Below are 144,179 nucleotides of genomic sequence, written 5' to 3'. Positions count from 1 at the left end.
GACTCATCAGTCTGGTTTCAAGATTAATCATGTTGCATAGTTACTGCCATTTATGTCCTCATTATGACTGTGTCGTCTGTGACTCTCTCATATAACTCACAGCCTTTTTTTTCTAACTGTGGATTAGACACTGCCTCATATATGAAAGTAAAAATGGGTCATGTTCTCCCCACCATGGCAAAGGGTGTTATCAAGAGCCTCGAGGAAACTGACTGATTTATGTACATGATGTAATCAAAATTCCTGTGTTTGTCCTTCAAGTCATCCTCTTTTTCTGAAGCCTGTTTATGTATATGGCACTTTGTGAATGAATACTTCCAACATCAACTTCAAAGGCTAGATGTGAGTTTTGCAGAGTTGTATGGATTGCATTACATTGCATTTGCACCTAATACACTGGAAACTGTGTTAATAACACAAATGTGTTTTCTTTGTCCAACAACTGATATTTTGGATTTCCTAGAGGAGTGCTCTTGGCTTGCCAAAGCACAAATCTAAAGACATTTTCAAAACCGGTCAAACCATTTGGCTGTAAAGTGAGTTTTTCTTATCTATATTTAGTTCTTGGCACATGGGATTTGGCATTTTTTCTGTATATTTCATTACATTTTAGGGAACAGTAGTTTAATATGCCAAAGCCTAAAAATAGTATGAAAGGACAATGGCTGTATCTTAACGACAGGGAGCGTAATCAAGTATTTGGTATGACTGAACTCATATCAAGTTGAATATGAAAGATGTTCACACATACGCAGTATCCCATTTTTTGCTCTTGCTTTGCTTGTCAAAGCACTTTTTAAACTATGTTTCTAGAGGTGCTATTTAAATAAAGTTATTATTTATTTATTTTTACAGAGACTTGACAGAAAATGTAAGCAGAAACTTTAGAGTTTAAGAGGTCAAATATGTCTGTAATTTTTACTAATTCAAACATTTTTTAAGTACCACCATGCATCACTTTAACTCAGCATGTCCATCATTTAGTTTTGAGAACATTTTAATAATAATATTGAATGGGCCGAGCATTACACATCCAGTTTCCTAATGGGATTTTCCCATATCGAATCCAATGTCCTGTCAATTGTCCCCTCATACTTTGAGGTACATGGGGAACCTTGATATAGGGGGGACACATGTATACAGCTGGAAAAAAAAGAAAATGAATAAATATGAAAATAAACAAATAATTAAATGAGAAAATAAGCTAAAGAAAAACAACTCAAACAGATGTACTGTCCTGTGGAAGTGCTTTTCCATAATCTCTACAGTAGATGGCGCTGGAGTCCAGCTTTTCTGCTGCCATTGCTGCTGTCCAAGGGCAAGAAGATGAGTCACTCCACAGTTGGAGACCTTCTGGTGACATAAAAACGTGATTATGTAACAATCATAGAGACTGGCATAAACAGTAATACACACTTATGCTGAAGCCTACACTAACAAATGAAATAAAAGACACACGTGTTGGCTCACATGGAAGACCGCAAACTAAAACACATGCAGCCTCTTACACGCACTTGCACTGTGATACTGTCCTTCACACAAAGAGGATATAATGCACCTCAGAGACTGAAGTGGCTCAGATGGACCAGACTAGACCATGATACTGTGGCCTTCATAAGTAAACAGTAATTATGGGAGGTGCTGCAAGTGCCGGGAAAAAAGATGCAGTTGAAGTAAGCAGTGCACAGAGAGAGAGGAAGGCAGAAGAGGTGAGGTACAAGAGGAGAAAAAGAGGATGTGAATATCGTTGCATGGGAAATCGTTTGAATTAGACATAGTCAAAGTTCAGTTGCGATGAGGTTTCACTTGTGTCAAGAGTTTTGTCAGTAATAAGAATCAGTTCCTTTAATCAATGCAGAGTAGTCAAGAGACAACAAGAGAAATCAAGACATTTCTTCAAACAAGTTGATTTACATCAAACATCTCACAGTAGGACAGTCAGAGGTACAAATAATAAAATAAATGATGGCTGAGTTCCATTTAGCTGCTTCAGTTTCAGGTTCTCAGTATTGTATGCGCTCGCTGTACAGGGAAAATTGACCGCAACAGCGCCATCAGTTCAGCATCATACCTCATCTCTTTGCTTGCCAAGGACTGCAGTGGTGGAAAGCCACATTCTTGTTTTGATTTTGTTTACATCACATATTTTATTAGACAGCAAGCATGGTTTCTTATTAGCAGCAGATGGTTGGGACGGTAATAATGGTCACAATGAAGTTATGAATCACAATGAAGTCCCTGCTCGTTCTTTTTAAAGTTGCTTAACGGCACATGAAGCCAAAAAAGCTTGACTTCCATGTATAAAATTACTCAGATCTTCCGCTCTGCTTCTGCATCTTTGAGCGCACAGAGCAGGCGCAATAGAGACTCTCTCCAGCCAAGCTGATAATCTAAACTTTAGTCCTCTGCTAACTTGAATTTGAATATAATGACTGAATTATGCAGGTCTTTGAGACTTTCAAAAGGTTAATGGGCCAAATGGATTAGACCCTGATAGTGAAAAGAAACATTTTGAAGAGGATGTTGCACTCAAAAAATGTATCCACTGATTTTCAAGTGTCCATTTTCACAATGTCAGTTTACTGGAACATGTCTTTTTTAAGGAAGTTGTAGTCCAGACAGCAAGCATTAGCTGACATTACATCAAATTGGCTTTAAAGCTTGGTGTTGTTCATGGGGGCTTGCACCAATTAGAGGTTGTACTCTTGTCCTCTGATGCTGGAGACCAGACTGGAGGCTACAGGTGACTCACTTTCATCTCTTGAGGTATAAGTCTTATTATAAAATATGATGGGCTTGAGTTTCCTGGTTAACGTGCTCATGTCAGTACATATCGCTGTAACAAAGTACATAGCCGTCCGACAGTATCTCCTTCACTTTTTGTTGATAATATTACTTCATTATTTGAATGTTTGAAACTAAAATTCTGGCCACAATGCACATTTAAATGGTTTTGAAATGAGACATTGACCACTTCCTTGAAGCAAAAAGGCCTACTCATACAAAAGAATTGCTCATATCCTGAGAATATGAGTCATTGTAACACTGCTGCTTACCGTTCAATTTCCAAATAAGAAACATGGATTCAGTTAGGGTCACATTCCTATATAAGATGAGTTAATTTGACTTTACCTTTGAACACAACACGTGAGAATATGAAAGCAAAATTATTTCTTTTGCTCTAGACGCACAATACATTGAATTTCATCTACATCTATTTTTAGGATAAACCAGCTACGTGATGTGGATGCACAAGGATGAATGATCCCTCCAGGTTTTCTGACTAAATGATGATGGAATACTGTAGTCGATTTTCCCATTCCCCCAGCCAAAAGCACCACATAACAGATTTATTTCTATCCCCAACTCATTAGACCAGAAAATCAGCAAACCAGCTTACTCTGAGTCCAAACACGTGCGCTTCTGTACGTTCATGTGTACATCTGCAAAGCTCATTCGTGTGCCACTTTAGATTGATGATTTCCTAATAGTATGTATTTATTCTTCCTTCTATTTCAGGAAAAGTATATTTCATGACAGACTCATGTCCTAGATACTCGTGGAAATTTGTTTTTTAATGATTTCTTATCAAATGCTTGTGAAATTAATTGATGGTCTACATTTTTAATTATCTTTTTGTGTCTTTTCCTTGTTTTATTTGATTTTTTTGCCCATTCTAAATGTTTTAATTGTGTTTAAGATGTTTCAATACAAGTACTTCTTATAATAATAACAGCAATAGTAATATTAAATGCTGTTTTTCATCTCCTGGGGTCTTCCTTTCACTTGCTTTTGAGGAAATTAAAATTTGCATCTAAATATTTAACCAGAAAGTGGTGAAGCTGTATTTTTTTTTGGGTCAAAAGATGGAGCAGAATTGCCATGCAGCGGTGTTCATCAATTCTGATCCCCTTCCTCCTACTGATTTCCCTGCCTCCTCCCTCCTTCCCCTCCTCTCTCACGTGGATGCGGCGAGAGCAGCATGAGGGGAAACGAAAAAGAAGCTCATGTGTTCCTTACTGGGGCAGCTGTGCTTCTCTGCTCTCCCCTCATTCTTTCCTCCCTCCTCACCTGTTCTATACACATCCGCTCTTTCCTCTCCTTATTTTGTCGCACTTTTCTCCTTTGTTGTGACCTTATTTGTTTTAAATATCTTTCTTTGCTGTGTCTCTTTCTCATTGTCTTTTTCTCTGCTGTTCTTGATCAATTTCTCCTTCGTTTATCTTATTTTCATCTTCCTGCTTTTCTTGAGTTGCTTTTTGTCAGGCAGCTCACCTTTGGCGATGTGCTTGCATCTGAATACCGTTGCAGTGCTCTCATTGCCAGAGCATTCTTTCATCTCTGAGATAAATGGTTTCTCCTCTTATCCACAGTCCAATAATAGATCCAGCTGCGCAGAGTGCCGCTGGACCAAATTAAAGCATTAACATTGCAGGGGCTGCTGAAACATATTATTATGAAAAAGCACAGGCTACAATAAAACTGAATCGTGCGGTTCTGACAGTTGGACACTGCTTCCCACAGAGGACATCTTAAGCCAACTGGGAGCGAGAAAGAAGACTTTGAACTATTCAGTTTAATGTTCATGAGCACAGAATTGTAATTTGTGGTATAATTTCATCCAACTTTGACCCTGTGAAATTACCCAAAGATTTGTAACAAATTAGTAAAAAAAAAAAAAAACAGGAAAATAACCTTAAAATTAGCAACAAAAAAAGGAAAGGAAAGGGGGAAACCAATACACACAAGGACGTGACCTGAATAAAAGTGCTTTTTAAAAAAAAATCAAATGTACTCTGTAACTTATTTGGAATAGATCATTCTAATGATCCCTTTTTTGATAATTCTCTCACACACACACACAGACACACACATACACACACATACCATTATTTTGCTATTTACTCATTACCTTTTCCCATGTTTTGGAGATAATTAAACCTTTTTTCTCAGGTTTCAAAGGTTTAAATCCTTGTGAAAGGTGTTTAAATGCAGCACAAGAAAAAAAACTGATATCCATCCAGGTTTCAAAGGGTTAAAGGAATAGTTCGACATTTTGGGATAGTCATTTGCTTTATCTGTGGAAGTTGAGTGAGCAGATCGATACCACTTTTGCTACTCTATGTTATATCTTGTTTGTTCTCACACTTTTGTACAGATTAAACAAACAAGATATAAGAGAGAAGTGCTAGTCGAAGGGTTTTATTTACCTTCAGACAGAGCTGAGCCAGCCATTTTCCTGCACTGCAAATCTTTAAGCCTATCAGCTGCCGGCTATAGCTGCAAATGTGTACACATACATGAGAGTGGCATTGATTTTGCCACCAAACTCTTTGCCAAAAAAAAAGTAAATGTGTATTCCAAATTCTCAAACTGTTGCTTTAAATTTCTGATTTGTTTTGCCATGTCATCATGCCAATGAGCATACCAGCCATAATCCCGGCTCTCCTTCAGTCTACAGCGGATCACCTATGTTATTCAATCCCCTCTATAAACTCTCTCTCTCTCTCTCTCACTGAGTATTAAGTCCTCCACACTGCCGAAAATAGCCATGGGTTCTCCTTTGGGAACTACAGCAGAGCTCTGCGGTAATCATCTGCGTGTGTGTGTCCGTGCGTGCGTGTGTGTGTGTGTGTGTGTGTGTGTGTGTGTGTGTGTGTGTGTGTGTGTGTGTGTGTGTGTGTGTGAAAGTACAACAATTCATGAGGGGAAAAAAATGCCTGCATTATCATGTATATATACACATTATTTTTCCCTCTTCTGTTAAGAGCCCAATGCTCCAGTTTCAACATTCATTGACACTTTCACACATTTGGTGGAACAATCCTTTAAGGTTGAGAGACAAACAACTGTCAACAGACTTTCACAAACTACAGAATGTGTTTCATATTTCCATCTATAATATAACCTGTTAGCAAAGGATTCATTTCAGCACATTTAGATTTCCTAAATGCTTGCAGAAGTCTGTGAGCAACATCTGACCTCTTGTGTGCGTATGTGTGTGTGTGTGTGTCTGTGTGTGTGTGTGTGTGTGTGTGTGTGTGTGTGTGTGTGTGTGTGTGTACATGAATAACTTGCATGGGACATAAAATGTCGCTTAATCAGCAGAGTCAGACAAAGGCCCTGACAGGAGAAAACAACCACGGCAGCAGAAAGAGAGAAAGAAAAATATGGGACAACTATTCCATATGGTGGGGCAAGAGAGGCAGAGAGAGAGTGGACAAACACACAAACACAGCCACCGTTACCTCTCTCCAAACACAGACAAGAATGTCCAAAAATAACAGGCAGATTACAGATTCGTTATGGAATTGGCAGATGTGTAGCCATAAGCAGAAAAAAAAAATACAGGAACAAAAAAAAAAACAGTAGAGTGGAGTAAGAAGAGATAAATGACCTAAAGACTTATATTTGAATTTCTAAAACTTTTTGTTAAACATCATTTGCATGCAAATTTACTGTAGAGATGACCAACTTAATGCTCTAAAAGTCTGCACAAAGATACTGTTTAAAACAACCTTTAAAGGAGTACTTCACCCACAAAATGGCCGTTCATATATGAATCAGTCATATCATGTTACTTTAAATTTGAATTATCTAGTGCCTTCACAGAACAAGGCTTATTGATTTATCAGTTGAAAGGCTTGGGACCACAATAGGACTTCTATATCAAATCATCCATTTTAAAACTCTCACACAACTCAGCACTATAATCCCAGTCTTATTTATTTAACTGTATGCTCCTTACTTCCCAAAGGTGCATTTTCTTGTTAACATTGTGATTTGCATTCCTGATGATTACAACATTCCTATGTCTAAAACTGGAACTGATTAATGCTGTCTTTAAAGCTAGATTCCAATACAAAGGTATTTTAGCAAAGATGCATGTGTTTTGGTAGTACTGTGCATACCACAGAATAAAAGAGACTTGGATTATACTGCACGAGTTGTATGAGAGTTTGTAAACTTGTTTTGCTGGTGAATGTGGACCGCACTCAATCAAAAAATCAATGTGTTCCATTTTCCATGGAGGCATGCGAGAAAAACGTTTTCTTCATGAATTCAATGTAACATGGCATTACTAATTGATTTTCAAATGGTTATTTTGTGGGTCATGTATTCCTTTAAGGCTTTGTGCACTAGAGCGTCATTATGAAAACAGTACAAAATCTAGGAGACAGGGTTGCATGCACACACACAATGTGATAATGTAATGACCCCTCTATCCACAGTCTCCCACCCTCCTCAGTCTCTTCCTGCAGAGCTGGTGCCAGTCAGCAAACTGGAGCAGTTTCTTTCCAAAACATGGGAAAAGTGAATGAGCAACTAGGTAAGAAATGTTCAACAAACTAAAACAAAACAAATGTTAGATGTTGTTGTTGTTTTGTTGGTGTTGGTGGTGGCACACAAACATGCACATATAGAAAATAGCAACAAATCTGAATCTCTACCATGAAACTGAAAAACATGAGTTATAAATACTCAGTTACCTGATGTTCTATATTAGCTTCACCAGAAACTACATGTGAATCTTCTGGTCATCTCATGGATTAGTTGTGACATGAATGTGTGAACTTATTTTTAAACAAAGTGATTATTGCATTACACTACACATGTGAGAAATACAGAACACAAACTTTGAGTTCCTGACATAAAAGGCCACAAGTGCCCTGCGAACGTAATGAATGGAAGTGGTTCACCAACACATTCGAAGGCTGATGTTTTCTCAATTCTTTTTTTTCACACATGATGGACAGAAAACGATGATATCTGTCATATTATCTGAAATTCCTAACATTCAGATTCTGGGAAACCTCGTAATATTGCAGGGATTGCACATGCAGTGAGAGACCTGAATAATCAGACTGAGAGAGGGACAGCAGACAGACAGACAGACAAAGTGACAGAGAATAGACAGGGGTCAGTGTGGCCGCCAGCTGTTAGGGATGAATAGACCATTATATAGAACAGAGGGCGGCAGATGGTTAGTCAGCACACTGATACACTCACACACACACACACAGAGTCAATTTTAGAGAGGCTAACGAAAACACTCAGATGACCAGAAACCTCAAAACCAAACTGTAGTTGATGTGCAATCATCAGTACTTTTTTACATCTGTTTAGCAGAGAATCTTGGTGTAGTTGTTATCTGGAGATGGGGTACAGTCCACATGGCAACCTCTGCAGCTTAAAAATGAAGCCAACATGAAGTGCTGCCATGTCTGCTCAGGTAACCCTACCCAGTTTATGTTTTTTCATAGTTTTCATTATTTAGTTTCATTTCCTGTTTTATTTTGTTACTCATCTCTCCTCTCATTTCAGATCCCCACTTCCTACCCTCATATGTTTCCGGCTTCTGTGATCATCTGCCCCGCCCTAATGTGTGTCACCTGTGCCTAATAATTGTAGCATTCCAGCATACTTCTTGTGTAATTGTCCCTGCTCATGTCTTTTGGCCTCACCTTTTGCCTAGCCTTTTTTTGGATTGTTTGCCTGCCTGTGCACTGAACTATTTTTGAAAGGAAATACTTTTGATTTTTGTGCTGAACCTGTCTTCAAAGTCATGGTCTTGAGTCCTCATCTCCGTTGAGTGCCAAAAACTGCAGTTTCTCAAATGGCCACTTGAGGCTGGCTCCAAGAGCGAGTCAGCCTCCATAGACATCCATGTGAAACTGCTCAACTTTACAGGAGAAATAAACATGTTTACAGCCGGGTACAAAAAATGGTTTGGGCCTCTATAGCTATTTTCAACATTCAGGACAAGTGTGCAGGGAGTGGATTTTTACATGAGTCACTCGTCCAAGATGGTGAACGCCAAACTCAAGGCTTCAGAACAGGAGTCTACATACCAATGGGTGATGGCTCGGTAGCTACATCCATTATTTTGTTAAGAATAAATAAAAGATCAAATCATCTAATGCTCAGCAAGTAATGCACTTTTTCTTCATTACTGATGTGTTTGGAATCAATAGAAAAAGAATTGGGTAATTAGTATGACTGGGAAAATGTCATCACAGTGAATTCATCAATAGGAAATCTACGCACACAACATTTGATGCTGAACATGTCTGAAAAAAAGCCCTCTTTAACCAAGACAGACTTGATGGAGATAAAACAAAAACAGAGCATGCAAAGTGATTTCCTGTGTATCTAAACTGATAAATGAGATTAATAACCTTTTGTAACCCTGAAGAACTTTTTTTTTAAGCATGTTTACTCAATAACCTTTTAACATGTACTTGATTAAATCACACTCAAGGCACTCTGAAACTCCAGCTCATGTACATACACATAAAGATGTGAGTTGATGCAAAGTAACTAAACATTGAATCCTCTCATATACAAACACTGACAGGTGATACACACACACACACACACACACACACACACACACACAGTGCTGGAGTCAGTTAAGTGTGAAGTTCACCATGGTCGCCCACTGACGGCACAGTCTGAACGCATTATGCAACATGCTGCATTTAACAAATACCTTTCACCTACACTAAACCCTGCAGTGCCTGTTGCACTTGGCCACTTCCCTTGAGTCTTTATATATATGTTTATTAGTTTATCTTTATAGATAAACAGGGTATAAAAGGTCATGCTGTCATTAATATGATATAAAATAATATTTGTTGTGAATTAAACCATGTAATATGTTGAAATCTTTATAAATCCAGGCAAGGGTTTGCTGAGCATTTTAAAATGTGATGTCCTGTTTGTACCAGCAGGCTTCTCATTCAACTGCCAGTGTAAACACAGTCCTGTTCTGCTGGTCACTGAGGTGCTGTGGGCTAGCAATTTTAACATGACATTACCCATATTCCATCCATCCATCCATCCATCCATCCATCCATCCATCCATCATTAACATTCAGACTTTGTTCCATGCTCATCTGGAAATCTGAAGGATCTGTTCCTATCGGACAAAAGGAAATACTATCAACCGATCGGTCAAGATTACATTAACGTCATTAAAAATTCAGCAACACTGACTCCTCAGCACACTGAGGTCAGCCTCTCTCTCAAAATACTTTTTAAATTCAAAACGCATGGCATGTGAGAGATGAGATCACCCAAAGAATATAAATAATGCTATAAAACATTTCAACTGTATAAATGATTTAAGAGAATTTTAAATCAGTGGAAACTGTAGTGATTCATTCAACACACCTTTTACATAGCTTTTTGTATTTTCACTGATATTTTCACACTTCTTATTGTTAGCCAAGTGCCATCTAGTCTAGTCTTCAAAAAAAGGCTGTGTAAAATCCAATTTTCTATTGAGATCCAAATTTCTTTGCTTTGTCATGTAGTGATCCAGTAATCCCAGTGTGGATTAACAAGAATTTACACAACAGATTATCTTGGCATGTCAAAGCAGGAAAAGCGCAGGTAATTAATAACATTTAGAAGGACTGCATTCAATTTAGTACTGCAGTTTAGGGATCTGCTAATGTGCGTGATGCCTCACTGATGGGGCTTAATAAGGGTGCAAATGGAATGGAGCTGTCGTTAATTACGTTAGTTCCACCTGGGCTTTTCCTGACAAGTCAAAATGTCTGCAGTTAAAATGGTCTATTAATGTTTCTACTAATCCAGAATCATTATACATTTGTAATATTTATACCTTGAAGATTTTTTTTAAGAAAATCTATAAGTGCACAAGATGTAGATTGTTAACTTAAAAGGTCTTTTCTTGTAAGAAAACAGTTAATATGTCCCTAGCTGCTCTGTGTTCAGTCACTGGGGTAATTTAGCATTAACCCACTCCACATGACTGTCTTGGAGAATTTGCACTTGACACATATTGCTTAAGAGGATGTTTGCTGATGTCAACATGGCCTGCGGTAACACCTTGGAGACTCTCTAAACCAGCACGATATGCACACACACACACACACACGCACTCATGAGTCATACCTACAGTCAGATGCAAAAGCGGGCATCATGTGAGTATGTGTTTGAGGAAAAGAAAATTAATATACACTGTGTGTGCCCAAACAAATCTGAAACAAACTGCTGGCCACGACAGAGCAGTTATATCTTTGAAGGGTTTTTACGGGTCAGACTAAATTACTGCTCGGTGTCATCTGTGAAAATAAAGTGCTTGGGGCGCCGGTGGGTCACAAAGAAACAGCACATAAGAGTATTCACAACTTCAACTATGGTCCTCTGTGTCCTCACTGTTTTAATAAGGACAGAACTAAATGTGCCCACGAAATGTTCAGAGCAATGTGTCACATCAAAATGGTGTCAGGAACAGAACTGATGCATTTATTTTATTCATTTAAATTGTACATCAGCGTGCCCGTGAATAATTGTAGCCATATCCCCTGAAGAAGAGCAGCCTGGACAATGTGATCTGCTGTGGGTGTTATCTTGTCATCCATGGAATGAAAAATGCATTAAAGAGCAAAAGTCCTGGACAACCAAAGGTCAGCAATTAGACTCAGCCAAGGGACAGTGTTTTTAAGTATTGTTTATGAGAGGGCACCAAGATTTGCCCTCGCGCTGGAGACATGCAGCTCAGACCTTCAATTTAGCCCAAAAGGAAGATGCTGAGAGATCAGAATTTTATTATGTCCGCCCTTAAAAGGTTTCTCCTGCAAGCCAGTTACCAGACGAAAATGTTGGCATCGTACATTTCTGCAAACCCCGTACACATTAAATTTGTACATTTCATTCATGTCATATCAACATTTCTAAAGTGACACAGTTCCAATAACATGTATAGAGGCGATGGTGGATAGTAAGACACCTCGGCGAGATGCCTGCCAAGCTGAACACCACAATTTGAGAACAACAAATCTGGATGTTTTTAAGCAAGTCACTGCTGTGTTTCCAGAAACTTTTTTGCAACCAAATGTTGGTATTTTTAGGGACTCATCATCAGGGCCGTGTCTAGGGAGTGGTCTGGGTGGGCGCAGAAGACCCCTGAAATCTGATGGGCTACCCCAGGTGCCACCCCATTCTGACTGGCTATCTGCTTAGTCAGTTTGAACCATAGATTGTATATAAAGATGGACGTTGCGTCCCCACTTACCCCATCTATGCTTAAGTGAAGCCAAAGTATTGGGGATACGACTGCTGCTATCTTTTATCCTGTATGCCGTCTGTGTTGTCTGACAACTGTGTTGAATGGATGCCTTGCACTTTATACTGCAAACCAAATCTACCCACAGGTACACTGGTGACCCTAACCTTTTGTCTCCAGCAGAGATAGTGTCACAAAAGAAAGGTATTTTAAGCCAAAACCTGATCTTTTCCAAACCATAACCAAGTTTTTGTTCTGCCTAAACCTAACCACATGTTGAACAAAGCACAGTTGAAGTTTCAACATATCTGCGACATCATTACTTACAAGTGTAATGTATCCCTGGCTTGCAACATGCAATGCCAAGACTTTTTCCAAAATGGTTCATATTATTTTGCATTGTACTTCTGCAACAACATCAGAATCATGACAGAAAGTCTGAAAAACAACCAGCTGATGACATCATTGACATAATTTGAGGCAATGTTTCGGATTCTGTGTGCCTCTCCAGTTGCCACCTTCCCTCCTCCTCACCTCACAGAGAGTGATTGAACACACCTGTGCTTTATCTGCTCATCAGGAGCATGGAGCATATATATGGACTGAAGAAGCCAAATGTTGGTGTTTGTGGGACAGTATGGTAGCATGGGTGCTGTGTGTTTGACTGAAGACTTAAGCAACTAGTTGTAGTGCACTGGACTCTGTGATCTTTACTTGCTTTTTGAGGGAGGATATTTAACTTTTGGTTGAATTGTTTATTGTTGTTAAATTTAGTGTTGCTTTCTTTCAAAGGAAGTCATTTTATGTTATGTTTTTGAAAACTTTTTTTGTCTATGTCCTTAGCCTTTTTTGTACATAAATCACAGCTTTTGTTTATGCACTTACTCCACTTGTCATTTTCATGTCTCCCTGTTTATCTATTCATTGTTACTCCCCTCATCCCCTGAGCCTAACCAGGGAATGTAACATCTGTATATTTTAAGTTGCAGGCTATCTACATGACAACACAGCATCAAAAGGCAGGGATGACCGTGAGATGCAGTTAAGATTTTTTTTATTGTCAAATCTCTCTTTCTGAGGTCAAAAAATAAATAACTTCTTACTCAACACCACCAATAAATTTGGCCTCTAACAACTTGTAAACAAAGAGTGGATATTAATAACCACATAAACAACAAAGGCCATTTGTTTCAAAGCTATTATGTGAGCCGAACTTGTAATGCAGTGTGTGTGAACTCTGGAACTGTATAGGGGCTTGTTTGTGTTGCCTCACACAAACACTGAAGCATTTAATCTACAATAGTCCCATTTAGAAGAGAAAAATGAAATGGTACACAGTGCTCACATAACATTTCAGAAATTGGTCGGGGTTATGAATCCCAAGAATTAAATCTTTTCAGACAGGACATAGACAGATATGTCCGAAACACAGCACTGCAACAATGGCCTCATTCAACAACTGTGTGTAAGTAGGACACTTTCTAAGGGAGCTTATGAGCGCCATTACAGCTGCATGGATAATCATTATTAAAAATGAGCTACAAACACAGTATACAGGGCGACATGGGCAGTTTGTTTACATTATGTATATAGGACAAACATCAGAACATTTATATTAATTGTTTAACAAATTATGGGGCTAGGGGATTCCTGTAAATTCATAGATTGTTGATAATATCCACTTTGAGGTCACTTACGTTCTTATCTTAATTATTTCCTTGATGATAAAAAAAAAAGGAACCCATATTGCAAAGAGGCCGTATATCTCTTGAACTGCACTTTGTAATGGGGTCATGCATGCAATGATCCTTTGTTGAGATAGAAATGCCACAAACCTCTGAGAATTACTTGCCATGTCAAAGCAAAGAGAAGCTGATTTATTTCTTATGAAGCATTCAGTTCTGAAGAGACTAATCCTCCAAGCCTCCTACGAGGTATAACATATAATCCATCTTTGACATAAATTCAGCACTGTATCTTATTGGAATTCTTTCGGGTCATCTTTCAGACAGATTTCTCTGTGTTCCTTGGATAACTCTTTCACTTGCTGCCCTGATCCATAGTCTGTAAAAGCTTGAAAATGGAGCTGCAGGAACTCTTTCTTTTTACTCTAGAATTATCAAGAAATGCATAAAAAATCCGCTTGTGTTTTTAATTTGCAATAGATTACTAAAGACACAGCAAACGTCTAGTTGTTTTATGATATGACAAAAAAATATTCTGATATAATGCAGCATTGAAAATCCATAGACATACTACTGACAGATATAAAACATTCCCAAGATAATAAACCCACATTAATCAGCTGCTTTGCTGCTCTATTTCTGCCCAGTAACCATTTCCAGTAGCCCCATAGCCTTTATTGTTCTCCTCAGCCGTCCTCAGTCAGGCAGTGACATCATTCCCCTTTCACCCAGTTCTCTGATGGCTGCAGTACGAGGTAACCAGCGGTCAAACCACGATACGTTCACTGACTTTTCTAGAGCTCGTAAATCCAAAACCTCAGGGTAAAATGTTTAAAAGAATTGGATTTCTCGTAGCCAAAATCACTAATAAGAATAGCAGAGACATAGTAAGACTATTTTTTAATGGATATCACACAAAAAGTAGCAGGGAGGGCGGTCTGAAGTGAGTTGGATTGTGATGTATTGGGGAATGCATTGACTTTTTTGTGCAACCAAAAAATCTGTGAACAACAATAGCTTGAGAAAGCCAGTAATTATCTTTGATTTGTCCATGTGAATTAACAGAATTTATCAGTTCACAATTATTCTAATGAAATTTTGTTGTGTGCTTTTGCCCTTCCACTGCATAAAGATGGAGATGCATCAGGCAAGTCATTCAAATTTTAATGTACTATATTTTTCAAAAACAAATTGATACAGATTAGACAATATTAGAATCCTCCTTGTTTCTATTTATGAGGATATTATGTTGTACATTGTCGAATAATGCAGATATTTTTATTTTTCTAAAACTTTAGAAACTGACTTTATACATTGTAGTGTAGCATATGGCACATATTTTATATTTTATATTTTGATACAATATTTGCATACTCAACATATACTTTTTTATATTTTAAAATATTTTCTCGACTAGTGTGAAAATTGAAGCACAATGCACTTTTTGTTGTTTTACTTGCTTCTTACTATAATACCTATTATTTCTACTTTCTACAAATATCTATGCTTTACTTGAAAGTGATTGTAACATATTAGGTTTCGCTGTAACATAATACCATGACGATTTCTTAATAAAATAATATATGAATACACTTCAAAAACTGCCTCACGACTAAAAGTCAGAAAGTCGCCATCAATGATCAACATGAAATGCCACACAAACAGTCTACCATACAAACCCAGCCTACGGGTCATTGAGTTCAACTAAAGCATAGCATGATGCTACAGAAATCAATACATGGCTGATTAATTACTGTTGTCTTGATCTATGGTCGTTCTTTGGCATTTCCGATATTTCCGACCGCACCTGAAGGCCACATGAGTGCCAACGTTGCGCGCAGGAGGAGAAACCCAAAACAATATTTATCTAACACAGAATTCCTGCTGCCGAGGTGGATTTTGTGTGTATAACGTATCACCATCATTTTCGAGATTTTTCTCTCATCATTTATTCAGTTCATTTAATGTTTTTTGCTGCAACGTCACGTGTTGAAAAATAAAATTAAAATATATTCATGTGTCTCGCGGTTCTTTCCGCACGCGGCTTCGCCTGAAAAACTGGCGTTGTGTAAATGTCAAAAACATGCACTTTAAAGACAAGCATTCATTTTTCAGTCTATCATGCAGATGTGACACATTGCTCCAGTACAGAGATAAATATAGTCAGTCCGTGCACCACCCCCCCTCCTATCCTGCTTCCCTTCATCAAAGTCTGTGCTGGGGTTACTATCGGACAAACCTCCTCTGTTCCTTCATTCTCTGTGCTGGGGTTACTATCGGACAAACCTGCCATCCTCCTCCTCCTCTTCGTCATCTCATCCTGCTTGTCTGCACCCGCATCATACAGACATGCCTTTATTTTGTCTGTGTTTTAAAACCAGAACTAGGTTGATATGTTTGCACACCGTTTAATAAGCGCGACAGGAAATCACAAGGTGGAAACTGAGACATGCTGCAGTTTAATTTATTCCCACAATGAACACCGGTAGAACAGCCTCAGCTCTATCTCGGGTTACTATCGGTCAAAGAGAAAATGAGGAAGCTGATGCGCTTTTCTGTGTTTCCTTTATTAAATGAAATGAGAAATATTTCAGTCATTCGGAACAAGTATCCCCCCCACCAAAAAAAGGATGGAGCAATCATTAACTGAATAAGACAAGTGAATCAACAGGGTGTTTCATTTCAGTGCAAAACAGGCGTTTTTATGTTGAGCCTAAATTCCAAAACCTCAAAATACAAACTGTCAGTCGAAGTTTTTGTAATTCTCAGATGCATAGAAACTTTGTTTGTGAGAAAGAGATCACAGCTTCTTTGCCTTATTCTCTCTGCTTAAATCTTGATATGAAAATACCACTGTGTGCCCTTTCCTAATTTCCTGTGGTTATAAGTCTCTTATCTAACAACATTATATATATTATATATCATATGTTTACATGTCACCCTGGAGGTGTTAAAAAGTCATGATATGTGATTATGTTCAAAACAAGAATTTGTCTGGTATTAAAAGCAAAGCAGCTCTTTTGTTTCATGTCTACACTGTAAAATTTGACAAGTTGTTTTTTTTATTTTTTAAAAAAATCTAGAAAAACCAATTGCCTTGAAAAGTATAACAAATGTAATCATTAGTCTTATTTTATGTTTACCTTATATCTATTTGTTAGATTTACTAAAATTTAGTGATATTTACTTGATTTTGTGAAGTTGTTCCATCTTAAAAATGACACGTTCAGTTAAATCAGTCTCAGTTAAAGTGCTAGCAACTTCAGTAAACCAAATTTACTTTGCTATATCTGTATTCAGCTGGTTGCAAATTAGTTTATCAAATTTGTACTTTCCTAAACAAAACAGAATTTGCAGAGCCCTTAACCTCATCACTGGCAAAGTTATCTTCGTCTTGATCAAGTTAAGTCAGACTTACTCGATGTACTCAAGTTGCTAACACTTATTAAGAACAAGGTCAATTCACCTGTCACTTTTAAGTTGCAACCACTTCGCAAAATTAAGTAAACACAGGTCAATTTTGAATAAACTCTACCATAAGATATAAAGTAGACATAAAGTGGGAAAATAGAATATTTACTTTCCCTTTTCAAGGCAATTAGTTTCCAAGATTTTTTTAGGAGGATGAACTTGTCGGGTTTTACAGTGTACCAGTACTTTTGTAATTCCTACCAGCTCTGCACTGTAGAGACTTTTTGTAAGTATACAGCCTTGTTTAAATGTTAAGTAATAGTTTTGTTGGCTCAGTCAACTGAAGGTAGCAGACTCAAACACTGGAATCCATCTTTCGCTCTCAGATATAAGAAGCCTGGTTTGTAGGCCTTGACCAAGCGTGGTTTTCTGCAGAAACTGTGAGCAACCATGATCACTCATGAATGGTCGAATGGTCTATCTTGTGATAAAGTAAATAGGCCTATATGTAAAGGTTGTAAGGTTGTGAAGCGGTTACATGGTTGATGATGTCTTGATGTCAATACTGGACCATCCCCATTTTTTAAAATAAGAGTTATAGGGATCCTTCTATATGAACGTACATGAATTTATTCTTACACTTGGACATAAACCTGAATGTACAACAGATTTATTGGTGAAAGACAATAATGGCTCATACTGTTACACAATGTTCTGAACAAATCCTCCCTTTGGCTTTCGCTGCCGTAGTTTTCTGCATTTTTCTCCATAGTTTTGTCATGTGTACAAAAGCAGTTTTGTCTCCCTAATACACCTGCAGCCCAAATGGTTGAGTATTGCATAACTTTGTGTGCTGATACACATCGATACAATTTTTTCTTGATTCTCATCCTACCAACATATTTAACATAGAGCAACTACTGACTGGGATCCGTGGGGACCCCAGTAAGAAACAACCATTATGACAAAATGGAAATTTCATTCCTCTTAAACTTTATTATGTAACTGATTTCATCTTACAAAAAGGAAAGTAACAGTTAACTTTGCATAATGGGAAAATGAAAACAGAACAATCCATCTTGTGTTTAAAAGATAATTTGCCATCCTTTGATTCTGGTATCCTTTTGTTTGTAGTCATTTTTTAGAAAACACTTTGTGTTTTATTTATATATTTAAACCAACCACAGTCATTTTGATCAAATGACTGAAACAAGCCCAAAGTCATTCAAAGTTTAACACTTTTTCATTTTATTAGTCTTTCGATACAAAAGTAGAATAAGATTTTCTTCTTTGTTCTCAAAATAAAGTAAATGTTATTTAAATTTAGATTTTTCCAATTACATAATGTAAAATAAATGTTTATATAGAACTATGAACACCACACACTCCAGGCAGTTATAGCACACGTTTAATGCTGTGCTCGGGGCATACCCGCATGTGACAAGATGAGCAAACATTTCCTGTCCTGTTGTCTGTGTTTCAGAAGACACCTTTTTTGTGTCAAGAACTGGTGGCTTTTGACTGGGGTCACCCAGGCACCTAGTACATTGGTACTTGTAAAAAGCAAGTATTAAAACAGATGCAGAACACGATGACACAAATTTATAGGACCAATGATTATGATTAAGTCCTGAAAATAAAGTAACTAAGAGAGATGACAAACAGTATAACTCTGGGCTATGCAGGTACCCCAGTTGGTAGGATTGTCATACACTTTTGCAGCCACAACTTAAAGACATCCCAGAAGCATTTTAACATCCTAAGTGGGTTATAGTCCGGTGATCCCATCAGTCCTGACTGAGTGTAGAAGCTACCCCATGCTGTGACAGCCACAACAAACCATTGTTCTTGGGCTAGTGGGAATAACTGCGCGTGACAGCTTACTACATAATCACAATGAATGAGATGTGAACTGCTGAACTCCTAATAAAACGGAGAGAGAATTTTCTCCATTTCAACACAACTGACTTTATAGCCACACATTTTTCTCTTTCCCTCAAGTATAATCTTATAAAAATGGGCTATTGCTGCCTTTGTTCTCCATTTCTGACTTTTGTACTGGACTGAAGAGGAAAGTTTTGTGCTTGTGCATATTTGAAGTTTATCACGATTTTCGGTAAATTTCATTTTTGTAGTTTAATGTCCTCAGAAATCCTGGAACAGGACAATGATTGCTTGTTAGCAACATCTAACACTTCTGAAAGAGGTGTTTATATTAAAAAGCTGTTTTCTCTCTAGAAATCGATGTATTATTTTACTCTTAATTTTTTGTTATCATTTGAAATAATCCATACATTTATCAAATACAAAAAAAAAATACAAAAATACAAAATGATGAAACATAAATACTGAATGGCATGTTTAATGGTAACTTCATCGGTTTTTACACTCTTTTGAATTGTATATAAGAGAAAATTCAATCAGTCTCTTGATAAAGACTTATGTAAATAACCCACTTAACTAGCTGATTAGATTTAACCACCTAGGAGGTCTGTAATTATTCTGGAATATAAAAAATATTTATTTAGAGTCAACAAAAGGTAAAACCTCTCAGAAAAGAACATAAACTCATAACATGTAACTGGTAATCTTTCCAAAGTCAGTGTGTCATGAGTGCAGCTCAACACTTAAAAATGGCAACAGCTTCAGTTTCCCTCAGTTACCCTGACTTCCTCTGATTGATATGAGCTATTGTATGACTCAGTCATCTTGAATGATTATCATCCATCTTCATCCGTGCTGACTCTTCTGGAGCTTCTTTGATGGATTAAATGACTAATCATTCTGATTGAGGATCCTGTTTTAATGAGACCTCATACTGGGAGAGCTCACTGTACCCCTCATCCACAAGTGAAGGAGGAAACGTTTCTAAATGACCCACATTTGCCTTTTATTACACTCTGTTTCAGCTTTCAGCTTTCAGCTGCCAGAGCTACGTCGGACTGACTGAACCAAACATAGTGAGAGAGACAGTAAGAGTGAAGGTTTTCTGTCAATATTATGGGGGACACACATATGGAAATGGGTGTTTCGAGAGTCCTACGCAAGATCATTTCTAATTTAACTTTGAAGCCATCAAACACTTAATTTCCTGCATTCTGGTGAATTTTTGTGCACTGATTTGTGCATCAATTTATGGTTTAAATGCTTTTAATTTTGTCAAAATGAAATTACTTTAATAGGTTTTTTTCGGGGGGGGGGCAGATATTAGAACAGAGTAGACTAAAACAGGAACAGGTGGGATGTTTTTTGTTTTGTATTGAATTTAGGCACCTTGCTTTTTTATACACCATATCCTCACTTGGTAACTACAGATTTTTGGGGAAAAGAAAGAAGAAGGATTTAACTGTCCACCATTGCCTGTGTTATATTTAAACTAATTGCACGCTTAAGCAACGAGAGCAGACTAAAAGACAGAGGAGGCACACAAGGCCAGATAATCACTGCCAGATGGCTGCTGTGCTCTTTGTACATTACTTAGCTTGGACTGTACATCTGGCTCCTGCAGCTTCTCTCAAACATCAACATAAACTCTCCAGCAAACAAACAGGATTAGTGTTAAAGGGAAATGCTACTTTATTCTGCGGATTTGTCAACAGGGCAATCAAAACGTCTCTTAAGGTGGTTATGGGTGGATTATAAGACGGTGGGCCCCTGGGTTCAGACACTTAGAGGGCTCTACCACCTTTCCTACGTAGGAGGAAGACATCAGATTTTATGGTTGTTTAGTCTGTTTTTGTTGTTCTTTTGTGTCTCGTAGTCATTTTGTGTCTCCTCGTGATTGTTTTGCCCCTTTCCACAGTTGTTGTAAGTCTCCTGGCAGCTGTTTTGTATCTTTGCTTTGTGTCTGAGGTCTTTTTGAGTGTCGTTGTCGTCATATAAGACAAAGATTGCGCTACAAGGCGGCTACTAAATTCCGCCTTTATGCCACCCGATGGTGGTAGTGTGGGAGTCGGCTGGAGTTGATTCATTTTTTCTCCCTAAAATACGCAGTGGAGGCACACAATGTGCCGCATGTAACACGGTGGAGAGCACTATGACATGTTCCAGTTAATGCACCACTGAGTTGTTTGGACTTAAAGCATGCATGACAATCAGCAGGTGCTGTTAAAGTGTAACACATTGGATGCTATTTGTGGAGTTTGTCGCTCTTGACCCCCACTTTATCATTATGCCTATTACAGTTCTTGGAACTTCCTTAGACCACCTTTTAGTTGTGTTTAATCTAATGTGGGTGGCAGGCAGCCATGCAGTCAGACAAACATAAACCAGCCAGACATTGGTGTCTGATGACATGTGAAGTGTTCACAGTTGCTCCTGAAGAAAACGCTGCTGGGTAGAGCGCTCCAGTTACCCAGCGGCCAGTGGTCATTGTTTAGCCATGCTCAGTGAGATGGAAATGTTTTTGGGACACACTCAAGCAAGCAACAAGACAGATAAGAACAGAGTATATTTGACTTCAGGAGAATGTGTTGCAGTGCTGGTTATATGAATTCCTCTTAATTCATGGAAAATTGTTGTGAATATTCATGTTTCAGACAGAGCCTAATCTTAAAGGGGCATTCATTTTTGTAATCTATTAAGACCTTTACAAATAGAAAACTATAAGAGGCTACATTTAGTTAACCAAAGTCTTTACGTTTATGCAGCATATAAGTTCTGTGCCTGCATGAGAGGAAATAACTCTTAATATTAGTAGGTGGTGGTAGTATGTACTTGGTTTTCAAAAAGGGAAACCAGAAGACCGGCAGGACAGATTCAAGATGTGATATAGCCAGTTAGCCCATTAACAGCACATCCCAATGTTAAAAGAGCAAAGCATATTTACTGTTCACTAGTGAAGAATAACACAAATAATTATGGATAATTTATGCTAAAGAGCTCAATGGCTAAAAACAGAATCAGAATTAGAAATACTTTATTGTTTCCAAGGGGAAATTGTGGAGTTGTCTTATCTAATATAACAAGATTGTTTTGATCTCACACCGCCTTGACTTTAGCCCTTTGTTTACTTTCCTCACTTCCTTTTCTTTTGTCATGCACCAAGCTGAATTTCAATCACAGTGACTTCATTCACCTACAGGCTCCACTATGTCCCACAGATTCAATATACTGAATCGACGAAAAATAGCCAACAAGGGTTAACTAGGGTCAACTGGTGCCAATGGTGGGGGACACACTGCCAAAACTGGGCAACAGACAATTACTGACAACCTGACCAGTGCCCAGCCTTCAGCTTGGTATGTCAATGCCCGTATGGATTCCTGGGAGAAAGTTTTTTTTTTTTTTTTTTTGGGAAAACTCAAATCAAACATCCTAGCTTTATAAAAATCATTTCAGAAATGATGGAAACAGATGCAGATTTTCAGCTTGATTGTAAACTTACATAGATGTGAGGAGGAAAGTTTTATCTCTGGGTGCACACAGCAGAAACAGCGACTTAAAGCCGAGTTATATTTCGAAAGGAAATGATACAGAACTGCAGGTTCAACTATACTGTGCTTTGCTTCAAGCATCACTGCAAGTGGCCTGCTGTCCTTGCTCTGCTGTGATCTGAGTCCAGGTTTGATGGATGAAAGCAGCAAGTGCAAATGAAGGATTGGCAAGTTAACATTCATCCCTCCATTTTCAAAGCTGCTTATCCTGCTCAGGGTCATGGAGGTCTGGAGCATATCCCAGCAGACATTAGGCAAGAGGCAGAGTACAACAGGGTTGCCAGTCTGTCACGAGACCAACACGCACATACAAACAGACAACCACTTTCACACTTACCCAGGGGAGTGCTTTTTAGGAAGAAGAAAGAGGAGAAGGATGTCAGCGGATGACATTTGATTCCAGACTGAAAGCCCAGATGTTTTTCTGCAGGTTACCCCAGAGATTCACAGAAACTATGTTCTATGGCTCATGTATGGTCGATATTACATTGTGCTCTTTGACATAAATTTAACCGGCAAATAATTTGAAGCTCTTCATATAAACCACAAATGCCTGAACAAAAATCTCAGCATACTGTATCTAAGTATTTTTATTGAACCTTATTGTAAAATGCTGTCTTGCATACACTTCAAAAATTTACAGACCCACATTACAAAAAATGTCATACTTTCCTTTGTATTATTTTATGTTTGAAAATGTCCACAATTAGTGTTGGGATTGTTACTTTTGAAATGTCAAAGGTTACAAATTACTGGTTACGCTGTTAAAATACAATAGTATTGTACCTATTTTTATCATTTCATCAAAGTAATATAACATATTACTTTTCGATTACTCAAATGTTTACACTGGGCAATAAAGTTAAATAGTCCTTAAACTATAAGTGTTGGCCTTAAATTTTTCCCATTGGCTTTGCTGACAAGTGCTGCCTGGAAATATGCCAAAAGAAGGCATTCCTGCATGACGAAAAGATGCAAGCAACAGAATTAATCATACTCTATATATACATTTTTTTTTTACCAAAAACAATATATATTCTGATGTAAACCTTTTGTGACCACCAATGTCTCAGTGACTTACTTTAATTAAATTACATATTTTTCCCCAGTTATTTTGTAATTTAATTCCATGTAATTAAATGCATTTACTCCCAATGTTTTATATGAGGAATGCATCCCTTGTGCTCTTTTTCAATACTTCGTCATTTATACTTGATAATATATTTTTTAACCATTTGTTCTCATAAACCAATGAAACTGTAACTATATTAGATCTGAAGATTATGGTCAGTTCATTTTTTATCTAATGTGATTTGGCTTTTCATTGTATTTTTTCATACCTTTCTCTTTATCATTATGTTTTATTTGATACGATTACTATAATACTGCAATTTCCTTAAATTAATAAAGGATTGATAAAGTACTCTATCCACCAATCAATGTTTATACATTGAATGATGTATAATGTATGTATTTTTTATCCTGAAATCCTGTATAATTAGCCTATACTCTGCTGTCTTGGTTTTGTGAGTATTTCGGTTTTTTATAGATTTATAATGATAATCATGAATAATGTTTGTTAAATAGTGGTAGTTCTACTCTAGCCTATGGGTAGTATTAGTAGTAATTTCATGTTTTCCTGCAACCTTCTTGAGCTTTAACCCTAATTTAAAAAAGCGCCACAGTGCATTAATGAGGTGTTGAGGTGCTGCTGGCCCTTTAAGAGATGTTTTGACTCCGCACGTGCTTGCCTTATATGGGAGCAGCATCAACAATGACCGTTAGTTACCTCTGCTGCCGCGCTCATCTGCTCCGCTCCGCATCGAGCAGCGCTATAAAACCCTGCCGGAGGAGAAAAAAACAGTTTTGTCAGACACTGAGACACACAGCGGCGGAGTAACAGTGGAGGAGTACACTTTATTAATCTTTTATAAGTTGTTCTGGACGAAGGTTCTTAATATATGAGAAGAGAAAGAGTGGGAATTAACACCGTTCAGGACCAAGGTTGGTGAGTTTTGAGGTTTTTTTTTGGGGGGGATGGGAGTTTTGGGGGGGTATGAGTTTCTTTGTTGGGTCAACAAAGAGATGTATGCTACCTTGTTGTCGTTAAAACTGATTTTCATATCATTGTTTCTTCATACACTGTCAGTTCGGTGTCCTCTATTGCTTTGAGTAATTAAACGTTGAGAAGAAAAAAAAATAATTTGGCGTTGAATGCTACCTAATTGCAGGTCGGTGTTTTTCCCCATTTTAACTTTGCAAAACGATACAGGAATGATTAGAATAATGTGTTGAATGGAAGTTTATTGTGTGAGTCAATACTGTTGTTTTGGTGAAATGACAAGTATTGTCATTGCTGTTTTTTTGCACTTTTGTCATCTAGTTAAGTATCATCTTCAACCGTGAGCGAGGACCAGTGTCAAATTAGCTATAGTCAAACACAGAGCTTCCGTTTAGGTATTAAAAAATAAAAGCCTCGGCGTGTTGACCGCTTTATGTGATATAATTTATGACGATTACAGTTGAAAATGATAAGTGGAAAGTTAATGTTTACATTCTATTTTACACTTCTTTAATTTAAATTCATGGTAAAACTATTTTTAAAGTTACAGGCGAGCAATTAGCAGTTCTTAAAAGCAAGTATTTTCAAGTAACATTTGTTGCACCTTAATGCTGAAAGCACATCCACCTCCATTGTAGTCCCATTTTGGCTGACTTGACGCTGCTTTGGATCAGCATCGCGAAGCTGAATGACCGACAGTAACCTCATTTCATTAGAACAATGAAACACAAGTAACATAAGTATAAAAGCCAGTCAGACATGTGATGAATTTTGACATCCTATAATAGTGTTGACATTGCATCGCTTTGGGGGAAAATGCCTGTCAATGGCAATTAACAGTAACCTGTTTTTTCATTTCTTACATGTGTCAATGCTGATTCTTACAATAAATGCGGGTTCAGTAATTTTAAGTGTTTTTATGAATGTGCATGCATGCAGTGATGGTGCAGCGTCGACGACATGCGTTTGTTTTTGTTTTCAGTCCTTGTTTGAAGAAGCTGCTTTTTTTCCTTTCATGTAAAGAATGGACGGTCTTCGTCGTCTTTTTTGTCACTTGAAAAACGCACACTGTTATTCTTTTGATAGGTTTTGCATTTTAAATTATTTTTCAAGTATGTTCGTAGTATATTGAAGACAATGGAGTTGAGACAAAAATCCTGTATGAATGCGATATGACACGTGAGCGCGGATTAATGGTAAACAAGTATAAAAATGAATATTTCTGTGGGTGCCACTAGAGGCGCCCTGGCTCTGCACCATTTGGGCTGCTCAACAGTCAGCGGAGTCCCTCTTATTCTGCATAGTACGACGTGTTTTCACCACAGTATTTTATCGAAATCAGACGATACATGGAGGGTGAACTCGTCAAAGAAACGTCTTAAGCTTCTCAGATTGAATGATTGCGGAAAACATCTGCAGGATCGAGCTGATACAAGTTAGATGAAAATCGGGTCTTTTCATTGGTAATAAACATGTAAACATGGTGTCGTGTTAAGATACCAATCCACAAAGGAAGGTGGATTGGTATATATAACGTACATGGATTGCCAAACATTGTGGTATAAGTAAGATGAAAGAAGACAAAAATATATAAATTGTGTTTTAAATGTGTATGTTGTTGTCAACCACGTGTACAGTAACATTACAGACCACATTAAGACAATGTAGGTGGTGTTTTTTTTGTTTGTTTCCATAATCGTTCAAGAGGGACATACTGTATGCTTGTTACATCACCTGATCTGTTTTAATAATTTATTTTATCAAATGGATAGGTGATTATTTAGTAAATATCTGTTTGTTTAAATTGTGTGATTTAGTAAGTCCACAGCAGGTATTTTACATTCTTTGTCAATGAAACTGTGGAAGGTATGCTGTGACTGCTGCTATTTAATCAAGCGACTCATGGAGAAAACAGATGCACTAGTACAGCAGATTTTGTACACGGATCACTGTGTTGTTTGTTCATCCCAAAGGTCCTGTTGGTTTTTATTGCAACATGACATACATTCCATTGGGTCTTGTTTTGATAATCACCCTGTTGTCTTTTTGGCAGTCCCCATTGGCAGTTATTCAGTGTTTGTAAAGCATATATTCTGACGTGATGTTATAGATTAGTTTCACCCTGCCAGTAAGTGAAGACTCCTGGGGAAGTGGTTAGATTTCACTATGGTGTCAGTATGATTGCATTAGAGATGGTGTAAAACCAAAGATAACTTGCTAAATGATTCGATTTGATCAGGGCTGGGCTTTTTTTTTAAATCCATAAGCAAATGATCAGTAGAGAGCATCATGTCTGAACATCACCAGATCCTTGACATTGTTGTGCTGATGGCATCCAATCAGCTTCAATGTATAGAGGGCATTCAGTATATTAAACAAGAAGGCCTTGTCCCTTTGTTTGAAGATTACTTAACCACCAAACTCAAGGCAACAGCATTAAAAATAGTAACTCTTGTTGTAAAATACTGTATGGACTTTACACAGGGATGTAAGCAAAATTTTCCTCATGTGCTATAAAGCATGACGACCTTAATAAAGGAGTGAAGGGTCTCAGTCTTGAGTGGCTGACCTGATTTTAGCTCTTGATGGCCAGGTGTCCTTTCTCAGAAAACAGGATTAAAAAAATTAGCTTGAAAACTCACAATTTCCGATTTGTGGGTTTTATTTAGCATCCAGATAACAAAGTAATTCTTGTTTGGGAAAAAGACATACAAAATTGCAGAAAACGTTGTGTGTGTTTAGGCCTTCATTCTGGAGTCTAAAAAAGCCTGAGCACAAATCCAAGGACTTATGTATCCAGACATCGACAGAATAAACAAATGAAAAAGTGTGCGCCCTTAAACATTATCATACAAGATGAATCATGTACCATTTTGTAAAAGAAAACAACAAAGCCCTGTGTCTAGCAAATCACTGTAAAGGTATATCTGCTTATTAGATTACTTAAAGTAAGCCCACTAATGCTGTTTAATCAGGGGGTCGTTTTGTTTAGATCTAACAATGGGGGGTAGGGATTTTTTTGGTAAAATAGACATCAAATGTACTACTGCATGTGAAACTGAGGCGCTAACATGGTGAAAATTGCTTGTGAAGAAAGGATTAGCACAACTTTGACCCCGAATCTGCCCACCACCCACTCGTCCTCCCAGTTAGTTTATCTTGACCTTTGGACAGATGAGTGTGCATCAAGTGGACCTGAGGCTGCAGTATTTTCCTCAGTCATCAGGCGACTTCATTTGCTGAGTGTTGCTGTACTTTTATCTGTGTTTCAGAACAGTTTTGTTCAACAGGTAAATCCTTTGTTGTCACTTTTTTCTGCTAGTCATGATTCTTTGTTTTTAATGGCACTTTTCTGTATTTTAATTTTTAACAGTTTTTCACGCCTTATTGTGGCACAATCAGCTGGAGGTTACAGCCACATTTGGTACAGTTGCACACATTTGGCTATAGTTTGTTGATGTAACGATTTTCGGTTCTGTTTTTACGTCAGTTTTGTGTGTCAGTGTTTGTGGGATTTTATTTACTTATTTGTTTATTTATTTTTGGAAGCCATGTCTTTTTCCACAGTAACAAAGCTGCAGTTTGTTGACAATGTTTAATCTGTTTTTACACTGCGGAAAGTGTCTGCTGACTTTGTGTACTAGTAATGCCTGTTGTTCATGTACAAGTTTGCAGAGGCTGACCTATTATTGTGTCTTTTGGGGTCCACAGTGAGGAGCTGGAGCGGGCTCAGTGAGGTTGGGAAGACGTCAACATGTCCGTCTCCACTCAACTGGGTTTACTGCTTTGGAAGAATTTCACCTACCGACGGAGACAGACTGTAAGTAGGAGTGCCTGAAATTACCGACTCATAAGAACAACAGACTAGATGAAACAGTCAAATATTTATTTTGTTATTAGTTTTATCTGTTGTTGTTTTTTAATTCATTTAAAAAATATATATTCCAATACTAATGATTATTTCCCAGAACAGCTGTATTATTTTCGTTTATTTGATATTTTTTAATAATCAATAAAAATATAAATCTTTATTGTATGTTTACTCTCTTACAAGTCTCAGTATCCCATACTCATGTATGCTGCCAGGAAGACTTATTAGCTTACGTTTGGATTGTCCTCACGTTAGAAGTTTGTTGTGCTAATATTGCAATCAAGCACATTTTTGATGAGTTCACAAAATAAGACTTAGAAAGTAAAACAGAGGGGTTCTTGTTCATTTGTATAATTTTTCACAACATTTTCTTAAAATCAGATTTTTGTTTCCAGTACCACATGACTGGTGATAAGGGCATTACAAAGACTTATGTCTTCTCTCCTAAATATGCATTTTCTAATGCGTATGCAGCCTACAAATGATGAAAATGATGTAATTCTCCTGTGAGCCACTTGCACTGAAAAGCCTTTCAGTTAACAGATCAGTGAGTAGTCAAAGATGTGATGATGACACATGTACATGTCAGGCCCATGATTGTCCAGTTACCGTCTTGTGCTGGTTGATGCCCACACACTCCAAGTTATGTAAATTAAATTCATTTCCGAGTTGTAGCATAAGGGCTCTTTATAAGGTAGGAGGCTCATTTGCATTCAATTATGCCATTTGCCCATCCAGCAGAAACCCTTCCTTAAAGTGACCGCTGTGGCTGCTTGACTTTAAGTCCAATTACTTCCAACAAAAGAATACAGTGGGTTTTCTAAGACAGTGTCTTTATTCTTTATCCCTCTGCTGAATGTCTGCCATGTGGGGTAAGGCTAAGACACAGGCAGCTGAAATAGAGGGACCATATGGAACAGATGGACATAGTCCTCTAAACCCTGCAGACCTCTCCCTCTGTCTCGCTCTGTCTCCCCCTATTAACCCATATACTTTACCCAGACTCATTGTGGGATTAATGTTTATAAAGGACGGCAGCTGACAGACCCCTCCTCAGACACACACACACACATACACAAACACAAACAAGCAGAACTCATTTTACGTGTATTTTTGGGTTTTTTTTGTCCATACCAGTGTAGATGACCTCAGTTGAACTGAAAATATACCCAAAAAACTGCAAAGCACAAAGGAAAACTGATTTTGTAACTCATGTCTTTCACCAGTTTTTGTTTCCCAAGAGTGTAAAGCCTTGTTTAATTTGCATGATTAACTTCTGTCATCATGTTTGTCTTCCTTTCTTAGATCCAGCTGCTGATTGAGATCATCTGGCCCCTATTCATCTTCTTCATCCTGATCTCAGTCCGAATACATTATCCACCCTACGAGCAACATGAATGTAAGCAGACAGGGAGATAGTGAGGGAGGGTGGGACTTGACAGATTTTTTTTTTCACTTCATTCACTTCTAATTCAAGAATTCAGTTTCAGTGATGGCTTTCTGACTTCAACCAATTGTCGTTTAAAAAAAATGTGTAAATGTAATATCAAAAGTTGACAGCTGAGTTCTTCAAAACAGCAACATCATACACCAGAAAATTTGTGATTTTTCTTGCAAATTTATAGCCATTTCATATTTACCTCAAACACAATGGATAATGTTTGTAAATGCTTCATATAAGTCTGTTTTTCAACTTTTCTAAGAAATAGTCTATTTTTAGCCATTATTTTTTTGCCTTTTGGATCAATCAACATGTTTGTCATCCAAGGTTCATTGCCATGATAGGATCAGCAAGATTTGTCAACTTTTGTTTGCACTGTGTGAACATGCCACAGGACCTTTTACTCCTGAAAAAAGTTGGTGTCGCAATTTTGACAAAGTTTCAGCTCATTAACATTATCACAGCTCAAAAGCATGTAAAATGTCATGTGTATTTCATATTTGTTTTTTTTTTTGTTGTTGTTTTTGTTTTTTGTTTTTTTACATTTGGGAAGAAAAACAGTTACTTTAGTTCCCCAAGATATATTTTTGAAGAATTTTTTGAAATCCTACTGGTATTGTGATGTGTAGTTGATTATCCAGATGGATTTAATGCCTTCATTCTGTGATTTTAGAAAGGTTGGTGCAGATTCGTGTTTGTACACAAATATAGACTTACATGCACCTGCTTTTGAATAAATCAAATTTAGTTATGTAATCATTGCAAGTTTGCATGTCACCGTTTTGTTGTCAGCCAAACCAGTTCCCTATTTGGAACAAAATCATTGATATCAAATGTCACGTCACATGTAAGTCACAACCCAGTTAACCCAGTAAACTCCAAAGAAGTGGGTCAGCCTCCTGACCCCCTTCTCTCCTTTTACACTTATCTTTTCAGTATTATAGCCAGTTAAGCTCAGAGGATTGCAGCAGTAGTCGTTAAGTTAGCAGATAAGAGTGTATACACTTGTAAAGATAATGTCAATGCTTGAGACAGCTGGGTAATTATTTACACACAGTGGGATTCTTTTTAGGAGTTAAGGTTTGTTTGCTGGAGAGTAAATCGGAAAAGCTAGTGGTTAAAGTGGAAAAAGAGAATCTAGTGTTTCCAAGTGGTATTACTGTTAGCGCCGCCGTTGCAAACACAACCGGATCAGTTTTCGTTTTCCTCAGAGGCTATATTCATGCTAATTTCTGGGTTTCAATTGTATATACCAACCCGCATTTGCGCAGAGCAAAAACAAAAGCAGTATATGTGAACAACGAAAAAACTGGACATGAAAAACATTTTTTATTTAGTATCAATTACAACAAATGACATTGAAACTAAACCTCACACTTGTTAAAGCAGCAATGACAAATATCCTTCCGGTTACCAGTTTACTCCAATGTGGCCTAATTATGTCTGTAAATTTAGAAGAAAATTTTCCTTTTTACTGATATTTAAGTCCAAATTTAAAGCTTTTTATAAAAACAGTATGCCCTTCCTTTCCTTTCCAGGCCATTTCCCTAACAAGGCTATGCCCTCAGCGGGTACCCTGCCCTGGGTACAAGGCATCATCTGTAACGCCAACAACCCCTGCTTCCGTAATCCTACGCCTGGTGAGAGTCCTGCGGTCGTTGGAAACTTCAACGATTCTATGTGAGTAACATGAGCCTCTTGCTGATTCATAGTTGATGATTCAAGGTAGTCACATTGAGATTTGTGGATTTGAATTAATATTACTCAATCTTTTCAGCAACAAAACAGTTCAGTAGCAACATTAATTCTCTAAAAATTGAGAAAAGATCCTCTCATGATTTCAGTTTTTAAGAGTGTGTCTGATTTTGTCTCTCTGCGAACATCACCAGAATCTCTCGTCTGTTCATCGATGCCAAGAAGATCCTGCTCTACTCTCAGAATGATAAAAGCTACGAGGGCTACAGGGGACTGTTGAGAGCCCTCAAGCAGATGCAGAAGAACACTGCTCGTAAGGACTTACCTTTGATTTTTTTGTGTTTTTTTTTTTCTTGTGAAGTGTTTGGATGACCAACTGATCGATCACTTCAGTCACTTGCCCATTCACATCAATCAGCCATTCATCCATTTTTCTTGCCTGTATGCACATTTAAATAGAAAAGAACACTCCTACACAACTGCACATGCAGATATGATTTAACCGTGTCAGTGACTCACACCTACAGTTTATTAACACACTGCTGTTGATGCTTCTGAGATTCAGCTCAGGGAAAATTTCATGAAAACATATTGCTTTCCAAAAAAGTAAAAGTAATTTTTGTCAAGATATTTCATCTTGATCTCGTAATCATTTTATTGAAAACAAAGACTGTTAGTTGAGCCCACTGATCATTCAGTTATGTGGTGTTCTCAAAATGAGGGCCCTATCACCACTCTACACTAGTCTTATTTGCTGAATTATTCCAAGACATTATTTTTGCAACAATGCCAATGTTAATTTGTTAAGTGACAGATACTTGTTTCCAGTGTTATTTCAGTCATTAGGATTTACATTACAAATGATAGTAATGCATGTCACTCAATTAGTACAAAGTACATGAAGCTTGAATCCTTGTAGGTCAATTAATCAACATAAAACTAATAAGCAACATGCTAAAACTAATAAGCAACATGCTAAAACTAGATAAAGTGACTGCTCACGGCTTTGCAGTATAGCTGCTTTCAGAGCTGATGTTAGCCAGATCACTTCAGAGCACTTTTCAGAGTACAGTGTGTCCTGTCCTTATCGCTGCCTGCCAGCCGTAGTTGGCCCCCTCTCCCAGAAGCCAGTGGGTGTTGCACTTTTCTGTCATGACATGCAAGCAGAGGTTGTAAAAAAAATTCTGCACCACCCTGACAATCATTTTACAATCACTGCAAGGATCTGGTAGAAAATACCAAGTTGTACCAACTGAAATGTTGTTGCTTCCTGTCTACGAGGAGTGTCTGTCACAGTCGTGCTCCTACAGTCTCTGTTGCCAGTTTTACCCAGACAAACATAATCTTAAATATTGTTGCTAAGGTTTGACAAAAAACATTTTGAAAAATAAATAGGGAGAGATATTCATACCCTGACCTTGGCTGTTTCTGAGCAGAGAAAGGTCATCCTTCTAAAATAACATCTTGTTGATGACTCCGCTGCGCTGACTCGGTCAAAGCAACCTGAAAATAGGAAAGAAGGTCGTGTTGATCTCTGCACTTGCTTTACTTTGCTTAAATAGAAGTCACACAAACGGTGACTTTGCGCAGTGAAAAAAAGATTTTTCATTTCGACTCAGTACCCCATGCTGGGAACAGTTTTTCCATGTGTACAACAACAACCAGGGCAAAAACAAAATGGAGAACATGTAGCGACATTCTGAAAAAAAGAACATTAACACTGTTTGAAGTGGAGGATAAAAAAAAACAAAGGACACCACATGACCAAGTGTAAGAACAGTAAACAGCAGTGATGTAACTCCTGGCCTCAGTTAATTGCTTTGGTTAAATGAGGGTTTCTAATTAGACTGGGTGTCCATTAGTGTTTCTTTGCTACAGCAATATGTCTCTGATAGTTTCTATAAATAAAGCTGTATAAGCTTGGTTTCACATCGGACCTTAATGTTAGGCTGAATTGAGCAGCATGTTCCATCAGAAATTGTGCAGCAAAGCAGAACAATCAAGGTTCTTGTTGTTTTGGCTACAGTCTGGTTTGCTAGCCCAGAGGTAAACTATGTTATGCAACAGCCTTACAAAGCATAGCATGGCCTGGAAAAGGAGAGACTGTACATCAGAGCAAATGAGAAAAAAATAAGGTCTGTTCATTTTAATTGTAAAAGTCTCTCAGTTTATGTGGTCTGGGTTGTCCTCCTCCCTATTTGTGTCTCTCCTGTTCATCTTGTTAGCAGCATACATCAGAGCCCAGCAATACAAAAAGTACACCACATCTGAGCACAATTGATTTCTAAATGCACAGCTCAATCCCATATTCCACTCTGTGTCTATAATCCACGTGAGGGAATGCACTGATGTAGTGAGGGGACAGTCATGTATGATGCAGGAGAAGGTAAACAGCGCTGCAGCTGCAGAGAGACACTTTAGGAATAACAGGATGGATCAAAGACTTGAGAGTGGAGACCCTCACGTGTCTGTTAATAATTCAGCAAAGCAAAGGGGGTCAGCGAGTGAGATTTACACTGACAGGAAAGAGGCACAGGGAAGGGTCAGGGAGAGGGATAAGCTTTTTTCCCCATAGGATAACAAAATAAATCACACAGCACTTGCTTATTTAGATGATGTCTAATACATCCCTGCTTCATGAGATGGGAAACATGCAACATTTTTTAGATGAGAACGTTGTTTTTAATGGCACATAGATAAATGACTGAGAGGTTAGTATGGTCTGATTGTCAGTGTTGAGCTTTTTCATATGCCACAGCATTTTTTTTTTCTTATCTTCCCACCTGTCTTCACAAAAGTGACGGTGAAACTGGATTTGCATAATAGAAGAGAACATCCTACCATTTAGGTATTTATCTGGCTGGCTGCTTTACAAAGCTCCGTTTGATTCAAAGGCTCCATGTGTCTGAGTCTGATCTTATAAAATGGAGGCTGTGCCACCTTTTTTCTTTGTATTACTTGAGCTTGCAAACAGAAGAAATTAATGCAATACACATATGCATTGCATTAACTTCTTAGCGTCTTAACTGTAAACATCAGCTCGACATCGAGAAGCTCAACCCCACCTTTAACCTTTAACCTAATTTCTATATCCTGAGTGGTAAAACCATGTCCTGCACTTAAAATAGCTCATAGAGAAAGTGAGAAACAAAATCACCTTACAGAAATATCCTGATTTTGGACAGCTCACACAGACTTGCTCAGATACAGTCCAAGAGTTAGCGCTTCTCCAGCTGTCTACATGAAAACAGAACTTGACACTGCTATTTGTGGTTTGATTTTACTGCAATCAGAGTTCAATCCTTCCATTTTTTCTTGATCAGAGGTCACTTGGCATTCAGAAAGGTTACCTTGGTAGATTTAGGAATAACAGCATGCCTGAAGACCAGTTTGACCAGCAAAGCCACTGGTTACTCAGTGTGTCATGTGAGTTTTGTCAAAAATAAAACAAAGTAGGCACTGCCAGGAGCAAGCACAGACATGTATTAGTGTTGATGTAGGGCTCGCCCTTGGTTCCAATGTAGGAAAAACAAACACAAACAATGATTGTTACTCCTTTTGTTGTCTTACTCCAGTAACCCTTTCTACTCCTGATAACTCAGGAGATTAAAACCACATAGGCACTACAAACAGAGACACACTGATAAGATAAAACAAGGAAATTTAATACAAACACGCAAGCACCTTTGCTGACTGCACAGCATTCTGCTAGACTTTCCATCAGGTCTGGTCTATGCTCAAGGGCCTGTGGATGCAATGCACCATGGGAGCTATGATTTCCTACTGGGACACTGATTAAACCTTATTAGCACTCCCTGGTTGTTCACCCCCGAGAACTGAGGTCACACACTTGCATGTGCGGGCACAGGTGCATAATTACACACACACATGCACAGAGGCCCATGGCGAGCAGGGGTGGGAAGGATTGAACACACACACACTCACACCTCAAAACTCAAATAACACACACTTTGGTGCACAGCCACGGAGGCAGTAAGGGAGAGCGACAGCACACATATGCCCCCTGAACACACAGAAACACACTGTTCTCTTTCACTTCCTCTCAGGGGAAGTTCAGTCCAGTTCAGTAGAGGCAAAGTGTTTCCTGTTTGTGTGTGTGTGTGTGTAGATGTGTGCGTGTGTTTGTGTGTGTGTAGAATAAGATTTGCTGAAGATGAAGGTATGGGAAGAGAAGTGGGAGAGGAAGGGAGATACTTTTAAGATAAGCAATAAAAATTAAACTTAGCATTATTATGTTGTAAACAGAATTGAAGACAGCAGGGCTGTAATCATTCATTCTTTGTTATTTTTTTTATCCTGATAACCCAGGGTAGTAAAAAATGTGTAAACGTGATAAATAATCATTCATGTTTATGCTAACATAAAAGTGAACAGTTACACAACAGACAGAAGCAGCGCCGTTAATAACCTAAACAATAACCTGCGGGCTGCAGCAGCTATTCCTGTTGATTTATCTTAGTGTCACCCAAAGTTTAGGACAAGTTCAGGTACAACTTCTGAGAAGCTGGAGAGAAAATGGGTAAGAAGTGGCTCAGAGTACAGAAATGTAGGTGAAAGGTAGAGGGAGAAATTTAGAAAGTGAGAGACGGGAAGACTGCAGGCAGGATCTGGACCAAAGTGGAATGCCCTGTAGTAACCCTGGTGTACAAAACTCAGAGCTGTCAAGAAAAGAGCAGTGTGTGTGTGTGTGTGTGTGTGTGTGTGTGTGTGTGCGCGCATAAAACCGCATAGCTGACTCAGGCCAGTTTCAGAAATGGTTTGACTTCTTTGGAATGCAGTAAAAGTACAAAACGCTCTCAGTGTGAATCAACTGTCTCAAATTTTATGTATTTTCTGGATAACTCAGAATATTGAGGAATTTTATAAACAGTCACTGTACAAGTATACACAAGGATGCATTTTATAACTTGTTTCACATAATCATTGCATGAGAAAGTTGTCTGCCAGATGTTGTATTTTATTTCGTGATCACTGCTGCGTGTTGGTATTATCAACCACTGAAGAAAGATGTCTAATGTTTTTATTGAAAGAGGGTTTTGTTTTACACAGTTTGTTCACTCACTGCTTCTGTTTTCTAGGGTTCAAGCTGAAGGACTTTTTGCGAGACAATGAGACTCTTTCCCACTTCCTGCACCACAACGCCTCGCTTCCTCGTCACGCGCTGAAGCAGATAGTGGAGGCTGACGTCAATCTGGAGAAGGTAGAATATCACAGATTTATTTATTCTTATTAAACCCTTTCCAGTATCATCAAGGTTTTTTCGTTACTGAGATGCCATTTTTAAATCCACATGTTCTAAAATTTATCTCCTATCATTCAACATTTCCCCACCAGAAAATGACAATAATTCACTTATTGGTGTGAGATTTTCTAATGCAGTAAATAGTTCTAAATTAAATTATTGGATCACATGGGAGAGTTTTGATTGCCACAGGCTTCCACCATTATCAGCTGCCTGTATTGCCAATAGCAGACAACAGTAGAGTAATATTTTGTGAGCAGCCTTTTTGTTCTGCCCTTTTTACATGAGATAATCATGCTCCCCTGGTCACAGCGCGTGTGCATAAGTACAATGACCTTGTCTCGACAGCATCTGGTGGGCCACAGGATTCTGCTGTGGCACAGCTAAGCCCTTAATACCCAGCAGAAAAATCACCGTGGGTGAGGGGGTTAGTCGGGTGAAGAGACTGTTGGGCACCAGAAGCCCCCCTCCTGTCTATCTCTTCCTTATATTGTTTCCCCATAAAAAGAAAATGTAATTCTCTTTAGGATATGACTCTGTAAGTTGATTAATTTTCCTGGTGTCTTTCCAGTTGAATTTTTCTGGTTTCCATATTTCTCCCTCAAGTCTCCTCTTTCTGAGTTATTGCTCACTCCGTCATTCAGTTTCATTACTCTCTTCATGTGCATCATTTTTTTTCTAGCTGATGTGATGATCTATTTCACAGCAGCCACACACACCTCTCCCATTCAATAGAAGTGTGTTTGTATAACTCAACATCACGCACAGACGTCGACAAATTCCGCTACTTGTGTCCATCTCAACAACAGCCCCCAACCCCGCCCACCACATCATCCCCGCTTTGCAATAGGAGGACTGGCGACACATGACTGCCCCTCTCTCCTCTCCCCTTCCCCCGCATTTCTCCTCACGTGCAGAGACAGAGGCTCAAAGACAAACTCACGTTACACCATCTCATTCCCTTTCGAGCCATCCCTTTTTCCCAGACATCTATCGATCAGAGAAGATGACCATCCATTAGTCTGTGAAGGTCATTCAGATCATTACTTAAAGAGAGGGGGGACAATTAGGGGAACGTGTTACTGCTGTGTACCTAATGAGTCATTTTTTCAGTTGTTGGAGCTACAATGAGATGCACAAGAGCATGAAAGGATGATCATAAAAATCTCTGAAAGGAAATGTATGTTTTGAGTTCTCCATCAATTAATGTGATTCCCACTCCACCAAACTTACTGCTGTAAGCCCTGATGTTTTTCTAGTGAAAAGATTACCAGCTGTGACTGTGTGTGTGTGTGTGTGTGTGTGTGTGCGTGTGTGTGTGTGGTTTGTAGTCTGATAGACATGAAGGCATAACACAGACTGGTCAAGGACATTCAGATGATAAGTCAGTGTGCTCTCCTCTCACTCTGTCTCTCACACTCACACAGAGACATACACTCGTATACAAACATCTTGACTCTGAGAGAGAAAACAGATCCTCTGTTCAGCCCTTGGATGCTCTGATGTCCCAGAAAGAGGATGTTCTGTTACTCCACCTGCACGGGTGCAGCTGTGCCTCCTCTTCCAAATAATGTGGGAAATCATTTTGGAGGGGGGTGAAAGGCATTTTTAAAATGACAAAGATGGTTTGATCTAAAACAAATATGTGTCAATTATTTATCACCAGATGAGTCTTTTGAAGTAAAGTTTTATTTGGATGGCGTTTCTTGTCAAAAAGTCCTTGGCAAACCCAACCATTGACATTCATAACATTTTGAGCCTCACAGTTGCTCAGCAACGTCTTTCAGTGAGCATCATTGTTTTGTTCTCATACAAAGCCTACATAACGATCTGTAAAATGTCAAAACAAACCACCAAGGACACTGTTTGAACATAAACAGCCGCACTCATCACATATTAATGCAACATTACTTGTGAATGAAAAGTGTCCCAAGCATGATGTAAAAATACTTCTTTATATCTTTGATTTGCTTTTTTTTTTCTTTAGAGTTTTTTATGTATCTGGAAATTAATTTTGAAAATAATTTTGTGGATCATCTCTAAACTCTTTATTGTCCGGACGCTCAGCTCTTTTGTTTAAAGTTTCCAAGTAAAACAATTATTGTGTAGTACTTGTTAAAACTAAATCCAACTTGAGCAAGATTAGTCCCTTGTGCCTTCATGTCCACACATTAACATTTGTCCCAAAATAAATCAGACTGTATAGATATTTATTTTTTGGATATATTTACCTCCACCTCTGTCCTCTCTTAGTATCTAGCCCTCGTGATTTCATAATTCTCAACTTTTTTTGAACCTCTGTCTTTTTTTCTCTGTCTAGGTGCTGACGAAAGGTTTCGGCTTCCATCTCAGAGACCTCTGTAACACCACGCCCCTGGAGGAGTTTGTCCACATTGCTGACCATAATGTTTCCCGTATGACCCAAGAAATTATCTGCATGTCCTCCAGTGACTGGCTGAACAAGGCTCAGAGCCACTTCTTGTCCAACTTGGACTTCTTCAAACCCATTCGGGTGAGTTTAGCCATTGAGAAAATACATCGACCAGTTGTAGCTTTGCAGTGGATTTTCATTTTAACATAACATTGAAAACCAAAAAACAAAATGAAAAGATAATGAACAATTCTGAACAACATCATATTTTGTTATTAGAATGTTTTGCAGCTTCATAACAGAGAGACGAGCATTAAGACAAGACAGTAAAATGCTCTCAGTTGTGCACATCATTAATGACCAAAACAGCAAAATAATACCCTACCACTATCTGGTAGGCTGTCAGTAATGTTGACATATTTCACTAAGTCATGGCATTTCCCCCACTGTTGACCAAGAAGACATTCCCTTTCCACTTTAACTGGAAAATACATAATGTCATCACTGACCTGTGGTGTTACACCACTCAATAGTTGAGTGTCCTCCAACATAAGCAAGATTAGGGTGAATTAGTATCGATATTCTCGGAAAATGTGATATTCTTCAGTCAGCTGTGAGTCATAAATTGTTTGGGAACAACAGATTGTCTCCCCTGTTTTACAAGCAGAAATATTTTGTTTTTCCATTCAACAACTTGGGTGTTTACTCAATATGAACTGGGACATCATGAACAAGAACACACACAGATTCAAACACACCCCTCAGAGACTGATTGTAATTGCTTTTTGAGGTCGTTTTACTGTCACTTCTAAATAGGGGCCATTGATTGTGACACTAATATGATGTGACAGCTGAAATCACTGTTTGTATAGGTCTGGCGTGGAATCAGCCAGACCCCCTTAATCACCCATCCGTGTTCCCCTCATCTTTTTGCTTACGAAGAAACTTTGGGCTTTTTGCTTATTTTTCTTTACTCATTTTCTCGTCAGCCTCTTACCCTCCCTCTTGGAGTGGCTTGCCCCCTTCCCATAAAACCCGTGACCCAAATGTGACTCATGATGGTGAAGAAAACGTTGTGTTCTGTAGTTGCTGATCTTTACAGGGAGAAGCAGACAAAGGAAAAGATCATTATTGAGTCAGCAGTTCTCATTAGCTGAGACCTTTGCTGTGTTTGCCATGCTGTTGAACAGATTACAGAAGTTGATCTCTTGTCCCTTGATACAAGAGTGAAATCATTTCCTGGCTCAGTGCGGACCTGTTTCAACCAAAAAACACATTTTTTTGGTCTTCTGTCCAAAATTCTGATGTAAGAATGTAAATTCCTTTTCAAAAGGAACAAAATTGTGCAAAAGTGAGTAAGGACTCCCATTAGTTGCTCAGTATGTGGGTGTATGTGTGTGTTTAAGAGAGACAGAGGGATAGAAATCGATAGGTAAAGAGAAAACATGAAAGAAGATTAAGTGAATAAGAGAGAACATACTAGAAAGCTACAGTAACTTTCTCTTCCTAGATGGCTAGAACCTTGTGCTCTATCGAGTGTCAGGCGCTCCGGCAGCTGACAGTTTAGTGTGATAGATGAGAACACACACTCAGACACACTCACACACACACACACAGGGTTTGATGGACGGGAACATACGAGGTCAGAGTCAAGCTGACCTGTTGTTTTTTCTTGGCTCCCCTCTCCCTTAACCTTTGACCCCTCTCCCTACTCTTGTTTACTAAAGCTTTTTTTTCCCTCTCACCTTCATATTTAATACTAAAGTGGATAAGTGAATAAAATATGGAAGGTAATATAGATGTCAATAAAGTCATTCAAGATAAATAACACATACTACATAGTAAAGACAATAAAGACAATAGGTGCTTGAATTATATGTAAAACACACAAATTTTAGCATAAATGACATTTGTATGTTTATAAAATTGCAGGTTATTATTACATTTCATTGTTAGTGTTTTTTCAGGATGTAATGATTGTGCACAGAAAACAAAATACAATATAAAAGTTTTGCCACATAGTAAATGTGTTCTTTCTCTCCAACAGAGGGATGTGAGGTCGGACCCCAAAGTTGTTCAGGAAGTGTCTGCTGCAACCGACAACCTTCTAGAGAGCCTGGGAGCACTGGCCGTGGAGGTAGATACATCGCTCTCACACGCACAGAGAACACAACCCACGCATGTTACAACATGCAGAAACTGAAATATTTACTTCCAAAGTTCATTTTTCAGTAGGTAATGTTTAAAATCAATTCTTTCCGAGAATCAGCGCAAGGTCAAGTTATTTAATTACACACAGAGAGAGAGAGAGAGAGAGAGAGAGTCACATCTGGTAGTAGTGGTAGTAATAGTACAAGTTTGGGCAGTTGGTCAGGGCCATATTGTCAGTATTATCACATATATGCCTACACACAGTGATTCATGGAGTTTCATCGAGTCATACAAAGGGGGAAAAGGGTTAGGAGAGGGTTAGCAGGTGCAAAGAGCAAAGCAGAGAAAAACTGATTCTTAGAGAACTTGCCAATGTGGTTGCATGATTAAAAACAATACTGGTGCATATAAACTGTACTCCGCTACTCCTCAAGGTCAGCCAGTCATTGTGTGTCGATTATGGGTCTTGAGTTGCAACTTTCAGCCATGTTAATAGAGGCTTTGTGCTAGCACAGTGGGCTTTGACTTTCTGTGGATCCCATTTGCTCTTTTTTTGACGCTACAGTGGATTCCACCTCAGATGATTTTTTTGCATAACGATGACTTATTACAGCAGATTGTAAAAGTTCTGCAAAAAAGTGTTTCTCAAGCTTAAATAAGAACAAGCAGTGTGAAATGTGTGTGAAAAGTGCCTTACCCGGCCAATATGCAGGTGCACTGTCTTCATATTCTTGCATACACACACAGTAGGATCACGTGCAAGCACACACACTCTCACGCTATAGACCTGAGCTTATGTAACCAAGTCGGAGCTGCAGTCGATGGTGCAAAGACGTGCACAAAACAAAACCCTTTCTCTCAGGATACGTCTCTGCTGAGTTGACAAAACTTTAAGACCCAGCTGGTAGTGCACAATCTTGCATGCACACTTTTGCGGGTGTGATAGCACCTCCTGTCTAAGCAGCTGTAAGAACATCACTAAGCTTTTATTTGCACAAATCCCTTTTATCCGCTTTCTACCATATCAAGTTATTTTTTTGCATGGCACTGTGTGAGAGGGAAATGATTAACATACACGAACTCATGAAGAATGTTTACCAAAATCATTCTTGCAAAACTTCCTCCTGGGTTAGCTGTTGGAACTAGGTCTTGTTGATCTTTTGTACCCCTATGGAAACCTTGTGCTTATTTTATGCAGCTGTTACTTGAAGTATGGCATGTTAACACACAGTGGCTTACTCACTGAAAGAGCATCTATTAAATCACTCATTATATCAATGCTAACACAAACCATTCCTCTTCAGAATGTATTATTTAGTTTTAGGCAGATTATATGAGGTAAGAAGGCTGGCAGAATGGAGACATGCACTCATGTAACCTCTACTTCCTAACCAGTAATCATCTGCAGCCTGTGTTTCAATCCGGGGGCTTATCACTGTTGGAAGGCAAAAAGAACCACAGTGATAATGTATTTTCAAAATGTCTTTTCAGTGGGCAAGAAAAAACCCATTTTCACATTTTCAGCCATGTGACAGGCCACATGAAAATTCTGCCAGCGGAGCAAATATGTAAAAATACAATTTTGCATGCCCTTTGACAGGCCGTTTTTTTTTTTTTTTCAGAACTAGTGTCAAGGAAATGTTGGTCTAAGAAAGTCTGAAACAAATTCAATCACATTTGAAAAAGGGACAGATTATCCTTCTTTTCTGTTGTTAAATATTGATTAAATTAGATGTTCATCTCAACGTTTTTCTCTGTTTGTAAGTAGCTTATTTTGTGTTGCTCAGAAGACTGGCACTGCCGAGATTTGAACTCCCAATAATCTGGACTCCTACTTATTCTCAGATTATGACAAGAATTTATACAAAGCATTTCATTATGAAAGTGGGCAGTTAAAGAAAAAGGGTAATTAAAACCCCCCATGACAAGCGTAACAAATGCATACTCTTTCGAATAATTTATTCAAAACATCAACATGCTTCATGGAAACATTTGTGACATTTATCTTCTTTGTATTGTTTACCCTGAGTAGTTCAAGCAGTTTCTTAGCAAAGTGGTCGAGAGTTTGTAAATAAACTCCAGTAACCTTTCCTTTCTAAAACCTGATCACTGTCACCATGGAGATCTGATATCTGATCGATCAGAGTCTCTAAGCTCAACTGAACCTCTTAGAGAGTTGATCGTTGATTTGGTCGGATTGCACAGGTGTGTTATTTTACCGAAGTCATCACACAGATGATCATCAATATTTTTTCATCCATTTGCTTTTTGTTGCTTTACATGGAGCAGCGTAATGGTACTTTTAATTTTTAATTTGTGATATAAATCATTGGTGGACTTAGCTCTAAAATCTGTAATTTTCAGGTCACAACCTTGATTTAGATGTACAGTATTTAAAATGTATCATTTCATGTTAAAAATTAAGTTATGCTTGTCCCCCGTGCTGCTTTAGCTGTGTGCTGGAGTGGAAATTTGAACTTTAGTAACCTCACACATACTCGGCTACGAGGTTACTCCGGGACGATCCTCCTCTGCTGCCTGCCCATCTGTGTGTGTGTGTGTGTTTCTCACCTAGTCACCCAAGTTAACATGGACATCATCCCTCTAGGGAAATGGCACACATACTTAGTCACACAAAAGCGTGTTCAGCCCAGGCAAATGAGTACTCTCTCGCCCAGACTGACACAAACTTTTGGCAGGCACAGTCGCACATACACACAAACACACACAGTAGTAACACAAAAACTTACTTTAGATAGTGGTCTATGTGTGTGCATGTGTGAGCAGTTGACACCAGAAAAGGAGGAACAAAAATGAAGGCTGAGGTTTTTGACAGTCATTGCACCATTTTTGCTTCTCCTGTAGCCTCTGGCAACCGAGAGACAGACTCATATTTTAGTGTACATGTGCAACACACACGCCGAGACCTTTTTAATGTATAAACACACACAGACAGCCACACAAGAAAACCGCTGAAGACCCAGAAATGCAATAACAACACAAAGCGCTCTTTGCGCGTTAAAGAGCAGGAAGGAGATGGTTTGATGTGGCTGCAGGCTCAGCTGCAGAGCAACCGCATACAGAACGTTCTCAGGGAGGGCTTGTATGTCTGTGTGTGTGTGTGTGTGTGTGCGCGCGCACATCGGTGATCCGAGACCCAACAGTTCTCTCAGTCTCACTTTCGCTTTGTTGGAAAGCAGTGTTGAATATCTTGTTGACGGGCAGAATACAAATTACATGCTGTAGATTGGACAACAGTCGAAACACAGTTGACACAGAAAACAGCATTATTTGTTCTGAAACAGCCATGCATGGCTGCCTGTTAATGTGTTTGTGCGTGTCTGCGTGTGTTTTTATGTCAGTGAGTGTGTACTCAGTGACAATTGTCAGTGTAATAACTTGTGGAGCCTGCTGAGGTTTGCCTATTAGGAGAACGACCGATAGTAACCTCTCTTTGTTCTTAACCATCCTGGATTCTGTGCCCACTTCTACATCCTGCTCTGCTGCTACCTCATATTATTCGTTTCTTTCTGTCTTTCTGTCTTTTTTTCTTTCTTTCTTTGTCTCTCTCTTTTTTATATTTCTGAACTCTTTTCATTTTCATCTCAGGAAAATGTGTTATGTCCTCAGTTTCCACCCCTCGCACAGGGAGTTTGAGCTTATCATAAGCCTGAGTAACCTCCTGCGGTTCACGCTTAGGAAACAAAAGATCCCCTCTTCTTTCGCCCATTCTTTGTTTTACTTGCACGAAATACACACAACCCCTCCGTTCATTCCTTTCCCATCACGAGTTGGTGACATAATTGCATGTGCAGTTGACCAGTTTGGAGGGGAACTTGTGGCGACTTGTCTTTTGACCTTTAATAACCCCAGTATGAACCAAAATGAACTCCTTGCTCCCAAGTCTTGCGTAACACGGACTTTATTGCTGATGTTGACAGAATATTAAGCGTAGTTTCTCTGTAGACTAGAGAAATAAGTTTTGTAGTCATGATGAATATGGCCTCAGAATCTTGTGTCTAAGTTTGTGCCATTGTCTAGCAGGAAAATGAAACAGATATTAGGTCTGTTTATACTTAGCTTTGTAGACATCAATAAGGCCTGAACAGCAGAAAAAAGGAGAAAAATGCCTGTCTTGTTCTTTTAACTGACAAAATTGAACTCCCCTTATGTAAGCATACTTTTTGCAATAACACTGTCAAATTTCTAATTACCATATTTATGAACACATTTTTAAGTGGATTCCTCATAAAAAATAAAGTTTTTCATTTTATTTAAAAGGATGTTTTTAAGGGTTATGTACTGTTACCATAATTATGAACATACATTTTTAAGTTGATTACTAATAGAATTGAAATTAATTAAAAATTAAATTGCTGCAACAACCTTTTCGACATTATTTAAAAGGAAATTTAAAGTGTTAAGAAAGACTATAATTGAAACTTAAGTAGTCAAGCTCACCTTATTTTACCTAAAATACCTAACTTATGCTGGTGGCTGAGGACTAGCAGTACTGCACTGCCCCAAAGCCTTCTGCATTCAGAGTTTTTTGATCGAGAAGCAGCTGCACAGTGGAGATGAAAACCTAATAACATCTGTGAATGCAGGAAAATACATGCATACAATCAGAAACTCCATGAACATACACCAAAGTAGCTTTTATGTGAGAAACAGCTTGATAACATCTAAGTTACACTCCATATGACGTGATTATGCTATCAGACCAGACAGAAACGCACACGCACACACACACGCACACACACACACACACACACACACAGGGAGAAAGATATGACTTCGAACAGCAGTTAAATTTATCTCAGTCCAGCAGACAGCTAAGTGCTAAGTGTCTCCACCCCGCAGTGCAGCACTTGACTCCCATGTCTAGAATACCACTCATAGTGCAGATGATAACCTTCAATAACAGTGTCACGCACACACACACATACACAGGGAGGGTTCATATAAGCTGCCTCTGTTGTGACAGGTGATAGCCTTTCAAAGGTAAATGTAAGCATATTCATTTCACTTCTCGCACTGTGAGTTACAGTATGTGTGACATGTGGTATTCCCTGAAGGCAGAAGCATGTACACAACAAGGTTGGACGCAGCTGTGGTGACATATGGAGCAAATATGACGTGTAATGAATTTTGCGAAGTCATGAACAGCACAGAGACCTTGTTCTATTGCTGGAGGCTGATTTCACAGACATGGATCAATAATATTCCTAAAATAAAATCATTTTCAAGAGTTCTACTTGGTTAAAAAGCGCATTTTTTTGTAATCCACGTGGTTTAAATTACCAGCCAAGTGTGACTGTAATAGAAACCCCCAGCCACATATCCCAGAATATTTGTCAATATTTGTCATCTGAAATGGGCTCTATGGGTCTGGGAGGTGTGTCTGGATGTATTTGTGTACCTTTTGACTGATATATTCTATATATACTATGTATTTACATTGCACACTTTTGACTGGCCATCATCACGTTAATGTTTCTGTGTTGGTCTCTCCCTCCAGCTTGCCGGTATGAAAAGTTGGAAGGACATGCGTAAGGAGATCCTGTATCTAACTGCCAATGCCACAGGCTCTCCAAACCAGATGTACCAGGCTGTGTCACGTATCGTCTGCGGACATCCGGAGGGAGGCGGTCTCAAAATCAAATCTCTCAATTGGTATGAAGACAACAACTACAAGGCACTGTTTGGAAACCATGGCAACGACAGTGACAGTGAACCTCTCTCTGCCTATGACAACTCTTCCAGTAAGTGTCCAAACTACCTAAAACATCCTTTTATTAAGTCCAGAGTTGTTTTTTCCTTGGTCGATCATCATCATCAAGGACACAGACTCAGTTCAAGACTCAAAATGTATCTGCGTTTATTTTCCAGCTCCCTACTGTAACAATATGATGCGGAGCCTGGAGTCCAGTCCCATTTCCAGGATGATCTGGAGAGCTCTGAAGCCTCTGCTCATGGGGAAGATCCTCTACACCCCAGATACTCCGGCCACACAGAGAATCATCCACGAGGTACAAAAGGCCCCTCTCATCTTTTCTAATCCCCATCTGAATCATGAATGAAGCCCCATTGAGTGTGTTTGTGTGTGTTGCAGGTTAACAAGACCTTCCAGGAGCTTGGCGTTTTGAGGGACCTCGGAGGGATGTGGGAGGAGATGAGGCCCAAAATTTGGAACTTTATGGAGAACGGCGAGGAGATGGACATGGTCAGGGTGAGTGGGATGCACTGCCAACACACACGTACACGCACATAAGAGCAGTCTTCTTCCTGTTTACATGAGGACTTTAAAGATTGTAATCTGGCATCTCTGTGCCAAACATAATTATGTGGCATACAAGGGAAAGACTATACAACTTCTGAAGCTCCTGTACAGGTCACCACCCAGACTGCTGCAGTATGGGTCCAGTATCTGTCACAAAATGTGTTAATTCTCTCCTGGGTTCTTCGTAAGGGTTCTGTGAAGAAAGAGGACAGAGGCTACAACATGTACATTTTTTTCAAACTCGCGGGTGTCTTTTGAAATGCAAGTGTGAGAAAAACAAATATACAGACAGAAAATTTACCCGAAAGGGCCAAAGAGTTAAGGTCAACCATGAAACTAAGCAAATCTAATCTAAACAAAGCATGGAGGAATATTCAGCATGGTAACAGAATGTGGGCCTGGCCACAGTCTGAAACCATAAACTTGGTCTCATTTAAACCATTTGTTATCTGCTCACATCAAACAGGGACTCTGAATGTTTCCTGTCTACATGATCTGTTTAGATAAATGGATATGAAATTACAGTCACTCCACCAGAATGAGTCATTCACTGTCATGTTCTGAAGGAAAATCTCTGTATCAGATGACATACAGTTCTAGCATCTGCTGGCTGGAAATGTGCTTGTTTTTTCCATTGCAAGTACTGCATAAGCACCACTTCCACCTAGTGGCAAAAGATAATACTGTAGAATCACATCACGTTGAAGATATTCACCAAGATCATTAATTGTATATTAAGAATCCCGGACATCTAAATAACAATTAAATTAATTATAAAACATGAATTTAGAACATTTGAAATCACCTGTTTCTGTCAGATTATCCAGAGTTTTTATGTATGAATATTTAAAATCCCATTTGTGTAGTATTTGACAGATGATTGTCTCTGCTATTTTAGACTATGGAAACAGGAAAATGGCTGTCGTTATAAAGATGATTAATTGGAGTAAATCCTGGAACAGGGCTCACAAAAAAAAAATCCAGTCAGAGCAAAATAGGTCATAAGCCACAACGAGATGCACAAACACACAGTAGTAGTAGTAAAGGTCTCAAAACCAAACAACCTAAAGGCATACAGTGATTATTCACTCTTTATTCTTTCTCTTTTGTTTGGCCTTTGTTTTTTAGCTTAAGAAGAAGTAGGTTAATGAGCAAAGTCCTGTGACAGGAAGACCTGTAGATGTGTAACTGCATCCTCTTTCTTGTTTTAGGTTCTCCTTATTGTAAAAGGTTTTTGGACATTAGCTCTCTATAATTAACAGTATAAATGTTTTTACAGACCCTGCTCCAGAATAACGCCAGTGCCGCGTTCCTTAACGCCCAGCTCAGTGGGACTGAGTGGCGAGTGTCAGACGTGTCGGCCTTCCTGTCTAAAGTCTCAGAAGACCAAAGACCCGCAGGATCTGCTTATACGTGGAGAGAAGTCTTTAACGAAACTGACCAGGCCATACAGACCATCTCACGCTTTATGGAGGTTAGTGTCTCAGAGAAGGGTGCATCACACCAAAACACATAACATGAAAAAAAAAAAAAAAAAGAGTGTGTACTGACACTGTTTGTCTGTTTTTTTTCCAGGAAACTTATTCAGTGCATAAAAAATTATTTTGATTTCAAAGAAAAAGAAATTAGAGCGTGCTATGATCTTTTCACATGGGTGGTTCAGTCTGCATCAACAGTCATGTGACATATCATTGTGTAACCATTCTTGTTTACAGGTACAGTGACAATAAATCCACATTTTTGTGGGTCTTAAATTGTGTGTGTAAAAAGCTGTTATCCAATATCTTGTATTTTAGGTCAAGATAAAAAGAAGTGGGGAAATAGGTTAAATAACAATCGCCCAAATAGGTTATTGCATTACCATATCTGAATAGTTTTTTAAAGCACTTTGAACCGCATCTAGTTCCCGACAGGACTATTAAAAGCCTGAAATCAAATGTTCTTTTTCCTTTCTTCCTTCACTAAATCGAATTATTGCCCTGTTGTGTGTGTCACTGCCCGCTTCTCTGCGTTATGGGTCTGTATGACGAACAAAGCCTTAGCGATAAACAACCTCTGGCCAAATGTTAATCGATGTTTGTGCCCCAGTGAATTGTTGTCTTACTTATTTGTGTCAGGGACATTTTTCATTGAGACGCCTATAAAATAAACATTGAGGTTTAGTGGCAAATGTAATCTGATAGCCCTCTGATGGACCTCAGATATATAATGATGTGATCTATAATGATCAGATTCCCCAGATAAGTAATGATGTTTTGCATTCCATAGAGTGACGATGTGGATAACCGATAAACTGATTTTCCAACTCTTTGAGACTCCCCTCAGTCTCCTCTTACTAATGTGGATAATTCAATGAAAGGCACACAGTTCTAATCATTCAAAAGAAGGCATTTTGAACCAAAATGAAACACCATGACATTTCTTAGACCACGTAGCAATGCTGTAAACAACCTAGTGCCCTACTGACTGTGTCTCACCCTTTAAGGAGATCATATAATGTCTGTAAACTGACATACCTTAATTTAAAAACTATGTCAAGGCCTCACAACACCATGAAGGTCTGTCATGCCTGCAGCATTAGGAATGCTGCTACTGTGTTTTCATTGTACTTCCTGAACTCACTGGCTTCTCACATAGTGTGAGACAAGGAGTTATATTAAGTCAGCTTATGTCAACTATGTAAGAGGCTAATCTGTTGGAGGTCTCAACAAATCAGCTAAACAACTCTATCGTGGTTACTCGGTGTTCACACAAGGCACATGAGTCTGTGTAATGGGGATATAGAGTTCATTGTTATTATCAGCTTCTGAACAATTTCTGAGGAACACGTGTGATTGGAATTTTTATGATGAATTTTTATGATTTAAAGTTTGTTTGGAGCAAATAAAGTCTCAATTATAAAGAGAAGATTGTCATTAAAACCATTTATATATACATTTTAAGTAGTTAAAAGATGGATGTTGGTTATTCAGCTGTTGTGGAGAAAAAGCTTGAGACTGTGTCTTTCTACAGACAGATGTTAATACACATCTTGTTTTCTTTTTCCATCCTTCCCTAACTGGTTAACACAGACCTTCATGCACCGTTTAGACCACTCAACACACGTGCAAACGCAATTTCAATGAGGTAAAATGTCTTCTCTCTTTTTCTTTCAGTGTGTGAACCTAGACAAGCTGGAGCCAGTAGCTAATGAGGAGAGACTGGTGAACAAGTCCATGGGTCTTCTCAACAACCAGAAGTTCTGGGCTGGAATCGTTTTTCCTGACATCACACATAGCAACAGCACTGACTTGCCTCCCAACGTCAATTATAAGATCCGCATGGACATTGATAATGTGGAGAGGACAAACAAGATTAAAGATGGGTAAGGAGCTTCGCCCAATTATCATTTAATTGCAGCTTTTTTATGTTTTTATGTGCATACTGATTTTCATCTTTCTTTGCAGCTATTGGGACCCCGGTCCCAGGGCAGACCCCTTTGAGGACCTTCGGTACGTCTGGGGTGGTTTTTCTTATCTGCAGGACGTCATTGAGCAGGGAATCATTAGAGCTGTCACAGGCAGCAAGGAGAAGACAGGCATCTACATTCAGCAGATGCCCTACCCTTGCTATGTTGATGACATGTAAGTGACCGCTGTGCAAAATCTGAGACTAATTGCACCTCTCTCCATCCAATTAGTTAAAAACGTGTTAAAACGGTTTTTCTTTGTTTTGTTTATTTCCAGTTTCCTGCGGGTGATGAGTCGGTCCATGCCTCTCTTCATGACCTTGGCGTGGATGTACTCAGTAGCCATCATCATCAAGGGTGTGGTATACGAGAAGGAGGCCCGACTGAAAGAGACCATGAGGATCATGGGACTGAACAACGGCATCTTGTGGCTCAGCTGGTTCATCAGTAGTTTAATCCCCCTCCTGATCAGCGCTGGCTTGTTAGTGTTGTTACTGAAGGTATGTGCACACACACATACATGTGAATACACTTTGTCATCATGCAGGAATGTCAGCAAATGAAAGAAAACAAGAGATAATACTCAACATTTAACTCAATAGTCACTGTTTTTCCATGATCACAACACTTCATTGTCCAGTAATGTCATCATATTGTGGAAAACAAGTGAGATCATTCCGCGGTAACCTGGAAACTATTTAATTTTTGTTCTTTTTTTCCCCCTTGTCACCCTTTTCAGATGGGAAACCTGCTGCCTTACAGTGACCCAGGCGTGGTATTTCTTTTCTTGGGATCCTTCGGCGTTGTGACAATCATGCAGTGTTTCCTCATCAGCACCCTGTTTTCTCGTGCCAACTTGGCAGCTGCCTGCGGTGGCATCATATACTTCACGCTCTACCTGCCTTATGTGTTGTGTGTTGCCTGGCAAGACTACGTGGGTTTTGGAGCAAAAATTGTAGTGGTGTGTACAAGAAATTTAATATAGACAGTATTTTGTGTTGAGTGCTGAATCCAGAGTTGCTTTTGTTTCTTTCTCCTAAACTCTGTCTTCTCTGTTTTTCTCACAGAGTCTGCTGTCTCCCGTGGCTTTTGGTTTTGGCTGCGAGTACTTTGCTCTTTTTGAGGAGCAAGGTGTGGGCATCCAGTGGTCAAACCTGCTGGCCAGCCCTCTGGAGGAAGACAGCTACAACCTGACCACATCCATCTGCCTCATGCTGTTTGATGCCGTACTCTATGGAATAATGACCTGGTACATTGAAGCTGTGTTCCCTGGTGAGTCGTGAATATGGTTTACAACTTTTTTTCTGCTAAATTAGTGATGTACAGCTAAATAATTAGTGTTTTTTAATGGGTATTATTGTTAACAAAACATTTCACTCTATTCCAGGTCAGTATGGGATCCCCAGGCCTTGGTATTTCCCTTTTACTCGGACGTACTGGTGTGGAGAGAAAGAAAACACCAACATCTCCACCCCTCTGTCAAAGAAGGGCAACGCTGATGGTAAAAGTCATAAGCATCCTTATTACTATATTTCTGTGTAAAGAGGAATTTTCAGATATAAAACCATTCGGGAAAATGATTTTTAAACATCAGCAAAAATGTTTATTTATGGTTTTTCTTTTCTTAATTTTATCCACAGCTGTGTGTATTGAGGAGGAGCCGAGCCACATCGAGCCAGGTGTTTACATTGAAAATCTGGTGAAGGTCTACAGCCATGGAAACAAGCTGGCCGTAGACGGACTTTCCCTGAGGTTCTATAAGGGACAGATAACCTCCTTCCTCGGCCACAATGGAGCCGGCAAGACCACAACTATGTAAGACAATACACGCATTATCTCAATGACATCTGAACGCATCTGAAACTAGTTGAAAGATTTTTTAAATCTGGCAATTAAATGGTGACTCCTGTGTTCCTGCCTGCTTCCTGATAGGTCGATCCTGACGGGGCTGTTTCCACCCACATCCGGCACAGCCTACATCCACGGCAAGGACATCCGCAGTGAACTCAGCACCATCCGACAGAATCTGGGCGTCTGTCCTCAGCACAACGTACTCTTCAGCATGTACGTATAAAGCATCGAGAATGGATTTTTTTTTTTTGCTCACTTGTGGCCTCTTGTGTTTTCGATTGATGCATGACCTGTGTGTTTTCTGTAATCCAGGCTGACAGTGGAGGAGCACATCTGGTTCTACGCACGTCTGAAGGGTCTACCAGAGGAGAAGGTGAAGTCCGAGATGGAGCAAATTGTGAACGATGTCGGGTTGCCACACAAACGGCGTTCCCGCACCAGCACACTATCCGGTCAGTTTGATTATTTTAAATTTCTTTACCTTTTTCACAAGTAGTGTTTTAAAGAGGGATTTCTATATGGATAGTAGTTTTTAAAACGGTCTTGTCTTCCTGTTGTCTTTGTAGGAGGGATGCAGAGGAAGCTGTCAGTGGCTCTGGCTTTTGTTGGGGGCTCAAAGGTTGTCATCCTGGATGAACCCACTGCTGGGGTCGATCCCTACGCACGCAGGGGCATCTGGGACCTGCTGCTTAAATACAGACAAGGTAATTACAACTGATAGCCAGTTAGTAACAGTACTTATTCATTATTTTCAATATTTGATATATTTAAATCTGTTTTGTTTGTAACCTATATGTGTTTGTCCCTTTGTTTCTCTGTCAGGCCGCACCATCATCCTGTCCACTCATCACATGGATGAGGCTGACATCTTGGGTGACCGCATCGCCATAATCTCCCACGGCAAGCTGTGCTGCGTAGGCTCCTCGCTCTTTTTGAAGACCCACCTGGGCACAGGCTACTACCTGACCCTGGTCAAGAGAGACTATGACTTGACACTTCAGTCCTGCAGGAATTCAGCCAGCACCGTCTCCTACAGCAAGAAGACAGAGAAGGTAAGAGAGGTGTCACAGAGTACAAGTTGTGTTACTGCCAGTGTTGTTAAAGAGATAAATATATATGTATATAGATATGTTTACCATCTTTGTCTTTGGTTCAGGAGGACAGTGTATCGGAGAGCAGTTCAGATGCTGGTCTTGGTAGTGAACCAGAGAGTGAAACCACCACTATTGGTAAGAACTGAAACGCAGTTGGCAACTTTAAAGGTGGACATGTTTATTGCTTTAAAAAGTCACAGAAGACATTTTATTATTCCTGCTCAACTTCTGCTGATTTCTTCCCCACAGATGTGTCCCTCATCTCCAATGTGATATTCAAGCATGTCCCCGAGGCTCGTCTGGTTGAGGACCTTGGCCACGAAATCACCTACGTTTTGCCCTACCAGTCGGCTAAAGACGGAGCCTTTGTGGAGCTCTTCCACGAGCTGGATGACCGACTCACCGACCTGGGAATATCCAGTTACGGAATATCTGATACCAGCCTGGAGGAGGTAAGGAGCAGGGAAAGCTCACCTCTTTGTCTGGTCTAACATAGTAAAATGATCAAAAGTAGGATGAAACTGATGTAAAATATACTTCATGTGGACTGACTTTGCTTCTGCCAATGTTTAATCCAATGTCTTCTAACCCGGCAGATTTTCTTGAAAGTGGCTGAGGACAGTGGAGTGGACTCTGTTGAGCTCTCAGGTGAGATTTTTGTTGCAATTTCAATATGCACAACATTCAAAAATCATTGCTACACCCCTGTTTTGGACATTAGTTGAAACATTTCTTGTAGGTTACTGGATTATTGCAGTTATCTTTTAACAAAACAGAAGACTTGAACCTCAAATAGCTTAAATTTACATGTCTATTCTCGTGTTGCTACAGATGGAGTCGTGCCAACCAGGACTCGTCGTCATCATGCATTTGGAGACCACCAGAGCTGCCTGAAGCCCTTCACTGAGGACGACTTTGATTTCAACGACTCTGAAGGTGACCCAGGTAGAACTGCACTACCCAGCATGCAGTGCAGTGATAGCAACAGTCTTATTGCTATCATTGCTTTCACTCTTTGTTTGTACCCAAAGCTGTATTTCACCAAAGTATAGAAATCAGTTGTTTTGTGCCAAATTGCAGCTGTAAGCTTTTAGTTTAAACTTAGCAGCAATATTACAAAATTCACTCATCTGTCGTGTCGCCTGTTTCCAGAATCCCGTGAGACCGACTGGCTCAGTGGAACAGATGGCAAAGGCTCATACCAGGTCAAAGGCTGGAGTCTGAAGAGACAGCAGTTTGTTGCACTTCTCTGGAAACGATTCCTCTACGCCCGGCGCTCCAGGAAAGGCTTCTTTGCTCAGGTATATTGCTGCTATTTTCATAAACATGTACGGTAAATACATATGTAGTAAATCAAGGTTGTTCTGCCTTGCATCAACCATGCAGGACTTTCATAACAATGTCATGCCTCTTTTTAGATTGTCCTTCCGGCTGTGTTTGTGTGTATTGCCCTGGTGTTCAGTCTGATCGTCCCTCCATTTGGAAAGTACCCCAGTCTGGCTCTGGATCCCGGCATGTATGGAGAACAGTTTACGTTCATCAGGTAAGATATCATTCTTTCTGTCTTAAAAAAACGTGTGTTTTCAATCATTTGAATCTAATTCTTGTACAAAAAAAGATATTTCTTGACAATTTCTTGACATTTATCCACCCAAACACTTTTTCAGCTCAATTAAATTGTTCTCTTTTTCAGTCCCAAAATTAAAAAGGAAATAAAAAAAAGTAAATCCTCCTTTAAAAAAAAAGTGTTATTCCCATCCACAAAGTGCATAACTCATTAAATATGTAAAAGATTACCTAACTGCACTAAGGTTTGCATGTTACCTAAGGGATGTATTTTAAGCTCTCTGGCTTAGCAAAGTACCAGTGCTGACATCTGCACTGAACACAGATGTTAAACTTTTGTGAATTACCAAACTCAAAATCCATGTTTCAAAGAATTTTGTTGCCAGAAAATAATGACAAAGCCATTTTAAATGTCCGTCTGTTTTAAGTAGACATATCCAGATTATGCACCTGTCTTCATTCTTAATACAATGATAGCAGTTGAACATGTTACATAATCATGTTTATGATTTGTGTATTTCAACTTAAAGGCAGTTATTAAATGTTATGTGATATTAATGGAGAATGGTTTTATGTGTCTTTTTAGTAATGATATGCCCGAGGACTCTCACACCAACAAACTCCTGGGAGCTCTGACAGATAACCCAGGGTTTGGAACTCGCTGCATGGAAGGAAAACCCATACCGTGAGTTTTGAAGATAAAAGTTAACATATATTTTGGATAATTAAAAAAAAAAAAATCTATATATATATGCAGTTTAAGTTAAAACACAATAAAGTCATCTACACATAAATAAACTTGTCTTTCTCTGTGCTCTCTGCAGGGACGCTCCTTGCACAGCAGTTAAGGATGAGTGGTTGATCCCGAAAGTCTCTCAGAGTGTGAAGGACATGTTCGATAAAGGCAACTGGTCCATGGAGAATCCCTCTCCCCTGTGTGAGTGCAGCTGCGAAGGACGCAAGAGGATGCTTCCAGAGTGTCCCGCTGGTGCTGGAGGACTCCCACCACCGCAGGTCGGTGACACCAAATAATAAGAAAATCAAATGTTCACCAATCCAAAATAACAAAGATAAAACACAAAAACACATACCAAAAAATAGAACTAAATGTTAATGATCTGTTTTGTCTGTTTGTCTATCCAGATGAAAATCAGTGACAAGGACACTCTTCAGAATTTGACCAGCAGAAACATCTCAGATTATCTGGTTAAAACCTATGCTCAGATCATTGGAAAGAGGTAACACTCGTCTTGCATACGTGTAACACACTTAGATCATAATCTTGTTTCATTGTATTATGTTTTATTCAAGGATGCATTCAGCATTGAATCATTTTTTCTTCTTTTCTTTTAGCCTGAAGAACAAGATTTGGGTCAATGAGTTCAGGTACATCTTCAGACATGATCCATCTTGATCTTATTTGTCCATAATAATGTCCATAATTCTCTCTGCCATGTCCTCCACCGGTATTAAAATGCCTGTACTCTTCACAGATACGGTGGATTCTCGCTAGGCGCCAGGAGTTCTCAGCTTGTGTCCCAGGCAGATGAAGTTGATGATGCGATTGCTCAACTGAAGAGACGTTTCCATCTGGAGAGAGTAAGAGACTACATTAAATTATTATTTTACAAACCGCACAAGAAAGCTTCCTAATGTGGTCAGTTTAACAACTGTTGTTTCAGTCAGTCAGGGTAAAACAGTAACTGCAGCATTTTATATTGTTATAATTTCAGCGGTAGTGGAAGTGGACAGAATAGACTTATATCACTGCTGGTTTGAAAGTGTCAGTTTATCCGTGTGCTGAAGCCCACTTTCTCTCTGCCTCTCTCTGCCTCTCCCACCCTCCAGGGTACTGCAGCAGATCGTTTCTTTCACAGTCTCTCCAGTTTTATCCAAGGATTGGACACCAAGAATAACGTCAAGGTTAGCGCACACACACACACACACACACACACACACACACACACACACGTGCGCACGCACACCCACACACATACTGGTTATACAACAGCACGTGGCTCAGTAGGTTACCTTCAAGCTTTCCTCACCAAATTCTTCAACAATGCTGCTGAGTAGTCACAATATGCTTCACACACTCTATTCAAAGTGTGTGTTTGATTGCATAAGGATTGATTTCTGCAGTGTGGCAGATTAAACAATGCAAAGCTTCAACTCAACACTGCTGGTGCATTTTTTTGCTCTTTGGATTTTTTTCCGTCATTCATCAACTACCAGTGTGGTGTTTCTCTTCATTTGTATCAAATCGTATATGCTGAGGAGAATGTTAGTCATAAACTTTAAATTTGCACAACTTTTTCACATTTTAGGCATATAGGCAATGATTTTATGAAGAAACTAAAGAGGCTTTAATTTCATTACAAAGATAATTCGCAATGAAAAGAGATAATAGCCTGATTACTTTTGAAATAGTCTTGTTAATTCCGAAATTAAGGTAACAAGTAGAGGGAATTTAGCAAAAAGTTGTCTTAGACACTTAGCAACAACACGCTGTAATTTTTACTCTCATGCAGACATATTGCGCTTAGTTGATAACCAAGCTGCTAATGTACTTCCAGGCTGCTTTGTATTTCCTTCGGGGTTACAGAAACTAAAATGTCTCTCTATCTCCAGATCTGGTTCAACAACAAGGGCTGGCACAGCATCGGTTCTTTCCTCAATGTCATGAACAACGGCATCCTGCGGGCGAGTCTGAAAGCCGACCAAGACCCCACCAAGTTTGGCATCACAGCCTATAATCACCCGCTCAACCTCACCAAGGAGCAGCTGTCACAGGTCGCACTGTGAGTATTACTGTTGACACAGTGGTAAACTTTAAAATGATAACATCTCTTTGACCTTTAAGGGACATCACTTGTCATTCTCACTTCTTTCTTTACTGTGTTCTCCCCTCTCTCAGGATGACGACATCAGTAGATGTGCTGGTTTCCATCTGCGTGATCTTCGCCATGTCCTTCGTCCCTGCCAGTTTTGTGGTCTTCCTCATCCAGGAGAGAGTGAACAAGGCCAAACACATGCAGTTCATCAGTGGAGTGCAGCCTTTCCTCTATTGGCTGGCCAACTTTGTCTGGGATATGGTGAGTTTTTTCAGTCACGCTCAACCTTTGGCCTCACTGGCTCCCCAAACTGTATTAAATATTATGAATACAATTCCAAATATATATCTGGACATAACGCAGTGTTTGCCTCTGTGAAACCTTCATAGAAATGTAGTGAAATGAAACTCTTGTTTTCTCCCTCTCTTGCAGTGTAACTATATCGTTCCAGCCACTCTGGTCATCATCATCTTTGTGTGTTTCCAACAAGACGCCTATGTCTCTTCCACCAATCTGCCGGTCCTGGCGCTGCTGCTGCTGCTCTACGGGTAATTTTGACACACACAGTCAATTCTTTTTGGCTCTTCTTTCATTATTTTCTCCATCTCTCTAACCTCATCTCATCCAAAATGATCTTTGCGTCTCCTCTCCAGATGGTCGATCACCCCTCTGATGTACCCAGCTTCCTTCTTCTTTAAGATCCCCAGCACGGCCTATGTGGTTCTAACCAGCGTGAACATACTGATAGGAATCAACGGCAGTGTCTCCACATTCGTGCTGGAGCTGTTTGGAAGCAATGTAAATATTTTCTTCCAGTCATTTTGATTGATATAGCAGTAGATTGATTGATGTTGATTGAAAAATGTGTAAAAAGGCTTACAAATGATTGAGATTTAGTCCTCATGATTGAATACTAACTGTCACTTTATTCTTCTTTAAGGAAATCGGTGGCATCAACGACATCCTGAAGAACGTGTTCCTCATCTTCCCTCACTTCTGTCTGGGCAGAGGACTGATTGACATGGTGAAGAATCAGGCAATGGCCGACGCTTTGGAGAGATTCGGTAATTACAGCAGACCTCTTTTATCAACTGCTGCAAGTGTTGCCTCATTTGTTTTGATAAGAGAAGTGAATATACATTTTATCAACATTTCAAATGTTCCCTTGTTTGTTTTGTTTTTAGGTGAAAACCGGTTCCGCTCCCCTCTGGCCTGGGACATGGTGGGAAAGAACCTGTTTGCAATGGCCATAGAGGGCGTGATCTTCTTCTTCATCACAGTCCTCATTCAGTACCACTTCTGTTTCAAGGCCAGGTGAGTGAAACTTTTAACACACGTGTTATCTGTCACATGACTCACTGACAGCAACTTAAATTAGATAAAAAAAATACTTTGTGACTCAAAACAATTGGGGGATTTGGATTTGGAGTCCCTCTGGGTGAAGGATTCAAGTAAGCCTGTCCTGATTGTGACCTCTTTTTTCTCTGTTGCCCTGTAACATTTCAGGTCATCCACCAGTCATCTGAAGCCCATTGGTGAGGAAGATGAGGATGTGGCCAGAGAGCGACAGAGGATCCTGAGCGGAGGAGGACAGTCTGACATCCTGGAACTTCGACAGCTCACCAAGATTTACAAGAGGAAACAGAAGCCGGCAGTAGACCGGCTGTGTGTTGGCATCCCCCCTGGAGAGGTACGACACTAACAACATTCACCTGTTACACATGTGATTCTGGATCAGACCAGGAAAAGAGTTTATGAATTGTTACAATCATTTTTGTAAGAGGACTATACACCACCACCAGCTGTGCAAGATATAGTCAACAATCCCTGTATTGCTTTAAAAAGTTAATGTACGTTGTTCCTCTTTGCCTGCAGTGCTTTGGTTTGCTGGGGGTTAATGGAGCAGGCAAAACCAGCACCTTTAAAATGCTGACAGGAGACTCTATGGTCACCAGTGGAGAGGCCTACCTAGCTGGCAAGAGGTAAGATAAATTATACCTCAAAATATACACTATATCCAATGATTTATGTTAGAATTAATATATTATTATTAATATATTCTTAGCATCAGTTATGCGCGTAGAGGTACTTGAAATAAATACTGAATCAACACAGAATAATGCAAGTCTGTCCCACCCCTGTTGAGATAATGACTTGAAGCAAATCCTTCAAAGAATATAAACGGCACTGTAAATGAAATTAGTTTTCATTCATTCGAAAGAAAACGTGGCTAAATTTTGTTTAAAATATGTATTTTTTGCTTTCTGTAGAAAGTAATTCAACCATTCTTTATGTGTTTTTTCTTATTCCAGTGTAACTACAGAGATAGATGAGGTGCATCAGAACATGGGCTACTGTCCTCAGTTTGACGCCATCAATGACTTGCTGACCGGCAGAGAGCACCTCGAGTTTTACGCCATCCTGAGAGGAGTGCCTGAGAAGGAAGTCTGTGAGGTCAGCAACAAACAAAATACATACATTTATTACACTGTATTGCACTTATTTTATTGTTTTATGTATGTAAATTTGTCTTATAATTCAATTTCTTTTAGTCTTGATTTTCTAATTTTTGTTGTCCACTCAGGCATTATGTGGGATATTGGTTGATATAAATGTACCAACAGACTCCATCATTCATCAGTCATTATTTAGGAACCTAAGAAAAAGAAGATGGTTGACACTCATGAAAACGTTTATTTTGTCCACTAGGTGGCAGAGTGGGGCATCCGAAAGCTGGGCTTAGTCAAATATGTGGACAAGGCAGCAGGCAGCTACAGTGGAGGAAACATGAGGAAGCTGTCTACTGCCATCGCTCTCATCGGAGGACCGCCTGTAGTGTTTCTGGTAAGCGGAACATCATCAAACATACGCAAAATATTTTTGAAATGGTGACCTAAAAATTAATAAAAAAGACCGTAGATCTGTCTGTTCATTGGTACATTGTAGCAGCAGCTGAGAATCTGTTGTTTCCTGTTTACAGGATGAACCAACAACAGGCATGGATCCTAAGGCACGTCGTGCTCTGTGGAACGCCATCCTCAGTATCATCAAGGAGGGACGATCTGTAGTCCTGACCTCACACAGGTTAGACTTGACATCTGAATTACACTTATTCAGTTAACTGAGCTATGTATTTTTAATGTTATATTTGCATATTTTTGTCAACATGACTAACCTCATCCTGGTGTGTTCCTGTGTGTTTGGCAGCATGGAGGAGTGTGAAGCACTTTGCACCAGAATGGCCATCATGGTCAACGGCAGGTTCCGCTGTCTGGGCAGCGTGCAGCATTTAAAAAACAGGTAGGAATAAAATGCAAAATAGTGTTTCACAAAAGCTGACACACAAGAGATGAAAGAATGAGTTTTCCAGATTATCGCTTTAACAGTTCACCTGGATTGAATTGAATTGAATTGAATTGAATTGAATTGAATTGAATTGAATTGAATTGAATTGAACATTATATAAACATTATATATAAACTTCAACTATACAGACCATATAGAAATATATGTAAACATATCCACATTTTTTTTACAGAGAGGAAAGATAGAAAAAGGAAGAAGGAAATAATACAAAACAGTACAAAATAAACCATTACACAGTAATACCTGTTAACACCTGGTGACTGTCAAACTTCTTTGCCCATGTACCTCATAAAAATCCTGTCCTTGTACATCTTAAATCTGAATTACTGAATTAAACGTGCTTTGTCGTGTTCTCTCAGGTTTGGTGATGGCTACACCATCATCCTGCGTGTGGCGGGCCCAGACCCAGACCTTCGGCAAGTGATGGAGTTCATCGAGCGGGAGTTGCCTGGCAGCACGCTGAAAGAGAAACACCGCAACATGCTGCAGTACCAGCTGCCCACCTCCCTCACATCCCTCGCCCGCATCTTCTCACTGCTCTCTAAGAACAAGGACACCCTCAGCATAGAGGACTATTCCGTCTCACAGACAACTTTAGACCAAGTAAGCACCCAAAGGCTCTAACTGCAAATGGATCATGACTTTACTGTCGGCTGAGTCTAATTTCTCCTTCCTCTTCTTCTCCCTCCTGCAGGTGTTTGTAAATTTTGCCAAGGACCAAAGTGACGAGGACCATTTGAAAGACGTCCATCTAAACAAACGGGACGCTGTGGTCGTGGACATTTCCCAGCTAAACTCTTTCCTCACAGACAGCAAGACCAGGGAGAGCTGTGTCTGATTCCACAACATACCATCAGAGGGGGTAGCTAAGCTTCACCCCAACCCTGAAACCATGGACCACTAACCTGCACGGGTGGGGAGACGAACTATGTGCATTTTTTTTTTTCTATTTTTTAGTCTTTTTTAATTGTTATCATTTCTCAGTGGACCTGCACTTCAGCGCACAGCCTCTTGAAAAAGGCAAAGACTGCAGGTATTGTGACAGACACTGAAACAATGAAAACTCAATGCAAATCAATGCAAAAATTATATATATAAAGATATTTAAGATGAGAAGATATTCCTGTGAGGGCTGGAGACCGGTGCTTCTCCTTCACGAGACGGACGGAAAGAGAGAAAAGACTTAAAACACTTGAAGTGACAGCAGAATTATAATGCTGCGCTAGTCTGGAAAGCTTGTAGCCCTGCTACTCACCCAATGGACACAGCATCGGGGACAACGGAAGGAAATATATCTAGTTTTTAATCCCTGTTCCTAAAAGTAGTTAGCAGTAGTCAGTGGGACTTTATATGTGCTGCTCTGTATCGTGAAATCACGACAATGTCAAAAAAAAAAAAAATCAGATCATTCACTGCCAACTGCTGAAAGACGGTCTGACTATTTTTTTATTCAGGGTCTCTCGGTCTCTCTTCATTACCAAGCGCAGTTGTTTTATCATGAAAACGATGGTAAAACGGCATTTACAATCCAGTTGATTTCAGTCGCTATAATGCAACATGTTTATTTTTACTAATTTGGTTTTTATTTAAAGATAATTTCATTCTAATAGACTTTTTCCTTTCTTTGAATGATAATTAAGATTGATAACCAAGTTGTCTTTTTTTTTTGTTGTTCTTCTGTGTCCTTGACATTGTCCAGCACAGTGCCTATACTGTATCATGGTGGAGAGAGAGAAATCTGAGCACTCCATTAAAAACAACAACAACAATGTATGTAGGCTGCCCAGGAATGTATATGACAGACACCAACAGGAATCAAAGCACAACAAAAGCGGCTTTTTTGTGAAGATAATGAATGAAACTTGAGTGTTTTTCTAAAAAAAAAAAAAAAAAAAAAAAAAAAAAAAGACAATGTGTCCTTCATTGTCAAAAACATCGAAGAAAATCTTGTGGTTGCTTGATGTCTGTACAAAAGGCGCAGTCTGCTACACTGGCTTGTTTTTACTCGGCCAGCTGCTCTCTTTAATTGAACTGAAGGCGAAATGAGGCAAGGTGACCATCGCAGGCTTGTGACTTCAAGAGAAAGATCGTTGAAGAATTTGGACTGTTTTTTTTTTTCTTGGAAGTGCATTGGAAATATATACTGCATGCTTTCCACTGGGCCACACACCTGGACTATCAGCACTTCTGTGTGTGTGCCGAAGCATGCCGACAGCTTGTTAAAGGACTGGAAGTGACGGCATTGTGCTTCATTGATGTGAGATTATTGGCACATACAGTATGTATATGTGGAATCCAAAGTTCTGTTGTGAGAAAAAAAAGAGGAAAATCTGTATCTATCTGTGATTTTTGGCAATGAGACGAATGAGAAATGTTACTGCAGGTAAAATTCTAGCTTTCGTACCAGGCGATGTAAAGATGCTGGCTTTTCCAGTTTCTTTTCTACGTGCCTGTGTGAGGGCTGGATGGGAGCGTTTAAGACCTGAGCAGGCATCGATGTGGATATTATGTACAGTTGCAACTTTGTGATGTCAAAAAAAAAAAAAAACAGTGGAGTGAACAAACAGTATCTGTGCCAAATGGAGCTGAATATATATCTTTGATCCACCAGCATAACATAGAGGAGGCAACTGTTTTTGTAAAGCTTTGAGTTTTAGTTCTCAATCCATCGTATAAGCAGCTGGACACAAAAAGCTCACACTATGTAAAATGTGCGCTCCCTCATTCAGTCTCCATCAGACTGCCAGTTTTTTCTTCTTCTAGTCATGTTGCCAAATTCTGATCTCTCTGTTTGTTATCAAGCTGCCACACTGAAGTTAACTGTACTGTTACTAACTCAAATCTTTAGACGTGAGGTTGAGATGCTTCACTCAGAATTTTTCCAGAGCTAGTCGACAGGCCAGATTACGCATAAACACGGGACCACGGCAATTAGAGTTGTGCTTGTAATGCTTTATAGTCCAAATAAAACCTTGTATCCAGGGTTTAAATTAATGACAGATTGTCATTACGGGTGTCATATCAAATCTTGGAAACCCTTCAGCTAAATGTGAGCACTTTATAGACTTCATAGCCTGTTGTCTCAAAGATGTATGTGTAGGGATTTGGGTAAATTAGACAATTTAAAAAACAAATCTCTGCACTGGAAAACAGGTGTATTTCAGACAAAATGAAGCTGCATCATTGCATTGCATCTAACTTGAAATCGAAGGCGAAGGCTTCCAATGCAATGAGAGAAATGAGTCAAATAATGAAAAGCAGAAACCGATAAAGAGAGACTTGCAGGACAGAACTACGGTGTGTGATTTTTCTCTTCTCGTGCTCAATATTATTATTTGTTTACATTTTTAAGTATTAAACAGCTGTTTGAGTCTGTTACGCATTGTGTATAGTTACTCTTTACATTATTAATAAATAAAAAATTCATACATTTTGAAAAAAAACTTGATTATTTTGCATTTTGTTTGTCTAGTTGTGACGTAGAAAGCTTGTTGTCAGATGGAAGTTTGTAGCCAATGATTGAACAAAAGATATGTTTACTGTATGTTTGGGTGGGTGTGAGTTAATGTGTGCTGATGACTTTCTAGAGTTTGCATGTGTTTGTGTGTCCAGTTTCACCTGCTGTGTTCCCACACACACACACTCCCACACACTCACACAATCACATTGCCAGAGGTTTCTGTCACTTTTAGTTATTCATTCACCGACATCATGATCGGAAGAGCTGTTTTTCTGGGACTCCTGCTCATCTGTGTGGCTGCAGGTAACAAAGAAAAACACTTTATTAAAGAGCTCTAATAGATTTGTGTTCAAGGATTCATTTTTAAAGAGAGAGAGATTTTTTGTTTAGATGCCATAGAATTAAACATGCAGTGCCTGTTAAAAGTTTTCACAGCTATTGGAAGCTTTCATTTTTCAAATCTAACAAAATTCTGTCAAAGGGGGTTTGATGTGGATTGATGTTGAATTTAAGTGGAATTGGGAGAAATCTGCAAATGTAAAATATAGAATATAAAATAGGCGTTTGGATGCTTTTTTATATTATTTTTACTATATTGTTTTTTATATTATATATAGGGACAATACATTTTGTAAAATTATATGTATAACAGTGCCACATAGCAATATACTCTACCTTATAGTGTAATAACACTAAGAGAAGAGAGAAAATAGGAGGAATTTATGGTGCATGGAGTCAATTATTTATACATTTATGGGTTCAAAAGTCGTCTGATTTCTTTACAGAAGCCACGGAGAACTCTGGACTCCTGAGAAAGGTGTGTTGTGTGCATGTCGGGGGGTGTTTTGTGTGGACTGTGTATAAGAGAAAGAAAAGTAAAACAAGTGTGTGTTATGTGTTATTGTATGAAATTTATTTGTGAATCATGATGATTGAGCCAAGGGCGTAAGTATGTTTCAACATTGGGGGGGGGGGGGGGGGCACCTAAATTCCTGCATTCTGGTAAATATCTATGCAACAATTTTTGCCTTTTTCTGCATCAAATTATTTTTCTAAATTCGCTTAATTTTGTCAAAAAGTCCCCTGCTATTTTCAGGTTTTTATTGGGTCATGTTCTTATTGGGGAGGATAAATGTGAATGTTCAAAATATTGATAATGAAGTGACAACTCCTCCCTAAAAGTCTTTCTCATGAGGTAAGGCAAGAAGGGAGTGACAGCTGCTCCTGTGTGTCTCTCCGGCAGCCCTCCTGCCCTGATGTGGAGGAGATAATGGCGTGCCCTCTGAACCTCGCCCCTGTGTGTGGCAGCGATGGAAACACCTATGCCAACGAGTGTACCCTGTGTGTGGAGAGACAGTGAGTACACACAGCTGCTCCCCTCTCAGGACATTCAAATGTTAGCTCATCATCACCCATGTTGACTGTATGGAGGAGTAAGTGTTGAAGTCGCCCTCTCGTGGTGGATGAATTTAAAGTCAACAGTCACAATGCTAAACCCTGCAGACAGCTGACTGAAATGACTGGAAGCTTATTCAGTCTCTTATTCATCTCTTTGTTTTTAAAGTAAATGAGGTGGTGATCATAAGTCATGACTTTGTCATTTAGATGACCAAATCTTGAAAAAGTATAACAGATATGTAAACAGATAAGTTTACACTGCTGCTTTGATACGTCAGTGACAAAAATACTGGCAAAATATATTTGCAGATTTTTTGCAGATTTTCACCAGATTTACATAGATGGTTTGAAAAGAGCAACTGAACAACAGGAAAATTGTGATCTCTTTTGGGGGGGGGGGGGGGGGCCCCTTTTAGCAGTGTAACACACAAAATTGCTGCAATAAAACCCCTCATCAATAGCTTTTACAGTTTATCTCTGCTGTTGCTTGACTTCACTCCCACAGTCAGAGACAAAAAGGTGAAATATCCCAGAAAAAAATCTTTCAATTGGAATCATTTTCATCCCAAGTACAAACATTGAGATAAAGTTGAACTAAACTCAGCTAAACAGAATGAATCGCAGTCTTGTCATGTTGTGATCCTCTCTGCAGAACAACCAAGATGGACATTTTGATTGCCAAAGAGGAGAGCTGCTGAGCTGCACAGAGGATGAAGTCACCGCTAAGGATCAGGATCTGATTCTGACCCGATCCGATCTGATTCCGATCTGACTCATCATGGATCGGTAGAATGACATGTCCTGAATGTTTGTGTCATCGCAATGAGTAATAAACGCCTATCAGCACTAAAAAAAACTGTCTGATATTCTCTTTCACGTCTTTAATCAATAATGTATAAATACAATAACAGGCATAATATAAGTCTGGATCGTGTTTATGCTGTGGAGATGAAACAGTAAACGGGAACACAAGAAAGGAAATTGATTTAGGAAAGATAATCTTATAAGCACTCCTTTGTAAAGTAAAGGCAGGAGGTGAATGATCGGTTGGTTATCTCGGTTGGAGAGACAAATGTTTACACTGTCTACTGAGTAACACAGTGGTCAATAATGTTCAAGTTTGTGTTTGTGTGTGTGCGATTAAGACAAATAGAGAGAGTATGAGCAAATGCAGAAGCACAGAGAAACACACCGGGAGCGAGGACTTAAAAAAAAGAGAGAGAGAGAAATAAAGTGTTGAATCTGGAGGTCAAAGGTCAATGTGTGAGTCACATGATTGAAACCAGGAAATGGAGAAGTGGTCATAATCCAGTCACTTCCTTTAGGTTGACAGCAGAGCAGGAACACAACTTTTCAGACTTCGGTACATGGATTTATCAATGATGATAAGAACCCAAGAGGAATATGGGTAAGTACAGACTGCAGATACTGCTGCTAATTTGACAATACACCGCTCTTTACTCTGTGACTATCAGTTGTTCGTCATCATGGTGTTATGCTTAGTTTAAGATTAACAGCCTGTTTCTTGCTTAATTGAATCAAAATAGTACAACAGAAAACCTGAACCTCGGCTTATTTATGCTGTGTGAATTCATATTATGAACTATTAACAATTTTTTCTGACCTTGTTTATCTGTTTAGTTTCACGTTGTTTTCCCTAAAGTTAAGATCTGTTTTTCCAGAGTCTTTAAAATTGAAGACTGTAAAAGTGGAATCTCTATGGACCTCTTCCTGCACCTTTCACTCATACCTGCAGTAAGTTTACCATCAGAGGCGAATTCCAATCCCACGTTTTCTCTAAAGCCTCAGATCTTTCAGATTTCAAAATACCTTCAAAATACCCTGGAGTAAATGTTCCTTTGATTGAGTAGTATTCAATTCAAAATATTGAAGACCACATTCATTTGGCATTGAGGGGAATCCTTGCAATTCGAGCAGCCCAAACCACTACAGCATGGATTTAAACATAGAAGATTGTGAATGTGACTCCAGCATAATGTAATAAAATAGTTACAAGATTAGTGATGCTGTTTATGCCAAATTCCTACCTTACTTATGTCATGGAATTTGAAAACAATTTGATACAAAATAGGATGTAGGCTCTTTGATGTTCTATTATGATGATAATGATTTTTTTTTCTCTCGGCTACTATCATGTTTTTTCCAAAATGATGCACTGACTTTTAAGCTGTTATCTATTATAATAGCTATTTTCTTTTATCTAAAATGGCTTTAAAAATAGTCCATATAGCTGCTGTAAATAGAAAGAAAAAATCTCCCAAATGTCTTGTAAAAAGCATATATCTGTATTACAGAAACTTGCTCTGATATATATGACATTACAAATCTCAAATTAAAAAAATTCATTTTTTAAAAATTTACAACTCTATGCAACCCTGACGCAAATAGAGCATTTCTTCTGTAAGTCGTGTTTCTTTGTGAATAATTTACTGATTATTTGTCCTGCAGGTGTTGATCTCAGTGGTGCTCTCATTCCTCCAGAGGAGAGTCAAGAGATTGGCCATCGACCACAGACTGCCCTTCCTTGGGGGACGTTTTGCAATTGTGGTGTAAGTCAACATAATAATAACTATGAATGTCAAAATTAAAAGCAACACCAGTATCTATCTGTTTTAATATCACAAGTAAAGGCTCCTTAAATATCTAAAATTCAGAGGTTGTCAACAGTTTTAATTATGGGACATCTGCGTATACTCTTTTGATCAGGCGACTGAAAACAGCTGCATCAGCAGCATGTCTTCTCTGTCTCAATGATTTTACTGTGTCCCAGGCCTTTGGACACCATAGGCAGCCTCAGTAACCGTTGGTCCTATGGGTTTGCGTTTGGTGCCGTCTCCTCCAGCGTCCTGCTGCTTTTCTCTGAACGTTACATCCCCTTCACTGTCCCATCCTGGGCCAGAGGTACTGCCACTGTGTGTTACTGTTACCCAAGCTCTAAATTCAGACCTGTTTCCACTGCAGATCTAAGATATAAACACAATGTTTGCTGATTGTTCTCCGCAGCTATAGTGTATCTGGTTGGAGCATTAGAGGTGGGCCTGGTCTATTTCCCGTTCTTTGCCTGTCTGTCCACACCTTTCAGAGCGGCTGGGGCACTGCTGGGAATATTCTACTCTCTGGCCTGGTAAACAATCATTAAATGATCAGACACACTATGTCTAAAAATGCAGGTCACTACAGCAACATTTTTCTGTGTGTCTTTTTAAAAACACATTTTAAACACTTAATCACATTTTCATAGCCTTAGAATACAGATGTCTCCATGCTTGTCTTTTAGGATCATCGTTACAGTCTGGGATACATTCACATGTCCCAATGGTAAGGTAGGTGAGTACTAAACCCATCATGAATCTAAATGTGTCTTCAACCGTGGAAACAGCCTATTCCCAAACCTAAAAAATTACAATTATTTAATTGTAACAATTAATTACTTATTTAACAAGAGTTGCCTTTTGGGAGTCGCGCCATAATATCACTATAACGATTCCTATAATAATAATAATAATAATGCTTGTTTGGTTTTAAAGATTCTGGGTAAATACCAGAAGGTGATTGTCCAGTGGCCCTGCATCCTCTCCCTCATCTTCCTCTTGGGACGATTCATCTACATCCTGGTTAAAGCTATCCGAATACATCTGCAGTTGGAACAGGAGGTCAGCATGCCCAATGCATAACATTCTTGCTGTGTATTTACTCAATTCGTAAAACCAAATTATTTACAAGATTTGATGTCACATTTTTTTGAGACATGTATAGAAAACATTGTACTCTGTTGCTTTTTTAAATTTTCCCTCTCAGAAGGGTCTGTAGTAACTACATATTAGGTTTTTCAGCGGGGGGTTCTGAATAATCTAAACTCTGTAAGACTATTAACATGCTGAATCTGTTGCCAGGACCCTGAGGAGCTGATCGAGCTACACCAGGTGCAGCATGTCAAGAGACTGCTGAGGAAAACACCTGCACACAGGTAGAATGCACACACCTGCACTAATGCTGCTTTCAAGTGTTTCTATTGCTTGTTGAGGGATCCACTATTTCTGCATGGTTTTGCCAGTTAACCAAAAAAAGTTAGCACACTTTGATGTCAACAGTTTCCAAAAACACAACCTACAGTAGATCTATTGATCTTTTTGACAAGGTTTCTGGTTTATTTCACTAAAATAGGCCTATAAGAATCAACCTGCAGAGCTGAACATTGAGATTTTCTCAGTGAGATGAGTATTTGCAGAAACTGGGTTGGAAATGGATCCGTCGGAGTGAAAATTACATTTGTTACATCATATCTATTTGTTGTCTAAGTTATGTTATTGTTAATGCATTACAGAGTTTACTGACATCAAATCCAGTGGTGTGTTCAGGTGCTGCTGTTAGGGTCCAACATCCAAGATTTTGGAGTCAGCTCCACAACTGTATTATTATCATGAGTGTCAGAATTTGAAATTTGTAATGTCAAGATTCAGAACCCAGGGCCCGCAAAAGTGGTTAGAGTATCATAATACAGATAGTATTTGTTGGCAGCAACACACAGTCATAGAAACACTCGCACTTACATTCTGTATACACACACACAGGTTATGACCCTCCTTTCTCTGTTACAGTAAGCCCCTCAGCTGGTTTCAGAGAAAAGTGTATGAGTGGGACCCCCACTTCAAGTTCCCCAACAGGATCATCGGCACAGTCATTATATCCCTTATAGGCCTTTATACGGTACAACGAGACATCTCTTATTTTTTATCATGTCTCAGTACACCTCATTTTGAAAACGTGTTGCACAGAACACTTTGTCTGTGCATCTTAATTTGTATTTTTTTTTATTTCTGTAGATGACCCTGGCAGACTACAGTCTCAGTAATGTGACTTTTGACAAAGTGGACAGATGGAAGAATACACTCAAACATCTGGTTACCTCTTGTAACCAGACTGAGGCTCTGGGAGTCATGATACCACAACTGGAAGAATTTATCCACGTGGCTAGGAGTGAGTGGGTCTGCTGCCCCCTAATAGTCCTGATTTGTGTGATTAGTGCTCATATGTATGGTGGACATCAGACAAGTTTTAGGAACCTTCAAACCACACTTGCACAGCTTCCTTGATTATGAACAGTTCCTTTAGGTTAAAGCTAAAAAAAAAAAAATTCAACAGTCTGAGGCCTGATAAATCAAACTAAGTAAAGTTGTTGTTCTTTTTTTTTCTCCCAGAGTCTTGGCTAGCAACCACAATCTTTGCTAGTCTCAACTCTGTAGCCTACTGCTTCCATGTCTTAGCATGTTACAGGTAAGAAACCCCAAATAATTTGATCTATACAAAATGCATTGAAAATGTGTGAAAATTGTCCAAAAAGAAGTATATGAACTGATTTATTTAATGAAAAGTTAGATTAAATTATTTCACAGCCTGTTATCACAAAGAGCCCAAAGCTGAGTGACATTGTGTACTGTCGCCATAGAAAACACTTGAAGAGGCTGTGGAGGGGCCAGAAGGGTTTTCTTCCTGAGAAGTTTCACAACCCTAACTCTGCTGTTAGCGTAGTAAGTAACACACACACACACACACACACACACACACACTTAAAACACCTGGCTCAGGACACCACCACCTCTTGTAATTCCTGTGTTTAGGAAGTGCATCTGTGCAGGATGACCTCCATCCCTGTAATTAACTTGCTTTAATAACATTATTTTAGTTTGGTTGCGTGTGCACAGACACACTGAGAGACACAGAGACAAGGACACAGTCTCTGTATAGTCCCTCAGCAGGCCCCAGGAGGCCTATAGTTTTAGTGTTTTAAAAAAACACAGCAGGCGTTAGACAACTCTAGGGCGAATCAGATTTCAGCTTAAAGACCAAAATCAGCATTCATGTGTGACACAGTGTATATCATCTCCATATTTTTTCTTAAATGTGCTCCTTTGAGTGTTTCAGATATGCAGAGCATGCGGGTACTCTGCATGTGCAAATGTTTGTATCTCATTTTGGCCTCTTTTGCATTTGAAACAAGTTTTCTCTTTTGGTTTTCACAGGCTTCCATTGCAAGATACTCAGGTTGGCAAATCGCATTTACACTGTGGGGTAAGCTTTTTATCTCCTGAAATACACAAAGATCTTACATGTAGTAAACAGCAGCTGAGCAGCAGTGGTATAGGCATAGGCACATCCTATGTTATGAGACTGAACGCATAATTTGTTGCTCTGCTGTTTCTCAAAAGCAAGACTTTTTTTAAGAGTCTGGAGGAGATGAGGGAGGGAAATATCAGCTAGGTCAGATAGGGAGCTCTAAGCAACAACTCGTTTTTCAGTGATCAAGTCCATATAATGGATGCAATTAAGTAAGTTACCCTGATTTTAGGGGTATTGGTCAGTAAAACTTGTGGTAAAACCAGCCTCATGGTGCCGGCCCACTATACATGACAAGAAATTCGCTCCCATTATTGTGTATTAAAAGCAACTGCTTCCCTACACAATGCATGCTGTGCAACGTGTGACGCAGACCAACGAGAGGGCGTGACAATTTGAAAAATTTAAACAGTGCTCGCATCATGACAGCCTATCAAGCTGCAGCCACAGGTAACCAAAGGGGGAAGGTGGACTCGAGTTTAGGAACATTGGTTGTGTATATTGGGCATGCACTGTCACACTGCAAACTTACAGGTAAAGACTAGGGGCCCCTGACTATTTGGGCCCCTGGGCCTGTGCCCGGTAAGCAAATTTGCAAATCCTAAGATAGCAAAAGAATAACCCGCCCTACTTTCCCTATAATTGGCGCGTACTTGTTGCCTTTGTTGGTTTGGTTGGTTAGGTTTAGGCAAAAGGAGTGAGATTGGTTAGGGTAAGAATGTCAGGGGAAGCACACCAGGAAACGTTAGTTTGCGCCTGGTAGACCTGATCAGTAATCCATCCATTCGTCCAGTGGATCTGCATATGTCTCATTGTCCTATCACACAAAAAATAATATTAAGAGGTCCCTTCTGTGTTTTCTCTTTAGGCTACCTGATTGTCCATTTTGTCCACTTCCTGTTTGCGTTGCTGTTGGTCTATCTGCTGGTTCTCCCCATACAGCACGGAAGAGTACTGAGCATGCTCAGCAACCTGGGGATTATACTGTAAGACTGCTATACATGTAGTTACAGATTTATGGATGGTTAGATTGACAGATAGACACATTGGTTGATTGATTTCTCCTGTGTCTCTCAGGCTGACCATCGGTCTGGTCGTCGCCCTGGTGATTCTCCAGGTAGCTCTGGTTCAGATTTTCTTTCTTCAAGACAAAATGTCTCCGACTGATAAACACAAACCTCTGGCTCTCAACAACAGGTATGTCAATATCGATACTGCAAAAGTTAAGACCATAATTAAACCACCAGAGGGATGTAATACTAAAACCTAGGTCCTCTATTTACCAGCAAACATTAACTTTTGAAAGGGGAAGTGCTGGTGATAACAGCTGTGGACTGTTGAGGACATAATGTTATGGTAATCCACTTTCTCAATTGTGAAGTAGCTTCAGTGACTTGCTAAAACAAGCAGATTTGAAGTATATGATAGTGTTTTACAAGAGTGGAAAATATGTTCATCACCCAGAAGTCAAATGATAATATGAGTGAATATAAATCAGAGTAATTCTGCAGCGGTAAATCATATTTTCTCTTCTCCCTCATCAGGAAGGCGTTCCACTGCTTTAACTACTTCTTCTTTTTCTACAACGTGGTGATGGGGATCAGCAACTGCATATTGAGGTTGCTGTTCAGCATTGTGACGGGAACATGGCTCGTGTCCCGCATAGACCGCACCATTATGCAGAGAGGATATGAAACCATGGATGCCGGTGAGTTTAACTTCAACCAAGATGTTTGTGAGTCAAAAGTGGATTATAAATTCAAGGATTTAAGTCTCCATACCACCATAACATGTCCCAGCCAAACCTCTTCCTTGTTTTTAAATAGTCTGGTGAAGATTATTTTTTTCCAGGAGATGGCAGCATTTCACACAACATCAGGGGAATTTTTCAGTTGTGCATCCTCCATAAACGCATATAGTTTTCATATCAATATCATTATTGAGTAAGACTAAGACTAAGGTCTTTACAGCAGTACAGGTTTGAATCCAACCTGTGGCCCTTTGCTGTATGCTATTTTCTCTCTCTCCCCCCTCTTACCTGTCTCTCTACAGGCAATAATATATATATTTTTAATTACTACAAATTTAGTGGTACTTCTCATATATAGTGCATGACTCTAACAGTATTTCTTGCATGTTCCAGGTTACAGCACTTGGATTGGTATGATTTTTGCTGACCACTATCATAACAATCCGGTCATGGTGTGTTTCTGCCAGCTGCTGGTCTCCAACTTGCTGGAGAGACACACCCCATCCGCATACTTCACATTCAGCAACGAGCAATCTGGTCAGTACTCTGTGTGTGTGTGTGTGTGTGTGTGTGTTTGTTATTTTTTTTTTTGATTGTTTGTACATTTTCAGTTTATTAACGTTTAACTTTTTTCCAGAGTCCCCTTTGAACAGCCAGGCGAGGAGGCGCTGGATGTTGTATTATTCCTTACTAAGGAACCCTTATCTGATCCTGCTCAGGAAGCACCACCTCTCCTCTCGTTCATTAGTACAGTCAGACACAGTGGTGCACACTTGTGTCATGGTTTCTCAAACAGAGAGCCTCCAAATAGAGTCACTACCGGAGATTATCATCACACCAGCAGAGGACTGTTAAAGAAACATTTCCATACTTTGTGATAATGTGATGTTTTCAATGAGTCTTTTTCAGAGGCTGTCTAGCTCAAACATCTGACTGACACGTTATAATCCAGTTCATGTGATCAAATATTAGGTCTCCTTTGTATCGGCTCAGTAACAGCATTCATCCACAGGGAATTTGACTTAAAAAAAACGTGTGAACTTATACCATAGATTGATTGTATTAGTGTTTAAATTATGTTAAGTTTTGAACTGCTGTACAGTATAAAGACACAGTCAATAAACTGTGAACCTTTTGTACATAGTCACAATATCCTCTGTGGCACATACTAATGGATGCGGTGCACTACAGCTGGCCTTTTTTTTTGTCTAATAATGTGTTTATTAAAATCACGTGAGGTACACCACACAACCATTTGGCTTGTCATTCTAGGTTTTGTTACAAATGTAAATGGTTATAAATGTTTATGCAATGGTGCTGTATATTCTCAATACACATATGATTTGTGTTCTGCATAGCCTACAATGGGACTGAACACAAGTGTAAGCTTCTAGTTTGTATTGGGGAGTTGTAAATGTGTTGTTTCTGCACAAACAAATGCTGTCAGTTGAAAATAAAAAACACACTGCTAAAAGCTGTATTGGTGTGATTGACTCCACAGATGTTATGGTGATTATTATTAATGCTGAATAAAAATTATTAGCTGTAATTAACATGAAATACTGAAATTTCCAACAGCATTCAAAAACAGCATATTTTCCCCAAAGCTACAAGGAAAAATAACCAGCGACCGTTTTCTGAAATTTGATGAGCATGTTCAATGTTATAAAACATGCCAATTCTGACTAAAATAGAACAAACCGGTAGTGACCTTTGAACTTGTGGGCGTAAACGTGCGCGAGCTGAATGCGGCGACACTGAAGACACCACGAGGTTTGGCTAGCGATATTGGTTAAAAAAATACAGGTAATGTAAACATAGAAACATATTTGACTGTGGTAAAACTTGAGTAAACATATTTGCGAATCGCAAATAACTCTGTCTAGTTTGTAAAAACGTCCATTGGAGGCGTAAATGACAGACTATTTTGCTGCTAGCTGCAAATGAACAGTTAGCCGTTAGCTAACGTTGACGCTGCATTGTCCCGTTAGCAGCCAGCTGACATTCAAATTAACGACCAAACCTCCGTATCTCCGTGAAGATTAGGCTTCGCACAGGGAAAAAGACGAACATAACTTTGCCTTGTGGTTTCAGACACACTCAGTCTGGTTATCTAATTGCTGCATAAATTCAGTTAGTTGCTTGAGAACCTGAAGTTTAGCATGAAACAACATAACTGCCTATTAGCGGCCACTGACCTAGTTTGCCTCCCCGCATTTGGAAGACCTCGCCTTATGTTGTTGTGAGATAGAAAAGTGGTGTTAAATATTTGCTTTTGCAAATATAGTTAACAAGAATGTATCGTAAATAAATGACGTGAACGCGAATGTTTTATATCAACATTAAATTTCCCAAGCGGGATCAACGTTTGATTAAAATGTCACATTAAAAAAGTTGTTTTTGTTTGAGCTCAAAATCCGGAGTCTCTCCCCCAAAATCCGTGTATGCATGAGGGAGTTTGCAAGTCCTTAAAAAGTCTTACAGTGTCTTAAATTCAGTCTTATAAACAGTGGGCCTTAGATGTCATTAGTCCTAAAGTTGAACATTAGAGTTCTCAATTGCCACAAACGTCTAATTTCATATATAATTTCTTGATTATTTTTTGTCATAATGAGTCAAGTTCTTATTCATAAAAGTCCATGTTTCTGATGTTACATTTTTTAAACCTACCATTGTACTTGTACCTGCCTCTTCGCCTTGTACTTGCATTAACCTTTGGCAAATGAGTGTGATTACACTGACATGGTTAACTCGTTTAACATATAGCACTTACGATCATATTCCAGATGTGTTTTCTTTACATAAGCACAGAGAAATGGGGTTATTCATATTCCCTGCATGCATTCTGGTTTCTTTCCAAGTACTCCAACTGGCGTATTTGGTTTTCTCATAAATGGAATATGGTGTTCACATGCCTAAACTCTGTATACTGCAAAAAAATGGCATACTCCGAAAACCCAATCACAAAAGGATTATTCACAGATAACGCACAGATTAACAACCATTTTTCTACATAAAACCTACCTCTGCACGGGACTATATATATGTACTACTTAGCTTTATACTTAAATGCAATGCTTTAATAAGAAAAAAATGTTTTGTCTCAAAATCTCTCTTAAATTTGTTAAAAAATATCATCTTGAAAAGGTCTTAAAAGCATTGAATTTTAGTGTTGGATACCTGTAGATACTCTGTTAATGTGTTTTAACTGCTGCTGCACTTTTGCTTGAGCATTTCTAGCTCCACTTATCATGTTGTTTCTTTTTTCAGTGTGAATTCAGCAGTATGTCAGACAGCGAGTCAATAAAGAAAATGTTGCGGTCTGTACTCCAGTCCAGCAAGCTCGGCGTGTCTATAAACTCCCTTCAGTCAGAGTTCAGGTCACTGTGCGGAGAGAGCATCCCGTTGAGGAAGCTGGGCTTCTTAAATCTGGAGGATTACCTCAGGAGCATCCCCTCTGTGGTGCGTCTGGAGCACCGCATGGGTGAGGTGAGTGCTGTCCTTTTTATTTCCCCATGTTTAAGGCCATTGTCACCACTGCATCCATCTACTACTACTACTACTACTACCACCCTATAGGTCAGCTAGCATCAGTTCAGAGTAGATAAACACCACAAAAACTTGCCGTTCAGTAAATCAATAAATGTTCTCCCGTAGATAAGGTGCTTTGCTGCGGTGTGTAAAGAGACAGCCCATATCGCTGAGCTGGTGGCCAAGCAGAAGAGTGCCAAGAAATCTGGCCGCTCCAAGTTTGTCAACTGCAAGATGAGATTCAAGCCTTCTAATCCATACATGCTCAATGGTAGGCAACACTTGTTACTTGTGTTTTTGTTTTTTTTTTCATCAGGTTTCAATCTCTGCAAAGGCTTTCATAATAAAAGAGTAGCAACAAATTCTTCAGAGCCTTCACCCATAAATTAAAGTTGTCTTTCTTTGTCCCATTTCATTTATTTACCCTAACCTGACCTAGTGTCACCCTTTCCATGCTTTTAGTGAGGCCAAGGTCGTCTCTCCGTCAACCCTCAGTTGGCGATGCCTTTCACTGGACACCAAACCGCCCTCGGCCCTGTAGCGGCTACAGAGGAGGCTGCAGCGCCTCAGGAGACTACAGGTAAAAAAAATAACAGCTTTTATCAGGAAATGATGAGTCGTAGCTGTATTTTTAACTTGGTTGGACAACATTGTCCAGAGAAATAATAGCCCAGCCAACACACAGCAGCCTTATTAATCAGTTGTTGTCATGTTAAACTGTTTTTTTCCACATACCGGTTTGTGATAACCCAAGTAAGTGTTTGCTTTCTGTAAATTGCCATTTTATGTCACTCATAATTGTAGAATATAGCGGAATTTAAGTTTTTCGTCTGTGCTTCATTTCAAGAGAATTCCATAAGAATGTAACAACATTTTTGCTCTTGCTCTTTCTAAATAACAGGCAGTTGGACCAAAGGTTAAGCTCAGTCACCCCTGTCCAACACAGACAACCAGCTCCTCAGCCCGCTGTAAAACAGGGTTTGAACAGGTAAACATACCCATGTGGACAAACAATATGCAGCAGCTGTTTGAACAAGTAGCAGTGGTTTAGTAAAACAAAACTGATGTTAGTCGAGTCTCAAAATATGGTAGTCTAAAAATATGGACTCCAAGAGCAACCTGCTGCTTATTGTGTCAGGAACAGCAGCAGAATGCTTGTTTTGAATAGAGGCTTGTTGCTTTGAAAAGCATATTATGCTTAACAGACTGCTATGTTGCCAGCAGGGACGAGAAGAGCTTAGCAAACTGCCAGAAGCCTCGAGGTAGGTGGGACCTTCTTGGTGTGTTCTTACCAATTTCACAACATTTTAATTGGTTCCCCTTAGAAGAAAAATCAGGTTCAGAATTAGGTTATTTTAGATGTTACATATTGTTTGACCCACTTCTTGTTTGTACCCTTTTTTTATACACATGGCATGGGGTTGGGGCCAGGAACCAGCTATAAATTCATGACCAACAATTGCATATTAATGCTCCTGTCAGGCAGATGGGTCAATCAGTCCAAAACCAAAAATCAGTTTACACTGCAGACTGTTTACTGATGTCAGCACCTCTTAACCTCTCTTTCTTCCTTTGCACAATTTTTCACAGAGAAACCTTTTGAACATATCTCCAGACTCAGCCAATCTCAGGTACAGAACTTTCTAATCTTGTACTGTGTCTAATTTCTACCTGAAATGTCCTTTACTTACAAATATTAATTTTACATGTTGCTGTTCACAAAAACATTTGTTAGTGTTTATCTTATACGTGAATAATTTGTTTTATGTATCTAGCAGTTTGTGCACCCTGGTCAGTGACGTCACAGCGTTGGTTTACCTTCAGTTCTTTCAACAAATTTATTTGGTATCAGTTAATCTCTGTTTATATAATTTATTTGATTTTATGCCCATGCAGTCTTGTCTGTATGACGTGGAGCTCGTGCAGAGTAGAATGACTCAGATCCTGGAGAAATACTGCAGCGGATTTTGGTTGTCGAAACTACCAGTTGTCTACGCTGAAATGTTCGGTCAGAAGCTCCACCCTCAGGTGCTCATAGATCTAAAGAAGTGGACAGACATCGTAATGGTTAGTCAAAAACCTTTATTTGAATAAGAACAAATAATAATGCCCCCAAACAAACAAACAAAGTAGGTACCGTGAAGCCTTGTGAGTCGAAAGTTTGAGGACTATACAAACTTGTCCATCTGGTCTTATGGGGGTAAATTATATTTAAATGCCTAAGTTGATAAAGATAAGTTTTCAAAGAAAAGCTGTCACAAGCTCCTTGAGAGGTTTAACTGCCTTAACAGGGATTTGAAATCTTTATCCACAGGTGGAGCAAACGCCGAGCACCAACAGAGCCGACCGACTAATCTACCCTCCTCTGCCTCCTAAGCCTTGTGTTTTACCTAGAAGTAGCACCACCAGCACACTTCAAGCATCACCCTCTGATACAATAAGTATAAACACACCCATTTCTTCACACCCTTCAACACCTGAACAGCCCTCCAGCCCTGTCACTTCCTTCCCTGTCCCTAAACCAAGAGTTTCCCCCTTGGCTAAGCCCACCTTCATCTTTTCTTCAAAACTTGCCCACAACCCAGCTCCTGCTCCACAGCTGCCCTCCCTTGTTAGTCTTGCAGTCAATGCCAGTGGTGGATGTAAAGATCATCACAACTTGCCTACAACTACCTTCAACCACAGTGGAAACACCCAGCCAGCGGCTGTCCAACCTGGCCCTGAAATTTTACCCCTTTTGAAGGTCACCTTCTCCCCATCCTCTGATTCTGCCCCTCCTTGTCCCCCCAAATCCTCCGCTGTCGTCGTGTCAGCTGAGGTGCGTGAGAGAATGAAGGAGCTTCTGTCCAAGTACAGTCAGGGTCTGTGGGCCCATGCTTTGCCCAAACTCTTTATGGACACATACAAGACACCATTCCCCAAACATGTTCTGGACAACTTGTCTCTTTTGCTGGATTTCTGCAGTGTGGAGTACCCGATACCGCATGACAAAAAGAAGGCAAGTAAATGAAGCTCTAAAGAGTAATGTGAAGTTGTCTTATTCTCTGAGGTAATGCATACGCACTTAAGATATTCCCAAGAATGGTAATAACTTCTTTTTTACTGTCACCATTCATTCTTTTGGGAGCTTAGAGACATGTTTCCTTCTTATCTGCTATTAAAATATTTCTATTTACTAATATTTTTGTTGTTTATCTACTTTCCTGTGGTCAGGCCATTCTGTATATATCCAGCAGAGCAGACACGGAAGCCACAGACAGCCAAGACAGCCAGCGATGCAAAAGCCATCCCCTTCCCTCTGGTCTAGAGGTCCTGGGACCTTTGGTGCCTTCCAGTCTGGTTCTTCCCTTTGAGCAGTACCCCTCTGTTTTGATTACTGATGCCAAGAGCAGCAATGCTGTTACCATAAGGTGAAATACGTCTTATTCTTGCAGACATGATTGTAATTTTGTAATTAGTTGCTCGCGAAGGTAAAAACAGCATCATGTTTCAAAAAGGTACGGAAGAGTGGTTCATCTAAAAGCCAAATTAATAATTTAAAACTTTAGGATTTTTTTCTAGAAAATGAGAAAATACAGGCCGAGGGCAGAGTCTCTGCAAAAAAGATATAAGTGATGATTGAAAGGGATTCATTCTGTATGGGTCTATGCATTGTAGGAATATCACAGTGTATCTTCAGGAGAAAAACAGAAAAAAAGGAGCAGCCACTCTACCAGTAAGCTACTAAAACTGCGATGCACAGATTGAGAAAACTTTTTCTGTCTGTCCAGGTATGTCGGTGAGAACTACTCGAATGCCCAGGAGGCCATGGAGGAGGCCATGTGCTCCTTCTACAGCCAAAGCTCCACTCAGCACCCTCTGTCAAAACCTGTTGTTGGTCAGCTTGTTGCAGTCAGAGGGGAGGATGGAGATGAGATGGCAAGGGCACAAGTCATGGAGGTTACGGCCCCTGACAAAGTCAAGGTAATGAGTTTAGTGTAGTTGTCAAGTTGTTTTGACTTGAAATATATTTGATGTTAATTTGTGTCAAAAAGCTGAATCTCATTCACTGTGAATCATGACTTAAAACAAACAAAAAAGCCTCCAGAATATGTCATGGTGTGAAAACTTTTTCAACACTTCATCATGTATTCGAATCAGAAATTTAGACTTTGAGCCGCTGACCTGGCACATAGCTTGTGGTGATATTTGGTTTGTTAGAGGCAGACATGCTGTAGCTACAAGGTGGGGTCAGTGTTTCTGCAGCAAAAGAGCTTTTGTCTGTCTGTCTGTTTGCCAGGTATACTATGTGGACTATGGCTTCTCTGTGGAAACCAGTGGGACTAATCTGCTGGAGCTGCACCAGGACTTCCTCTCCCTGCCGTTCCAGGCTATCAATGTCAGACTTGCAGGTATATAGACGATACGGGAAATGTTTTTGGGACTTGTTTTTGTGTAATTGATGAACAGGTGGCCACAATAGAATGGACAAAATGTTTACGTTGGCCAACGGATTTACGGCTATTCTGGTTCCTCTTCTTCCTATCCCTCTCTACAGGTCTTGAGGCATTCAGCACCCATGTAGTGGTGCTGTCTTCTCTGGACAAGTTTGCAGTGGGAAAGATCCTACTCATGGAGACATTACAGCCGTGTCCACAGAATGAGACGCCTATGGCAGTGCTCTTCGACACCTCGCAGGATGATGACATCAACATCAACTCCACCTGCCTGAAGGCTCTCCAAGATGTGACCATGAACAACCCTCTGACTGTAAGAGTGGTGGTGCTAACTACAACTATAGTGTGATGCATGAGTCAGAGGAGAGCCCCCTGTTAGAATATCAGTTTTTAAAAAAACACATGCATGTATAAAGGCAGTTAAATGGTTTCTCATATTTTTAATTTCATTTAACATCACAGCTAAGCTCTGCCCGTAAGTGGTGCTTCTGTACTGTTCTCACATTCGTCTTGTTGTGTAATGGGAATTTATAGGGGTTTTATTCAGTTAGAATTAAAAACTGGCTGCTGGTCAGCCATGATAGTGAGACACTCAGTGTAATCAGTCTTCCCTGTGTTATCTAATATTAATATTTCTGTTGCCTGTAGGTAAATGCTACCTACCAAGACGTGTGTGTCACAAATGTATGTGCGGATGGTATCATCTACTGCCAGCTGCCCTCCAGAGGAACCACAAGACTCCGCAAGTTGCTGGAAGAGACGGAGTCCTTCTTCCTCTCCCAGGTAGAAGAGACCTGCATTTGCTTTTGCACTTGATGGAAAGCATTTCTTGTTTTTCAGTGTAGTTACAGTTGTATGTTCAGCAGGCTGCTTTGCTGCAGAGAGAGGCTGTTTTCATCTCAAAATTATACACAAAGTCAATAAACTGTTTTAACAAACTGTTCAGTCACTGTTATCATAACCACAGTAAGTTCACTCAATCACACAGCTGGTTTCAAAGCTCAAAGTGCTTCATGAAAACAGGTCTGTAAGATCAGATCTGCACTTTGTTTTTGTTAAGTGCTGTTTGTGCTAACAGAGGCAGGCAAGTAAGGATTTGCAGTCATTGAGAGGTGATGTGAGAAAGTGGGAGGGTTGACTTTATCCAAATATTTAGAGCAAGCATAAACCCACAGTGAATCACAAACACAATACTGTTGCCACACATCTTTGAAGCAGTCTGTTGTATGATGCTACATCCAAATCTGTGATGACAAAATAGACTTTTTGCCTTTCATTTCTGATGATCTGTCATGTAAAACCCATGAATTTGGTGTGGCTTTATAAAATTTAAGTTGTGATTCCTAATGCATGCAAAGCTGAATTCTTTATTGGCTAGAATGAAATCCATATCTGGTGAGGGTGATAGGAGCCCTTCTTCATGGATGGTCTTCAGCATTTGGATGAGAATGGCTTTATTGATCTCTGTGGTTGATTTTGGTGTGGTTTTCACAGTTAGTTGTTGTTAATTACCAGTGTTAATTTAGGATTTTTGCTGTTTCATAATTGCAGTGTTTTTCCCAGCTGCTGCATTAGATTTTGTGCACAACTCCCCCCAAAAAACTCCCAAGGATAGGTAGAGCGTCTTTATAATGGTGTGCTTGTAAATGTTCCTACCAGATGTCATCTGAGTCCCTGGTTTCCAGGCCTTTCAATGGCAAGCTCTGTCTAGCCCGCCACAAAGGAATCTGGTCCAGAGTGGAGGTAAGAACACAATCATCACAAGGTATCTACTCAAAAATCTTTAAATTTAAAAGCTTAGAATCATTTTGAACGCTCAGAGTATGGGGATATGTTGTTTAAGTGTTGTTGCTCTTGTTTTCAGGTCACAACCATGTACGGCAACAGAGTGATTGAGATCTTCTTCATTGACTTGGGTGTCTCAGCCACTGTGGAGGTCACTGATCTCCGAGAGATCCCCCCTCTTTTCCTAAAAAGCTTCACCATCATCCCACCACTGGTCAGTGTTTTGCGTGTCTGTTGTGTGAGTAGTTTCAATATAGTCCTCAACCAATCCAATGGCTGGAAATGCATCCTTTTCTCTTGACATTGATTTGAAGCTTCTGTTTGTAGTTTATGTTTATAGGACTTTGTCAAATATTTTTTTTTCTTTCGAAAAGAGGTACTTATTTTGACAAAAGTCAGACTGTCCTTGTGCTTGCATTGGTGTTTATTCAACCTTAATATTAAAAAAAATCCTCAAAATAAAACTACAGATTGACATCAGTGGACACTGTAAAAGTTAGACTATGGTAGAAAAATATTTTTGATATTTTAATGTGAATTGCTGTTTTGTTTAACATGCCTGTCATTGGCTTGCACATCAACCAACATTCTGTACAAAGGCGATAATGTTGTGAATCTCTCTTAAAGTGGTTGATGAAGTTGTAACACACATTAAGGTGCATCGTTTTCTTCTGTATCTCCTCAGGCTATCAAATGCCGCCTGGCTGACGTCACAGTTCCAGAGGGGGACTGGTGCCCAGAGGCCGTTCAGTGGGTGAAAGAGGCTGTCCTGGGTTCTGAAGACTGCAAAATGAAGGTAACGTATACCCCTTTTACACCAAAATCAGTGTGTGCAAGATTTTTCAAGCACACGTGTGTTTGTTTGTTTTCTTTCCTGTTTGTCACATTTGGTGAAATGAAGGCACTGGAAAACATGTCAATACACAGTAGAAAGCAGCTCGGAGGTAAGTGAAAATGTCATGGTGGTCTCTCTAACTTTGTGGTCTCTCATTTCAGATTTTAAAATTAGACCAGCACAAAGGGAACACGCTGGTCTATATGTATCTTTTCATCGGTGCTGACAGTCAGGACCTGGACAAGAGCATCAACCATCAGCTGGCCAAGTCAGAGCTGTGGCAGAAACTCACCACACAGAACAACAACACAATCAACAGCAACAACAGCAGTGTGGATACAGGTAATAATGTACGCCATCAGGCACTCAGTCCATTCTGGGTCTGTGATGACCCCCATTAACAGTCTGCATTTGTACATAAATGTGTCCAACATGTGAAGTCAAGGTATTAGGACAGTGGACAGTGACTTCTTTTCTTATTGTTGGATTTGCATTCAAGCACATTGGCTTTAGGATGAATTTGGGCTATGAGATTTCAGCACTGAGTGGGCTTTAATTTTAGGGTGCTTTGCATGTACATGTTTTTGTCCAAATTTGTAGGTCTCAGTGCTCTAGTGGAGAAGTTGACTCTGAGCAGCCCTGTCCCAAACCCCATCGTCAAGGCCTCAACCAGACTTCTTCATGGAGCAGAAAACTCCATTTCTACAGAGACAGCCACCAAAGCTGAGTTGCAGCCACTTTCACTGCCTCCCCCACTGGAGCTCCCCCAGGTGAGCTGAGATAGACTAACTTTCTGCTTACTTATCACGAGGGGTAGATGTAAAGTATGTATGTCATGGCTTGTCTCCAGGCTCATGGCAGTCCTTAGTATTATTTATGATTTGTCATTTATCTGTTTATAAACCTCTATTTAAAAAAGTCCTTAAAGGTATATTATGCAGGACTTTCCTGAAAGATAATATCTCGACTCATACACTAAACTGGCAGTTCATTTGTCTACCAGTGGGCTGAATGGTATTAAAGTTGCTTTTGTGAGGTGTATCAGCAATTTAAGAAGCAATTTACCGTTGGTGTAAAAAAAAAAAAAAAAACAGCCTCGACATAGTTCTTTCTGGAAACCTCATTCTGCGAATCTCAGTTTGCTTTCATCAGCCATATAGAAACAAATATTCATCAAAGCATTGAATTAACCTTTTGAACACCTGAATCAACATCAGTTTTCTTGTGCTACATTCACAAGCATTTAAGCCTCTGAAACTTGAGAAAATTGGTTTGATGTCTCTCAGAAACTTGGGGACAAAATGATGACATTATAGGAAAACTTCCTGGCAAGAAATGTCCTACAAATGGCAAAATATTACTAATAATTTACTAAATTAACTGAAAATTGGAGAAAAATGTCCAGAAAAATGATATGTTTAATTCTTATAATTAAATATTTGAAATGATGTTACAGGAAAAAAACATATATTTATAATGTATCACTCTTTCTTGAGGTATTTTTATTGTTTCCATTTCATATTTTTGAAAGAAATCAAGGCAATTTGCTCAGGTATCAAAGGGTTAATATGCACTTCATTCTCCTCCCCGTCTTCTTTCAGCCTGGTCAGAACATGGATGTGTTTGTGCCAGTGGCCTGCCACCCTGGTTACTTTGTGATGCAGCTATGGCAGGACCTGCATAAGCTGGTGGTGCTGATGGGTGAGATGATCCTCTATTATAACCAGACATGGAAGACCAACTTGCCCCCACCCATCCGAAAAGGAGATATCTATGCTGCCAAAATAGACAAGAAGTAGGTGATTCATGTTTTTGCACCTGGTGCAAACTGGACATGTCAGAGTTGTTGTGTTTCTTCATCATGGACAGTATGTCCTTATGTTGTCATTTGGGGTGGAGGAATAAAATCTATACAGCATAGTATACCAATGTTATTTACTTGGCATTTTTTATCATTTAATTAGATGAATTAGATGATTAGATTTGATGAATTAGATGAAACTACTAAAATGAGATGAACAGAAAATTATCTTATTAGATAAAGTGGATGTTGAAAACGTTTGGTGACATAATTTGCAGTTGAAAAAAGCTAATAAATCACAATATATCATGATATATATTTTTTTGCAAAAACTCCACTTAAGTGTCATAATTATATCCTATCACCTGGGCTCTGGTGATTCCCACTCCCAGTTGTCATGGTGACATCTTTTTGTAAAGTCATCACGATGACCGTAAATCAGGACTGACACATGATAGAAATCACACAGTTAAACTGCATGGGCTCCTTAAACAATTAATGATAGCATAAGATTTTGTCGCACGTGGGGATATGGATTTCATATTAATAGCTGTCTTGTGTGCTGAAAATCAAAGACGTTGCGCTCGCTCACAATATAACTAGTTGAAAGTGGGTGCTGAATCCTCAAAATGGATATCAAAGCAGTCAAAATGAAGCGTCTTTTAATATTGCCACACGGGCGTTTCGGGCCAGACGCCCTTCTTCAGTGTGTGCAGTGGCAATGATACAATGAAATTCTCACAGGTGTGATTAAATACAGTATATCCACAAGTGCAAGCAACACCAGTACATCCCAGCAGGGGGAGCCAAAAATTGATTACAACATTTTTACCAGAGGCAGAATCACAGTAATATTTTGAAAAAATTAACAACTAGATAAATGCAATGAAGAGGCACTAGAAAATAACAGTGTTAATGATTATTTGTGAGCATTTGTGGATATAATGAATCACACTTGTGAGAATTTAATTGTGTCATTGCCATTGCACATGCTGAAGAAGGGCGTCTGGCCCGAAATGTCCGTGGCAATAAAAAAAGATGTTTTCTTGGAGTGCTGTCCTATTTTCACAGAAAAATAAAGTGATTTGAACTGAATATAAGGATAAATATATAATGACAAAACAAATGCTGTAAATAAATACATTATCTAGATTACTGCCCTTGTCCTGGTTCTGTATATTTCATTAGTTTTGACAGAATAAGAAATAGACAGCTGATCTTCAGCTGTCTATTTTGTGCCACTGTGAGGAAGTGATGAAGAAAATATAAAAATCACACATTGCTTTTGTCGATGGTGGATGGCTTAACTGATGCCGCCTCTATGCAGCTGGCACCGTGTGCAGGTGAAGGGGATTCTGTCCAACGGGCTGGTTTCTGTCTTTGAGTTGGACCACGGCAAACATGAGCTGATCCGCAGCTCTCTCCTGCGGCCTCTGATAGAGGAGTTCAGACAGCTGCCCTTCCAGGCCATCACTGCTCAACTGGCAGGTGAGTCTGGTCAGCACTCTCTCAGTGGCTTAACTGCTCCATATGCATGAAAGCTATGTTGCCTTATTTGTAACAGAAAGTTTAGCAACATAAAGTTTCTAAATTCAATACTTTCAGTGCTCATATTAAAAGTCTGGTTACTTATAATAATTTTCCACCCATCACAAAGCTTAATGATGTCCTCATTTGATGTGAGCAATCTTGTGATTCTTCTGCGGTTCCAAGCTAATTCCAAACTAGTTGTAAAGCTGCATCACTATAAAGCTGATTAGGGTTGCCACTAACAATTGTTTTCATTATCAGTTTACACATGGTGGAGCAGCTTGACTTATCAGTCCGATTACTAATACCCTTGTACACGTCCTGCAGGTGTGACGCAGCACCAGTGGTCAGAGGAGGCCTCCATGTTATTCAGGAACCACGTGGAGGATCGAGCGCTGGTTGCTCAGGTGGAGACTGGGCCAGAGGTGGATGAGAAAGGTGAGCTGTGGGAACGCAGGTTGACAGTTTACCTGGTGGACACTACATTGGAGGACAGAGACCTTTGGATTCATACCATCATGGCCGACATCGGTGGTGAGATGTCTTCGGCAGCCTAGGATGTCTTCTCACGCATGTTGGTAAATTAACTGGCAAGCTGACTGGGTGAGTGAGAGACTAACAACACTTCTTTCCCTGGTTCTTTTCATTTTCTAAAAATGGTGAAAGTGCTTGGTAAACTTTAAGCCAAGTCACTTTCTCTGCCCTCAGTTCGTTTTCAGCGTTATGAGTCTTTCTCACAGACTTTAAAGAAGCACTTTTCATTTTGGGGTCGTAGTAAAAAAACATTTCAGCTTGAGTTGGGAGATGTGTTGTTGAGTTCATGATCTTTTGAATATAAAGATTGTAAAATTGTTATGTGTCTTAGAGTGCAGCTGCACTAAAAATTATTGAGGAAAATGATGGAAAACCTCCCAGACCAACAAATGTTACTCTTGCCAGTCTGACAGGTAAACCCAACTCGCTTCATTCATCAGACTTTTCCTTCAAGTTATGTCACCTGCATGTTGCATGTTTTTGGATTATTTCTTTATTCCCCCATCTAATTTGTTTTTGTATGCTGTACCTTTGTGCATGAAAATGTGTGGCTCATTTTGCACTTGATTTTGTGTGTATATATACTTTGACATTAATCCAACTTAAATAACTTAGCTGCATTAATCTACGTAGATGTTAAAACTTCACTAACGGGAACCTCTTGCTTAGTTATATCCTGTGGCCGAAAAGAGTAAGTTGTAATAATTCTAGTGTTGTTTCAACATGAAAAGCTGTTCACTTCACACTGATTTGTTCTATTAAAACATGTAGCCAATGAGGGTGTACTTCGACTATAAGCTTTTTTTAAGTGTGCAGAAATGAGCTAGTGTTCTGACAATGTGAGCTGCTATCTCAGGATGAACTGCCATTGAAGAAGAGTTTTTAAGTATCTTCTGTCAAAATGGATGACAGATTGTTATATTCCATTTGGTGGGTTAAGAAAGCTATAAAGTTGGATTGAAAGATTAAGTGGCTTTAAAATGCTATAGCTCCTTCTGCCTAGTAGGAAATATTCAAATGGTAAGACCTACCAGTTAAGTAGTAAATGTGTTTTAATTCGGTCAGAGGATATGATCCACTTTTAAAATGTCTTCAAAAATAAGGCTGATCATTTTCAGTTTTCCATACCTTTACATGAAGGGCACCTGATAGAATGAGCTATCCTCACTCGACAGTCTGAACTTCCTCCTTTTTAAGTACATTTTGATTTCATTTTGATAGATATTTCCCACCCGGCAGGATAACAATGGCTATCTCACTTCAAACACTATTTCACTGGTCTCTCATCATGACAGAGCAGCTCAAATTGTCAGAAAGATTAAATGTGAAATCTAACTTGAGTATATCTGTTTCTAACCCAAATTCACACAGACAGAAGGTCATATTTGCGACATCTATTTGCACCCCCCTCTGGTGGTATTCACAACCTCATAAGTGGAAATTTTCTGAGAGCTCCGGCTTCACTACTTGGTCTACACAACTTCCCATGCGATCAGTCAGAGCATGTATTTTAAAATGTCTTGAGTTCACGTGTATCATCTCCCATTTACCTTGGCTTTATTTTTGCATTTTGTGTCACAATGTATGTCGTTTGAAACACATTTGCAGCACAATATTTTTATACGAGAATCCTTTTCATATGTGGGAGACCTAAGAGAATATGAAAGACACTGTGCTTCTCAGAAGATAAAGCACAGTCGAGGGTCATTCCTCTGGCTTACATGTAGCCTTAATGGAGCATTTTACATCATCTGTGTCAGTGTCGTTAGGATCTAAATATAAAGGCTATAACAATCAAGCTCCAGAGGCCCAAGCTTAAGTTAAAAGTTGTTCAACGTTTTCACTCGACAATAGAGAACCAACGTGTCCGATGCTGGGCGCAGTCCCGCTTCATGACATCACGGGAGTGACAGGGCAGCCGTGTCGGGGGGGGAGGAGGGAGAGGAGGAGAGGGAGGAGGAGGATCTCTCCCCATAAGTTTACTTTGCCCTTTGCGGGAGATGAGATTCAGCCTCCGCAAACCCGCCGAGAGACGACCAGGGACGGGGGAGGAAACGTTGAGAGCACGCTGTGAAATCTGCTGAATTGAGGATTATCTGCGGGTCATGGCCGGTTTGGTGTAGTCGCAGTTTTCTGTGGATTCCCGGGTAGTGCGCGTGCAGCAGAGCGGACCGCGCGGTGCGACTCCAGGCGGCTCTGAAGGAAACCATATCTGGTCAAAGTATTCGTTGCTGTCACACAGCGGGACTGTCCGGCTATAAATAGCGCTGGAGGAGGTACGGAAATAAATGCAAAAATGATACTGCACACTGTTAAACTGGAAAATGAATGCATAAAATGATGTGCAGTACAATCTGTTTAAAACTACTAACATAAGGCGACTGGGAATAAAGAGGGCTTCCCAAGTTACACTGAGGAATATATATTTTCTGTGTTTTGTTGGAGAATGTTTAATTGGCTCTTGTAGGCTTCCCTCTTAAAGTATCGGCGCTCTGCAAGTCCTAACACCAAAACTCCTACACAGAAAGTCTTTCTTGTAAGCTGGGGGGTCCTTGATGCAAGAAAAATGTGACATTTGAATTGTGACTAATTTTGATGATGTATAATAATGTCTTTTTGCAAGGTTTAGTTTGGATTTATAACCAAAAGAAAATAGTTTGAAAGGAAGGTCATCATCTAAAATGTGTCAGCTTAACATGATAACATTAATATCCATATAACATCGCATAAATAAATGCAGAAAATGTAAAACCTTCTTGCATAATCAGGACTTCTGTCAACAAGTGCCATGAGATGCAACAGTTGTTGGCTGACATGTTGGTCTTCATTTCTTCTGTGACCTACATACATCACTGCAGAGTAAATGGAGACTTGTAACCTTTGCTACTTGGTAACTTATGGCGTTCGTTTTGATTAGCATAGCTGTGCTTACTGTGTTGGTCAAACTGGGACAAATAGCATCTTTGGTCACCTCTCTACAGGAGCTGTTTTTCACTGTTTGCCATGAGCTTGTTGTTGCACAGTGTTTCACCATCTAAAACATGCATACATGAATTCTTAAGTCTGTTCTTCATCTCTTGGATTAGTAATGTATCATATTAGCAGCTAGCTTGACACACACTCTGATTAGTGAAGTGACACAGGCACACATGACTTTTTGATCTCTTCAGAATGCAAAAACGGTCAGACCTCAGGTCCTCTAGGCCCCTCATTATACACTTCATGATACACGACTCCACACTGGTCCCAAAGTGGAGACTAAAGACACATCCGATGGGTTTAGTGTCCTCAGCACAAGAGAGAATCACCAAACACGACTGTTAGATCACGGCCTTCACTCTCTCTACTGTTAATCTCGACTTCACGTGTTTCATGTAGAATAAATAGGAACAACTTCACGTGAAGAAGAATCTTTCTGGAGTGCACTATTCTGTTTTGGTATGCTTCTTTGCATTTTATCAGTGCTCACCAATATGTAAGTGGACACCCTTGTTACTCTCACAGCAGAAAACACACAGTCCTGCAGCTTGTCTCTGCCAGAGGAAAGCTGACCAGTTGCCTCTCAGCTGTTTTCTACTGGACACATTCACAGATTAACAACTGCAATCTTGCAAAAAGTTTAGACCGACACCAAACAAATGTCACAATAAAGTTTTGAGTCCTACAGAAGGTAAATAGCATAAAGTATGATGGAGTCTATTAATATACTTAATCGTGATAGAATATTGTGGTATTGTAGTATTTAATTTTCTTTTTTTTTTACCAAGTCCATTAGTCCACCTTCAAACCTGCAGTTAGCATGTCGTTAGACTTTTCAGGTTTATCAGATTAGGACATGTAACCTGTTTGGGCGTTAAATTTGTTAATTGCAGCCTCCTTTGCTTTTTTTTTTATTTTTATTTTTATTTTTTTATAACCAACCATTAATATTTATCAGTACATATGATAAATGAATTTCCTCTTTTTAATCTTTTGACATTTGATGCCCTCAGTCAACTTTTCCAAAAAAAGAAACATCTAGTCACAGCAACCACACACTAGTGCACCCTGTAGCAAGAAAGATTTGGCTCATGTGTTGTAAATTTAGTGTCTCTGACCTAGGGGTTATCTTGAGTTTGCAGCATTGATTATGTTTCAATTTGTATATAGAAGTATGTACAAATATGTGGAGGATAGTGCCTCCTAGTTTAAGTTCCTATGTTTAGAAATGACAGCGATACATCTTCCCCAAACTGAAGAAATTGAGATTGAAATACCCACATGCCACTCACCGTACATTCATGGACAGAGTATAAGACAGTGGCCCCTAATGCACAGATATTCATGTTTTTGGTCATTTGTGTGCCTCTTTGGAGTTTCTTTGAATGTCTCTGTGGTCTTTTTGTGTCTCTTTATGGTCATTTTGTGCCTCTTCCTGGTCGGTATGTGTTAATTTGAGTGTCATTTTTCAGATGACGGTCAGACCAGGGGAGCCTCTGACACTTGGGGCCCGTGGGCCTTTGCCCAGTAGGCCCGCTCAGCAATCCATCCATGTGTACGTGTGATTCTTTTGTCGTGACAGCTGTAAGCTGTTTGACGACATTAAGCAGGAAGTGGTCTGCTGTAGCATCTAAAGGTCCAGCGCTCTGCTGCTTTCAACTGTGTTTTGTGTGCTGATTTATTGGCTCTAAGAGTTTTTGGCCACTCTGAGAGCATGTGTGAGTTTTACAAGGATTTATGTATATTTCACAGCTGAAAAAACCTCTGCAGGGTTTATGTTTAAAATTAAACTGAAAGATTTACAAAGAATTTGCTGTTAAAGCAGAAATGTTACAGGAGTAGCTGAACTCGTGTTTTTACTGTGAAAAAGGTTCTACTCCTGCAAGATGAGTTATCATTTAACATCATTACGAAGGTTTTACACACATTTTCAGCTGATTAATGATCCTGTATGAGTGCTGCTATTCTTAGAAGCCTGAGGACTGAACAGGCTTTGTCTGGAGGTCAAAGGTGAAGTCAAGTGTTTATGACTACAGGGTACATACTGGCTTGGGTTGCTCTTATTTGCCTCTTCTTTGTCCACTGAATGTTCTCCAGTGAAGCAGAAGCTTATAGAAACGTTACAAAAACAGGCACGGGTCTGTTTGATATCATCAGGGCACGTCAGCCTCTTCCAGCAGACTTGAAGCGTTATTTGGAGCTCAGCCCAGTTCTTCATCTTTGGTTTTGGAAACTTGTCTTGTCGTGGAGCTTAGAGAAAGCAGAAGAAGAAAACGGCACGCTTGACTCCACCTGTTAGGAGGTTAGCCAAAACACACTTGCTGACATACTTAAGATCAAAAAGAGAGGTTTGCAGTCACATTTTCTGCACCTTGGTTGGGTTTCTAAGCTACATCACAACCTTTTCTGCCTAATTTGAGATCAGTGTCATCCTTTGATGCCAGGTTCAGTAAAGTTATTATTAGTGTTACCATGTGGACATCTATCAGCAGCAGCTCACAGCACATTTCAAACCCTGACCCGCAGTTTTAAGAAACCGCATACGCCAAGTGTTTAGTGCTGTGACCCACAAATGTTCCGCTGCAGTTCATCCGTCATCAGTCATCTCGTCCCACAGCCAACACTGAAATGAAGAGAGTGAGAGAGAGGAGGACAGTCTGTCCACACTGCCAGTGGAGAAGGAAAGCACAAAAACACCCCACTTTTCCGGACAAGACATTTGGTTTATCCCGGGTTGACTTTTACATTTTCCTGCTGAGTGCTTTTGAGAAAAAAAGCAGAACAGCACTAAAGTGACAGATGGGTCAGCAACAGGATATAATTCTGGGAGGAAACAAAGTGCGAGGAGACAGTCAAAATCTCAAGTGAATAGGTGAAAACTTGTAGTGCTATAGCTAAAGGCCTGTCCTCTGTTACAATCACACAAAAATGATATATTCACATACATGTTCAAATACTTTAGCTGATGCAGCAAGTCACACCTTAGCAGTCTGTAGTTGAACTTAAGTTAAAAGTTAAGTTAGATCAATGTTTTCTTCTGTTAGTCATCTATCTTATAGCAGCTGATTTGTAAAGTTGCTGCCTTCAGCGACTTCAGATGATTCAAGCCTGTTTTTTTTTTTCTGCCAGACACATTTTCATGACACCGTCTACATTACCCAGTAGATTAACCAACTCACTATCACAAGTAAGTTCTAGTTGAGACAAACATCATTACTTCTTTTATTACATTGAGAATTTGGGACCGAAAATAATTTTGTTATGGCATCTAAATCAGTGTTTATTGTCATAAGCTAAGGCCACATGCACAGCCTCGTCTTAGGTTTGGGCAATATGGAGAAAATAAGATATCCAGTATTTTTTACCAATTCCCTCAATATGGATATTGAGCCAATATTGTGGGGTTGACTAATTGTGCTTTCATAGAATATTTACACAATTAGATTTTTGATGAACTATAATTACGTTGGATTTAAAGGCCAAGTGGGTAAAGACAAATAAGTTAGGGAAATTACATCAGATTAATGTAATACAGCCTTTAAAACTAGGAAAACACTATACAACACTACAACACTATATTACAATATTCAAGATCTAGGACAGTTTTTACCATCACATGATGATATCAGTATAATATAAATATACCTTGTACCTTCTATTCCTCAGCTCTTCCATGTCATATCCATAACTTTTTTTCACCATAAATAAATGGCCAGGTCACTTGGACATTGATATTTCCAGGTAAATTAGCTTACTTCCTGTTGTAATTTATGGACAAATCCCAAATGTTACAACTCCGCCAAAGTATTATAACTTGATGTTAGGGAATTGTGCTTATTGGAGATCAGTGGCACTTTTATATCACTTAAATATAAAGGAAAGTAACAGTCAGGTAGCTTAGCTTAGCACAAACACTAGAAACGGGGGGCAGCAGCTAGACTGGCTCTGTCCAAAGGTAACAAATTTACCAACCAGCACCCCTAAATCTCACTGGATAACACATGGTGTAAAACTGTAAAAATAACATTGGCTGTCTGATGGGGTCTGAAGCTGTGAACTATCTTCTTGACTGGGTTTGCAGGGCAACATGCGCAGATATCAAAAGTTAACACTCCCAGCCACAAAACAGTCCAACACAAAACCCTGCTAGGTGGATTTTGCTAACTGTGGATGCCGCCAAGCTAGCTCTTTCCCATGTTTACCGTCTTAATGCTAAGCTAAGCTAGCTGGCTTCATATTAGTCATTTATGAGACTTATAAGTTTTCTGATCTAATTCCAAGTAAGAAAGTAAAAAATGTATCATTCTTCCCCAAATGTCAAACTCTTCTTTTAAGACCAGTTACCCTGAAGAAATCCACTTAACAAAATCTGTTTATCTAAAACAAAAAAAAAAAAAAAACTGTGAAAATGGCATGAGTTGCCTTATCAGGAAACATGGAACTTGAAATTAAGTCTTCTACTAGCTAGCCAAACTCTTCTACAATCAATTTCAATAGAGGAATGTGAAATTTAAACAAATAACTTTAAGTTTATCTGCAGTGAAAACAGCATCAGATGGTCTGTAAATGTGACGCTCTTACACAAGTATTTCAGACATGCTGGTTCAGTAAAGAGCAACCAAAAACTGCAGTTTTACAACATGGCTTAAAAAAGGAAAAACTGTACAAAACAAGAGTTCACTCTCCCAGCTTTCTGTAGCGGCTCTGTCAGTTACTTTAGGAAGAAATGAAGATGGCAAAATTAGAAGAAAAAGAAAAGCCAGCTGCGGAATATGAAGCTTAATATCTTTCCCCACGAATGACTTAAGTGTATCTGTTGTTTTCTAATTTTGAGAGTTATCCATCTCTCTACTTACTTTTCTGTTTCTGCCCCTTCCAGGTCTCTCTCTTTCCCAGCAGCGCAGCAGGCACTTGGCCGCCTTTGCTGTTTCTTTACCCCTGAGCTGAGCTGGGGGTCATTGAGGTGAGTGTACTCAAGTTTTTACAGCAAATAGCAACATCAAGTGACACTCACTAAAGCATGCATTTTTTTTCTCTTGGCAATTCCTTCTGACACTTTTATTTTACCATCAATTTTCTCACTGCTTTCCCTGCTGTTCCTATCCACAGATACAGATTTTTTTTCTCAAACTTCCAGGGTCTTGAAGGCTCCTGATCTTCTTTTTCTCATTTGGAGGGGCGATTGAGGTGAGGAAACCATTGAAATATCTCCAAGATCCCTTTGTGTATTTTCACAGTAAATATATGTATTTATATTCTAGCAGCAGTGAATCTCACATCTCATACACGTCAGTAAATCTTAATCTGGCAAAAGAGAATTTGAAACGAGATGACGATGATTGAAATAAAAGTTTGCATTGCTACTTGTGTCACCTCAAGCAATTTCGAAGGACAATAACTTTAAGTGTCAGCTGAAAATTCATAGTTACTATTCACATGTTTATTTTATGGGATAAAATCATTCTATTACAGTCAGTGTTGTGGATATTTGAAGCCATGTCATCCTCTCAAACAGACAATCCAACCAACATCTAACGTTTCGATTTTGTCTATGAGCTCTTTTGTATGTGTGCCATGTTAAAGTAACTTTATCCACATTTCCAGGTGTGCTGTCCATCATGTCGGTGTTGAGGAAGGAGATGGAGAAGTACAGGGACATAGACGAGGACGAGCTGCTAAAGAAACTGTCCGAGGAGGAGCTGCAGCGATTAGAGGATGAATTAGAGGAGCTGGATCCTGATGTAAGTTTATAATATATCGTCTATGAGGAGGAGTTTGTGTCACTGTGTTGGTGTCAGAGGAGAGTTATGGGGTCGTGCGGGCTTTAAGAGGCCCCTGATATATCATACTGCAGTGTGCAGTCACCACGTGTCCCTGTTACTTCGTCAATTGTTGATAGCTAATGTATGTTAGAATGAATGGCTGTAATGTAAATATTGGTGTCCACATTATACAATGTGGCCTGATGGACTGTGTATTGAATGCGGTGTAAAACCAGCCAATCCATAATCTACCAACAGGCAGTTAGTGTTACTGCACAACGTAACCATTGGGCATTATGGGCAAAGCAGAGTTTATATTATGTGACTGACTTGTATTAAACTAAAGAGGATGTGTGTAATCTATGATAAAATAGGTGAGACAATGGGAGAAAAGTTCTCTAGTGTGTTGAATATTAATATAATAGAATATTACAAGGAAGAGGTTGTTATAGTGCATACAGGTTAATATATTTTAGTTAAAAAAAAATTCCTGTTCATTAATCACTTAGTTGATTTACAGAAAATCTATCAGAGTTTTCACATATTTGTGTAGTTTATTCATCCATGAAGCAAAAATACCAAACATTTGAGGGGTTTTTCTTTTGCTATTTGTGTGACCTTTTTCATCCAGTTTATTAAAAAGTAGTTAACTAATCCAGATTGATCTAAAATGAAGTTTTTCAAATGCATGAATTTGAACATTGTTAGTTATTTAAGACTTATTTGAAAATAAGAGATTCATTTTTGAAAATACTCTACCTTTTATGTTATTGTAATCATGCCACTTTCACTGCTTAGTTGCCTTCTTCCCTCGCGCGGAGTGCAGACTACGGGAGACCAACATATTCCCATGTCTAGGTTGTTGAATTTGACATTTTATCAAGCCCCTCTACAATGCACAGGGTACCCTTTAGCATCTCTATGTGATGCACAACTGAAAAATTGTGTCACATGGATAATGTTGTGAAACGATCAATGTTGGGTTTCAGCAATAAAACTGTTTGGTTAGGTATAGAAAAAAGATCATGTTTTGGATTAAAATAAGTCCTTATGTTACATAATGTGTAAATACATCACATGATGGACCATTTCACAACAAGCATACTTAAATTGCACAAATTCACTTATTTTAATGTCTGATGCATCTCATAAAGATGCAAAAGGGTTTCCTTAGGTGTTCATATCACAGGTTGGAGAGGCAGGGTGGGGTACCATGTTGTTAAGATGGAGTACAACACACCCTCACCCCTATAAACAAAGTCAATTCACTATGAAATTAAAACGAAATTGGATGTAAGAACAGCAATTGCAAGATGATAATGCATAAACCAACACCAAGAAATAAATAGGTGGAGTAACTAATTACACACATATCTGCGCAAAAATAGTGTTTACTATGCAAGCTTTCAGTCAGAGATCCTCAAGGCATAGGCAATAAGGCAAGGCAAGGTAATGCCATGAAGAAGGTCTCTGACTGGATGCTTGCATAGTATACATGATTTTTGCACGCATTTGAGTGTGTGTAATAGTATGAAAAAGATGATCTTGTAAAGGGGCTTCTCACTCCACCTAACCGGGACAAGAAGCCCTAACCCTAACTAAGACAAACTAAAATTTCAACCATTACTCATTAAATGATGATCTACAAGTGTTAAGCATGAAGTGCAGTGTAAGGGAAACAGGGTGGTGTGCCATGTTGCTTATTATTATGATACAGTAGGTACAGTACACCAGTTATACTTCTGTTTAGTTTTTGTTGCTTTTTCAGACATGTTTATCCCTGCATTTGATGCATCCGCCGCCAGCTTCGTACCCTCAGTGATGTATTGAGGGTCGAGGTGGTGACAGCAGCTGTAATAGCTTTCTGATGAATGTTTAACTGCTCTTAAAGAAGCTGGATTCCCCCTCAATGCCAAGGGGATGACTGGAAGGGTATCATGTGCAGGACTCTGTGTGTGTGTATGTGCGTATTAACAAGACTGATGCCAGCAGTAACTGGCTGGAGGGAGTTCATGACGTAAACAGAGGAAGCAGTGAGAGGCAGTGCGTGCGTGCTTACCTTGTTTGTGCCTGTTTATGAGGGTAACCCGTTACACAACAGTAAAGTGCCCATTTTCTCTGAAACACACTGTTACCCTCCCAGCAAGGTTCCCACATCACTACCAGTAAGCCATTGAAAATGACTCAACATGTTTGGACATAACAACATGTCTGCCAGCTGTACTGTGATTGTAGAAAGATAAATGTATTTATAGTCATCTAGAGAACATTTTGTGTTTTTCGTTCAGTACTGCTACTACTCACAGTCATTAACTGACACACTACAGTGTGAACTGGTACATGCTGTTTACTTTTTCTAACCATAACACTAGTGTCAGATCCTTGTGACTGTAGCTTTAACTCTAGATTTGTGAAATTTTTGTTTGAAAGCTTTTCTTTTATAAATCTGGAGTAGGTTAATACAGATCTCTTGTACCTGCTTGTAGATTAAAAATGACATTTCTCAAATCAGTTAAAACGGAGGTGAACTTCTTTTTTTTTTCACCTAACTTAAAGCTGCACAAATTCATATTTTACATTTCAACGTCTTTAAGCTGATTGTTTTTGTTTTTACAACCCATATATTTACTGTTTTGGCTGACCAACTCAAGGCTGCTATTTTCAACTGAAAATGCTCGAGTATACCAACTATATGCTGCCCAGCACTAAATAGCTAACAAACCAAGTTAGCATCTTGCTAGTGAAGAGTATTTAGCAGCTAAAGAGCCAGATATTTTTCCCCAAAAATTGGTGGAGACCAAAATTGGATCTAAAAGGAAAGTGAATATAGTTTTCACATTTGTTAGGTGACCAGAAAGCATGACTCCAAGTAATGCCGCTGTTGCTTTTTGTTAGCTGAATGTGTAAATATGAAGCCACTGTTTGCTACACTAGTTCGCCTTTTCTGCTTTGAAGATGATAAAATGCCCTTGTTCCCTGTTCCTGAGTAGCCAGGAGACACAGACAAAGAATCTCAGGCTAGTTAAAAATAACATCCTGGTAGCATGCCTGTTATCTACAGCTGATACAATGTGTGACATAAAAAGCCTGGCAGTGGTGGTGTGATATAGCCTTCTCTCCGCTTCACTATAAATACTACTGTAAGTCACGCGAGATTTACAGACCACTCTTGGAAAAACTGAATGAGAGAGAGGAAGAGGGATTATTCTTTTACTTCTATGAGTTTATTGCAAACCAAATAATAATGTAAGTGTGGCCTGACAAACTGCATTTTTTTTTTTTGAAAATTCTTTGCTGGCAGAGCAGTAACGGAGAGACAAAGAAAAAGTGAGAGAGACACGGCGTCATGAAGAGGCAGAGGCCTCTAAGTGCTAAAAGGACTGATAAGATATGAGGTTATAAGTAGTACTTGTAAGAGCTTGTTTTGAATGTCGCTTTAGGTTGACAATAACGTGTTGAGCAGAAGCAAAGCTCTGGGAAATGTCTTGGTTCTGTGCTGGGCTGGAGAGAAAAGGACCAGTGTGGGAGTTACATTAACCAGATCAAAGATACTGTACTTCTGTATCGACATCTGTCTCACTTTTATACTTAAATTTTGTCATTGTTTTGTTGTCTCCCTCCTGAAATTATCCTCATAATTGTTTTAAAAAAATGTAATGCCAATTATATCAATTCAGTCTGGGGAAAAGATTGATATTGTTAATGAATACCTGCATAATGTATAAAAGTGACCATGAAGTCTGCTTCTGGGATTTTCTATTTTTAACAAGTTTCTTTTAAATCTGCAAAATGTATCCTGCATTTCTTGGTCTGTTTTATTCATTTGGTGGATTATAATATTAACTATATTCCATTAGATAACTGGCAACATGAAAGAAACATCATAAATGTGCTGTGTGTAGCTATAGCCACAAGAAGTTAAAGGTGCCTTTATTTTCAGGCATCTTTAACTGTTAATTCCTCACAATAAAAGACAGAGGTTAGAGAGTTTCTCTGACATTTAAATCACCACAGACCTTGTATTGGATTTGTTTCTGACCCCTGATTGGAGTGCACAAGGAGCACAAGAGGAGTGCACTCAGAGGTGTCTGTATGGAAGATAAATAATGGAGAGAAGGGTTTGATTCAGTAGTACCACTGTAGGACAGCCGGTGCCAGCCCTTTAAATTTGATTAAATTTAAATTAAATTTTCCTTCTTGTCTAGAATGCATTGTTGCCAGCTGGGATGCGGCAGAAGGACCAGACCAAAAAGGCTCCGACAGGAACGTTTCAGAGAGACAACCTGCTGGCTCATCTGGAGAAACAGGCCAAAGAGCATCCTGACAAAGAGGACCTGGTGCCTTTCACAGGGGAGAAGAGAGGTAAAAACGTCTCATTGTAAACCTAATTAGATGAAAATTCGTTTTTAAGCAAATAGATGACAAGAACATTTGATGTCAACACTATTTGGTTTCACTAAATATAAGAGATGAAAGAGCAGGTCAGCTCTACAGTCTTCTATTTAGATTCACATTAAAGTGTAAGATTGGTATTTTTTTAACCTGGCCCATTTTTTTGTCTCTAAGGGGTACAGCAAGTTTTAAAATTGGTCCAATACTGTCCAGGAGCACAGCAGCTGACAGTGACAAAACTGACTGCAATGTAACCACTAGGGGCATATGCACACCATCAGTGTTTGTCCATAGAAAGAGTAAGATTCTTTTGTTTAACCAGAAACAGCCCAAAATTGCCATCACCAAACCTACCAGACTCCATCTAAATGGTGATTTTAGCATATATAGAGTCAGCATATTTTCATATCTAACTTGATGAATTACTGGTGTATTTAAACTAAACCAGAGGTGACTGTTGGAACAGTGGAAAGATTTTTGAAGTTTGTTTTGTTTCTGTTGACTTTGATGAAGTGTGTTTTACGATGATAATACTGTTTGAAAAACACCAAACTTACACCTTAACTCTTAAATAATTGCTGCCTAAACTAAGTGACATGCCTCTATCCTTTGACAATCCTTTAAAATCGTCTTGATTTCTTTTGAAAACATAGAAGGAAGGCAATGAGCAAGGAAAGAAGAAATGACCCAAAAATTAGCAATAAATTAGTTTAAAAAAAAACAAAAACACAAAACACCTGCAAAATTAGTTTTAAAAAAATGACTAAAAAAAATATTAGAATTCTGTAGCGTAATTTTAATTATAATTACAGCTTTTCAGTATCTTTTTTCATTTTTCCTCAGACAATTTACCCCAGCTTTGAAAGTAAATAAATGAATAAAAATTACATTTTTTTTTTTTGCAATTTGTAGAACATTTCTTACAAAGTTGCTCATTGCCTTTTCTCATATGTTTTTGAAAAAATATAGCACCAACTTACTCAGGGCGCAGTGGTTAAATACTTGTGAGAGGCCTCTTAAAGCAGCACAAGAAATTATATATTTTGCACCAGGTTTAAAATGTGTCACAGGAAACCCTGAAGAAGGTTTTGATTCCCTAAAATGTGATTGGTACCACAAGACCACACGTCACCTCCCCAGGCCTCGTGAGGCCTTATAAGCCAGCACTGGCCTAGTGCGGACACAGAGGTGTGTGATGGATGGTGAGAGATACCAGACATCTCTCTGTGAAACTCTAGAAGGTCTCTCTGCTGTCACTTTCGTCATGTTCTCATTTGCTGGTGTCGTTGCATTAGTGAACTTGTGTTCAAGAGGAAGTGCATTTCAATTTAATCTCACAGACCAGCTGTAAAACTGCAGGAAATAAATGAAAAACAATCTCCACTCCCTCAGCGACTACAGTCAAGGTACCATCGAGGAAGGCTTTTAACCTGTCGTTTGTCCAGCGGAAGAGTCGGTCAGCTGTGAAAGAGAGCATGAGAGGGGAGTGGAGGGACGGCAGTTTCCACACCCTGTTCAGAGCTGTCTGTCATCACTGCACCGCATTGTTTCTTTTTACCACTCCCCTTCGCTCACCCTCAGCTCTCACAAAGAAAGCTCGTTAGGTTGCTTCATAGCTGGGCTTGAAACAGGTTGATTTTCACTTGCCACAACTTTGCACACAGCGGTGTGATTGTGACTGAGAAAGGACACGGGTGACTTTCAGAGGAGCTGCTAAGCACTCTGGGTAACATCTTGCCACCTCATTTATGTGGGGGTCAAAAAATGTCTGGCTGAAATTTGAGGAGCTGACCACACAGACAGACATAGCAGACCTGTCAGTGAAGACACAAATCTCTGAGTCTTTACAGTGACGACAGCCTGCGGTCAGGTGTGACGCGATGAAGGGAGACGCACTGCAGACGGCTCAGCTGTTATATAAGTTTTTAACGTCTGCTAACAAACAACACAAAAACACACAAAAGCTGGTTTGTGCTGGGAAGCACTTCAGACATGATAAAAATCTATAACAACATTTTTATAAGCTGTTGAACAGAAAAACTGAACTTTTTAAGCAATAATGTGAGACATCAGCAGGAAGGGAAAACTGGGATCCTGACACTCAATGTGCGGGCGTGCAAGCAAATATTTTGCTGATTTAGTCAGACAAACTGTAAAAGTTATAGCTTAATAACCATATAGTGCCTGGTTTTGTTTTTTATTAGCTTAAATGCGGATCTTACCTGGTGATTTGATCAAAAAGTTATACATTTCAAACTCTGTCACTCCTTGCCATTCAGTGGATCATTCCTCACAGATAAGCATGTAAGGGTGAGGGCCACTGAAGTATACTGACAATATTCAGTTTTACAAAGTAACTTTTCTTCTCTGGTAGACTAAATGTGCCAAAATAATCCTTTGACATGCTGGTATCTGATGTTTTTTAGGTAGCTACAGGCACATTGTTTGCATTTCAGCCCAGGACATACATTACAAGTTTGTTTTTTGTATTAAATCTAATCATTTGTGTTGTAGGGAAAGCCTGGGTGCCTAAAAAGAGGGTGGACCCCATCATGGAAAATGTGACTCTGGAGCCGGAGCTAGAAGAAGCCCTGGCGAGCGCTACTGATGCTGAACTCTGTGACATCGCAGGTAACACGCTCACATCTCCTCACAGTCACATGTGCTTTACAAATAAGGATTATAGGTTTTATTTTACTCTTCTTTTTCACCAAATTGACACAGAGTTGTTGTTTTTTTTGTTTCCTCATGAAAAATGCCTATTTCCTAATTCAAGATTACTTTTACTACATTTTTACAGTTAAGGAGTCATGGTGAAGGCAGTTCAGAACATGCACATAATGGTAGACTAAATAGAACAATATGGGGGAATTTAACTGATTGTCATCCAGAAAAATACAGAAATATTTTTGGATTTCCTGTGAAAACTAACACACCCACATACTGTTGATATATAAAAGCATCTGAATGAATGATATTAATAGACTGGGTCCCATCTCTTGAATGTGCTGAAGTGCAAGTGTCTGATTATTCTTCATCTTCATCTTCTCTCACTAATCAGTGGCCTCAACTTCCCCTCATTCATTTACTTTTTTCTTTAATCCAGATCTTCTCCATTTCCTCTAGCGCTCCTTCCATCTTCCCTCCACCTTTCCCCTTCATCCCTCCATCAGTCCCTCCATCTCCTCCATCCCTGCTGGATAACTCTGTTCGCTAACTCAACACCATCCAGGGTATCTGTAGACTGCACACGGTGTTTGCATGGAACAGTTCTGGTCCTCTTGTCATGTCCATGTTGCCTGCTTGTGTTAAGCAGACATTTAGCAAAAACCTTGCAGCTTGTTTCAGTGCCACAGATCATCACGTTTGTACTGTACATGCATCACACAGGGACTTTCAATGATTCTGTGTGATGGATGGCAAAAAACTTTAAACATATTTGTTTTAAATATGAATGAAAACATTCATTTTATAAAAAGTAATCAAGATGTATCTCTCCATGTTTCACACACTCCAGTTAAAGGGACAGTTCACCCCAAAATCAAACTATATATCATTCCTCTTCCCTGTGGTGGTTTTTTTTAATCAGTCTGTTGTTTGGTTTGAGGTGCTGTGTGTTGGAGATGTATCATGACGCGGTTACTCAAGATTATCCACAGACCTTGTTGTGCGTTAATGGCGGCAGCCTTGGCTGAGCTGTAAGGTCAGCTAGCTCAGTACTACTCGGAAAACTAGCTGTAGACGCACACTTCCTTCTGTGCAGTGATTCAGTTGGCGGATGTAGTTCAGTAGAAGGAAAATAGCTCCTACATGAAACAGCTCACAACAAAGTCTCTGTAAGTAACTGTGTCGTGATTTCTAAAAACAAGACATTATTGTGGAGTTTTCAGATGTTTCTGTTTGTTGTTTTAGCACTTTGAGATGAAATCCAAGGCCTATCTAGTTCCATTATATAAGAGAGAAGGCAGACATCTCTAAAGCTCATATCTCCGACATTCTGCAACTAATAATAATAATATTAATAATAATAAACTTTATTTATAAAGCGCTTTTTCGAAACAAAGTTATAAAGCGCTTTACAAGGTTGATCCCTGATTTAAAACAATGCAGGATTTAAGCAAAATAAAGAAAAACAAAGAAACAGCAACCCCAACAATAACGTCAATACCATATGCGAAGCAGATAAGCAAAGTTTACAGCTCAGTGTGCAAAAGATTTCACTGGGGCAACAAAATTAAAATAATGCAACACCTAATGACAGTATAAGTTGTCAACAGTTATGATCATGAAATAATCACAGTTTAAAACAGTATGCTAAAATTAATAAAAGACTTTTTTTTAAAACTGATGTGTTTTAAGAAATGATTTAAAAGAAGTTACTGATTCTCCAAAATCACACCAAAACAATGTAGATTGATTAATAGCACTGTAAATCATTTGTTGAACTCTGTCTTAAAAACTGTATATTTCTGAACAACAAGTATTTGTTACAAATAGATTAAATAGCAGCAGAGGGCCAACATTTTTATTTCTTAAGCATAAGCATGACTGAAATTTATAATCACACAGCACTGCATCAGAAACATTTTAAGAGCACAACACGTCTCTGGAGTTGCTGAACGTAACATGTCTGTCATTTGCTCCACAAGAGCAGCTTGATAGCTTGTGTTCCCTAACTGTTTATGTTTTTGCAAACTGTCGTGCTCTCGCTCTTTCTGATGAACAGATGAGGTGATAATTCTTTCAAAATTTGGTTTTCATTATGGTGTCCTTGGAGTAGCTGCTCGATTATATATTCCACACTGCTAGGACGCTAGTAGGATTCCTTAAGTTGAAATACTTCACAAGCTATTACCTGGACATCCTTGAACATGCAGATGGTGGAGTTGCACATTTACGTGTAGTCGGTCAGCAGTGGGCAGGACCTCAGCTTTGGTCGCAGAAACCAAAGCCAGTGCGTGTTAACTGTGAAACCTCACAGAATACAACAGCTCGATCGTTGAAGCTGACAGTGTCAGGTTTGACTTGCTTGTGATGCTGCAAGTGCTGATGTGCTGTCTGTATTAGCATGGTGGTCCACTGTACGGCCGTGACTGGATAGTCGAACTCTTTTTCAGCATTCCTCTCCCTCTCTCTTTCTCTCTCTTTCTTTCTTCCTCTGACCGTCTGCTCATTCCCTTCATTCTTTCCTTCCTCATTCAGTCTTCTTGCTGTCTTTCCAGCTATCCTGGGTATGCACACCCTGATGAGCAACCAGCAGTACTATGAAGCCTGGCCAGCAGCACCATAGTCAACAAGCAAGGCCTGAACAGTACGTAAAACACACACACACACACACACACACACACACGCACACACATATGCTCCTACACATGGACTCAAACTTACGTAACTGAGTCTTTTATTTGTTGAAATCTGCCAGTTGCATGAGCCGTCGTCACTCAGTTCAATCACAGATACATTTTGTGCAGGCATTTCCAAGAAACAAGAAAAAGTATCCTAAAATAAAGCAGATCGCTCAACAAGTCTGTAGAAGAAAAAAAATCACCTCATTCAAGAAAAATGTTGAAAAAAGTTCACTTGGACTGGAATCACGTCAAATGATCTCATGTTGGCAGAATGCTGATTTATTTTACCAAAGATGACTAGCTCTGTCTTATTGATTTTATTTTTTGCACTCCATGCACAAATATAGTTACACTCCTTAAAACTAAATCATTAATACAGACCCTCATACACTGTCCTATAGGTCCTCCAGAAATAACGGATGATTTATCTGTTTTTCCTTCATCTTGCACGACACGGTTGTATTCTTATATTACTTCACACACAGAGACACACACATGTTAATAAGCCACTGTTTATGTTGCATGGAGGCTCGTCCTATAGATTCTCCTCCAGATCTAAACACAGACGGGGCCGAGCAATCCCACTTCCAAATATGACCGGCTCTCATAAAGAGAGCCAGCTGTAGACTTCTGATTCGACAGTAGAAATTGTCACTTGCTTTGATTTCAGTGACATAAAGTGTTTGAACAAAGAGTCTTTTTCTGATTTTGTCTGAGCATTGTTTCACATGAAGATCTCTATTAAAACCGAACATCAGGACCTTCGGTTTTTTGCCAAATTTGATACTGTGTGTTTGTGTTTGAAATCCATAACATTCCATAAATTGGACCATTTATCAAAAGGAATTCAGTCTAGTTTTACAGAAATAATATTTACTGCTCAAAACATTGGTACAAGCAGATTTTTTAAATAATAAAATAACTATATTTACTGAAACATGAAATAAAACACACATTTATTGCTCCAGAAAACCCAACTAATACTTTTTAGTACAGGTCGCTGCCAAGCATCTTCCAAAGTAAACTGTTCTGGTTTATCTTCATTTCACTGCTGTGTGAAATAAATATTAAGTGAGTTAAAACTTGTTTGAGTTTCTCAACATATCATCTGCTGCTGTCTCTATAAAAGTTACAGTGCACCTGTGTGACAAATAGTTTCATGTGCAGATTGATGTACAAGTCTGTGCTGCAACTTATGCAAAATAATTGCAATAATGATAATAATAAATGAATTATAATAAAATGCCTTGACTGTGATGAATTACCTGTTTTTTTTGAGGGGTGGGGGGTTAATTTCAAAAATGTATTTTCATAACACATTGAACTTTTTGGTAACTGACTGCTTGTATAGTGGGATAAACAAATAAATATATATGCTGTGGTATCTGTTAGAAAATGGTGAGCGTACACTGTATGTAAAAAAAATACGGAACATGACTTGTTGAAAATGAGTTAAAATATCCAAAAAAATAGTGTGGTGTGCTATGTTTTGTTTTCCTCAAGTACTCTTGAAATTCAGTTTAATTTAATTCAGTCTCATTCAAGAATCCCAATATCACAAATCGCAATTTGCCTCATAAGGGTTTTACTGCATATGACATCCTCCTGTCACATCCCTCACAGCGGATCAGGAAAAACTGCCCCCCCCCACCAAAAAAAAACACTTTAACGACAAAGAACAAAAATATACAATATACATAAACTTAAGTAAAGTAATAAAAAGAAGCAAAAATGTTTGTTGTAAAAATGTTTTTATGTCAGTTGAAGGATGACACGCTCCTCTGTAAATTAAGAAGGTTCACTTTATAACCAGCAGAGAGCCCCATAATCAAGAGTAATATTTAACATGATCTCAGACTGTGAGAAAATGATGTACTTTCATGAACAGTATCAGTATCAGCTGTCCAGTTAAAACTGCTCACAGTGTTTGGTGTAGAGTATTTCGATACTGTCAGTCTTCAGCTCTTAAAGAAGACGCGTGGGGAGTCTCCTGCTGTACGTGACAGTGTGTACTGTAAATGTGTTGCAGGTGTGATCCAGTGCACCCAGTATAAACCAGTCCCTGATGAAGAGCCCAACTCCACTGATGTGGAAGACACCCTGTTGAGAGTGAAGAGGAACGACCCTGACCTGGTGGAGGTCAACCTCAACAATATCAAAGTAAGCGTGTGTGTTAGTGTGTGTGAGGATACGAGTTTAATTCTGAATTTTTCAACTTAAAAACAAGGTTTTATTTAGATTTGTTTTGGATTTGGACGTTCTGAAACTTACATGAAAGTGGTGAGTGTTTTCTAGTAATTACAGTACCATTAAAAAAAAAAAAAAAATTTTTACGCAAAAGATACACATGTCTGATTTTGTTCCAAAAGCTCCAGCACAAAATTTTATTTAGCATAACATTTTAGGTATTTCACAAACAAACTAGAGTAATGTTTCTGTATTACTGCAAATTTGGGGTTTTGTGTGAAGAACATCTATTTAACGGCACAAACTCAGTTTTGTGAGAATAATAAATGAATGAAATATGTAGCATTTACTGATCTGTAATGTTTTTTGTACGCAGAACATCCCCATCAAGACTCTGAGGGCGTACGCTGAGGCTCTGATGAAGAACACTGTGGTGGAGAGGTTCAGTATTGTAGGAACCAGGAGCAACGACCCTGTAGCATTTGTGAGTCACAACTAATGTTTGATACAAAAAGCTGCACAGAATCCATTTCAGCTGGTTTATTGCTCTCTTTAAAAAAAAAAAAATCCAGGCCACCCATTGTTATATCTGTTATTTGAAAGTAGGGGAAAGTGTTGCACACTCTATTAGTCTTTTGATCATTCTGTTAATCTTTTACAAATCTATATAATATTTGTTGCGTTTTGGACCTTTATAAATATATGTCAGTAAAAAATGGTATGTAAAATTTAAATCTCTATGTATGGTAGGAAACATAGTGGCTCTTGTCATTTTGTTTGGAGTAATTTGATTGACTTTAGCTCCTGTCACTGTTTAAAGTTTTGGTTTACTGTAGAATTTTGTTAGCCTAATGGCTTCTGTAACATCAGTGCCTGTGTTGGAATATGATTGTTGATCTTGAAGAATTGAAGAAGGCCCAAGGGCCGAAACATCATCTTAAAGTAAGAGAAAAGCATATAATTGTGATTATGGCACTAATAACAGCCAAAACTATATTTTAATACTCAAGAGCTTCCTAATAACGTGTTTTATATCATCTGTCTACCATGTTTCACGTTTTTCCCACCTAATCAGATGCATAAAGCAGTCCTACAAACACATTTTGTTTTCATATGTACCTCATGTGGCACGTGGCTACACAGCAGTGAGTGACAATGTGTGTTGTGTGTGTTTTCAGGCTTTAGCAGAGATGTTGAAGGTGAACACGACATTGAAAAGCCTGAACGTTGAGTCCAACTTCATCACAGGGGCTGGAATCGTGGGCCTCATAGAGTCACTGCAGTTTAACACCACACTACAGGAGCTCAAGATAGACAATCAGGTACCAACACGCACACACACACAGACTCATACACACTTACCATGCGTAAAATTGTAAGTGTATGTGTGTGTGATTGGGTATGTGTGTCAGGCCACAAGCCATCTTTGCCACTCCAGTCTAATGCTCCCTGATTACATTGTCGTGAGTCACGCTGCAGAGTCTGACTCACCGCTCGCTCATTAGCTCCACTTGTTGAATGATTCTGGCTTCCTTTGCCATCTGGCTCTTCTGACTGACTGACTGATTGAAATGATACAAAAAAGAAATTGAAAAAGTACGTCACCAGCTGCCACTTCATCCTCTGTTGCCATGGATACCACCTGCCACCTCATGGATAGTGGCACAGTTTGCCGAGAGGATGGCAGTCATTTTGTTTACCGCTTTTAATTCATCTCTCTATATTGCTTTTCCTCCTCCGTCTCTCCCCGTACTCTCTCCAAACTCCAGAGTCAGCCGTTAGGCAACAAGGTGGAGATGGAGATAGCCAGCATGCTGGAGAAAAACAGCACGCTGTTGAAGTTTGGATATCATTTTACCCAGCAGGGCCCGCGCCTCCGAGGCTCCAACGCCATGATGAACAACAACGACCTGGGTGGGTTACTGATGAACACACACACACACACACACGCGCACACAGACTCGATCTATGCCTCTTCTGACAGACTGACAAAAATTCATGAGCTTGTCTTAAACTGATAACATTTTTTGAACATATTGTGTTATATGACTGATTCACCTCCCAGTGCTCCAGTCAGTTATGTAACTCGTACTTTTAGTAGTATTGCATTTGGCAGTGTTGGTCGTTCAGTGCGTCAGTGCTGACACTTTATCTTCACTATATCTGCTTTAATCAGAGAGAAGTACCAGAGTGATATCATCGGCCGGTAACTCAGTAGTACGGCCAGAAAGCCTCAGCCAATCAAAACAGTGGCTTCCTGAGTTATGACATCAGCACTAAGAAAAGAGTTTGTGCATACAGGAACAAAATGAAAGCGGTGGAAGAAATGCTTCTTGGTATGCACATGCACAAATTAGTATGGTCATTTTAGTTGCTATTTATGTACCAAAGAGTTTAGTCAACCCCTCTTTGACAGTCTTAGTGCTTGTTAAGTTTGTGTGCGAGTGCTCTTTAACGTAACGTGAGGATAAGTGTGATGCTACAAATTTAGATGAGGTTCAGAATTCTGATTACATTTGGATATGTTTAATGGGCTCTTTTGATTCAGATGGTTTTATAATCCTGCTTATGTCACAAACCACTTGAAGTTAATTGTATGTGTCATAATCTTGTCATAACATTTCATTGTCATCTTGAAGCTCGTGTTGTCAGGTCAGAGTCGGACGGCTCCTTCACCCTCACTCTGTCAGTCCCTGAGCTGGAGAGAGCCTTCGGGAAAAAGTTCAAGTCCAAGACTAAGTAAAAAAAAAAAAAGAAAAGAATCACAAACACTGCACCGTTTGACCGCTCAGCCTTGTCTTTCTTCTGCCAATGTCACCTGGTTCTTTTTCCAGACCTCTGGAAACCTCTGCCACTGTCATTCTTCTCTGAGAGTCTCTGTTACTTCTCCACAGCACCTGTCATCACTTCGCTTTTTTTCATCTTTCAGTCATCCCTGGTTTTATTTCCATCACGTAAAAAACAAAACACACAAATAAAAGCAACAAAAACAAAATACAAACAAACAGCCTATACATTAATCTCAATAACAAATGCTCAAGCCCCTTAAACTTAAATATCACATGTTCAAAAAGGACTAGGAAGAAGTACACACTTATTTAGTCCTACCCCATATATACATTCACATTTCCCAAATTTTATATACAACCTGATATGATATGAACAACTATCCCTTTATTATATTCAGCCCAATACAACTATCCCAGTTTATTATACAACTTATTACAATATAAACAGCTATCCTCTGTTTTTATACACAGTGCAATACAATATACAATATGAACACCCACACTTGCAAATAATACCATTAGCAATTAAGTGACCACTTTTTATCAGTTAGCTAGCCAAAGTGTCTCCCAAATCTAGCTGTTGTTGCTCTCCAGTCACTCCACTCAGCTCACCGTAGTCAGAATGTATTTTTATGTTGCCATGATTTCTTGATATTTCTCAAAGCAAGCGTAAGAACCTCTGCTCGTGTCCGGAAATAGGACTTGTACAACACCTAAACAAAATCAGAACAATCAGAGAGAACTAAACTTTTGCTCAACCGAGGTAACAGAATGACTTGTAAACTTCCCTATGAAATATTACTGATGTTATTGCAAGACTAGAATAACTGTAATTTTTTTTAAATAAAGAAGAACAAACAGCAGATAAGATTAATTCCCCAATATGGACAACATGCAGAAGAGAAGGGCTTGAACTCTGCTTCTGTCATATGTCATGAGACAAGGCGCTGATCCCCCAACTTACTGGACAACAGTATTCACTGTATATCTCCTTCCATCTTCTTTTGGCTGTACTGTGAAGCTGCAGAAACCTTCATGATCATCTGTTCACTCCATCTCTTTCCCAGTGATACATAAGTGCTGTATTCTATTCTTTGGCCACTTTCTTTATGTTTCTCTTTGGCCTTTTTACTCATCTGATCATTGTCTTCTCCTGACATGCTGTTCCGACTGTTCGTGCATTGTCTGGAGCCATATGGCCTCCTCTGCTCGACCTGTTTTTTCTCTTCTTTTCCTGCTCCTATTCAGTGTTGGATTGTTTTGGCAAAAGGGGCAACTGTCCCTGATCTCCAAACCCTCTGTGCCCCCCAAAGTCTTTAGGTTCACTGTGCAGCAATATTTTTCTGATAATAATAAATTGCATATTTGTTTGTTTATACATATCGCACCACTAAATTCCAGTGTAAACTGAAAGGATAGGGGCCATAAAGGGCAACTGCACTGAATTTACAGACCGAACTCTGTCTAAAGGTTTTCGGGAGTGCTACTGCATACTTTAAAAAAAGTTGTATGAAGCCTTTGGTAGCACTAAAGAGCTGTTCATTATCTGGAAACTGATGTCACTTATGGAATTGTTAGCTAGGGGTTAAAACTGCAGTTGAGTTTGTGGGTAATGTAGGCAGTAGCTTTTGACAAGGAAGGTTGTTTTAAATAAAAAAAGACAATTATTCTGGCTGTTGTAGATTAATTCTGATACCTTTTATGAGTTCCAGTACTCTGTAGGCAACCCATGTAGGTTAAAATCTAGTTTATTTTCCCTTATTGTTTCAGTATATAATGTCATTATAGAGTGCCCTAGGTATGACGGTTTTTCTGTAGACCAACCCAGAAGCTAATGTCGCCCTGGTTCCCTCTTCAAAAAACCTATGGGATTTCTCCATTGGATTTTGGTTTATGGCAGAAATTAAGCTCTATGGAAAGGAAACGTTTGTGATACTTCCACACTTTGTTCAGCCAGATAATCTCCACAAATGAACACCACTTTGATTATTTTTGAAGCCTAAATGTAATCGGCAGAGGTAAAAAGCTATTGCTAGGCAACAGTCAACTACAATACAGTTTTGTCGCCACTGCTAAGACACATAAAAGCTTCAGCGTTTGCGAGTTAGTGGTATTTCCTTGCATTTTTATGTTGTAGAACAAAATGTGAACGTTTCTTCAGCTTATGTTAACCACGGTTTTGATTTAAGCCTTCTCTCAGAAAACCTGTTCAAAAACCCCATGGACTTTGAGACGGGGGAACCAGAGCTTCCGTGTTTTAGGACTAATTATGCTGAATTTTGCTAAAATCAAGTTACCACGAACCAGTTAATGATGATCACTAACAGAAGGGGCCTTCACCGCATTTTGGCCTTCGGGCCATAGTGGGATATTTCAAACTTGCTCTTATCAATGTCTTACCTTACTTTCCTACAAGAGCTCATGCTAAAGCTATTTGCATCCTGTTAAAGACAAAGTGCTGTTACTTGAATCTTGCTGTCCTGCTTTTTGAAGCATTTCACCTTCTTTCAGTTGCCTCTTTGCTTTACTCATATAAAGCAGGCCCGCTTTGCTTTGCTTTGCTTTAGCTGAAGTTGCAGTTGATATTCTGTTATTTCTAATTTTTGTCCTCATCCCCCCCCCCCCATCTTTTCACCTCTGTTTTCTCCACCTGTCATTCTCTCTCTTCTTCTCATCCCACCGTCTCTTCTCCATCTGCAGTAAGAAAGAGAAGGCTTGAGGGAGGACCCATCTACCCAAAGTGTCGAACAAATGTGTAGAAACCAGGGCCGCCCTCAACTCTCTGTTACTCCCCAAGCTTTACCATCTTTCCAAACTCAGTCCTGTAACCCTCTCCAGCCTCACACCTCCTATGGCCTACCCGGAAGACCACGGCCATCACATCAGGTTCAGTTGTCTCTTCTTTGTACTTTCCAGACCTTTTTTAGTAGATATTAAAGGATCCAGTGGGATTAATCAGCAGTGTCCTTCTGAACTTTCAGTGCACGCAAAGGGTAAGATTGTAAGTTTGTTTTTGCGCTCTGAAGTTTTGACTCCAGGTCCAGGCATGAACATTTGCTGTAGCTTTGCACAAACTTATCAGTCAAGGCTTACTTTGTCATCATGAATCCTTTAACATCTCCTAAAGTGTCTAGATTCTTTAATAAAGAGGGCTGGAGGTCTGGTTTTGAATGGGGCCCCATTGTAGGGTGACAGGACACTTTTAGAAATCCCTGTTTCTATTGATGAGTTGAATGAATTCTAATAATTATTATTATGCTGTAAATGAATTGTACTGTCATTATTGTTGTTCCCAAAACTTTTGATGTTGCTTCAAGGTCGACATACAAGGTATTTTCTTCTAATTATACATAAAAGCCAATGCCCCCATTTGAATTTTCTTGACCTAAAAAAAAAAACCAAAAACTAAGAAATACTGCAGTATTGGATTTTGATGCAAATATGATAATCTGACATTACAACCTTCTCCTTATTCGGTCTAAAAGGGTTTTTTAGTGACTCACAGTCCTCAGATACTATTGTAAGTCATGCAGATTTTTCAGAAATGGAGAGATTCACAAACCTGGCTACTGTGAGATTTGATGCTATATTCAGAATATATTTATTTGTGACAGACCTGGGAAAGAGTAAGAAGCCATTCAAATACTTAATATCTTGGGTTTGGTTGTGCTGGATAGTGTAATTACTTGTATAAAAATATTTCTGTAAATGAAAATGTACACTCTAATTACATTGTTATATTACCCAGCAGCCCCTGCAGAGCATTCCTGCTAGCTGGGAATGGCAACTTTTTATTGATATTACATATTCTATGAACCCCACTGTAAAATATCTGTGTTGTTACATAGAATTTATTGTCTACAAACCATTTTGTAAGTCAGACTATATAATAACCTAAAGTAACTGCAAGTATTTGTATGGATTTCTGTTACACTTTCAACCAGGTCTGGTTTGTGGATTGTTTGTGTTTATTTTTATTTACTGGAGCTAAAATGTGTGGTTTAATACAAAATGGTTGGTACTGTTGACTTAATGTTCATTACAGGTTTCACATTAATGCCTCAATTCAGGTTGGGATAATTTCAGTAATGGATGGTAGGATTATGAGGCAATGGGTCCCTAGGTGCAGATATGCAAAACGCCTCATCACCTTTGCTACATAGGAGCAAGAGACACAGTTTTTGTGTCTGTTTGTGTCTCTCCGATGTAATTTTGTGTCTTCATTTGGATGTTTTGTGTGGCTTTGTAGTTATTTTGTGTCTCTTTGCAGTTCCTTTGCTTGGTCTTTTGTGTCTCTGTGGTCAGTTTGTGTCTCCTTGCGGTTGTTTTGTGTCTCTTTTCTTGTGACTCCCTGTGGTTATTTTGGCTATTTTTGTAGTTATTTTGTGTGTATTTGCGGTTCCTCTACACATCTTTGTGGTTTCTTTGTAATCTTTCTGGGGGTTTTGGGGTCATTAACCAACTGCTTGTGTTTTGGTTTTTTTTGCCTGTTTCTGTGTTTGTGTTTTGTCTCCTTGCAGTTCCTTTGCATCTCTGTGTGGTCTTTTTGAATCATTTGTGATCTTTTTGTGTCTTACGGTTATTTTATGTCTTGTGGTTGTTTTGTGTTGGTTTGAGGTCGTTTTTTAAAAAAAAATTGTGTCATTTTGTGATGCCGTATGGTCATTTTGTGAGTTTTGTGAGTTATTTTTTGTCTCTTTGCTGTTCCTCTGCATCTCTCTGTGATCTTTTTTTTGTCTCTTTGTGGTCATTTTGAGTCTCGTCCTGTTCAGTATATGTTATTGTAGGTGACATTTTGCAGGTGATGTCCTGGTTGGCTTCTGACACTTTGGGCCCCTGGGCCTGTGCCCAGTAGTCCTGTTCAGTAATCCATCCATGTAGAGACAGCTTTAAAAACACAGGAAACCTCTAACGTCTTTACAGCTGTCAGATTACACAAATTCCATCCATTTTATTTATATGCAGCAAATGTTAACAGTCTCAAGATGCGTGTTAGCTGCGACGGGTCTTAACTCGAACACCGAGCATGAAATTACACTCTCATACTGGACGGATCCTTTTAGAGTTCACGATGGAAATGTTCTTTTCATCTACGGCAAAACATGTCTGTGGATACATTTTTATGTCCTTGTTAACAACTCCCAACTACACAATTTCATGCTTGTAATGATGAACTCTGCTGTATTTTTCAAATTATCAGCACAATGAGGGAAAAGGAGGGTTAGCTGCTATGTAACCAGGAACTAGAGCTAATATGTTACTGTCTGAAAATAAAACGGCTCCAGTAAAAATCACCAAAAAATGGTCTGCACTCTTGTTGTTTGAATGGCTCAAGACAAAATCAGTATTTTTCTGCTTAAAGATTTAGAGTTCTTGACTTCCGACTGTACCATCCGTTCATGTTTTCTTGATGTCAACAACTGTACCTGATACTGACAGCATGTTTAAGGTTTAGATAACCCGTTCAATGTTATTTAATATCACTGCTTTGTTGTTTTCTCGTCAGTGGTGTGGGTGTTGTTCAACAAATGGTAATTATGGATGTAAACATTTGTAAAACAAGAAGTAATTGAAAGTTTAAGGCAAAAAAGGACATTTTTTTCAGACTTGTGCCGCTCACAGTCTGTGTGTGTCCAGTTCTTTAACTGTGTCTAGTGTTTTGTGATATTTTACTGCTTGACTCTGTTTTGTTAGATAGTTCACCTTTTGGGATTGAAATTTTGTTTAATAAATAAATAAAGCTTGAAAATATTTCTTTGTTCTTAAATGATTATTGCATTTGGTTGGACATGTACAGAAGTTGTAAAGACAACAGTGACACACTGTGGCAAAATGGAAGAAATACACCTAGTCAGTTAGATTGTTTCTCCCTACGTCGCCCTCCTCAGATCAACAATAGTGTTGCACTTCTGTTAACTGTAGTACAATGTCCTTAAATTTCCACTTGCCATGTCTTAGCGTTTTAAGACTTTTTTTAAAGACAAGGCAAACAATTTATACTCATTTTATTATAGCAATTGGTCAAGAGATATAACAATATTTTAGTAATGTGTAAAGCTTGGGACTTTTACTTGAAAATGTACTGAGATAATCTCAAGTAAATATTAAACAGTCAGCATGTGTCGTGAATTATATTGTAGTTTATAATTTTAAAAAAGTATTTCAACAAACAGCGTTTACTGAGGATAGGACACTTAATTGCACAACTATACAACTCCACTGATTTGAATAATTCTCACTTCATTTCTCAACACAGATTATTAAATATCATACAAAGCCACTTTTCATTTTGGAATAAAAGCTTTAGCTTAATATAATTTACCTGTTCTGACCTGTTAAGAAAAATAATAGGTACATTTAGCACAAACAGTCTGAATATTTCTGGCATTGAGAAATGGCTGCACCATGAAAACTGGACTGGACTTTGAGAGGTGTTATCGAAATGTAGAGCAGAAAATCAAGCAATGTGATAATATTTATATGCTGTCCATGGGTGGAATCTAAAGTACAGTGTAGGGAGGAAACAAAACCTAAAAAACTGTGTCGAATAGAGTGGATGCTGGATCAAAACACTTTGAACATACAAAATAGACCAATACAATACAGTCTACAAAATGTTTCTAACTGATGACATGACACTGTAACAAAAAATCGTTATTACTAATATAGATAGTTATCATTTGCTCTTTCTCTCTTTTTACACTTGTCCCTCTTATTTTGACTTCTTGAACGACATTGTCATGAGACAAAAAACAAGCTGGCTACTGTATCTTTGCCTGTTTCGGGTCTGTTTTGAAGCCAACTAAACATCGCATAGAACAGAAGATGACACATTTTTAATGTCTGTGAACAAGGTTTTAAATTTTTATTGAATCTCAGGCAGAAACATACATGATAATCCTTTATTGCTCAATGGCATTCCACACCGCACTCAGTGGCTCATTCTCACATCCAAACCAACAATAAGAAGAACTGAATCAAGCATCACTTCCTGTCTGGTTTTGCTGTGGAGCGAAATCAGGAGCTAAATTCACTGTATGTGTGTGTGTTTGTATGCGTGTGTGTGTGTGTGTGTGTGTGTGTGTGTGTGTGTTTGTGTTGAGGAAGAGCGGTATCTTTCTTGCAAATCTCAACATGATGCAAAATCCAGACTTAGAGTCCACTTTCAAGTTTATACTGCTTATAATAAATACATATTTATTCTTTATTCGTACAACATCATTCAGTACTCTCTCCCTAGTAGTAGATCCTGATAGTAATAGTATATATACTGTAAGTTCTGGTTTTATGGCTGAAAGCTTAAGGTTTTGGCTGTTGTATGAACGGCTACACGGTCATTCCTCATCGAAACATGAGCCAACAAAAGAAAAACAACAAAACCCTGTAAATGAAATTTCCTGAATGCATACATATCATTTTTTCATTACTGATACTAATAACGGTTATATCGACATGGTCGTGAAAACACACTCAAACTTAGGATTTATTGCCTTAATATTTTTTGCATGACAAAGAAGAGAGGATAAAAGGGCGGGGCGGGTTGAGTTTGTACATATTCACACAACAAACGTGTTCAGACAAATGGCATGCAAGACATGAGAAGGAGACGCACTGAACGAGGGGAATAGAAACATTTTTTAAACACTACACTACATGAATGTTATCACACTGATGTGTCAGGGAGACAGACAATAGGTCTGACAGAGAGAATGTGTAACACTGTGTGCAAAAGTTTTACATAAGTTTCAGACATGGTCGAACACAAAACATTAGCTTTAGGAGCTCACAACAGTAGTCTTTAAATTTCCTTTTTAAAATATGGCTTATCAAGTTATCACATCTTTTTTTTTTATTTTAGAGACAGACACACAGTAAGTATAATAATTTCATATAGTATTTTATGATTGTTTGCCCACCTTGAGGCTTGTAATATTCATTTATGTACAAATTGAGTGAACAGCGTGGTGGACACGGATATTATTTTTCAGTGCTGCGAGAGAGCTCTGCAGAGGAGAGAAAAAGGAGTTTAAAATGTCTCAGACTAGAAGGATAAACCGTCTAACATTGTGTTTTTTTAGCCCCTCTGCTCACTGTTAGCGTCATTAATGTAACGCTAACTTCACGTCAGCTAACGTTCACCTGGCCGTCTAATGGCTGCAATTCACACTGCTGGTTCACATCTGGTTTCGTTTCCCCACCAGAAAACTTGGTCCGAACACCAAAACTGCCACGCGGGATTAAATTTCACATAAACGTCTGTCATGTGGGTGAAAAAACCTCCAGATGTAATCCAACCCTGTGAATGTAGCCTATGAATGAACCTAGAGAACGTTAGCCTTAGCTTGCAAGCTGGCCTACTTCTTCAGCATGTCTTGCAGCGGGCCTGGCAGGTATTTCATCACTGTGTCCATGATGCTCTCCTCTTCCTCCTCGTCGCCACAGCCAGCCGGCACGGCCTTCTTAGGTCGAGTCAAGCTGCCTTCTGCGGGCTCCTCTGCAGCAGCTGCCGCCTCGGCTTCAGCCTCTTCACGCTTTTTCAAACCATACTGTTGATTGAACACGGAAAAAGAAATATGCGTAAGTCTGAAGAGTCAAGTGTGCAAAACTGCTGCAGATTATTATCAAGAGGCAGCCTCCAGAGCTGAAAAATGAAGCCAGCTCCCAAATGTTGAAAACTGCAGTTCCTCTAATGGCCACTTGAGGCTGGCTCCAGAGGCCCGGTACAAAAAAACGGCCCTCAAAAGCCAACTACCCCGTTAATGACAACTGTATGCGGGTCTGTTTTTTAAATATTAACTCACCTGTTTGAATGGTATTAATGCTTAAAGTTACGCCAAATTTAGGGTGTGGCAGTTTAGAGCGACAGGAGGCGTGAGGCATCATCACAGTCTACCCACCCATAGATATTAGACACGCAGATACCTCACTGGCCGCTGCTTTGAGCTTACCACATGTATGTTTGCGAGCGCCATATTGGGGAGGTCAAGACCGGCTATCAAACAAATACATTGAGAGATGCAGATTTCACTACAAACTCGACCATGACTCGTTTGATTCTGAACCGATTTTAATGAAATTTGTTGTGTTATAAACATCAGAAAGTGAACATGATAGTGGTTACTTTTTTTAATTAAAGTTACTGAAGGCAATCTAATCAGCTCTATGACAAAACAGAAATTGTCTAAATAGCCAAAAAACTGGGACATGCAGGCTCCGACTTAAAAATAAGCAACATCCAGTGATGAGTTTAACAAAGGACATTTATTCAATTACAGTACTTAAGTGCAACTTACTGGCACTTTAGGTTGCACTGTAGTCTGTAGTCTCATTTGGCCACTTGTTAGCAACCACCTTTTTTAAGACAACCAAACACTTCAAATTCATTAAGTGGGGTATTTTACGATATATTATGTGTTGGGAAAAAACAACTTGAAAATCTCCTAAGCTTATTTTAGGCATCTAACTGTCAAGACACACTGTCCTTTTCCTTGGCGGTTCTGCATGGCTGTCAGGCTGGGTGGATGGGGCCTGTGTGAGTCTGAAAGGGGGGAGGTGGAAGTATTTAGGAGAGATTCAGACCAGGTGTGAGGCCCCGGTTAAGAAGAGATGTTTTCTGAGTGCTGCAAGGAAGACGGATGGTGGAGTTTCCTACTTTTTTGTTTGTCTATTGCCTATTTTAACATCTACAAATTAACTGTTAAATGAGTGCTGAAGCAAAGCAATGCTGGATCGCAGAGAGCGAGCTGTCCGAGTGACCGCAACAGCTCCGGGTCCAAGACAGCAAGACAACAGGTAGGCCCACGTCCCTCACTCCCTCAGCTGAATGCTCACTCTTTGGCAATATATCTACAGGCAGCCAAGCCCTGGAAGATTGCGTGTTTACAGAGCGTTATAGTATCAAGTGACCAGTGTTGTGTTTGCTAAAAATACAAACTCATTTCCAGGTTTAAGGACAGCAGCTCTCTATGTATCAGGGGTTTCTGGAAAGTCTGTATTTTCCAGTTCTGCTGCTACTCATCCATCCAAACAGCTGCTAACCCTTCATCTTTGCCTACGTCTTCATTTTCTTCCTGTCGCTGTCTTGCAGCAAAGCTTTGTAAGATGTCAAACACAGAGTAGATGTCTTGGCTGTTGCTTTTCAGTGTTCACACACTATGACAGCACATGTCAAAACCTTGCAGAGTGTATTTGTTTGAAAGCCACACAACAAAAATCACACCAGCTTTCAAAACTGTTGCCACCAAAACAGATAAAAATGGCATTACATTTCTTATCAACTGGATGAAACAGATTTACACATGACACTCTTTGCTCTGTCATAGTCTGAGCAGGAGTAAAAAATACAGACTCCTGCTGTAATATGGACGTTTCTCGCAGTATCTGGCACAAAGCTGTGGATAAAGCTGTGGAGGAAGCTGACAGAAACCCGTCAGTAACGAGCACTTTGGGAGTTGTTCCTCGCTCCTTGTTCTCCTGCGGGAGAACTTAAGATGAGTAGAGGAGGTGAGGAGCCAGGGGAGGAGTGGCGCTTTTCTTCCGCTGATTCACAGTATTCCCCTCAGACCTGCCCCACCCACACACTGGCTGCCTTTCACACTGCCACTGCAGTGAGGTGGGCACACTGCAGCCCTCACCAGCACCGCAGCCCCACAGCCTATAACGTCTGTGGAGAGGGGGACTTAATGCAAATACTGTCTGAGTTTGGACCTAAATGTAGACATTAAAATACACATTCAATCATCACTGAATATTAAACATCCTGTCGCTGAGCCTTCGGCATTGAAACAATGTACTGAGCAAGGATTTGGATCGCAGTTTGCATTTCTTAAGTAATTCTCTTTGACCCTCCTGTTTCTGTCTAAAAATTCAAATTTATTCTTATTAATCATCATCGCTCCTCATTTCGCTCATCTGTTTCCCTCTTCTCTCAGTTCTGCACACCTCCTTCCTGATCCTCCACTGATCTATTTAAAAATTACATAAAAGCAAACAAAAATAGTCTGATGATAGTCGGTTTCAAACACCGGTGTGTTATTAAAAGGGTTTAGCTGTCACTCAGCCAAGATAAGAAGCCTTAAAAAGCTGCTTAAACATGAAAATACAGGACGGCATCCAAAATCATCAAACTTCTTACATGGATGTGATGATATTTTAGCGTGATTTGTGCTTCTGTTTTCCTTCTCTCCAGTGTAGTGTTCACGTTTTTTGTTAAATTGGTGGCTTTCTTTCCCGTCACTGGTTCCTTGTGTTGGATTATTGACAACTTATTTTACTCTGCACAGTCATCGTACCTTATCTCTGATGCCTTGCCTCATGCGTTCCCTCTCAGCCTCCATCTTGGCATATTTGGCCTTCCTCTCCTCCTCCTGCTGCCTCAGCGCCTCCTGTCTCTCCTCCTCTTTCTTGGCTGCATCGGGGTCCTCCTCCTTCTCCTCCCCACCCAGCATCTTGCCCACATCAGGAGGACCTCCTGATAGAGAGAGACAAATACAAATAAATTAGACACAATGGCAGCTCCAACAGGCCTCCCGGACTGAGATGTCTAACTATTAAATTAGTGTGTGAGATGTAGAAAAGAAGTCAAAAGACAAGTAGTTTAATGAAGATGATTTTTTAATTTTTTAACTGCTGTAGCTCTATTTGTATCAACAAAAGCCAATACTGTTTGATGTCAAGATTAAAGACTTTGCCCATTTTTCTTTCCAAAGTCACCGTAAGATTTGTTGTTTCCCACAACACTGTATTTTTGTCAGGGTGGAGAAGCCTTTTAATCTACCATTTAGACCATCAAGGGACAGAATAACTCATTTCCTTTCTGCATATTCCAAATTGCTATTTTGCACATGTTGGTTAAATCACTCAGTTGCCTCATTCAAATATACAATGAGATATTACTTACATGTCTACTTAGTAGAATATGTGTTTTGTATCTTGCAAAAACCCTCACAGCTTGACTATATTAAAGTATGTTTTAGTCTTTATTGGTAAAAATTAAAACATTGCTATCCTGCTAGTGGACAGATCTCCTGTGCTCATTTGCAAGTAAAAAAAAAACTACAGATTATGTGATTTTCACTGGCTCTTGCTCAAACTACAGAATAAAGAAAAGTACAAAAGCAGATCAAGAGAGACCACCCTCCCCTATCTCTTTCGTAAAATCTGACCAAACTTGATTGATCTCTACCAAACTGCAGAATTAAGCAGTGCTGATCAAAATAAACCAAGATCTGCATTATTAAAAATGTATTCAGTAACATATTGTGTTTTTAGTTTCTGGCTATAATACAAGAGTTTGAGAACAGGAAGTGAAAATGTTGAAAAATGGAGGCTAAAAAATCAAACTGAGAGAACTGTGAGATCAAACTGTAAAACAAAGCAGTACTGATCAAATATGAACCAAGATTTGTCACTACGTTTAATATTTCTTACCTCATCTGTTTTAAGAAACATTTTTTAGCTTACTGTTTAACTGTAAAACAGGATTGTTTGTTACCAGCCGGCCGCCAAATAGTTATTCAGACAAGCAACTTGCATTACACCACTCATAGCAGGGCCATTTATTGGTTCAGTGCAGCACTGTGCATTCTGGTAGTTGTAGGTTTTCTACCTCTTGAGCAATAGCAAATGCCACAGCCCTTTTTCTGTTTTCTCTGCTCATGTAACATCCATTTCAAAGGCATTTCATTCTGTCCACTGTACAGACAAACTATGAAAGCACCATCTTTACAGCAATGACAATAAGCTGAGGGGCTGCTTACATGGTAACAGTTCTTGCATGAAACGTTAAACTTTTGTTGTAGTTCAGCCTTTCATTCACACAACAACAGGAAACCTTCCTGTTGCTTTGTAAACTGGCAATGCACGGATCCTGTGAGAACGTTGATGTCATGGTCACACTTTTCACGTGTGTGGTGTTCTTCTGTGGTGTGTCATTGTAAAGTTACACCACCAATTACTGCCCTGGCATGCATACTACAGCGTTTTTGGTTGTGTTGCAGATCAGTGTAGGTACACAAGGATTGTTTTCACAATGTTATATGAACATGGATTTTTTAAAAAACCTTTTCCATTTTTAGTAGGGTCGTTCTCGTGGTTGTGCTTTCTTGGTTCTGGGTTATAGTTTACTGTATTTTTCCCCTCTTGTGTTCCTGTGCTGCCTTTCCCTCATTTGCCAGTGCATACACCTGCTCTGCATCAGCCTCATTAGTCCTTCCTGCTCCTCAATCAGCTCCCTGCCTGCTCTTCTACCTCATCATCTTATTCCCATCACCTGAGCTTCTCAGCCCTTTTTCTCCACCTGCACTTCATCCCCTTATCAGTAGATTGTGTTTAAGTCCAGGTTTCAGTTCAGTCTTTGCTAGATCCTTGATTCGGTTGTGTGATTTTCTATTTACTGTTTCCATGTTTTGACCTAGAATAGAGTTATCTGTTTGATTTTGAGTTGTCTGCCTTCTCTGAATTTCATGATACCACCTTGTTGAAGGCTGATTTGAGACACTTGATACTAGGTTCATGCCTACTGTCCCTTTCTATGAAAAATATTGACTGTCATGAGGGTGCAGAACTGAGTACAGGGCGCAACTAAGAAAGTTTTGACAAGCAACCAAAATGTTGGAGGTTTTTTTTTGTTTGTTCTTTAAGAATGTATTTGTTTTCTGTCAACTGTATTTCTACATGACCTAAATGCTGTTTTAATTCCTTAACACATAGATCGACATTAGTTTTCTTGTGCTGCGTTCAGAGGCCTTTCAAAAGCATTTAACCCTCTGAAACATGAGAAAATGGATTAGATTACTTTTGAAAACATGGGAACAACATAATGATCAACTAAGCAAGAAATGTCCAGCAAAATACTTGGCAAGAAATTAGTACAACGTGACCAATACAATGTCCAGAAAATTAGCGAGGGGTGGTTATTTGATATTATCCAAAAACAGGAATAATGCCCAGAAAACTATATATTAGATACTATAACTATATATATATAACTATATATCATTTTTGTTTCTGATTTTAATATTTTTGCAACTTTTAACTAATTTCTTGCAAATGCTGTTTGACTTACTTTATTTAGATGATTTTCTTGTAACTTTTTAATTTCTTGCAAATTTTTGGCAGTTGCTTGTCTCTTCTCCCCGTTTTTTTGACAGAGAGCAAGCCGATTTGCTTTGTATTCAAAGGGTTAAAGACTTCTCTGCATAAACTTCTGATGGAAAAATAGCACCTTTGCATAATTAGCATTTGTATTTTATGTAGATATTTACCTCCAATTTGCATTTGTACTTATTAGATATTCTACTTCTGTTTGCATTTTTTTTTTAATCTAACCTGTATTTTATATTTCCCAGCATTCCTTATTGCGCACTGTTTCTGCACCTTCTGATCATTTATTTATATTCAAGTTGCATTGTATATTATCTACCCTTAGCATAGTATCCATAATTCCTGCACTGCTCCTTTACTTAAATGTAACCATTTACACTGAAAAACCACCTAAATCTGCACTACCCTCATTGGCATATCTACAGCTCTCTGTATTAGCTCTGGGACTAAACTATAGTTTGACTGCTGTGTCTTTTTGTTATATTCTTATGTTAAATTCTCTATCCCCTTGTGTATTTTTTTGTAAGTGTTATGTAATACGCTACTCGTGCGTAAATTTCCCTCAGGATTAATAACATATATCCATCTTATTTCAGTTTTTAATTTGTCCCCATGTGTAACTTGTGCTATTTTAGTAGAATATAAACTCATTCTTTCATCGTGAAACCCCAAAATGTCTGTAAACAACAGTGAGGATGTGACCTTGGTGTCCTCAGTGGCAGCTGCAGCCCTGATGGTTTTCTAACTGGAGGTCAGGGGATGTGGGAGAAAACGGCAGGAAAATGACTTTCGCCTCTTACACAACAAGGCATCAGCCCCGGAATATGTCTTACGCAAGCCTTCTTACTGTCGCTATAGGAGTCGTACATCCCATGAAATAATGCTTTGTGATACCGGAGCGGAAAAATGCTGAGCTTTGCAAACAAGAATAAGCTGTCAAAAAGCATCAACGGAAAAGAAAGAGATGAGGAGAAAAGCCAAAGGTCTGACGGATTTGGGCAAACACAGGAGCACATAAGTATTGTGGAGGAGGAGGGGAAAAAGGAGAGGAAGAGACAAGGGTAGGAGAGATAAGGAGACAGTGTATTGCTGAATTTTGTGACAAAACAAGACATATTTAGGAAAAACAAGGAGCGCATGAGGAGAGGAAGAGAATCCATCAGAAACTATTGAGTCAAATTAGATGAGCTGTTCCAGTTAGTGGGATTACCCAGCAATTTCTGTGGGAGCAAACAGAGAGGGGGAGTGTGACAGTTAACAAGATGGAGGGAGGGGAAAAAAGAGGGATGAAGAAAGAGAAAAATGAACTGGAGAATTAAATTGGGACAACAAGGAGGAGGAGGAGGGGGAAAGGTTGAGAGGCAGACAGAGGGCATCTGAGGAGAGAAAGAAAGACTACTCCTTCAGTCTGCAGCTGCCCCCGGTATCATTTGTATTTTTGACTCATCAGCACAAAAAGAACGAACTGCAGCAAAATGCAGAGAGAAAAAAAGACAGGAGGGACAGAGGAGAGGATGAAGTGGGAAGGGATGAGTGCAAGAGCAGTGAAGGAGAAAAAGAAAGGGTAGAAGAAGAAATAAAAACATCAAGAAAACTGCAGGCTATAAAAAAGCAAATGAGGTTAACAAATTATTTCGCTGACCCGGAAATTTGGTTCAAAATTAAGCTGCATTTATGCAAATATGGTTTAGAATGAAGAGATTTAATTGGCTGTGCACGTCCAATGACAGGACACTCACAGTATTTTTGAATTATGCAAAGATAGGGGGCACTATTGTGACACATTTCAGCTGGACTACAACATACACGGCAAAAATCATAATCACAATTATTTTGTTAAATATTGAGATCACGATTATTTATCACGATCATTCATTGACTTTGGAAACATCATGCATTTACTGAACTTTTTTTTTTTTTTAATTTGAAGGCCTTAACAGTGAACCTTCTGGAACTTTATATATGATTCGACTGAAAAAAAAAACAATTCATTTTTTTTTTAATTAGATATATAAACAAAATGTATAATATATAAATATAAATAAGGCACAAGAGGAGTGGGACAGACCCTACACTGTTGGCAGGAGAGCCATCAACTGCAACTACTCTGAATAATAAAATAAAAAATAATAAAATGGTAATGAATTACAATGTAATGTATCTGAAAAAATCATTAAATTTGTCGCCTGTCGCTTTATCTCGATTATATTGTTTTCATAACAGTTGAAGCCAAAATTGCCATTGAAAACTAATTGTATTAATTTCCCAGCCCTAGTAAAGGCAAATAACTGACAGCAAGAACATTCTGGTAAGTTCAGAAAATGACATCACTTTACTGTAATGCAGCCTTTAAAACCAGGAAAAGACAACACTTCCTGATCATAAGCGTCTTCTCGGTTTTAAAGGCTGTTTTACAAAGTGATGTCATTTACTGAACTTACCAGACTTCTCTATTATTAGCATATACCCACTTATAGTCAGTAGTAATATCATTATTAGTCCACAGTACTGATGGTAATTTATCAAAAATCTCATTGTGTAAATATTTTGTGAAAGTACCAATAGCCGATATACACTGCCAGTGAACTGGGAAAGTGTAATAGTCAAAATGGCTGAGGAGACAAAGACGAAGACCACCAGCAAAGACTTGATGTATTAACACTTAGTACAGACAGACCTCGTTGTTTGATGGACACGGGCTTTCTGGAAGTTCTGGAAGAACACACAACAGCAAATACGGCTCAGCACCAAAGATGGAAACTGGATAAAAAATAAGTAAATAAAAAAACCAATAGATCAGTCTCATTAATGAGCCACTTGCTTTTAAGTGAGACAGATGAGGCAGAAATTCAGGGAAAACAAGATATCCAAAGTAAACTTAAGGTATTGCTGTATCAGCATTTGATGATCAGCAAAGAGAAGCTGACACTGCAATATTTGCTGGACTATGATACGCTATCTTCATCACTATCTTTGCTCTCCTACACATGTGCGTGAGAGAAAGACAGTGAGGAAGAGAGGGATAAGCTAAAGAGCATATATAGTGTCCCTATATGCACATGTGTGGATATGAATAATTGCTTAGTTCCATTTTAGGCTCTCATGCATTAGCTATGTGTGGTTGAGCAATTGCTGTCCGTGTGTGAATGTGTAGATATGTGCACGTCCATGTAAAAGCATGCCTGGATTTATGTATGCACAATGTGTGGTGTGACTTTGCATTACTAATAAATATTACAATGCAACCACTATGTGAGATAGTGTCTCGTATTCCAATTAAAGTCTTACTCTGACTTTAATCACCAACATACACACTTACGTTTTATCTTAATTGCATTGCTAGGAAACAACTTGCATCCAGTTTCTTTCCTGTCAGCTGCTGATATAAGCAAACACTGCAACAGGGATTTAAATTGGACCAATTAAGAAAGTGTGCTGGCTGCTGATAAACTGTATCCATTGCATGGGTGTGTTTTGAGACAATGGGCCCCTGGGCTCAGAAATACAGACGGCCCCAGCTGTATTGCATCTCTTCATAGTTGTTTTGTTTATCTTTGAGGTCATTTTGACTCTCTATGTAGTTTTGTAGTTGTCTTCTCAAGTTTTGCAGATGAAAGTCAGAGGGGCCTCTGACACTTTGGGCTCCTTGGCCTGCTCCCCGCACATACTAAGCTTGCACATACTGTGAAAATGTAATATTAACGTAATTTTTCCATGCGTCAATATCCTCAGTAATGTCAGAATATATCTCTGAAAATCCCTGATGTATTTCAGATCTCTAAAAGCCAGCATCAGAGCTTATCTGACAAACTGCAAAGCGGATTCAGGATCAGTTTATGATCCGAGTACCTGAATATCTTCAATAGAGTCTTAGTAAACACTGCTATTGAATCCCATAAGTGGAGCAATGACTCACAACCGTTGTGAAAAGATTCCCTTCCCATGCACAGCCCAGAAAAAGCCCTCATCTAACTACACACCACCAAACCAAAACAAACTCGGTCTGGTTTCACAAAATCTTATTAGCACATTTGGATCGTCTTTGTTCAAATGTTAAAAAAAGGAGGATCCTGAGAGACAAAGCCCTGAGTTATATTGAGCTATGATCCCAGCTCATGCTTTGTGAGCCATTACAGAGATACAGCAATGTCCTTTCTAACCAGAATAATTCTATTAAGCTCTCAGGCATCACATAAGCTGTGTCGAGCTATGTTTTTTGATTAAAGTGTCTCTACACTTTACCCCTGCATACTCTATAAGGTTATGGTAGTTGTCAGAATGACATTCAGTGTATAAGCTAATAAGAGCCTGTAATTGGAAAGATGACAAGTTGGCCTTTAGCCTTCTTTCATAATTTTTGTATAATCTGAATTATATGAGATGAGTCAACATAAGCAAGAACAAAAAGTCACTTAGTCAAGAATTTTTACCATCATGGCTATCAAAAGTAAGTAAATGTGTTCATGTGTATGGAATTCAACTTGAATGCAAAATTAATAGTGTTGTTTACAAGAGATTTTTCAACACTGGATAACAGAGGTTGGACCAAGTCATTAGCATTACAGCGTTATTAAATAGTACCACAACTGAATGAATTTTGTATATTTATGTCCCGTCTTGTATTTATCTCATCTGACACTGGAAAAATGTCTTTAACTTTCTCTTCCCAAATTGGCTTGAGGGGAAGGTATTAAGTATTTTCAAGTCGAATGGCTTAAGTCCAAGTGAAGTCACAAGTCATTGGTGGCAAAGTCCAAGATGAGTTGCAAGTCTTTTTTGATTTTGTCAGGTCAGGTCTAAAGTCATCCAACTTATGACTTGAGTCTGACTCTAAATTTAAGTCATGTATCTTGAGACCACACCTCTGTTGGATAATAGGACATGATAACGCCTTTCAAACATACAGATCAACTTAGGTGGGATCCTTGGGTTGACATTTTTTGGTTTCATGGCAAAAATAAACTTGAAAAGACATTTTTCAGCTTTCCCAGCAGAGTTCAAGTTATACCATGATTCTGTCTCGATTCTTGGACATTGCTTCACCGCTTAGATAAAAGGTGTCATCTCTCTAATCCTTTCCTTCTCAAAGTTCTTTGCTAAATCTTTGCTAAATCCAAAGTATCGAGGGAGAGACGGAAAGAAGACTAACCTTAGCTAACTCTCCCAGAGCTTGAACTTTTCAACAGCATCAGATAAACAGTACTTATCCACTCTTTTCCCACTCCAGGTTCTCAAGGCAAATCCCTTCTCTGAGTCCAAACTGTGGTGGGAAAGCGGATGAGTGTAAAAGATCTAGGTTTGGCCTCCAGGACAGAAACCCATTGTCGCAACAGAGCTTATTAAACAGCAGAAAAAAAAATGTGAGGAATTGGTGGAAAAGGAGGAGAAAGTGTGCTCAGTGTTGTTCCGCTGTATAATTGGTGGCAGTTATGCTTTGAGTCAGCTTAGATTTCCCTCAGGTGGAGCAGCTTGGCACAATGTGTTAAGCAGGACAGAGTGAGACAGCTTTATATGGCACTGGGACTTCAGTGCACAAATGCAAACACAACCTCTTGACCCACAGTTTAAGAAATATTGGTTTCTGATTTTAAGTGAAAGTAAAGGTGTGTACATGTATTTAATTTTCCCTGCCACCTGCAATCATAAATGTCTCTCTAGAAAAGTCTGTTTTCAATAGAAGTAATATTAAAGGCATGTTTGACTGTTATTAGATGATATATTGTTTTCTAAAATATATAACGGTGATTATTTTGAAAATTAACTGACTTAAAAAGATACTAATACAACTAATTTAAAGAGGCGTGATACTAAACCATTTGAATAAGTTGCTGTGATTTCTTCAGATTTGATTTGCAACAATAAGGGTTAAAGGGTAAGGGTTTCCAACTGGTCCAATCACAGGTTCCAGATTTCTCCTTAGTCATTAGGTAAAGGTCCGCATATTATAAATTACCACATATATATAACAAAATTGGCTTAGAACAAAAACAAACATATTTCAAGAATAAATAGGCAAATCAATTGCAGTCCATTTCAAAATAAAAGCTCTGTGCCAGAAATAAACTGTACTTAAAAAAACAGGTGACCCACTTTTGGGCCATGACCCACCAGTTGGGAACCACTGTTCCATAGTATGTTATATTTATGCATTCATACGTTAAGTAAACCTAATTAAACTTCATAAGGCATTTAAATGGATTTGAATTAAACCCTCCTACAGTTCTTGTTGAGAGTGGAAAAATAACATTATCATCTGCATACAACAAATGATGATGGATGTGGACACACTGTCCAACACACATGCGTAGACATACACCCTTTGTGATGAAGGAGGAGCTCAAGGTCAGTCTGATGAACTGAATTTAATTTGTTTAAGTAACGCACAGAAAGAAGATGGGGAAGTGTGTCTGTGTCAGCGATAGAGACCTGACTCCCTCAGCCAATCATATTAGAGTGCTGCCAAATGTGATTATCTGCATTTTGAGGAGACGAGGCGAGGGAAGAACATCTCAAGGTGTCTTCTGTTTTCATTTTACCTCGAATCACACAGCTTTGTCTCACTTAACTGCTGAGAATGTCACCTGTTAGTGGGAACTGATGTACTCCCCGGCACATTGTTAAGGCTACATGTCGACATATGATCACATTTATGTGAATTTAGGTTAATAAACTGATAAATGATGATTAAAAAAAGGGAAACGATTTTGACAGCACAAGTATGTAAAAACAAAAATACAGAATTATTTTCTAAACATGATTTTATCAGCAAAAACAGTAGAAGCATCTCTATTTTCTGTACAATGTATAGAATATAAAAAATTTCATTTTCTTCTTTTAATCCTTTTAAATCTGGGGAAATTAGCTTGATTTTTTTTCCAAAAACATGGAAAGAAGGCAATGAGCAAAAAATTAGCAAAAAATAGTTTTAAAAAAATACAAGAAAATGACCTGAAACTGGTTTTAAAAAAAGACAGAAAAGAAAAAAAAGAAAATATAAAACAAAAAATGAATAAAAGAGAAATTATCTGAAAAGTGCTTAAAAATATAAGAGCTAAATATAATATATAAGTTTCACTGACTATACATTAGTCAATACATACTATACATTTTAAATATTTGTGAAAGGCATCTGGAAGCAGCATAAGAATAGGGATGCCACTCTTGGTTTCAAAGGGCTAAAAAGGCCACATAATTTCAAACAGCTGGGCACTGTAGTTTTTACAAAATGTTTCTATAAGCAGGAGTAAATTGCATTATTTGGGAACTATTTTCAGTGGTGGATTAATACACATATGATGCACTAATGAGTACTGCGGCAGGACTTTGGGGGATTGGCCCCAGAAAAATACAGCATCCTGTCCTGCTTTTGTGTCAGGTCATGTTTTTGTTTATTCTTCATTTTTGGCAATTTCCTGTTTTACTTTATTTTGTTAACCTCTGTCTCGTATCATTTCATGTCCCCATATCCTGTCAGGTTTCCCTCCTGTGTGATTACCTGCCCTGCCTTAATGTGTTTCACCTGTGTCTGATTGACACACCTGCGTCTTGTTATTGTTCCCTCCCCTTGTGTATATAAGCAGGCTGCTCCGTTTCTTTTCTGCCAGTTTGACTTTGTCTCTAGTTGCAAGTGTTCCTGCATTATTTTCCTCATGTTAGCTTTCTTGTGCCTGTTATAAGACAGTTTTTTTTGGCTCAGCCTTTACCTTGCCCTTTCTGGATTTGTTTGCCTCACTGACTGATCACTTGTGTACCGCTCCTGTTTTGGTGATAAATTGATTTTCATGTGCCTGATCATGCATTTGGGTCTACTCCCTGTGAGCCTGATACAGTTATGATTGCAATGAAGACATGTTGCCTAGGGCGATAGTGTGGTTCACCGATATGTTTTAATTATATAATATTTTTTGGATAACACTGGAGGTCTGTTGCATAAAGGATATATCAGTTGGAAGATATAAGATTTTGTATAAACAGTCTTTTTATGGAATTTGGCAGCAGTAAGTAAATAATAGTAATAAAAGTTCATTTATATAGCACATATCAACACCAATGTTACAAAGTGCTTTGAACATAAAACACACACACACACACACACACACACACACAGGAAAATAAAATAAAAAATACAACACGAGAAAAATCTAAAAGACAAAGACTTAGGTGCAATGTCAGGAGTTAGGTACACTGAAAGTCCTTGAGCACAAAGCACACTAAAAATACACTGTAGTTTTTACAAAATGTTTCTATAAGCAGGAGTAAATCGTATTCTTTGGGAAGTATTTTCAGTGGTGGATTAATACACATATGATGCATTAAGAATGAAAATGGACCTAAAAAATCTAACAGAAAATTACAGGAATTCCTTTCATTAAAAATATGTCAGTGATAAAACAGTGATTTAAAAGAAGTTAGAGCCGCAGCAAGCCAGAGTTCCTAAGGCAGGTCATTCTTGAACCGAGGGGCCCTGACAGGCCGCCTGTAGTGTTTAGGTGTAAGGCGGGAACAGTCAGCAGGCTCCTGCCTGAGGATCTTGGGTTAAGCACTGGTATATGAGGACAGCAGTTCTGATATAGGGCAAGGCCATGAAGGGCTTTAAAAGTAATGAGTGCAATCTTAAAATCAATTCTAAAACAAATGGGCAGCCAGTGTCAGTTCATTAAAATTGCGAGCAATGTGTTCCCATTTATTGATTTTTGTTAGAAGTCTCACTGTTAAAAAATATATAGAATAACATTAGGCTTGTTGTTTAGTATCGTGTGGAAAAAAAAGAAAAGACCCACTATACACACAAAAACTACAGTTCAGTGATTCAGCTGCCTTCTACTATCATAGCGTTAGCATGGTTGCAGATTTTCCATGGTGAGCAGTTATTGAAAATAATGCAAAACACTGAGCATGGTGGGGTCAACTCTTCTGCTTTTTCTCTGCAGCTTTTCAAAAACGCTTTTTACAAGCACATCATTTCTACATCGTTCACAAAACTAAAAAAAACAAAAAACATTTGCAATTGCCAAAAAGCTGTAGTCAGAACAAGGTCACTCCCAGTCATAAGCTATTTTAAGTATCCACAGCACATTACTAACAAGCCAAGCATCTTATCCACAGAGCACATACCACTTCAGGTGTCAGATCAGAGAGAATGAGTAAATGATCCTATTCACATCTGCATCTTCATTTAGCTATTAAAATAAAAAATGTCTCCCTTCTTCATTAAGATTTTACTTATATGGTCCAAAACACAAAACACTAAATTGCCTGAAAGGACTATTATAGTCTGGACAACACCCTCTATCCTTACACCCACCTGGATTAACAGCCTGTTCTCATTACCAGGTTGTATTTTTGCGGCAGTATGATAAGCTGCCAGGTGGAGTCACTTTCGGAGGCCACTGGTAACAGCGTAATACAGGGAGCTGGAAAGTTCCTATAGGGCAGGCGGGAAGGCAGATGGGTGGGTCAAACAAACCCCAGACTTTTACCCAGGAACCCTCTGTTTGTTTTCCGTATGAATGTTAAGTCAAACCATGTTTTTTTCTAAACCTAACCATGTTGCTTGTGTTAAGAACATTGTGAGTTTATTTTGAAAAAGACTATATGCAGAGGCTATACATTTCCTGTGAAAACTGAAGTGTATTTCCAAAGGACACAACGCATTTAACAAGAATAAATTGACACGACATCCTGGAACATCAACAGCTAATGCAGAAGGATACCGCGTCATTTGTATACTGGAACGACCACTGACCAAGGAGTGATATTTGACAAATTGGGATTAGAATTTGTCGGGATTAGGAGCTCTAAAATAATACCAGCTACCTGGATTGTCTAATTCAATGTTCCAAATTAGTATAACTCTTGAACAGAAAACACAGCCATCATCTCACACCAATGAAATTTTTCATACTGAAAAATGCTCACATTCTTTGAGCTACAGAGCCCAACAGACATCAGATTGGCACAGAGCGACAAAAATCTAAACTCCACTTGACACATATTTTTCCTGTTATTAAACTTACTAGTGTGTCACTATATGAATCTGCTATTGATTAATTGATGTAAAAATGTTAAAGTTAATATTTGCTCCACTCTCTTTAATCTTGTAGCAGATTTTAATTTGGCAAGCTACACATGTATCATTAAGACGATGCAAAAGTTAAATGTTTCTTAATGTTGTTTAATTAAACCACCTTTCACTTATTGGCTGTATAGCACTGACTTTTCTGGTGATATTGTCGAGGTCTGACTGCTGCCTGAGGCGTTCAGAGTTTGATTGAGCTTCATACCATGGGACTAATGTCTACCTCACTTAACAGCTCCCTATTCTGTCAAAATAACTTCAGCTTTCTCAAGTTAGAAAGTGCTGAGTCAGCATGGAAGCTCTCAGGAGCAGAAGCAATCAATGCACAAGGAAAGCACAGTGAGAATTTAAGGTGAGGTGCAAAAGCTTTGTGGGGGTGTGATTTAGAACTCCCAAATAACAACAGCTCTGGACTGGTTAATAATAATAATAATAATCTTGGCTGTAGTAATAAGAACAACTTAACAACTTTGACTGCGAACTTTTAAGAGCTTGTGGGCTACAGTGGTGACTCACAAAGTTGTATCAATATTATTAAATAGTTATGTAAGAAAGTCATTAGTTGCATCAGCAGTAATAAGTCTAGATCCCTTTGTGTTTGTGGGCTGGATGAGATTCATTACAATAAAATATTAGCCTACTTACAACACCTGCTGTTGAAAAAGTCAAACTGTTAATGAAATTAGCTAGGTTCACCAAAATACTTTATGTTGACTTATTTGATCAGAATCACAGGGAGAAAATCTGGCAAAGAAATCGTTTTTAAGTCAAAAAGGGCACATTCAAGTCCCATTTAGAAAATACCTCAAATAAATATAAATAAATATTGCAAAAAATGTTAAGCTTAGGGTTGCACGAGAAAATCGTCACACACACACACATATATATATATATATATGTATATGTATATATATATAACTCCATACAAAGAGAACAAGTGTCCAAAACATCAATTCTAAGTTATTTATTTTGCACACTACAGAAGAGAACTGATGATCACTAAAATTAGGTAGGGGAAAAGGTGGATTTATCAATATCGGTTATCTGCCAAATGAGTTGTTGTGTATTGGGATATCGGATATCAGCAAAAATGTCCAATATCATGCAGCCACAACAGCGTACCTTAGCATCACATTTGGGATCCAATTAGTTGTTATAACATTCTCTGTATGGATATATTTTTGTTGTATGGAGTGTACACAGGCTTTTTTTTTTATGATGAAAATGGAGCATGGCAAAATAAATCATTTGCACCGCACCTTTTGTGCACAGTTGTTATGCTGAAGATGTGCTTGCTGATTTTCCATATTCCCAGTCCGCATATGGGGAGTACTAAGAGTTGATATTAAGAAGTTGATACATGTGCCAAGATGACGCATATACTCTTGCATGCATACTCGTCTCCAAGTTTTTTGGCTCATGTACTGTAAGTTAAAGGCTTTCTCTGGATGAGCCGGTCAACTGAGGATACACAAGATATGTAATGCCTTCGCTGACTTAAAATACATTCACGTCCACTGACCTACAGTAAGAAAGAAAAACGTCTATGCAAGAAGATCATGTTATCTCTACTATTTGGTATGTGAATGTGTGACTTTACAAAAGTCAGTGGTTCAGGACTGTGGAGCTAACATGGCTACTGCAAAAAAGAACATCCAGCAAACATCTGAACCCTGTAGATGTGTGGCTCTCTGGATTTGTGTCCTGCTGAATCATTGCAGTTTTACATTGCTCTGTTTTCATCCAAGTATCTGTAACCAAAGAAGCCTTGGAGGATTAGTTAATGCACTGGCAGCATCCTCTCTTTCACGGTGACTTGTCCACACTCTCATCACCTAACATACTCAGCAAAACACTCAGTGACAGACAGTGAAGCAAATCCACAACCAAACTGAGGCAAAACAAGAGCAAGGTAACAGCAGGCCGTAACAGCGGATCTTTAGTCTCAGAGTGAAAATATGTGGCTTGATTTATTCAGTTTCTAATCTCTTACGAAGGTTGTATAAATTAATTTAAGTTGTTTTAAGAGGTTAATTTTTAAAAACAGATTTGCAACAAGACAGCAGATACACATGCAGTTTGGTTTATAGCAGATGTGTTGCATAATTAACCTCAATAATACTGCCATGTCTGTGACTCTAAACCACAGACTGTCTGTAATGATGGACGACATCACAGCCAAAACATCTCCATTGCCACCTGATGGCTGGCTGCAGTTTAAGTCATAAGCCCCGCCCCCTTCATGTGAGCATGGGCAAACATCACAGTACTCGTCCAATAAAATTTCCATCATCACCCTGATATATGTTCAACAGTTTGCTTCTCTGATCAATTTGCTAAAAAAAGAAGTTGTGACACATTGATTGATAGCTGTGTTTTTTTAATCTGTGTGCTTGCAAATTGTGCTGCTCTCAAATGGGTTGGACGTGTGTATGGGAGGGAATTCAATATTCTGGCTCCAAATGTCATCACCAGCGCAAGATGACAGCACCTATATCCCGGATATCCTGGCTTCATTTTTGTACTATCGGAGGAAGTGGAGACACATCACCCATCTTTGTGTACAGTCTATGGGCTAAACCCAGCTAGCACCTGACATCAACATGACATCAGAAAGACATTGGACTTACGTCACAGACGTCAAATTTTAGTTGGAATGGAAATCAGGTTGACAACATTTTCATTTAGAATTTCACGTTGTGTGAACATTAACATTGTTATGTTTTGCAGACGTTGAGTTTTGTCCTCGTGCCTTATGACAAAATGTTATTCTACATCAAGATGACATTAGCATAAGACATTTGGAAGACAGTGGCTTTTGGCTAGTTAATAAGTTTTTCCGACAAAATATCAAGATCATCTGTCATTGGTATTTTACGTCAAATTGACGTTGGCATTAAATGTCCTGACATTGACTTTTGGGCACCCAATGTCACAACTTAAATTCAACCAAATATCTATGTCTAACGGCGTTGGTGGCCAGATGGCTGGGGGCAGCAGTTCTTTGAGCTACATGCTAATGCCAGTCTGCTAACATTCTCACAATGACAAAGCTAACACACTGATGTTTCACAGGTATAGTAGTTTACCATGTTTACCATCTACCTTTAATGCATGATCACTCATTTGCTGATTAGCCCTAAACACAACAATGTTGAGACTGATAGGATTGTTATTATTTTGTAGAAATGTTGCTGCCGGATGAAATATCAGGTGATCACCAAAGTAAGTGAGATCCATCCGCTGAAAACCACGAATGTCCATGCAAAGTTTCATGACAAATTCATCTGATAGTTTTTTGGGGAAATATCCATAGACCAAAGCAGTGGACCGATCGACCGACATTGCTATCCCAGTGGCTACACTGCAAACATGCCTTATGAAAGTGATGTTATCTCTCCCACGGGAACCATATAATGTATCTTTATTTTTTTGCCTTTAGTGGATAGATGACTGGGTCAGGCAGAAAATGTGGAAAGGCAAAGTCAGAAAGTAACATATGTCCTAGCCAGAATCAGACTGAGAAGTTATGGTCTCATGGTATGCAGCTTAAACCACTGAACCACAGGCACATCCAATAATGCAGCCCAACTGAGACTAAAAGCAATTGATTTGTGCAAATATTTCACTAATATTGATATATTGACTACCTGGCGCCAACCGTCAGATTGATAGCTTAGCTGGATTAATTAGCTGGCTAATTGGTTTGTTTCATTATCTGATTTTTTATCCCCACAGGGAGTTTTAAAGGTCCAGTGCCCTGTCAGCAGTTTTGTAGATGTATCTGTGGAAAGAGGTCACTGTGTCCCTGTCAGTAAATATGGACCAGCACCAAAGACAGCTTGCACTGACAGCAGAATAATCACCCTGACAGGCATATTGATTAGCACACTCAAACACACACACACACACACACACACTATCAAACTTTCCCTTTCTTTCTTCCTTTCTCATTCTCATCTTACAAAAATCTATACCCTACAGTAGGTTTGTGCAGCCTCCATAATTCATCTTGCCTGGAAGATGCAGATGCACTCAGTCCTATATAGTATCTATAGGACATCTCTCCGACATAGTCAGGGTACAGACGTATGCGCAGGCAAACACCCACACTGTCAAATCTAGTCCCAAAGTCCGCAGGCGGAGTGCAGCCCAGCTTCTGCGGACTAAAAACCGGCGTCCAATGCAATGCAGTTGATTTAAGAATTCATAGCGCAGACACGAGGCACAGCAGTTATGCAGAACGAGGCAGTGCCGGCATCCTCTGCATCCCAATGAGGGGCAGGGGCTCGGCTTCAACTCCACATCCCAACTGTAACTGCCTGACACCTCAGTAACCTGGACGACAACAGCTCAGCACCCTTCACAACTGACCATCATGAGTGCGACTGCTGCATTACAACTAGTGTCTGCCTTTCCCCTTGAAGCTATAGCTGACAAGAAGGATGAATTACAGGGCCATAATGAGGACTAATTAGGGGGCAAATAATAGCTAAGATAATATTCTAAAGGATAATACCTGAAGGCTTTAGAGGACAAAAGTCTCAAGAAAAAAATGTTAGTCATAGTTCTTGGCAAAATAGACCTTCTCTGTTTCTCTTGCCTGAAAAGACACCAACAGTTGGCTTGAAAAGCAAAGTATGCCTAGTTGCAAAAGACAAGTGAAAACCTCATAACTCTCACATTATCAAAACAGTATAAGGATAAGTGGAAATTTACACCTTCTTTGTACTTACAACTCATTTTCAAATCCCACTTAGTAAATTCAAACATGCACAAGGATCAATGTAAAAAATAAGGCTGCTGCTGTCCTGAGAAGGTTATATTTTGGGCAAAAAACGTTTTCACTTGGCAGGTACTAGCCTATTTCATCTGCAGCAGCCTCAATCACAGCAACTTGATAGGCTTTTAGGAAATCACTGCACACAAAGACACTTTTTCCATAAAAGCCGAGCATAAAAGGCAGGAACAGGTTTCCATAATCCCATTCATGTCAGGTTAGAACAGTCTGGAGTTGGCAAGGACTTGACCGAGTGGATGTTACGCCCTGCCCTGAGAGGTTTTTAAAAGATGGATGCAAGAAAGAAAGATGGAGCGAGAGAGAGAGAGAGAGAGAGAGAGAGAGAGAGAGAGAAGTACAGAGAGAGAGGGTGGGAATGCATTGCTGTCTGAAGTCAAGAGTTTGGTGCAGGATGGATTATCTCAGCCCAGCATCCCCACAACTATCACGGGCCAGTATGAGTACAGTGGTGCTGCTATTGCTGCTGAACAACCCTTTAAATCCACCACACTGCAGTGCCGTTAAATCAACCTCTAGCCTGGCAGACTACTCACCTCCCAGCGCAGCTTTCATTACAAAATTCATGATGAAGCAGTTCGGTGTTCTCTTCCTTCACTGGTCACGTTATTGGGGACAGACCTGCAGCCAAGGGGACAGAACAGACAAGCTGCGTGAACACCACTGTTGGGACGCACAGATTCACTCCAGTGGTTTTCATATACAAAGTGTTTGATGGGATGGGGGGGGAGCAGCGATGATGATGAGGCTTGATGCGGACAAGAAACGACCTCCAGACAGAGATCCCTGTTTGGCAAAGGACAAAGGATCTCGTCCACTTTTAAAATAGGCACAATATCTTTATATACATCAGATCACTAGCTCCTTAAGTGTGAATTTACTTCTTAGACAGCTCAAAATTTGATCAATTCTAAAAAGGGTGACTAAAGTAGGTTAACATGGCTTTACCCTCCAGTGCAACACCATGTCCCCAGTTTCGTCGAGGCACCTGCGCCCTCGATTTACTACCAAAACTCCATCTTGTGTGGATTTATGCTGACACTGCCTGGCTGCCTGTGATGTATACTCATGGTAATAACTCCCAGAATAATAAAAAAAAAAAAGGGCGAACAAAGGCAGGGTCAAAGATGAGCAAATGGAGGCACGGTTTATGTCAGTGCACGGGCCTTAGAGAGCATCTCTGCAAGGGCATTATAAGACAGAGAAAAAAAGGACTTTTCTTTTAAAGATGCTATACAAAATTCTCACTTGTGAGTATATATTGAGCATTATAGTAATTCATTATGTCTATTCCATGTAATATAGCTATTACAGTGCTTGTTTTGGGGATTTAAAGTGACTCAGTAGTCAGTAATTTTACTAAAAAAATGCCATGTTTATATGTGCCTTCTGTGCTGATAGGACTTTGAGTCTGGCGCACTTCATTTTGAGTTTGCTACTTAACTGAATTTAAAAATCTCCATCTGTTAACACAAGAGTAATTACAAAAGAAGAGATTACATAGAATAACATATTTCTATGTAATTTCTAACGGCGCTGCAGAGCTCCATCCCGAGTTTATAGCGACCTTGTTACACTTTCTGCTAATATTTGTACAATCTTTTTTACGACATGACAACCCATCTTAGTTTCGCTGCATTTTACAGCATCACTCTGCCATTGCGGCACAGCGTATCAGAGAGGGGGGAAAAACATCGTCCTGAAAACTTGCTGCACTCATTACATCGCGGTTTCATCCTCGAGTCATTTTCATTCGCCCCAAAGTCAAATCTGCAGCAGCTGAGCGTCCTTTTCTTATTTCCTGGTTTCCTTCATCATCATCATCATCTTGCAGCAGCATCAGCATTAGTTTCCCCTCGCATGAACCCTTACAGTATTCACTCACTGCTCCTGGTGTGGTGCAGCATTTCGGCACAATTACAGCACCGTACTGTATGTACCTCCTGTTAAATTACTGCACCCATACGCTTACATACGCTACACGCACACACGCAAATATGCACAGCGTGGAGGTGTATGTATCTTTAACCAGAGCGCACGAGCTTATCGCCATCCGGTCCCGTACAGTAAAATCACAAAAAATCCCTTGTCTTTTCGGGCATTGTTTACCTTGTTTTGATCCTCCTCCAAGTCTTTAACCCTCCAAAAAAATAAGCCTCGTCGCAGTGTTGTAACCACCTTCCGTCTTGTGCTTCAGCGAGAGGGAAAGAAAACACAAGTTGTGCGTCTTAAAAGGTGGGGATTGCGCCTCGATGTGTGTCTTCCTGTGCGGCTCTCAGTTTGCAGACATGCCGGTTGTGTCAGAGTCAGGCTGCAGCGGCGGAGGAAGAGAGTCTATCCCTGCAGGACGAGATGAGAGCATGCAGAGGGAGAGAGGGGGAGGGAGGGAACCCAACACATGAATGTACTGGCACTCCGAGCACAGGGTGCATAACATTTTTCACAATTTTAGCATTAAAAAGTACTTCAAATGTGATCAAATGCTTGGAATCATAACAGAAGACAGTATGTGAGATTAACATCCAGTCAGCATTCTCATAAGATTTGTCCTCAAGTTCTCACAGGTCTTAATTTATTAGTTCTTGGTTCATTAAGCCATGCCTTTAAGGTGCAAGGTCGCTTTTACAGTCTCATTAAAGAGAAATGTATCTTAGTACTGGAATACTGTTGCATAGGGAACA

At 39.2% G+C, this 144,179-nt stretch overlaps 6 protein-coding genes across 11 annotated transcripts; 5 read left to right on the top strand and 1 right to left on the bottom strand.

Annotated features, from left to right (window-relative positions):
* Window positions 1-24,428: 24,428 nt before the first annotated feature.
* LOC121941839 (phospholipid-transporting ATPase ABCA1-like) lies at window positions 24,429-65,161 on the top strand. Of its 4 annotated transcripts, none has more exons than XM_042484737.1 (49): window positions 24,429-24,575; window positions 28,345-28,453; window positions 29,810-29,903; window positions 31,484-31,625; window positions 31,835-31,953; window positions 36,740-36,861; window positions 39,224-39,415; window positions 41,322-41,411; window positions 46,947-47,190; window positions 47,318-47,457; window positions 47,541-47,657; window positions 48,988-49,182; window positions 50,864-51,072; window positions 51,155-51,331; window positions 51,434-51,656; window positions 51,896-52,117; window positions 52,224-52,428; window positions 52,544-52,657; window positions 52,797-52,971; window positions 53,089-53,220; window positions 53,320-53,459; window positions 53,574-53,711; window positions 53,830-54,059; window positions 54,164-54,236; window positions 54,351-54,553; window positions 54,698-54,749; window positions 54,933-55,037; window positions 55,254-55,402; window positions 55,520-55,644; window positions 56,254-56,352; window positions 56,492-56,681; window positions 56,811-56,905; window positions 57,021-57,053; window positions 57,161-57,266; window positions 57,516-57,590; window positions 58,299-58,468; window positions 58,585-58,762; window positions 58,934-59,049; window positions 59,155-59,299; window positions 59,442-59,565; window positions 59,686-59,815; window positions 60,008-60,191; window positions 60,377-60,483; window positions 60,814-60,955; window positions 61,211-61,345; window positions 61,482-61,585; window positions 61,709-61,801; window positions 62,227-62,470; window positions 62,562-65,161. In XM_042484737.1, exons 2-49 carry the CDS (start codon window positions 28,388-28,390, stop codon window positions 62,703-62,705), a joined length of 6,807 nt encoding a protein of 2,268 aa, XP_042340671.1. In that variant the 5' UTR covers window positions 24,429-24,575; window positions 28,345-28,387; the 3' UTR covers window positions 62,706-65,161. The 4 variants fall into 4 exon arrangements, with proteins under 4 accessions (XP_042340671.1, XP_042340668.1, XP_042340670.1 ...); XM_042484734.1 differs by having other exon boundaries at window positions 54,933-55,046; XM_042484736.1 differs by having other exon boundaries at window positions 24,429-24,579; window positions 54,933-55,046.
* A 367-nt stretch (window positions 65,162-65,528) lies between these two features.
* spink4 (serine peptidase inhibitor, Kazal type 4) lies at window positions 65,529-67,581 on the top strand. The gene is made up of 4 exons (XM_042484732.1): window positions 65,529-65,630; window positions 66,113-66,144; window positions 66,571-66,683; window positions 67,378-67,581. The coding sequence occupies exons 1-4, from the start codon at window positions 65,579-65,581 to the stop codon at window positions 67,421-67,423; spliced, it is 243 nt and encodes an 80-aa protein (XP_042340666.1). The 5' UTR covers window positions 65,529-65,578; the 3' UTR covers window positions 67,424-67,581.
* Window positions 67,582-68,064: 483 nt separating this feature from the next.
* Window positions 68,065-76,084, top strand: stra6l (STRA6-like). Of its 2 annotated transcripts, none has more exons than XM_042484731.1 (18): window positions 68,065-68,133; window positions 68,408-68,480; window positions 69,195-69,295; window positions 69,517-69,647; window positions 69,750-69,870; window positions 70,024-70,069; window positions 70,274-70,399; window positions 70,640-70,713; window positions 71,345-71,453; window positions 71,570-71,723; window positions 71,945-72,020; window positions 72,193-72,274; window positions 72,767-72,815; window positions 73,729-73,846; window positions 73,938-74,057; window positions 74,465-74,568; window positions 75,004-75,147; window positions 75,248-76,084. In XM_042484731.1, exons 1-18 carry the CDS (start codon window positions 68,093-68,095, stop codon window positions 75,463-75,465), a joined length of 1,887 nt encoding a protein of 628 aa, XP_042340665.1. In that variant the 5' UTR covers window positions 68,065-68,092; the 3' UTR covers window positions 75,466-76,084. The 2 variants fall into 2 exon arrangements, with proteins under 2 accessions (XP_042340665.1, XP_042340664.1); XM_042484730.1 differs by having other exon boundaries at window positions 74,405-74,568.
* Window positions 76,085-76,354: 270 nt separating this feature from the next.
* On the top strand, window positions 76,355-89,832 carry tdrd7a (tudor domain containing 7 a). Of its 2 annotated transcripts, none has more exons than XM_042484729.1 (22): window positions 76,355-76,416; window positions 77,881-78,099; window positions 78,268-78,412; window positions 78,604-78,721; window positions 79,043-79,129; window positions 79,366-79,403; window positions 79,732-79,772; window positions 80,038-80,208; window positions 80,456-81,139; window positions 81,355-81,551; window positions 81,912-82,104; window positions 82,421-82,532; window positions 82,679-82,890; window positions 83,226-83,360; window positions 84,237-84,320; window positions 84,442-84,576; window positions 85,048-85,158; window positions 85,359-85,539; window positions 85,798-85,967; window positions 86,799-86,992; window positions 88,326-88,486; window positions 88,856-89,832. In XM_042484729.1, the coding sequence occupies exons 2-22, from the start codon at window positions 77,896-77,898 to the stop codon at window positions 89,083-89,085; spliced, it is 3,603 nt and encodes a 1,200-aa protein (XP_042340663.1). In that variant the 5' UTR covers window positions 76,355-76,416; window positions 77,881-77,895; the 3' UTR covers window positions 89,086-89,832. The 2 variants fall into 2 exon arrangements, with proteins under 2 accessions (XP_042340663.1, XP_042340662.1); XM_042484728.1 differs by having other exon boundaries at window positions 79,363-79,403.
* Window positions 89,833-91,000: 1,168 nt separating this feature from the next.
* tmod1 (tropomodulin 1) lies at window positions 91,001-116,679 on the top strand. Its single transcript, XM_042484733.1, is given in 14 exon segments — window positions 91,001-91,338; window positions 96,921-97,004; window positions 97,151-97,228; window positions 97,646-97,782; window positions 102,009-102,165; window positions 104,710-104,826; window positions 107,418-107,462; window positions 107,465-107,506; window positions 109,573-109,703; window positions 110,107-110,214; window positions 110,909-111,052; window positions 111,500-111,644; window positions 112,370-112,469; window positions 115,220-116,679. Coding segments are annotated over 11 exon segments (1,131 nt in total). The 5' UTR covers window positions 91,001-91,338; window positions 96,921-97,004; window positions 97,151-97,228; window positions 97,646-97,659; the 3' UTR covers window positions 115,239-116,679.
* A 2,686-nt stretch (window positions 116,680-119,365) lies between these two features.
* On the bottom strand, window positions 119,366-143,869 carry cplx2l (complexin 2, like). The gene is made up of 4 exons (XM_042485407.1): window positions 143,608-143,869; window positions 142,035-142,119; window positions 123,811-123,989; window positions 119,366-121,065 (listed from the first exon to the last, which is right to left on the bottom strand). The coding sequence occupies exons 2-4, from the start codon at window positions 142,063-142,065 to the stop codon at window positions 120,874-120,876; spliced, it is 402 nt and encodes a 133-aa protein (XP_042341341.1). The 5' UTR covers window positions 142,066-142,119; window positions 143,608-143,869; the 3' UTR covers window positions 119,366-120,873.
* Between the last annotated feature and the right edge of the window lie 310 nt (window positions 143,870-144,179).

The sequence above is a fragment of the Plectropomus leopardus genome, chromosome 4, assembly GCF_008729295.1.
Source record: "Plectropomus leopardus isolate mb chromosome 4, YSFRI_Pleo_2.0, whole genome shotgun sequence".
Taxonomy (NCBI): Eukaryota; Metazoa; Chordata; class Actinopteri; order Perciformes; family Serranidae; genus Plectropomus; species Plectropomus leopardus.
This window is presented reverse-complemented; position numbering and strand designations above follow the sequence as displayed.

Bases quoted from the DNA above. Each gene is read 5' to 3' on its own strand.
- stra6l (XM_042484730.1), top strand. From the start codon at position 68,093: ATGGATTTATCAATGATGATAAGAACCCAAGAGGAATATGG. The intron at 69,296-69,516 runs GTAAGTCAACAT...ACTGTGTCCCAG, and splicing joins GGACGTTTTGCAATTGTGGT to GCCTTTGGACACCATAGGCA. The intron at 72,021-72,192 runs GTAAGAAACCCC...CTGTCGCCATAG, and splicing joins CATGTCTTAGCATGTTACAG to AAAACACTTGAAGAGGCTGT.
- spink4 (XM_042484732.1), top strand. From the start codon at position 65,579: ATGATCGGAAGAGCTGTTTTTCTGGGACTCCTGCTCATCTGTGTGGCT. The intron at 65,631-66,112 runs GTAACAAAGAAA...ATTTCTTTACAG, and splicing joins GCTCATCTGTGTGGCTGCAG to AAGCCACGGAGAACTCTGGA. The intron at 66,145-66,570 runs GTGTGTTGTGTG...TCTCTCCGGCAG, and splicing joins ACTCTGGACTCCTGAGAAAG to CCCTCCTGCCCTGATGTGGA.
- tdrd7a (XM_042484728.1), top strand. From the start codon at position 77,896: ATGTCAGACAGCGAGTCAATAAAGAAAATGTTGCGGTCTGTACTCCAG. The intron at 82,533-82,678 runs GTATATAGACGA...CCCTCTCTACAG, and splicing joins TATCAATGTCAGACTTGCAG to GTCTTGAGGCATTCAGCACC. The intron at 86,993-88,325 runs GTAGGTGATTCA...GCCTCTATGCAG, and splicing joins GCTGCCAAAATAGACAAGAA to CTGGCACCGTGTGCAGGTGA.
- LOC121941839 (XM_042484734.1), top strand. From the start codon at position 28,388: ATGTCCGTCTCCACTCAACTGGGTTTACTGCTTTGGAAGAATTTCACC. The intron at 31,626-31,834 runs GTGAGTAACATG...GAACATCACCAG, and splicing joins GGAAACTTCAACGATTCTAT to AATCTCTCGTCTGTTCATCG. The intron at 31,954-36,739 runs GTAAGGACTTAC...TCTGTTTTCTAG, and splicing joins GATGCAGAAGAACACTGCTC to GGTTCAAGCTGAAGGACTTT.
- cplx2l (XM_042485407.1), bottom strand. From the start codon at position 142,065: ATGAATTTTGTAATGAAAGCTGCGCTGGGAG. The intron at 123,990-142,034 runs GTGAGTAGTCTG...TCTCTCTATCAG, and splicing joins AATGAAAGCTGCGCTGGGAG to GAGGTCCTCCTGATGTGGGC. The intron at 121,066-123,810 runs GTACGATGACTG...TTCAATCAACAG, and splicing joins GGCAAGGCATCAGAGATAAG to TATGGTTTGAAAAAGCGTGA.